The sequence below is a fragment of the Oncorhynchus nerka genome, linkage group LG24 (genome assembly GCF_034236695.1).
Source record: "Oncorhynchus nerka isolate Pitt River linkage group LG24, Oner_Uvic_2.0, whole genome shotgun sequence".
Lineage (NCBI taxonomy): Eukaryota > Metazoa > Chordata > Actinopteri > Salmoniformes > Salmonidae > Oncorhynchus > Oncorhynchus nerka.
Window position 1 is genome coordinate 47,484,141 of NC_088419.1, and position 121,896 is coordinate 47,606,036.

Sequence of the window (121,896 nt, forward strand, 5' to 3'; positions counted from 1 at the left end):
CAATACTGTCTCATGGCTCTATTTGTGTCGGCGCTCCTTGGACAATTCCTTCGACCTCATGGCTTGGTTTTTGTTCTGACATGCACTGTCAACTGTGGGACCTTATATAGATAGGAGTGTGCCTTTCCAAATCATGTCCAATCAATTTAATTTACCACAGGTGGACTCCAATCAAGTTGTAGAAACATCTCAAGGATGATCAATGGAAACTGGATGCACCTGAGCTCAATTTTGTGTCTCACAGCAAAGGTTCTGAATACTTATGTAAATAAGGTATTTCTGTTATTTTGTTGTTTGTTTTTAGCAAAAAATTCTAAATACCTGTTTTCACTTTGTTGTTATGGGGTATTGTGTGTATGTAGATTGAGGAAAATGTTTTATTTAAACCATTTAAAATAAGACCGTAACATAACAAAATGTCGAAAAAGTCGAGGGGTCTGAATACTTTCCGAATGCACTGTATATGTCTATTTTGGATATTGATAGACATTGATGCACTGAATTCATTATCACGCAGATGGCAGAAAACCCCCGGGGTTCTATATTTGGTTAAGTGAAAGAGTGTAGGCCTATTAATGAAATAATTCTGTCAATAAAAAAAACATTTAAAAAGTGGCAATGCACACAAATGACATGCGTGTTGTTCTTTTTTTAAACTTTTCCATTGATAATTTTATCTCTGGTACATGCAAAGTGAAAAACATAAGCAACTGTACACCTTCATTGTTGACACATGTATTTTATAAATGTTATTCACAATTACAGTATAAAGACCTTGAAATCCCCCAAAATGTCCAGTACAAAGGCAGAAGGCAGAGAAGTCTGTTGAATTTGCGTTCCAGAGCAGAGTGGTAGATGGTCTTCGACAAAGCTTTTGCCCTCTTCTCCAATGCAGCGTTGAGTATTCTCTTGGACTCCAAGCTGACAAGTAACCACCGCATTGTTTTTTTTCTCCATTGCTTCAATCTTTTTGTCGGGAGGCAAACAAAAATGCAATATATAGTAGAAAAAGTAACGTGGCATATTTTCAAAACCGTATTCAACACAATATGGCAAATGTAAAAAAACAAATGTAACAATTACTTTTCTTTACACCACTTTGGTTCCTCCTCCTGAAGTTTCAAGTTGTGTTCTAGAGGTAAAGAACAAAAAAAATTGCATAACCTTCTGCTATCTATGCCTGACCATACTGTGATACCCTGCCATTAGATTTGGTCCTGTAGCTCCTTATTACACCCACCACTGTTCACTCTGAGGAACTTAGTGTGCACTTTCTGACAGACGCCAAATAAACTGTCTCCACACTAATTTATGACACTTTCAATTGTAAAGCCCCAGTCTACCACTCTAAACTCCTCAAGTCAATAACAGGGACATGTGAAACAGGTTAGGGCGTGACAACTTAAGTCTTAAGAAACCATGTTCTTCTGTGGGAATTTCAGTACTTCAGCATAACATTTTTCACAGGTTTCGTCATGATTCTATATAAAGTCAAGTTCTCAAAATATTCAGAGAACATTAGAAACAACTGAAAAACAGCTTCTATCTCAAGACCCTCAGATTGTTGAATAGCCATCACTAGCCGGCTACCACCCAGTTACTCAACCCTGCACCTTAGTAGCAGCTGCCCTATATACATAGACATGGAATCACTGGTCACTTTAATCATGTTTACATACTTCTTTACTCATTTGATATGTATATACTGTTCTATTATACTGTATTTTTGTTAATGCCACTCCGACATTGCTTGTCCTAATGTTTACACTACCGTTCAAAAGTTTGGGGTCACTTAGAACTGTCCTTGTTTTTGAAAGAAAAGCACATTTTTTGTCCATTAAAATAACATCAAATTGATCAGAAATACAGGGTAGACATTGTTTATGTTGTAAATTACTATTCTAGCTGAAAATGGCAGATTTTAATGGAATATCTACATAGGCGTACAGAGGCCCATTATTGTGCAACCATCACTCCTGTGTTCCAATGGCATGTTGTAATAGCTAATCCAAGTTTATCATTTGAAAAGGCTAACTGATCATTAGAAAACCCTTTTGCAATTATGTTAGCACAGCTGAAAACTGTTGTTCTGACTAAAGAAGCAATAAAACTGGCCTTCTTTAGACTAGTTGGGTATCTGGAGCATCAGCATTTGTGGGTTCGATTACAGGCTCAAAATGGCCAGAAACAAAGACCTTTCTTCTAGAACTTGTCAGTCTATTCTTGTTCTGAGAAATTACGGCTATTCCATGTGAGAACTTGCCATGAAACTGAAGATCTCGTACAACGCTGTGTACTACTTCATTCACAGAACAGCTCAAACTGGCTCTAACCAGAATAGAAAGAGGAGTGGGAGGCCCCGGTGCACAAGTGAGCAAGAGGACAAGTACATTAGAGTGTCTAGTTTGAGAAACAGACGCCTTGCAAGTCCTCAACTGGCAGCTTCATGAAATAGTTCCCGCAAAACACCAGTCTCAACGTCCACAGTGAAGAAGCAACTCCGGGATACTGGCCTTCTATGCAGAGTTGCAAAGAAAAAGCCATATCTCAGACTGGCCAATAAAAATAAAAGATTAAGACGGGCAAAATAACACATACAGTGGACAGAGGAACTCTGCCTAGAAGGGGAACCAGAAGCTGTTCTCCGTTACTCAGTTGGTAGAGCATGACGCATTCAACGCCAGGATCATGGATTCGATTCCCACTGGGGCTACCCATACGGAAAATGCATGCAGAGATGCTTCAGATAAAAGCGTCAGCTAAATGGCATATATTACTTTATATATATTTGTGCTGTTCCGTCTCAAGTGTTTCAGGGTCAACAGACCCGGCCTGGTTACCATCTACACCACCAACTTTAGGCCTGTACTACATTACAGCGCCCTGGCATGAAACTCCTATCTCACCTCAACCAGTGAATACAGAAGAGAGCATGCTGGAATATCCTTGGACCATGACAAAGTAGCTACACATCAGCACACTCAACCTCTGCCCATCATCTCCTCCAGTCTGACAACAGGAACATCTTACCACAACCAATGATCACAACCTCTGGATGAAAAACAGACCTGTCAAAGCAAGAACTGAACGACCTCAAATATCATCTATCCCCTACATCAGGAAGAGGCAACCCTGTTCCTGGAGTGCCACAGGTATTGCAGAATTTGGTTTGAACCACGCACCACACCTGACCAACTCAGCCAATTGATCAGTTCAGTGATTGCCTAAATTCAACACACCTGGTGTTCGAGGTGAGTTAAATCAAAAACAGGACCAGGGTTGTCTACCCTTACCCTAGATGAACGCCAACTCCAAACAACATCCACAACAATAGTTCCCTAAATGTATTGTGATGGATATTTTATACTTGTGCTTTTCTATTTAACAATTTCTATGTTCTATGTTTGTGCTTTTCTATAAACCAATTTCCGTGTGCATGCAAGTGACTCACTGAACGAATCCACACTATCAGAAGCTACAATTTGGCAGTACACCCAGACCTTGTTTTGAGAACGAACGATATCTCAGTTTCAAGGTCTCAGCTAATAAAGAAGAAGCCTCATGAGGTATTGGTCTGTCACATGTTATGAACCAGTATTAGTCAGCCAAATGAATTAAACAAAATGGTAATGATGAATTAGTTATGTTAAATCATGTGAATATAAATTGTCTATGTATAGCCATATATAAGACAACTGCTGCCACTGCCCCAGCAGAGCTTCTGGCAGATGTTCACTATGGAGCATTAGGTTTGTTGTAACCTCTCCAGTTCGCTGACAATAAACAATGATTCATTTAAGATTGACTTTGAGTGTCCCTAGTGGTAATTTCCATGACAATTTGGCGTCACAAACTAATGACTGATTCTGCCTTTGGAGCATTCCAGTGGTGGTCTGCAAGGAAATCCGGTGGCGCATTTTATGAAGCATGAGGGGAGTTCCCATCTGACCGAAAGAAGACGAGACCCCCCCAGAACAGACCCTTACTGTGAGCTGCCCAGGAGGAGACATATCATCTGCAAACAATTGAGGGATGGTGTAACGTGTGCGCTGGGGAAGCAAGTTCAGGGAGCGAGTGTTTTAATAAATAAACTTAAAACTAGAAAACACGAACAACACACAGACAGGACACTAGAACAGAAACAATAATGCCTGGGGAAGGAACCAAAGGGAGTGACATATATCAGGAAGGTAATCAGGGAGGTGATGGAGTCCAGGTGAGTCTGAAGATGCGCAGGTACGCATAACGATGGTGACAAGTGTGCGCCATAAGGAGCAGTCTGGTGACCTAGAGGCCAAAGAGGGAGCACATGTGACAGACGGCAACTGAGTCAATTTAAATGAATCTGTAAAAAAAGGAAACTAATTGTTGCAACCCCTTTTACTAGCCTGTTCAACCTCTTTTGTGTTGTCTGAGATTCCCAAAGATTGGAAAGCTGCCGCAGTCATCCCCCTCTTCAAAGGGGGTAACACTCTAGACCCAAACTGCTACAGACCTATATCTATCCTACCCTGTCTTCCTAAGGTCTTCAAAAGCCAAGTTAACAAACAGATTACTGACCATTTCGAATCCCACCATACCTTCTCCGCTATGCAATCTGGTTTCAGAGATGGTCATGGGTGCACCTCAGCCACCTCAAGGTTCTAAACGACATCATAACCGCCATCGATAAGAGACATTACTGTGCAGCCACATTCATCGACCTGGCCAAGGCTTTCGACTCTGTCAATCATAACATTCTTATTGGCAGACTCGATAGCCTTGGTTTCTCAAATGACTGCCTCGCCTGGTTTACCAACTACTTCTCTGATAAAGTTCAGTGTGTCAAATCGGAGAGCCTGTTGTCCGGACCTCAGTCTCTATGGGTGTGCCACAGGGTTCAATTCTCGGGCAGACTCTCTTTTCTGTATACATCAATGATGTTGCTCTTGCTGCTGGTGATTCTCTGATCCACCTCCACACAGACAACACCATTCTGTATACTTCTGGCCCATCCTTGGACACTGTGTTAACTAACCTCCAGACGAGATTCAATGCCATACAACTCTCCTTCCGTGGCCTCCAACTGCTCTTAAACGCAAGTAAAACTAAATGCATGCTATTCAATCGATCACTGCCCGCACCTGCTCGCCCGTCCAGCATCACTACTCTGGACGGCTCTGACTTAGAATACGTGGACAACTACAAATACCTGGGTGTCTGGTTAGACTGTAAACTCTCCTTCCAGACTCACATTAAGCATCTCCAATCCAAAATTAAATCTAGAATCGGCTTCCTATATCGCAACAAAGCATCCTTCACTCATGCTGCCAAACATACCCTCGTAAAACTGACCTTCCTACCGATCCTCGACTTCGTTGATGTCATCTATAAAATAGCCTCCAACACTCTACTCAACAAACTGGATGCAGTCTATCACAGTGTCATCCGTTTTGTCACCAAAGCCCCATACATCACCCACCATTGCGACCTGCACGCTCTCGTTGGTTGGCCTAGGCTTCATACTCGTCGCCAAACCCACTGGCTACAGGTTATCTACAAGTCTCTGCTAAGTAAAGCCCCACCTTATCTCAGCTCACTGGTCACCATAGCAGCACCCACTCGTAGCACGCGCTCCAGCAGGTATATCTCACTGGTCACCCCCAAAGCCAATTCCTCCTTTGATCGTCTTTCCTTCCAGTTCTCTGCTGCCCATGACTGGAACGAATTGCAAATATCTCTGAAGCTGGAGACTCACATCTCCCTCACTAGCTTTAAGCACCAGCTGTCAGAGCAGCTTACAGATCACTGCACCTGTACATAGCCCATCTGTAAACAGCCCATCTATCTACCTACCTCATCCCCATACTGGTATTTATTTATTTATTTTGCTCCTTTGCACCCCAGTATCTCTACCTGCACATTCATCTTCTGCCAATCTACCATTCCTGTGTTTAATTGCTATATTGTAATTACTTCGCCACCATGGCCTATTTATTTCCTTAACGTACCTCATTTGCACTCACTGTGTAGACTTTTTGTTTTCTTTTGTTCTACTGTATTATTGACTGTATGTTTTGTTTATTCCACTTGTAACTCTGTGTTGTTGGCTTTCAGTCACCTGAGGGCTCTGTTTACCTCGACTCCCGTGCTGGCCCATCCGGATCCCTCTTTGGCGTTCATAGTGGAGGTCGACGCGTCCGAGGCTGGGATAGGAGCTGTGCTCTCGCAGCGCCTGGGTACGCCACCGAAGCTCCGCCCTTGTGCCTTCTTCTCGAAGAAGCTCAGCCCGGTGGAGGGAAACTATGACGTGGGGGACCGGGAGCTGTTGGCTGTCATCAAGGCCCTGAAGGCGTGGAGACATTGGCTTGAGGGGGCTAGACACCCTTTTCTCATCTGAACTGACCACCTCAATCTGGAGTAAATCCGGGTGGCGAGGAGACTGAACCCTCGCCAGGCAAGGTGGGCCATGTTTTGTAATTACCCTTTCTTACAGACCAGGTTCCCAGAACGTTAAGGCAGACGCATTGTCCCGGCTGTATGACACAGAGGAGCGGCCCATGGATCCTACTCCCATACTCCCCGCCTCTTGTTTAGTGGTGCCGGGAGTGTGGGAGCTGGACGCGGACATTGAGCTGGCGTCACGTGCAGAGCCCGCTCCCCCTCAGTGTCCAGCTGGGTGTATGTACGTTCCGTCTGCTGTCCGCAACCGGCTGATCTATTGGGCCCACACGTCACCCTCCTCTGGTCATCCTGGGATTGGTTGGACGGTGCACTGTCTTAGTGGGAAGTACTGGTGGCCCACTTAAGCTAATGACGTGAGGGTTTATGTTTCCTCCTGCTCGGTGCGCACCCAGTGCAAGGCTCCTAGACACCTGCCCAGAGGTAAGTTACAACCCTTACCCGTTCCATGACGGCCGTGGTTGCACCTGTCTGTGGATTTCCTAACCGATCTTCCACCTTCACAGGGTAACAGCACGATCCTAGTCGTTGTGGATCGTTTTTCAAAGTCCTGTCGTCTCCTCCCTTTGCCCGGTCTCCCTACGACCCTACAAACTGTGGAGGCCCTGTTTACACACGTCTTCCGGCACTACAGGGTGCCTGAGGATATAGTGTCTGATCGGGGTCCCCAGTTCACGTCAAGGGTCTGGAAAGCGTTCATGGAACATCTGGGGGTCTCGGTCAGCCTTACCTCAGGTTTTCGCCCCGAGAGTAATGGAGAGGTAGGTGGAGAGAGTTAACCAGGATGTGGGTAGGTTTCTGAAGTCTTATTGCCAGGACCGGCCGAGGGAGTGGGCGGCGTTCGTGCCCTGGGCATAGATGGCCCAGAACTCGCTCCGCCACTCCTCCACTAACCTTTCTCCCTTCCAGTGTGTATTGGGGTATCAGCCAGTTCTGGTTCCTTGGTATCAGAGTCCGACCGAGGCTCCTGCGGTGGACGACTGGTTCCGGCGCACAGATGAAACATGGGACGCCGCCCGTGTCCACCTTCAGCGCGCCGTGCTGCACCAGAAAGTTAGCGCAGACCGTCACCGCAGTGAGGCCCCGGTGTTTGCACTGGGGGACAGGGTCTACCTCTCGACCCAAAACCTGCCCCTCCGCCTGCCCTGTCGGAAGCTGGGTCCGCGGTTTGTGGGGCCATTTAAAGTCCTGAGGAGATTGAACGAGGTATATTACAGGTTACAGCTTCCCCCCGATTACTGCATTAACCCCTCGTTCCATATGTCTCTCCTCAGGCCGGTGGTGGCTGGCCCACTCCAGGAGTCTGAGGTGCGGGAGGTTCCTCCACCCCTCTGGACATTTGATCAACTTCCAAATATTGTTTTACAAAGTAAAACAAGTGAAATATTGGCTTTTCGCACTAAGGTGACTGGCATCACCAGCAATTGAGCTGCGCATCATTGGGTGAGTCAGTGAAACTGGAAAGCATTTTTAGGACTATAATTTCCTCCTCATATTGTAGCTTACAATATTTGCGTCTCCACCACAGGAGGTTGGTGGCACCTTAATTGGGGAGGAGGGTCTCATAGTAATGGCTGGAACGGTATAAATGAAATGGTTTAAACTCACCCATGTTTGATACCATTACATTTACTCCATTACAGCCATTATTATGAGCCATCCTCCCCTCAGCAGCCTCCTGTGGTCTCCACACACACCTAAGTCTTGACTATTTATGAATTCAAGACAAAGTCATTTTTATTGATCTCAGATTCTCAGTGTCAAAAGTAGCCTGTCATTTCAATAATTTGTGTGCTATAAATGTTCATGCATGCGACTGATTGAACGAATCCTCAAACCTGCAATTTGGCAGTACACCTAGACCTTTGTTTTGAGAACAAAGATATCTCACTTTCAAGGTCTCAGCTTAGAGAGAAGAAGCCTCTTGAGGTATTGGTCTGTCACAAGCATAAACCAGCATTGGTCGGTCACATGAATGAAGCAAATGTTAATAATTAATTAATTATGAATGATGAATAAGCTAAATCATGCAAATATAACTTGTCTGTAGTATATAAGAGAACTAACGGGACTACCCTGGAAGAGCTCCTGACAGACGTTCACTATGCTGCATCAAGTTTGTTGGAAACGCTCCAGTTAACTGCTAATAAACAATGATTCATTTAAGATTGACTTAAGATTGACGATTGTGCCATGGGCAGAATTTCCCAGACACGGTCTCCAGTCATGTAAATTGAATGAAATGTGTTTATAAAAAGGACACATTTTTTCCGGGATCCAAGGCTACTAGAAATGTTCCCCATGTGTGCAACTTCTGTAAGTGCCTCAACTCGTTTGCTCTATTCCACTACGCAAATGCGATGATATGCATGCTATGGATTATTATATAGGTGATTTTTTTTCTCATGCGTTCCTGTACCTCAGAGCTCCCCAGGTCTGCATCTGGGTCTTATCCTGAGTTGTGTTAGTCTGCATGCTGTCACGTTCTGACCAAAGTTCCTTTGTTTTTGTCTTTGTTTTAGTATGGTCAGGGCGTGAGTTGGGGTGGGCTGTCTATGTTTGTTTTTCTATGTTGGGTTTTGAGTTCGGCCTCGTATGGTTCTCATTCAGAGGCAGCTGTCAATTGTTGTCCCTGATTGAGAATCATACTTAGGTAGCCTGGATTTCACTTTTGGTTTGTGTGTGTTTGTTTCCGTGTGAGTGTTTGGGCCACACGGTACTGTTTCGGTTTTCGTTCGTTCACTTTATTGTTTTGTATTTCAGTGGTCAGTTTGTTTCATTAAATATTACATCATGAACACTTACCACGCTGCGCTTTGGTCCGATCCTTCTTCCACCTCTGAATGCCGTTACACATGCTGCTTTTGTTGTGATCTAACTCCCTCTTCATCTGAATTGAAACAACACCAAATACATTAATAAGAATTAACTAATGAAACACTCATGTAAATGTGCGAAAGCATATTCAGCCAAATTATACCAAAACAACACAGCCTATTTGCAGTGAAATCAAGAAGGGCATTTTTCTTGCCAACTTTTTCAGTCACCAGTACATCATTAAACAGGCAGGGAACAAAGTAGTTTGACAAAAAGTGTTCACAAATCAAATGTTATTGGTCATATACACATATTTAGCATTTATTGTGGGTGTAGCGAAATGCTTGTGTTCCTAGCTCCAACAGTGCAGTAATATCTAACAATTCACAACAATACACACAAATCTCAAAGTAAAAGAATGGAACTAAGAAATATATAAATATTAGGATGAGCAATGTCAGAGATGCATTAATACAGTAGAATACAATATGTACATACCATATGTAAACATGATTAAAGTGACCAGTCTATGTACAAAGGGCAGCAGCCTCCAAGGTGCAGGGTTGAGTAACCGGGTGGTAGCCGGCTAGTAACAATGACTAAGTTCAGGGGAGGTTACTGGTTGGAGGCTGGCTAGTGATGGCTATTTAACAGTCTGATGGCCTTGAGATAGAAGCTGTTTTTCTGTCTCCCGGACCCAGCTTCGATGCAACTTGCCTTCTGGATGATTGCAGGTTGAACACGACGTGGCTCAGGTGGTTGATGTCCTTGATGATCTTTTTGGCCTTCCTGTGACCTCGGTGCTGTAAGTGTCCTGGAGGGCAGGCAATGTGACCCCGGTGATGCGTTGGGCAGACTGCACTACCCTCTGGAGAGCTCTGCGTTTGCGGGCGGTGGAGTTGCTGTACGAGACGGTGGTACAGCCTGACAGAATGCTCTCAATGGTGCATCTGTAAAAGTTAAGGTTTTAGGGGCCAAGCCTCCTGAGGTTGAAGAGGCTTTGTTGCGCCTTATTCTGTGTGGGTGGACCATTTCAGATTATCAGTGATGTCGACGCCAAGGAACTTTTCACTTTTCCACTGTGGTCCCGTCAATGTGGATGGGGCTTGCTCCCACTGCGGTCTCCTGAAGTCCACGATCAGCTCCCTTGTTTTGTTGACGTTGATGGAGAGATTATTTTCCTGGCACCACTCCGCCAGGGCCCTCACCTCCTCCCTGTAGGCTGTTTTGTCATTGTTGGTAATCTGGCCTACTATTGTTCTGTCGTTTGCAAACTTGATGGACGCGTGCATGGCCATGCAGTCATTGGTGAACAAGGAGTACAGGAGGAGGTTGAGCAAGCACCCTTGTGGGGCGACTGGTCGGGAGGTCCAGGACACAGTTCTACAGGGCGGTGTTCAGACCAAGGGCCCAGAGCTTAATGATGAGCTTGGAGGGAACTATGGTGTTGAAGGCTGACCTGTAGTCAATGAACAGCATTCTTACATAGGTATTCCTCTTGTCCAGATGGGACAGGGCAGTGTGCAGTGCGATGGCTATTGCATTGTATGTGGATCTATTGTCTGTGGATCTATTGTGGCGGTATGCAAATTGAAGTGAGTCTAGGGTGTCAGGTAAGGTGGAGGTGATGCGATCCTTAACTAGCCCCTCAAAGCACTTCATGATGACAAAACTGAGTGCTATGGGGCGATAGTCATTTAGTTCAGTTATCTTTGTTTTATTGGGTACAGGAACAATGTTGGACATCTTGAAGCAAGTGGGGACAGAATACTGGGATAGGGAGAGATTGAATATGTCCATAAACAATCCAGCCAGCTGGTCTGCGCATGCTCTCAGGACACGGTTAGGGATGGCGTCTGGGCCGGCAGCCTTGCGAGGGTTAACACGCTTAAATGTCTTACTCAAATGTCTTACAAGAATGCACTGTACTCAGGAGCGGTCCACATCGGTAGTACTGTGTTATCCTCAAAGCGGCGAAGAAGATATTTAGCTTGTCCGGGAGCAAGATGTCGTGGCTGGTTTTCCCATTGTAATCCGTGATTACCTGGAGTCCCTGCCTCATACGTCTGTGTCTGAGCCGTTGAATTGCGACTCCACTTTGTCTCTGTACTGACGTTTTCCCTGTTTGATTGCCTTACAGAGGGCATAACTGCTCTGGTTGCATTCAAACATATTGTCAGTCACCTTGCTATGGTTAAATGTGGTGGTTTGTACAATCCGTTTTGCGCGACTGCTGCCATCTATCCATGGTTTTGGTTTGGGTATTTTAAAATAGTCACAATAGTCAGTATTATAGCTAGCCAATATATAGTTATTTCTAGAAACCTAGCTACAGTCAATTTAGCTAGCTAAGGTGGTGAAGTCAGACTGATGGTGGGAGTTATGTAACATTAGCTAACTTACCTCAAGCAGTTTCAATCTAGCAGGCTAATGGCATTTTTTATCAACCTTATTCATCAAATGAATAGCTCAGCAAATATAGCTATTTGTTTTCCCCTTGCATGAAAGCTGCTTGATACAGCTTGCCAGTTGCTAGTAAATTAGCAAGAATAAGTCAGAAGCCAGCTAGCAATGCCAAGTTTATGCCCTTTACCAACAAAAATCATGCACACGCATTAAAGAGACATTTACGTTCAAGAAGATCTATTATATTTTTATTCTAGGAATTCATGCCGAGGAGTAATAGCTACTTGTTTGTAGAACCACCGTCTTCCCCAGATGTTGTCCCCAGTCCGCTCCAGAGTCTTCACCTGAACGAATGTCACAGGCAAAATCACAGGCAAAATCATAGTGCAAGTTCTTCACAAATTGTTTGCTTTAGCAGTCCGTGGAAGGTAGAAAAACATACACTACCGTTTAAAGTTTGGGGTCACTTAGAAATGTCCTTGTTTTTGAAAGAAAAGCAAATGTTTTGTCCATTAAAATAACATCAAATTGATCTGAAATACAGGGTAGACATTGTTTATGTTGTAAATGACTATTCTAGCTGAAAATGGCAGCATTTTAATGGAATATCTACATAGGCGTACAGAGGCCCATTATTGTGCAACCATCACTCCTGTGTTCCAATGGCATGTTGTAATAGCTAATCCAAGTTTATCATTTGAAAAGGCTAATTGATCATTAGAAATGTCACGACTTCCGCCGAAGTTGGCTCCCCTGCCTGTTCGGGAGGTTCTCACCGTCCTACTAGCCGCTACCGATCCCTTTTTCGTTTGTCTGTTTGTTTTGTCTTATTAGTTTCACCTGTGTGTATTTTAATTTAATTAGCTTCCCTATATGTAGTAGGTTGTCCCACCCTTGTTTTGTGCGGGATTGTTTTTTGTTACTCTGTTGGATGTGGTTTTCATGTGTGTATTCTCCGGACTGTTTGGTTCTGTGTTTGGGCTGGTCTGTTCTATGCGCCCTGTATGTTGGCGTGACCGTTTTTTGGCCGGAGAATAAATCACAATATACTGAACCCTGCTCTCTGCGCCTGATTCCAACCCACCACTCCTAGTATCCTGTGACAGAATCCCGCACCAAACTAATACATGGAATCAGCAGGAGCAGCCGCATCTCCTCTCCCAACGATGGAGGAGAGGGTCCTCCATCATACCAGCGTTCTTCATAGGATTGGTTTCGGCCATGGACCAAATGATGGAGAGGATGGATCGATGGGAGAGGAGTGGCCTTCCCACCTCATCTCCAGCACCCCCTCCTTCAGCACCTCCTGTTCCTGCTACCACATCTGGCTCCGGGGCTCTTCGGCTGACGCTCCCACGGGAGTATGATGGAACGGCGGCTGGGTGCCAGGGTTTCCTTCTACAACTGGAACTGTACCTGGCTACAGTGCGTCCTGCTCCCTCCGGAGAGGAGAGCGTGAGCGCCCTCGTCTCCTGTTTGACTGGGCGAGCCCTCGAGTGGGCCAACGCAATGTGGAATGGTCCGGACTCGGCGAGGGATAATTACCCATATAATTACCCATACCTGATAGATCATTTCCAATGCAGTCTCAGGGAGGACGTCCGCAGGGAGCTAGCATGTCGGGACACCACCCTCACACTGGATGAACTCATTGACTTGGCTATCCGTCTCGACAACCTGCTGGCTGCCCGCGGGCGTTCGGATCAGGTCCTGTCGTTTCCACTTCCCAGCCCTCCTGCCCCTATCCCTATGGAGTTAAGAGGGGCGGCTTCGAGGGGGACCGGAGGAGGAGTGTCCTCCTGCACCAGTTGTGGTCGGCGAGGGCACATTGCCGACCGGTGCTGGAGGAACTCATCTGGGAGTCGGGAGGCCAGGCGGAGCACTACTCGATCACCCCAGGTGAGTAAGCACCAGACTCACCCAGAGCTTCCTGTCCATCATATGTATGTGTTAACTTCTTTCCCTGGGTTTTTTCCCTCTCTACAGCATAAGGCGCTAGTCGATTCAGGGGCAGCTGGGAATTTCATGGATCGTGGGCTCAGGTTAAGGCTAGGGATTCCCCTGGTGTTGTTATCATTCCCCGTGCACTCCTTAGATAGCCGACCATTAGGGTCAGGAGTAGTTAGGGAGGCTATGGTGCCGCTGGACATGGTAACGCAGGGGGATCATAAGGAGCAGATTAGTCTGTTCCTTATAGATTCACCTGCGTTTCCAGTGGTGTTGGGAATTCCCTGGCTAGCTCAACACAACCCAGTGATTTCCTGGCGACAGGGGGCTCTTAAGGGGTGGTCAGAGGAGGTTCAGGCAGGTGTATAGGAGTTGCCGTTGGTGCGACTACGGTGGGGAGTCCAGACCAGATTTTCACCGTGCGCATTCCCTCTGAATATGCCGATTTGGCTATCGCCTTCAGTAAAAAGAGGGCGACCCAATTACCACCCCATCGTCGAGAGGACTGCGCGATAAACCTTCTGGAGAACGCTGCACCTACTAGGAGTCACGTGTATCCATTGTCCCAGGAGGAGACAGTAGCGATGGAAACATATGTTGCTGAATCGCTGGGACAGGGGTATATTCGGCCCTCCGCATCACCCGTCTCCTCAAACTTCTTTTTTGTGAAGAAGAAGGATGGAGGTCTGCGTCCGTGCATTGATTATAGAGGTCTAAATTCCATCACAGTGGGGTTTAGTTACCCACTACCTCATCATTTCACGGGGCGCGCTTTTTCACGAAACAGGACCTGAGGAGTGCATATAATCTGGTATGTATCCGGGGAGGAGATGAGTGGAAAACCGCATTTAGTACTACATCTGGTCATTATGAGTACCGCGTCATGCCATATGGGTTGAAGAATGCTCCAGCCGTCTTCCAATCCTTCGTAGATGTGATTCTTCGAGACCTGCTCGGGCAGGGAGTGGTAGTGTACATCAATGACATCTTGATCTATTCTACCACAAGCGTGGCGCATGTGTCTCTGGTGCGTAAGGTACTTGGGCGACTGCTGGAGCATGACCTGTATTGCAAGGCGGAGAAATGTGAGTTTTTCAAACAGTCCGTTTCCTTCCTGGGTTATCGGATTTCCACCTCCGGTGTGGTGATGGAGGATGACCGCGTTACAGCCGTGCGTAATTGGCCGACTCCGACTACGGTGAAAGAAGTGCAGAGGTTTTTAGGGTTTGCCAATTACTACCGGAGGTTTATCCGGGGTTTTGGTCAGGTGGCTGCTCCCATCACCTCACTGCTGAAAGGAGGACCGGTGCATTTGCATTGGTCAGCAGAGGCGGGCAGAGCTTTCAGTCGTTTGAAGGAGCTGTTCACCAATGCGCCCGTGTTGGCGCATCCGGACCCCTCTTTAGCGTTCATAGTGGAGGTGGACGCCAGCGCTTGGGCGTGCCACCCAAGCTCCGCCCTTGTGCCTTCTTTTCGAGAAAGCTCGGTCCAGCGGAGCGAAACTATGACGTGGGGGACCGGGAGTTGTTAGCTGTAGTCAAGGCTCTGAAGGTGTGGAGACATTGGCTTGAGGGGGTGAAACACCCTTTTCTCATCTGGACTGACCATCGTAATCTCGAGTATATCCGGGCAGCGTGGAGACTAAATCCACGTCAGGCTAGATGGGCCATGTTTTTCACCAGGTTTCGGTTTACCATCTCATACCGGCCAGGCTCCCAGAACACCAAAGCCGACGCGCTGTCCCGCCTCTATGATACCGAGGAGCGGTCCGTTGAGCCAACTCCCATCATTCCACCTTCATGTCTTGTGGCACCGGTGGTATGGGAGGTAGACGCAGAGATAGAGAGGGCCTCACGGTTAGAGCCGGCCCCCCCTAACTGTCCAGCGGGGACTCAGTACGTGCCGAGGGGTGTCCGGGATAAGCTGATCCGATAGGCTCATACTCATCCTGGCATCGAGAGGACAGTGCGGAGTCTTAGAGGGAGATACTGTTGGCCCACGCTGGCTAAAGACGTGAGATTTTATGTCTCCTCCTGCTCAGTGTGCCTTCGGCACCTGCCTAGAGGGAAGTTACAACCCCTCCCCGTTCCACAACGGCAGTGGACACACTTATCGGTGGACTTTCTTACCGACCTTCCCCCGTCCCAGGGAAGTACTACGATCCTGGTCGTTGTGGATCGGTTTTCTAAGTCCTGTCGTCTCATCCCGTTGCCCGGTCTCCCTACGGCCCTGCAGACTGCGGAGGCCTTCATTACCCATGTCTTCCGGCACTTTGGGGTGCCTGAGGACATCGTTTCTGATCGGGGTCCCCAATTCACGTCCAGAGTGTGGAGGGCGTTTATGGAGAGACTGGGGGTCTCGGTCAGCTTAACCTCAGGTTTTCACCCCGAGAGTAATGGGCAGGTGGAGCGCGTAAACCAGGATGTGGGTAGGTTTCTGAGGTCCTATTGCCAGGACCGGCCGAGGGAGTGGGCGGCGTTCGTGCCCTGGGCATAGATGGCCCAGAACTCGCTCCGCCACTCCTCCACTAACCTTTCTCGCTCCTGCGGTTGAGGAATGGGTACAGCGCTCCAAGGGACACCTGGAAAGCCGTCCAGGACTCGCTAAGGTTAGCGGGAGAACGGCAGAAGAGGAGCGCTGACCAGCACCGCAGTGAGGCCCCTGTGTTTGCACCGGGGGACAGGGTCTGGCTCTCGACCCGAAACCTGCCCCTCCGCCTTCCCTGTCGGAAGCTGGGGCCGCAGTGTGTGGGGCCGTTCAAAGTCCTGAGGAGAATAAACGAGGTGTGTTACAGGTTACAACTTCCTAGGTATTAACGTATTAACCCCTCGTTTCATGTGTCTCTCCTCAGGCTGGTGGTGGCTGGTCCCCTGCAAGAAGGTGAGGTGCCTGAGGTCCCTTCGCCCCCTCTGGACATCGAGGGGTCCTACAGTACCTCGTGGACTGGGAGGGGTACGGTCCGGAGGAGAGATGCTGGGTTCCGGTGGGGGATATTTTGGACCCTTCTCTCCTGAGAGATTTCCACCGCCTCCACCCGGATCGCCCGGCGCCTCGTCCTCCGGGTCGTCCTCGAGGCCGGTGGCGGCGCGCTGCGGGAGCCGCGCGTCAGGACTTCCGCCGAAGTTGGCTCCCCTGCCTGTTCGGGCGGTGCTCGGCGGTCGTCGTCACCGTCCTACTAGCCGCTACCGATCCCTTTTTCGTTTGTCTGTTGGTTTTGCCTTATTAGTTTCACCTGTGTGTATTTTAGTTTAATTAGCTTCCCTATATGTAGTAGGTTGTCCCGCCCTTGTTTTGTGCGGGATTGTTTTTTGTTACTCTGTTGGATATGGTTTTCATGTGTGTATTCTCCAGACTGTTTGGTCCTGTGTTTGGGCTGGTCTGTTCTATGCGCCCTGTATGTTGGCGTGACCGTTTTTTGGCCGGAGAATAAATCACGATATACTGAACCCTGCTCTCTGCGCCTGATTCCAACCCACCACTCCTAGTATCCCGTGACAAGAAAACCCTTTTGCAATTATGTTAGCACAGCTGACAACTGTCGTTCTGACTAAAGAAGCAATAAAACTGGCCTTTAGACTAGTTGCGTATCTGGAGCATCAGCATTTGTGGGTTCGATTTCAGGCTCAAAATGGCCAGAAACAAAAACCTTTCTTCTGAAACTCGTCAGTCTATTCTTGTTCTGAGAAATTAAGGCTATTCAATGCTAGAAATTGCCATGAAACTGAAGATCTTGTACAACGCTGTGTACTACTCCCTTCACAGAACAGCTCAAACTCGCTCTAACCAGAAAAGAAAGAGGAGTGGGAGGCCCCAGTGCACAAGTGAGCAAGAGGACAAGTACATTAGAGTGTCTAGTTTTAGAGACAGACACCTCACAAGTCCTCAACTGGCAGCTTCATGAAATAGTACCCGCAAAACACCAGTCTCAACGTCAACAGTGAAGAGGCACCGAACAACAGACAGGGACATTGGACCATCGAACAGGAGCAAATATGATGAGAACTACATTGATTTGGGGTTCACTTATATTGGGAGTAGTGCCTTTCCTCAGCCACAGTGTGTTATATGTGCAAAAGTACTAGCTCACAATTCGATGAAACCTTCACTCTTGCCAGACATTTAGAAAAAAAATGTGCCAATTTGAAAAATTGTTTTTTTGAGCGAGAATTAAGACGACTTTCGATTAGTAAGACATGTATAAAAGCAACAGATACCATTAATAAGAATGGGCTAGAAGCGTCTTATATGGTGAGCTACCGAGTGGCTAGGACAGGCAAGCCCCATACTATTGTGGAGGACTTAATTCTTCCTGCTGACGGGGATATGGCTGTGACAATGCTGGGGGAAAAGGATAAAAAAACATACAGACAATACCTTCATCAAACAACACTGTTTCACAACGCATCAGTGACATGATAGGAGATGTTTTGAAACAATAACTGCTTCACATACAAGCCAGTGAATTCTAAGCGTTACAGCTGGATGAGTCAACAGATGTGGCGGGCCAGGCACAGCTCCTGGTATATGTCTGTTACGTTTATGGGGGATCAATTAAGGAAGACGTTCTCTTCTGCAAACCACTGGAAACCAGGACAACAGGAGAGGATATTTTTGAAGTACTGGACAGCTTTGTGACATCAAATGGACTTTGGTGGTCAAGATGTGTTGGTATCTGTACTGATGGTGTAAAAGCCATGACAGGGAGATATAGTGCAAGCAGTTGCTCCCGACATCACATGCGTACACTGCAGCATCCACCGTGAGGCTCTTGCTGCCAAAGGAATGTCTGACAGCTTGAAAGACATTTTGGACACTACAGTGAAAATGGTTCACTTTGTTAAAGCAAGGCCCCTGAACTATTTTCTGCACTATGCAATGATATGGGCAGCGACCATGTAACGCTTTTACTGTGTGTGCTGGTTATCAAGGGGCAAAGTATTGACACGTTTTTAAAAATTAATTAAAATGTTATTTTAATGACCACAATTTTCACTTGTCTGACCGCTTGCATGATGACGGGTTTCTCACACAACTAGCCTATCTGGGTGATGTTTTTTCTCTCCTGAATGATCTGAATCTAGGATTACAGGGACTCTGTGTAACTATATTCAATGTGCGGGACAAAATTGAGGATATGATTAAGAAGTTGGAGCTCTTCTCTGTCTGCATTAAGAAGGACACCACACAGGTCTTTCCATCAATGTATGATTTTTTTTGTGTGCAAATGAACTCAAGCTTACGGACAATGTCAAATGTGATATAGCGAAGCACCTGAGTGAGTTGGGTGCTCAATTACGCAGGTACTTTCCCGAAAGGGATGACACAAACAACTGGATTCATTATCCCTTGCATGCCCTGCCTCCAGTCCACTTACCGATATCTGAACAAGAGAGCCTTATCGAAATTGCAACAAGCGGTTCTGTGAAAATTGAATTGAATCAGAAGCCACTGACAGATTTCTGGATTGGGCTGCGCTCAGAGTATCCTGCCTTGGCAAATTGGGCTGTTAAGACACGGATGCCCTTTGCAACCACGTACCTATGTGAGAGTGGATTCTCGAACCTCATGAAAACTAAATACAGGCACAGACTGTGTGTGGAAAAAGACTGAGACTCTCTCCAATACAACCCAACATTCCAGAGTTATGTGCATCCTTTCAAGCACACTCTTCTCATTAACCTGTGGTGAGTTATACACAATTTTCGACAAACAAATAGTTTTATATGTAAGATGGCTAAATAAAGAGCAAATTTCTTGATTATTATTATATTATTAATTGTTCCCTGGTCCTATAAGAGCTCTTTGTCACTTCCCACAAGCCGGGTTGTGACAAAAACTTACACTCATTCTTATGCTTAATAAATGTAGCGTTTAGTGTATTGTATAACAACATTTGAGAGTGCGCTGACCGTGGTGCTAGAGGGGGTACGCAGATGGAGGTTGAATATTTGAAGGGGTACGGGACTAAAAAAGTTTGGGAACCACTGCTCTAGTCTATTCCCACACACCAGCCCCTATATTTGGTCCTGTCTTGGCAGTTGTTGGCAGAGAGGAGAGGTGTGGTGTCGTCAGGGTGGGTCCATCCATACGTGACAAAGCAGTGGATTGATGCTCACGGGGTGAACGAGCTACGGCCTGTCACCCCACTATCATCTGGAAGGTGGAGACCGTACAGGTCCATCAAAGCTGGCGCCGAGAGACTAGTCGGCTACCACCCCGGTACTCAACACTGCACCTTAGAGACTGCTGCCCTATGTACATAGTCATTGAACATCGGTCACTTTAATAATGTTTACATACTGTTTTACCCACTTCATATGTATACAGTCTCCTGTATTCTAGTCAAGACTCATCCTATATAACTACTGATGTACACACCTTTTCTACTCATATACTGTCCATAATGTCTATACACAACATCATATTTATACTGTATATATTTATATTCCAGACCACGACATTGCTCGTTTTAATATTTCTATAATTCTCAATTCCTTTCTTTTTATTTTTTGTATTTGTGTGTATTGTTTTGTATTGTTAGGTATTACTGCACTGTTGGAGCAAAGAACATAAACATTTTCTGCAAAACATGTGTACACAACCAAAAGCAGTACTATTGCTGAGTTGTTCCCTCTGGAAAAATAAAAATAAAAGTGGGTCAGCTTTCTGTCCATGACTCCTTGGCTGGCTAACTCACTCAGTTGGTTGGTCAAACTACCCCTACACAACAAGGGTGTCTTAGAAACCAACTACATGGGAAGGATATGGGTGTGGTCAGCTTTTTGTACAGTTCACCTTCTTTATGATTGGCTATTTGATAACAAATAGATAAGGTGAGGTGAAATTCCAGGTATTCTGGCCTACATAGAAAATATTGCTTCGTTGCTATTTGCCTCAGCACCTTTATGGAAAAACAAAGACTGTCACATAACTATGTTTCTTTCAATTGGGAGGTTAGAAGAGGAAGTTGTGTGTAATTATAGTTGGTGATATGAGGAATAGGCCTGAACATTATTACTTACAACCCTTGTATCAATCCGTGAAAAGTGAATGAACTCAGAAAACAAACCACACCTCTGAAGTAATAGTCCCAACACGGCAATATCATGCAAATTCTCAGGGTGCTTGGACTGGATGAATTCTACAAGGGGTCATGGGAAATCAATTTTGACATATTTTACCTTTGTTTAACTAGGCTAGTCAGTTAAGAACAAATTCTTATTTCCATTTAAGTTTTCAATGATGACCTGGGAACAGTGGGTTAACTTCCGTGCACAGGGGCAGAACAACATATTTTTTTACCTGTCAGCTTGAGGATTTGATCTTGCAACCTTTCAGTAACTAGTCCAACACTCTGACCACCTGACTACCTGCCGCCCCAATAACTCAGCCATTCTTACAGTGGGAATTATGTTTCAGTAAGCTACTACTGAGAGGCCAAGAGAGAGAGAGCGGGCCAAGGGATGAATGAATCCTCTCAGGTAAAATAGAGACAATAGTCACATTCTACCTCTCTGGGGCAATAAAAGGCCTACTCCCAAATGACATTTTTTTTGTGAGAGCAAATTGGAACATTTCTCTGACTCCTTCAGATGAGACTGCAGCTTTCTTGTCCAAATAAATAATCCTGGCCAGGCAAGTGCAATTGACCACTATCATCTTTCTATGTGGACCTCTGTGAATGACTAGTGCTTTACATGGATAAATCACACACAGAACCAGTGAATGATGAGAGCATGTGTAAAGAGGTTAGCCTGGTCCCAGATCTGTTTCTGCTACCATCAACTCCTTGTCATGACAACGAGTGACCAGCAGTTGACATGATAGCACAAACAGATCTGGGACAGGCCTAGAAAGAGGTTGCTCTGTTAATCACTTTCTCACAATATGATAGTTTTTTGTTATATGCTAAATACAGTTTATCTCGGAGAACTAGGCAGACAATCAAAAGTATCATGTTGTTCCACGCATATGGCCATTAACAAAATAAATAGATATCTACTCCTGCTACACCTTGAGTGAGTTAATAAGTAACCAAGATGTGTATTTATTCTGTATACTAAATTTCTTGTGATTAGGTCTCACACTGGCCTGGACTGCCACAAGAACTGGCTAGTTTAATCACATGCATTAAACATCAGATAATATGGCAACCTCTATTTTCTAATAATGTGCGGGGTACACGGGGAGGCTTATATGAAGAACCAACTAACCCGAAACTGACATTTTAAATTCAAAATTGTGCTAAATGGGCTAGATTTGTTTCTCTTAACTGTCATTAAGATCTTTGACTTGTTTGTTGTAAAACAAGTAACATTCTAAACTGAAGGAATATAATCTAACACAAAAATTAAATGTAACTCTCGCATGCTTTCAAGACATAGAGTTCTAACAAATTATCGCACTAGAATCTTCTGATGGTGAGCGATGATGATATCAACAACTTCCCAAGACTCATACTTTGTAACTTTGATTCATACCGGTAAAAGGGCATCGTGGCGGGAAAATAGGGACTACGTATGCACACGTCATATGTCCAATTAAGTCTACCATTAATTGATTCGGAAACATACTGCTTGCGCAAAATATCACAGAAGATATCAAACGATAGTAGTTAGCGGCATATTGACAAGTTAGTAAAATAGACACGGTCCAAATCATTCTTTGGATCTGTAACACCCATTTTATTCATCCGCGACAACCAACGATTTGCTATGAAGTTCAACCTAACTACGACTGCGCGGAGTGATTTATTTAAGGACTACACCCAGGCGCTACCGGAATGCAGTGGGTCCTCTTCGCTGCCCAAACCCAGAAGAAAGCGGGGTCGTGACGGAACTGGGGAATTGTCGGAGGTCCCAGAATCACCGAAAATATAGATTACAGAAACCTCAGTGTTGTGCGAGAGTACCCGTCAAATATATATTTTTACGATTTTTCCATATTTGAACTAATACGCAAGTATGTCCTGGCAAAGCTACGTGGATAACCTGATGGCCGATGGCAGCTGCCAGGACTCCGCCATTGTTGGGTACACGGACGCTAAGTATGTCTGGGCATCGTTTCCCGGTGGTACATTTGTTAACATAACGGTAAGGACATAGGTCTGTAATTATTTGATTATCTACAAACAAAGGGAAATGCCGCCATTTTATGCTGTCTGTTCATTTAATATGGGAAAAAGGCCTTGCTTAATGGGGAAGCCCTAGATGGAATGATAAGGTAATGTTAGGCTCGAGCCAGGCATTGAATGTTGGCTAAGCTAGCACACATGGTATCCGGTGTTTTCTTGTACAGAGACTGTTGCACGTTTTTATTTGAAATATAAGTGCTTAGGCTCAGAACCACAACTACATTCAAAATGTCATGGTGTTTTCAATATAGCTAAGGTCTAAAGCTTTCCTTTTGAGTTAAACATTGACTGTTCGACATGAAAGTGTAGGCGGCAATCCGCTAGCTAACATGTTTAGTTAGCCTGGCTAGTGTGTTAACTATGAACTAGAACCTGAAACACAACCGTGCTTTCAGCAATTTGATACCCCATATGGGATATGGGAAAGTTAAATGGAGACCGGTTTCCCGTCTTGTAGCGTTTACTGTTATGTCTAGCCGGCAATGCGGGCTTTGGGAGAAGGAGTGCCGGGAGCGAAAAATGTCATAAATCAGGCCTGCCACTCAGATTCGAAAGTTATTAAGCAAAATTGTTGGCTCATTACGCTGCATGCATATGTTACATGCACAATTTGCTTTGTACACTCAGCGGTATTCAGATGCATTTGTGAATCAGGCCCTCGCTCTCGCCCCTTTTGATTTCCCAAGATGGCGCCTCTACTCTGCATTTATTATTTTTTGCCTTCCTGTCTAGGCAATTTGATCGGATTGTAACCTAAATTGGATGCACCAGCTCGAGGCAAATTGGTTGTACAATAGTATACAATCCAATTGGCCTGCAGGTTTATTTTACATATTGCATCAGTCCGGTCATTTGTGGGCCCTCCATTTTGTTAGCTAGCAAGCATGCATGTAAAGCAACTATTTGAAGTTGCTTGTGTTGTCAAAAAGAGTTTAATATGTCAATTCACGCGCGTGCAGAACAATTATTCGATAGTTTGCTACATGTTAGCGGGTTAATAAACATGCACATTTTAACTAGCTATCTTTCTAGTGTGGAACTGCGACAGGATATTCCCCATAATCTAATGAAATTGCGATTCCTGTATCATAATTGCCTTGCGGATATTGGAGGGCATTTTTCAGTCCGATTCCTTTGGCTATGGTTAAACCATTAGATGTTTTGTACCCAAGTCTGGGCACATTCTCATAGCTGTGACATAAATAATTGAGCAGTTACTCTGCTAGTTTTATGTTCAAATGTTACAGGTTGTAGACAAGCTGTCAAATCAGTTGCCCTGCTGTGTTGCCTTGGTGAATTACTAGCCTCTCACGTTAGTGTTCTAGAGACTTTCACGAGGAGGCCAGCTTCTAGCTTTGCCAAGGCGTTATGGCATAGCTGGCTAGCTACTTTGCTTTCTAGATGGCCGCATTGAATACGCTGAATTCCCTTCATTTTTTTCTGAAAAGGAAGGGACTGTTGTATAATTGTGCAATTCTATGAGGGCGAAGCCTTTATGTGCTGTCATTTTTATTTGGAACCTGAGAATAAACCAGTCTGCTTTCATTGAATAATTGTATGGGCAAACCATACTAAATCTGACTAGCCAGGCATCAGTTGCTGACCATGACAGCCAAGCAATGCCTGATATGTATGGCAGAGAAATAAAACTAAACTGTATTGGATTGTTCACTGGACACATGACTTAAATGGTACATTCAATGGTCTAGAGTCAAATATGGACACTGGCATATGAGAGCTGAGATGGTTACAGTATTAATCTCTATCACACAGTACTCTAAACTATTTTTCAGCATGTTCCTTTCTGCCTGTTAGGACAAATGTGAACTCCAATACTTCTTAAATTGCCAAGTTCTCCCAACAGTGATTCCAAAAGTCACCTTTTTTCCTAAATTCTGCCTGCTTTTGACTGCCATTTTGTTGAAATTTTTTAATTTAACAAAATAATGCTCCCTCTGAAGCTTTGCTAATTTTCACCCAACTTTGATTCTTGCCGTTTTAGACATTGTAGAGTATTGGAGAGAATAAACAAGTTGTCACACATGCTCTTGTCTTATTGTAGTGTAAAGACAATGTTTTTATGCATATGAAATTGCATAACTTTCTAACTTTACATGGTTGACATTTGTCCATCAATGCTCATCCATAGGTTGACGAAATCGACGTCATAGTAGGAAAGGACCGAGAAGCTTTCTTCTGCGGCGGGCTGATCCTAGGCCAAAAGAAGTTCTCTGTCATCAGAGACAGCCTCCACTCTGATGGGGACTGGACAATGGACATCAGGACAAAGAGTCAAGGAGGAGAGCCCACATACAACGTTTCCATAGGCAAAGCCGGCAAAGGTAATGCCTGTCCCATTTCTTCACTCCTCAAACATTTAAGGCTCTATGTAGTTCATAGGTTTGGTTGTAATTATAGTTTGCTGTGCATGTACAATATTCTGGTATTCACCACCTCAATATATAATGTAGTTAAGGGATAGATGCAATTCAGTCTGTCACATAAAGTCAACAAATGCATTGCACTACCATGCTTTAGCTTACACTAAATTGTAGCATCAGGCCCTAGATGGGTTTTAAAATAGTAGAAAGGGATATAATACAATTGGAAAGTTTACTTGTAACCTAATTGATATGTTGTAGTTATGTTGTTTAAGGAAATTTACACTCAAACGCCTTTTGGTATTTGTTTCATTAGTCCACTGTTCATACGGTCCTGAATGTTTTGAATGTCAGCAATCAAGTATAAGATGGAGAACTTTGAAACTGCGTAATGATGCTTTCTGTATTTTAAACGTTTTGTAGCTTAAACTTGATTGTTGACATCTCAAACGGTGGACTAATGAAACATGAACCAGAATATGGTTTGAGTGGAATTTCCCTTTTAAGCACAGAGCTATTATGTATGGGAAAGGGGAGTTTATGCAGTATAATGGACTTAAGTTCAATTTCAGGTATTTTTCAGATAAAGAAAGCCAATCAAATACCATTTGATTTAAAGAATAGGTCAGTTTTGCATCAGATCTGATTCGGGGACAATATTTGATCAACTGCTAGCTAGTCAAATGAGCCACAAGTCTTGATGGGCCACCCAATTGAAGGGGAGATGCCCTGCCATTCGAAAAACAAGATGCCTGTGAGTTTTGCCAATGTTCATTTTGCCTTTATGCTCCCTATTCTATGTCCCTAGCAGCTTTAAGTCCATGACACTCCTAGTTGCAATACACAACCTCCCTTCTGTGTATGTTTCGGTCACAGGGCAAGCTGGGCAACCTTTTCTGGGTTCATTCTTCTGGTCTTCTTCCTGATGGAATCAACCTTAATTTGCATGCGTATTCCCTATCCCTCTGTAATTGATGCCCTTTTCCCCTCACATCAATGCTTAAGTGTCAAGTTCAGGTTACTCTCCATCACATGTTAACCCTAGTCCCTGTCAATTTAGGCATTTCCACTCTGATAGTGGCACTCAAGGATTTTGCTGCTGTTCATATGTATTGAGGAGAGGTACTACAAGCATGCTGACTGCATGTGTACTGTGTTGGTGGTAATGAGTAGAAGCATTCACTTTCCTATTCCTCCCTGCTGCTGGCATGCCATGCAGACTCATAGCTAAGTAGTGGATAAAGTAAAGGATAGGGTTAGGCCAGAGTTTTGTTTCTGATTTACAGAACTTGTCATTGCCACCTTTTACACAAGTTTAGAATGGAGCAATTTGTGCTGTTATTGTCATAGCTTCTGTCTGGGTAAAAAAAGCCATTTATGTACTTTGTTAACATAAGCGGATGATTCAGACATTCCTTAGTTCAGAAGAGTAGGCTAGATGTGTTTTATACTCTAGGCTAATGGGCTTGAATGGTCACCACTATTGCATAATTTTAGTGAGCGCTTTGCATGTTTTCTTCCAGTCCAAGGGCAGCAGCCATAATAAGAAAATGAATGCTTGTGTTTTGGCCATGGATGGGACCTCTGGTGAGCTTCCTATGTCTTCCTTCATACTAACCAGCCCTGTCCACCACCTTGTTTCGATTTGACAATTTCTTTAATATTAAATGATCTAACTTCACATTTTCTCAATTTCCCTTCTCTCTTTTCTTTCAGTCTTGGTTCTTGTATTGGGCAAAGAAGGGGTCCATGGAGGCGGATTGAATAAGAAGGCATACTCAATGGCAAAATACTTAAGGGATTCAGGGTTCTAGTTTTGTCTTGACTTAGCCCAAGTGTAGTAGTTGAGGAAGAGGAGAGAAGTAAAGAAAAAACACAAAATATAAATGTTAAAGCAAAGATTGCTGTTAACATTTTCCTTTCAAGCAGTCCTATTTAAAATGAGCCCTGGCAGTGTTAGTGGCAGTGCAGGGCCACATGTTTAAGACCCTGCAGTCAACAATGTAGCCCCACCTTTAGTGGGGATAAGTAGTTTCTTATCCCCCCACCATCATGTCTGTTCATTTCTGTTCTTTTTTTTTTCTTGTGTACTCCAGCATTGGTTTTAGTCATGGGAAAGGAAGGTGTCCATGGAGGGCAGCTCAACAAGAAAGCGTATACAATGGCTGACTACCTGAGGAAGTCTGGATACTAAAGCAGCCTCTGCCCAGCCTCCTAGCAGCTCACCCTTACCACCCTCTTGCGTTTCAGCACTTCCAGTTCTAGTTGGTAGTTGCTTATTTTTTTCTCTCCTCTGCCCCCTCCCATTTTTTTGCTCCCTTTTTTTTTTATTTATCCCCTTTTCTCTTGTCCTTTTCCAGTCATCTTTATGCATTCACACTGTGTACTCTATCCCATTCTAGAACTACTGTTGCACCATAGTTAAAGATGAGCATGTTGTTAACAGGACATTGTGACAAATCTGTACTTATAAAGACCTGCACCATTCTAGCCAATGCTCAGTGAAAACCCTAAAGTAAAGGAAACCTAAATTAAACTGAGATTTCATATGATGGTGCCCGGTAGGTCAGACCCTTGAGCAGCCGATGCCTTTGGAGCACTTGAGCAGTAATCAAGCTCATATTGTCTTCCTTTTCTAGAGCATGTCTGGAAGGGGAAACTGCATGCATATCTTTGAGCCTACTGAAATACTGTTCCGTCTGCCCCGCGTGCCCTGTAACTCCTGCCAAATGTCTGTTCATCCTTCCCTCCCTCTTTCCCATCCTGTTTGTTCATAGTAGGTGACACTCCATCAGTACTCAGGAGGCATATTCCTCCAACCACTACACCTTAAAGTCCTCTGTAGCCCCCTCTCCCATATGGGTTTTTAAGGGGGGGGGGGGGGCAATCCATTTTGGTATTGATTGAATCAAATGGCAAAACAGTGTTGACGCAGGTAGAATCTCCTCCCATGCCCTCTTCATGACCTTTCTGACTACATGAACCCCATGGACATTCCATCGTTGCAATGGCTCAGGCACTTAAAATATTGTTTGCCAGCTCCTGTAATATTTATTTTATTTTTAAGGCTGCCATTTTGGACAGTAGATATCCCAGCATAACGATCTGGAGTGTGTCCAGTTTGAATTTTTCATAGGACCAACTTTTGTTGCAGCTTGGGTATTTATACAGTTGCTCTAGCTCTATCATTGTGAAGGACGACTGCTAGCCTCTTTCTGCTGAAGGCAAAACAACACTAACATAAAACCACACTATCACATGACACCAGATAAAGCTGCGGGGAGGGGTAGTAATTTGGAGGAAATCTATTTCCTCATTTGTCAACCTTTTTGCTTTTTTTTTTTTTTTTTTTAAGAAATGAATTACTGCATTTGAAAACCCATGCTGTGTGAAGAAACAACTGTGGATTAAATTGCCTTGTTCTCTAGTCATCAACTAAGATGTGGTATCAAACTGTGAGGCTCGGTACTTAATGTAATCTCAAATTGAAAATAATTTACACTAGAAATGACACTCAATTTAATGGGAGATGGGATTGGTTGGAATAAGAACACTTTGGTTGTCTTGTGGAAACTTAAAGTACAAAACATGGGTCTCCTGTGCCATAATGTAGAGATCTGTTGCTATTGTGTGGTGGATTTTAACTGCTGCCCAGTAAGGGGTCATTTCATCGGCGCTTTTTAGGGGTGTTTTAGCATCTGCTCCAATGTTGAGGCCTTGTGGCATGTGTTACTAATTAAAATCTTATTTGCTGATTTTTTTTTTTTTTTTTTTTTTCATTTCTTCCCCCTACACCTTTCTTACACCTGGGATAGTCTAACACATTGGATTTCATATGCATAAACCAATAAATGCCATAAATTGATTTATCACCTTGTTTACAGACCGATCAAATAAATTTATTCCAACCAGATTGATTGTATGTACATTCTTGCTTCTCAAGTTTAAATGTTTTATCTTTTGGAGGAAAGTGTTTGAGCCAGAGCAGCAGTTACATTTTTTTCTTATTAAACTGGAATTGGTCTGGAGGTTCCTATTACCCTGGCCTGGAGATGAATAGTTAAACTGGGATGCTCTTGGTTAGTCTTTAAAGGTATGTAAGCAGGTAAACATGGAGATGTTCCTTTTGTAGAAAGGTATGTGGATGTTGGCCAAGTTAGTGTGGCAGAATTAGGCCTGGGAACCCCCACAGGGCCTGATGGTAAACATACCAAAATGTGCATTTCCTTGACAGTGGGTATTTATTGGCTAGATCAGTGTTTTTCAAACCTGTGGGACACCCAGATGTTTCAATGTTGCTGTAGCCTTTAACTAGCTCACCTGATGGCCTAATACAGGGCTTTGTAATTAGTTGAATACAGTGTGCTAGCTCTGAAATAGTTCAAAAACATGGTCTGAAACATTAGCTTAGGCCTGACCTTTCGTATGAAAATTGGGGAAGCAACAATTAAATTGGTTTGGATTCAATTGTCGACAACGCAGCTTCTGAAGGCAATTTCTGATAGCCAACAGGCAGCGTTGACCGCGAATGAGATTTCCGTGAAGTGGGAACATTTTCTTAAAGCCAAGTGATTTTTATTGGCTTCACAGCGTTCCATTAACACTTTACACTTTGGGGAATTGGCCTATATGCATAGGTTTAAATTTAAAATGTTTATTAGAGCCCGGCTGATTGAAAGCCCATATCAACTGGCTGACAATTCCACCCTGTATTTAGTAAATGGGATGGGGGGGTGGAAGGGAATCTCATGTTTATCTGAATGCTTGTTGACATTATCTTGTCACAATGTATGAAATCAACATTAAGCATGGTTTATTGGAAGATTTCTATTTTGGATGGCAATTTATGAGAATTCATTGCTGAAAACTATTTCCTGACTAAAACAGCATATTGGCAGCTATCATTTTTTTTTTTGGGGGGGGGGGGCAAAAATGTAATCTGACAGACCCATCTAGTTTTACAGAAATATGAAGAGCATATGCATAACCCTGGTAGCATGAGAAAGGAAACAGTTTGGAGATAAATTATTAGACCAAAGGTGAGCGTACACAATTCGCCTGACACGAGACTGAATCCAAACATTACTGTTGATTTGTTACATTACTGTTACGTTTACTATACTTTTCACCGCATTTGTATATAATATTAGAAAATACTATGGATACGTTCATTTTCCAGGAAGTCTTATGTAAATGTGGGGTAGGTGCAACAGATTAACAAAAGTACAAGGGTTTCAATGAAAACACTGACTGGTGTCTCCAAGTAGCCACAGGCCTCCCTAAGTGTGGACAGTTCCTACGCTATTTCAATGCACAGTTATGAAGTCTTAACTATAGCCATGTTTACATCCTATTGGTGACAGATTTTGTGAATATTCAAATCTATATAAAGAATTAATGCACATTTTCCCACCAGTAGAGTTAACCCCAAACTGACTAAAAATTAGTGTGATGTAGTGCAGACAATGTACTTTTTCGCATATGTTTTCATGTACCGAATAAAAATCTGAAGTTCAGTGTTTCCATCGCATTTTTAACTGCCATTAGTTTTGTCACAAACTGTTGGGTTGAATAGCAAATATGCGTACTCTGGTCTTGGCATGTACACTAGCCAACAGCTCACAAATACTGTGCGGGTGGGCTGGTCTACATGAGATTGGATAAACGAGAATATTTGTATTTGTCAAACGGCAGTCAAATCAGACCATCGATATTTATTGGAAAGGAGTGTTAAGATCATCGTGCACTTTCACCATCCTGTGATGTTCATAATTTATTTAATCTGTAGACTAATAAACTGCATGGTTTCCTGAGGCATAGTGGGAGTAGCACACACCATATAATCGTGTGACTCCCAAGTTTACTTCGATATGATGGTTTTTATATCAATATTTGCACATAGGTGTTTCCACTGCCATTTCTTGCATATTACGTTTTACAGATGCATAAAAATCCCATGTCGAACAAAGAAATGAAGGTATTTGTAATTGTCATTATTACAAATATATGTATATAAAAATCGTCCGATTTAATCGGTATCGGGTTTTTTTGGTCCTCCAATAATCGGTATCAGCGTTGAAAATTTAATTTCGGGTGGCCTTCCACAAGCTTCCCACAATAAGTTGGGTGAATTTTGGCCCATTTTACCTGATGTTCCTCCTGGCCCATTCCTCCGTCATTGAAAATAAGAATTTGTTCTTAACTGACTTGCCTAGTTAAATAAAGGTGAAGAAAAAAAGAGCTGGTGCAGGTCTCCTTGCCCGCACACGCTTTTTTTTTGCTCTGCCCACAAATGTTCTATAGGATTGAGGTCAGGGCTTTATGATGGCCACTCTAATACCTTGACTTTTTTGGCCTTAAGCCATTTTACCACTTTGGAAGTATGCTTGGGGTCATTGTCCATTTGGAAGACCATTTGCGACCAAGCTTTAACTTCCTGACTGATGTCTTGATGTTGCTTCAATATATCCACATAATTTTACTTCCTCATAATGCCATCTATTTTGTGAAGTGCACCAGTCCCTCCTGCAGCAAAGTAGCCCCACAACATGATGCTGCCACCCCTGTGCTTCACGGTTGGGATGGTGTTCTTTGGGCTTGCAAGCCCCCCCCTTTTTCCTCCAAACTTAACGATGGTCATTATGGCCAAACAGTTCTATTTTTGTTTCATCAGACCAGAGGACATTTCTCCAAAAAGTACGATCTTTGTGCCCATGTGCAGTTGCAAACCGTAGTCTGGCTTTTTTTAATGGAGGTTTTGGAGCAGTGGCTTCTTCCTTGCTGAGCAGCCTTTCAGGTTATGTTGATACAGGACTCGTTTTACTGTGGATATAGATACTTTTTTTTACCTGTTTCCTCCAGCATCTTCACAAGGTCCTTGGCTGTTGTTCTGGGATTGATTTGCACTTTTCTCCCCAAAGTACGTTCATCTCTAGGAGACAGAACACGCCTCCTTCCTGAGCTGTATGACGGCTGCGTGGTCCCATGGTGTTTATACTTGCGTACTATTGTTTGTACAGACGAACGTGGTACCTTCAGGTGTTTGGATATTGCACCCAAGGATGAACCGGACTTGTGGAGGTCTACCATTTTTTTCCCTGACGTCTTGGCTGATTTCTTTTAATTTTCCCATGATGTCAAGCAAAGAGGCACTGAGTTTGAAGGTAGGCCTTGAAATACTTCCACAGGTACACCTCCAATTGACTCAAATTATGTCAATTAGCCTATCAGAAGCTTCCAAAGCCATGACATCATTTTCTGGAATTTTCCAAGCTTTTTAAAGACACAGTCAACTTAGTGTATGTAAACTTCTGACCCACTGGAATTGTGATACAGTGAATTATAAGTGAAATAATCTGTCTGTAAACAATTGTTGGAAAAATTACTAAGTAGATGTCCTAACCTACTTGCCAAAACTGTAGTTTGTTAACAAGAAATTTGTGGAGTGGTTGAAAACCAAGTTTTAATGACTCCAACCTAAGTATGTAAACTTTCGACTTCAACTGTATATGCTTAATTTAATTTATGCAACTTAAATTGTAATATAAATGTTAGGCTATAAATTTAGATTTTTAATACATTCTAAGGCTGCATGATGTGCCTTGAATGACGATTTGAAAAAAGTCTCATGATAGGCATGAGCTCAGCTCTATTTCTTGCCAAGTCTGCACACACTTCCATCAGTCTCTTATTCACAATTTGACAAGCACTTGATAATATTCTCACCTATTAGACTATTCTTAATTTAATTTGTTATGTTACATATAGCCTACTAATATGTGTGGAACTATTTTCGAATAGCCCACAAACAAAAACCTGTAATCCGGAGCCTGCACTTGAATAGCAAATGGATGTTATGTGGGGCTATGTTTTTAATATGTAAGCATAGGTGGTGCGTCCATAAATCTAGGGGAAGCTAAACTTTCCCTAAAATCAATTTGAATTATACTGAGCAGAAATATGAACGCAACATGTGAAGTGTTGGTCCCATGTTTAATGCGCTGAAATAGAAGATCCAAGAAATGTTCCTTATGCACAAAAAACATATTTTTCTCAAATTGTTGGTACAAGTTTGTTTACATCCCTTTTAATGAGCATTTTTCCATTGCCAAGATAATCCAGCCACCTGACAGGTGTGGCATATCAAGAAACTGATTAAAAAGCATGATCATTACCAGTGGCTTAACTTTGGTTTTTAGAAGTGGGGTGTCAACTGGCGACTGGTCTGGTGGTTCTCCCTCAGAAGTTTTTGGAGCATCTTAAGTTCATTTCCTGCATTTCTACTTGAGCTGACCCTGACAAAAAATGATCTTGGTCGACCAAGAGCAGTCTTCTTTTGACCAACCAAATTTTAAAACTTGTATTTATCCATATATAGAAACACCCTATGTGTTTTAATAAAATCAACTAGGCTATAAAGTGCATTCGGAAAGTATTCAGACTCGACTTTTCCCACATTTTGTTACGTTACAGCCTTATTCTAAAATTGATCCATCTGATCCATCATAAAACTTCTTGACGATGAAGAACACACTTCATTAAATCACTGTAGCTTTGTGCCTTGATCACAAACCTCTTGAAATGGATGGAAGGCCTCAGCATTCTGTTGACAAACAGTGTCTTTATTGAAGTGGAATTAAATTGAATACAGGCATGTGTGAGCATAAGATGTTTACAAGACATCAAATAAAAAGGCAACAGGACTCAACATAGAACAGTTCAAGTCATATTTAAAAAACTATTTTTACTTGTAGAACGTCCTACGTACAATATGACGTGAAACCAAATACATGTTGCAAGACCTATCCACCAATGGCATCATGCATTTCAAAGAAGTGGTATGTGATGGCTCTAGATTAGCCAAATGAAGTATACAGCAGGCTGCTTGTAGCAGTGTAGATGCGGGTACTACCTGAACAAAACTGTTTCTCCCCACCCCCTCTGCTTGTATTACACGACTGCTGAGAGGTTACCCATAACATTGGGCAAACACACAGCAAACATCTTCCTTTGGCTGAATGCATAACCGGTTTGGCTTAATTTTGTCTGTGCAGGTCAACGTAACATATCAGTCGCATCAAAATCATACTCTGAGATGAGCGACTGGCTCCCGGATCTCAGGGTAGAGACCGATTGTCAAAACCCAGTTCCCATGGCCAATCGTTTTTATATATTCACATGGAAAAGGTCAGTTCAATCGATTTTATAAAAGGCTGCTGTATAGTACTTTGATTTAGATATTTCTATACAGCAGAAATATATACAATATAACATATTTTTTTGCTTCCCCAGACTACAGATATACAGGCTACAAAATAATCAATGTTTTAAGATGTTAATTATGGTGATCTATACATTATTTATATACTCAATGCATTCCTTCACAGTTGGTGTCAGGCATGCTCGTGCACACGAGAGCATCGAGCCCTTTCTCACAGTGAATAGAGTATAACCCTGCAGAAAACCACCCCATACTGACAAACCAGAGTAAAATACAGTCTATTGTACGGCAACATTCCTGTGAAATCGACGCCGTTTAGCCCAAAACACATGACGACACCATCTGCACATTGTCCCACCCTTCAGTAATCAGGTTAAAAATACAACAAATGGAGAATTAAGGTGATTTGCATTCTAAACTTGGAGGGAGACAACAGAGATGTAAAAATGAAACAAATCCTCTTGACCACGCCACCAGCGTGAGTCTCTGCAACCCCATAGGGTGAGTGGGAGAGAGGGGCGGGGGACCGGCCAGCTGTCTGTCAACTCAGGCCAACCAATCAGGCGCGGACCGGGTCGTGGTCGTCAGGACGAGGCTCCTGCAGCTGCACCACTGTCTCCACGGTGACCTCGCTGTCGTCGCTGGTGTCCAGGTGGTCGTCTTCATACTCAGAGGACTCCTGATCGGGCTCGGAACGTGAGGTGCCCGACATGGTGCCAAAAGAGTGGCCGCTGGTAGAGGCCAGGGAGCGCAGCAGCGGGGTGCTCTCTGACACCTCGTTCTCATCGGGCCCGCTGTCGCCCTCCTCCGAATCGGAGTCTGAGTCGCCTGCAGAGGGGACCACCTTCTGCTTGCACACAGGACACGTCTTCCTGGTCTTGGTCAGCCAGGGGTCCACACACTTGTTGTGGTAAGCTGGAGGGAGGGAGAGGACAGGGAAAAAGGTCATGACACTCACAATCATAGGCAGCATGTAGGTTTTTTCTAGGGTTGTAAATCAAAGGTACAATACACAAGGTAATCCTAAGGGTGTGCTTGTTATCTACTGACTATATAAGGGTGGACAATTTTGATTAGGTTTGGCTACAACACCTGGACAGGGTAATGGGGAATTTCAAAGGCAAACCTAGCTTAATGTATTAGAATACTAGGATTTAAGCGTAATAGGTTTACAAATAGGGGATTGTGGACATTTCAGGAAATAATGCTTTAAAACATTTTCAACAAGAAAATGGCATTTACATTTACATTTAAGTCATTTAGCAGACGCTCTTATCCAGAGCGACTTACAAATTGGTGCTTTCACCTTATGACATCCAGTGGAACAGCCACTTTACAAATTTAGTCTATTTAACTTCTACATTACCAGTACTGTATACAGTATTAGTATAGCTTGACAGTGTCCAGAAGCTACGGCGGTCAGGCCAGCTGCATATTAGATGCAGCAAAGTGAGCTGGTGCCAAATAGATGATTTTCTGGGATGATACAGACAGGCATGGTTCAAGGAACAGCACAGGGTGCAGTAGAGCCCTTCAGGCTGTCTCCCACTGAGACATTTTATACTACATTGCCAAAAGTATGTGGACACCTGCTCATTCCAAAATCATGGGCATTAATATGGAGTTAGTCCCCCCTTTGCTGCCTCCACTATTTCCACTAGATGTTGGAAAACATTGCTGTGGGGACTTGCTTCCATTTAGCCATGCACATTAGTGAGGTTGGGCACTGATGTTGGGCGATTATGCCTGGCTCGAAGTCGGCGTTCCAATTAATCCCAAAGGTGTACGATGGGGTAGAGGTCAGAGCTCTGTGCAGGCCAGTCAAGTTCTTCCACAACAATATCGACAAAACATTTCTGTATGGACCTTGCTTTGTGCACATGGGGATTGTCATGCTGAAACAGGATAGGGCCTTACCCAAACTGTTGCTACCAAGTAGTAAGCACAGTATGCTGTAGCGTTAAGATTTCTCTTCACTGGAACTAATGGGCCTAGCCCAAACCATGAAAAACAGGCCAAGACCATTATTCCTCCTCCACAAAACTTTATAGTTGGCACTATGCATTAGGGCAGGTAGCGTTCTCCTGGCAGCCGCCAAACCCAGATTCGTCTGTTGGACTGCCAGATGGTGAAGCATGATTCCTCACTCCAGAAAACACTGCTCCTCACTCTAGAGAACGCGTTTCCACAGCTCCAGAGTCCAATTGCGGTGAACTTTACACCACTCCAGCCGAAGCTTGGCATTGCGCATGGTGATCTTAGGCTTGTGTGTGGCTGCTCGGCCATGGAAACCCATTTAATGAAGCTCCCGATGAACAGTTCTTGTGTAGACGTTGCTTCTAGAGGCAGTTTGGAACTTGGTAGTGAGTGTTGCAACTTTAGGACAGACAAATTTTATGCGCTTCAGCACTCGGCGGTCCTGTTCTGTGAGCTTGTGTGGCCTACCATTTGCGGCTGAGCCGTTGTTGCTCCTAGAGACATTTCCACTTCACAATAACAGCACTTACAGTTGACCGGGGCAGCTCTAGCAAGGCAGAAATTTGAAGAACATACTTGTTAGAAAGGTGGCATTCTATGACGATGCCACATTGAAAGTCACTGAGCTCTTCAGTAAGGCCATTTTACTGCCAATGTTTGTCTATGGAGATTGCATGGCTGTGTGCTTGATTTTATACACCTGTCAGCAATGGGTGTGGATGAAATAGCTGAATCCACTCATTTGAATGGGTGTTCACATACTTTTGTGTATCTAGAGCAGTGTTTCCCAACTCTAGTCTTCCAACAGCACACATTTTTTTTTGTAGCCCTGGACAAAAACACCCGATTCAACTCATTGAGGACTTAGTGATTAGTTGACTCATTTAAATTAGGTGTGCTTGTCTGGGGCTACAACAAAAATGTGTACTTTTGGGGGTACTTGAGGACTAGAGTTGGAAAACACTGATCTAGAGGACTGCAGTAGAGGAGCACAGGTGGCAAGTCGATGGGTTTAGGGTAGTAGGTTGTTGTGTGTGTGTCAGGAGGGGGTAGAGGGCATGGCAGGCCAAGCCTCACCGTGAGAGCAGGGCAGGACCCGGAGCTTGTCTCCCTCCTCGTACTCATCCAGGCATATGGCACACACATCGTAGGCGTCCCCTAGGTACAAAAGAAACACGGTTCAATGGTAGAACAAAATACAGAAAAGTCCTCTTAATAAAGACATTTTAATTTACTCAATTGTGTAGCCCGTATTTATTTAAATGACGAGCTGAGTCAAACTACTGTCAGTATTCACCCCCTTGGCATTTTTCATATTTTGTTGCATTACAACCTGTAATTTAAATTTCATTTCATGTAATGGACATACACAAAATAGTCCAAATTGGTGAAACAAATTAAAAGTGGTGTATGTATATGTATTCACCCCTTTTGCTATGAAGCCCCTAAATAAGATCTGGTGCAACCAATTACCTTCACAACTCACATAATTATTTAAATAATGTCCACCTGTGTGCAATCTAAGTGTCACATGAAAGGCCCCAGAATCTGCAACACCATTAAGCGAGGGGCACCAACAAGCAAGTGGCACCATGAAGACCAAGGAGCTCTCTAAACAGGTCAGGGACAAAGTTGTTGTGGAGAAGTACAGATCAGGGTTGGGTTATAAAAAAAATATCAGAACTTTGAACATCCCACGGAGCACCAATAAATCGATCCTATTAAAAAATGGAAAGAATATGGCACCACAACAAACCTGCCAAGAGAGGGCCACCCTTAAAAAATAAAAGAGAGTCGCACACTCTAGGAGCTCAGATGCAAAAATATTTATGTCCAATGTTTCGACAGACAAGCTGTCTTCATCAGGGTATAATGATAAACACTGTGGGATGACTCATTTATATAGTGTCAAAAGACACACACAGGTGTCTGTAATCATGGCTGGGTGTGGCCTGATATCATTGGTTAATTCTCATACAAAAAACATAAATGGATAGCGTATGATCATAGATCAAATTTGGCTACATAAGCCTACAAACATTTACAATAGCAAAATCACAAGAATGGCTTCAGATCAAAGTCTACGTTGAGACCGAAGGGAGCAAGGGTCCTTAAATTAAAGATCCAGGCAGCCTCTCGTTTTAACAATCAATTGTCGAGGTCACCCCCTCTCTAAGGGAGGCATGACATGTTCGATGCCAATATAACGTAGAGACGAAATCGAGTGGTTTTTCTTCCAAAAAGTGGGCCGCAACTGGGTAAGTCGAGTTTTTGCACCTAATGGTGTTACGATGCTCCGAGATACGTACTTTTAATTCGCTCTTTGTTTTACCCACATCATTTTTACCAGAAGGTCAAGTTATAAGATAAATAACTGCCTTAGTGGAGCACGTGATAACACCTTTGATTGGGGTCTGTTTCCCTGTTTGGGGGTGTTTGAAGGATCTACATTTATAAGTGCCATTGCATTGACCACAGCCATTACATTTGTAGTTTCCATCCAGTAGGGGTGCAAATAGATGTTGTGCAGCGATATCTTGGGGTGGTAAATCAGAGTTTACCAATTGATCACTGAGGTTTCTGCCCCGCGAGAATACGACCAAGGGAAGGTCCGAAAACACATTACCGATACTATCATCGGATCTTAGAATGTGCCAATGTTTGTGAACGATTCCCTTAATTTGTTCCGAGCACTTTGAATAGTGGGTAGTTAGAATGCAAGAATGCTTATTTTTGCGAGACTGACCTTGAAAAAGGTTATGTTTTGTTTTGAATTTTCTCAATGCCAGTATTAATCTGACCATTTTTATACCCCCTCTCCTTGAATTTTCTTTGCATCTCAGCCATATTTCTTTCGAAATCTGATTGTTTTTTTACAAATTCTTTTGATTCGATAGAATTGGCTGTAGGGCAAACTTTTTTTCAAGGGAAGTGGATGACCACTATCAGCCCTCAACTAAATGTTACGATTAGTAGGTTTCCTGTAAAGATCAGTTTATAGAACATTATCTTCACACAAGATCAAAAGATCAAGAAAACTGATTTGACGTGTATCAGATTGAGAGAGGGCAACCCACCAAAACTCATAGACCAGGCAAGGAGGGCATTAATCAGATAGGCAACAAAGAGACCAAAGATAACCCTGAAGGAGCTGCAAAGCTCCACAGCGGAGATTGGAGTATCTGTCGATAGGACCACTTTAAGCCGTACACTCCACAGAGCTGGGCTTTAAAGAAGAGTGGCCAGAAAAACATATGGAAGGAGGTAATCTGGTTAGATGAGACTAAAATGTAGCTTTTTGGCAATCAAGGAAAACGCTATGTCTGGCGTAAACCCAACACCTCTCATCACTCCGAGAACACCATCCCCACAGTGAAGAGTGGTGGTGGCAGCATCATGCTGTGGGGATGTTTTTCATCAGCAGGGACTGGGAAACTGGTCAGAATTTAAGGAATGATGAATGCCGCTAAATACAGGGAAATTCTTGAGGGAAACCTGTTTCAGTCTTCAAGAGATTTGAGACTGGGACGGAGGTTCACCTTCCAGCAGGACAATGACCCTAAGCATACTGCTAAAGCAACACTTGAGTGGTTGAAGGGGAAACATTTAAATGTCTTGGAATGGCCTAGTCAAAGCCCAGACCTCAATCCAATTGAGAATCTGTGGTATGACTTAAAGATTGCTGTACACCAGCGGAACCCATCCAACTTGAAGGAGCTGGAGCAGTTTTGCCTCGAAGAATGGGCAAAAATCAGTGGCTAGATGTGCCAAGCTTATAGAGACTTGCAGCTGTAATTGCTGCAAAAGGTGGGTGAATAGTTATGCACGCTCAAGTTCTGTTTTTTTGTCTTGTTTGTTTCACAATAAAAAACATTTAGCATCTTCAAAGTGGTAGGCATGTTATGTAAATCAAATGATACAACCCCCCCAAAAATCAAATTTAATTCCAGGTTGTCAGGCAACAAAATAGGAAAAGTGCCAAGGGGGTGAATACTTTTGTAAGCCACTGTACATCCGCTTTCAAGTCATTTCCCTACATTTGTTTCGGACTAAGTTCTCACTCTTTCTAAAATTCCACTCCAAGCACATTCCCGCCATGTATGTGGCTACCAAACTGGGCCAAACCTTAACTGACTTGCCTAGTTAAATAAAGGTAAAAAAACAAACAAATGCACTCCCTTTCAAATTCCACAGCATTCTTTTTTGCCCCTTCCCTTGTGGGGAGGACGAGGTGCTGTGCTGTGGAGGGTGCCGGATATGTGGGCCAGTGTTTATTTAAGCTTTAAATGAGCATGTTTTGCTGCTCCTCAGTACCCGTGCCAGGATTGCATGTAACCGTATAAGGATGGGGAGTCATGTCCACCCCCCCATCACTAAAGTCACAGACTCAATCTCTCCCTGTTTTTTACTTTTCTCTGCCCCTCTCTCTTTCCTCTGTCCCGTGCTCTCTTTTTCTCAGACTGTCTTTGTTGCCTGTCTCCAACTTTCTTTTTTCTCTCTGTCTGTCATTGTCACTTCTTGTCTTTATCCATTTCTCCCTCTCTCTCCTCCTCTCTCTGTCCGAACTTGAACCCAGTGCTGGACAGGGGGAGCATTTATAAAGGCATGGCTCCAGCACAAACTCAGAAAATGCTGAACTGTGGCACTGGGCTGTTCTCAGTGAAGTTGAGCACTAAGCAGAAAAATACTTTGACACCACAAACTCAAAGGGTGTGTACACTGCTAAGTAAGACATACGGAATAGCACAAAGGCACATTCACTAACAGTGACATCTAAGACCTGTTCCTCACTTGTCCTGAGAAGTTCTCCAGTATAACTCAATTTAACAACCTGATATAGCCAAGTAAGCAAAAACACAAGTACCATACACTACATGACCAAAGGTATGTGGACACCTGCTCGTCGAACATCTCATTCCAAAATCATGGCATTAATATGGAGTTGGTCCATCCTTTGCTGCTATAACAGCCTCCACTCTTCTGGGAACGCTTTTCACTAGATGTTGGAAACATTGCTGCAGGGGACTTGCTTCCATTCAGCCACAAGAGCATTAGTGAGGTCGGACACTGATTTTGAGCGATTAAGCCTGGCTCGCAGTCGGCTTTCCAATTCATCCCAAAGGTGTTTGATGGAGTTGAGGTCATGACTCTGCGCAGGCCAGTCAAGTTCTTCTACAGCAATCTTGACAAACCATTTCTGTATGGAGCTCGCTTTGTGCACTGGGGCATTGTCATTCTGAAACAGGGAAGGGCCTTCCCCAAACTGTTGCCACAAAGTTGGAAGACCAGAATTGTCTAGAATGTCATTGTATGTTGTCGCATTAAGATCATGAAAAATAGCCCCAGACCATTATTCCTTCTCCACCAAACTGTACAGTTGGCACTATGCATTGGGGCAGGTATCTGATTTGTCGTTTCCACTGCTCCAGAGTCCAATGGCGGCAAGCTTTACACCACTCCAGCCGACGCTTGGCATCACGCATGGTGATCTTAGGCTTGTGTGCGGCTGCTCGGCCATGGAAACCCAGTTCTTGTGCTGATGTTGCTTCCAGAGGCAGTTTGAAACTCGGTAGTGTGTGCTGCAACCGAGGACAGACGATTTTTATGTTCTACGTGCTTCAGCACTCGGGGGTCCCGCTGTGAGCTTGTACCACATCGCAGCTGAACCGTTGTTGCTCCTAGATGTTTCCACTTCACAATAACAGCACTTACAGTTGTCCAGGGCAGCACTAGTAGAGCAGAAATTTTACAGACTGACTTATTGGAAAAGTGTCATCCTATGACGGTGCCATTTTGAAAGTCACTGAGCACTTGTTTGTCTATGGAGATTGCATGGCGGAGTGCTCAATTTTATACACCTGTCAGTAACGAGTGTGGCTGAAATAGCAGAATCCACTAATTTGAAGGGGGTGTCCACATGCATATATCATTTTTTAAACTTGTGTTCTTTACTATTCCATTGAGATTATTAATGAACCTTTTCCGTTCTTAATTTTCTGATTTCTAAATTACATTACTACGAGAGCCTTATTAGATTTTGTAATCTTTCAGTCAAATGCCCATATCAAGCAGTTCAAGTTTTTTTGTGTTTGTTGGTCAGAGAGAAGCACGGCAGCAGAATTCTCTGGTTGAGCAGAATTCACGGTCTGGTCATCTCTTTTCATGAAAGCATGGAATTAAACTACTCAGGCTGATCAAAGGAGCTGGTGTGGGCACATTAATCACTAACTCCATTTCCTGGAACTTTCTACTGGGCAAAGTTAGTAATGACATTACTAATTACCTCACATACATCACGTCAACAAATGTCGGAACACACCATGCATGACCATGTCATCCGAGAATGAAAAAACTGTTCTTACACAGCAGCATAAAACTAATTATTGAAGAATTTTCATCCAACCTTCAACCATGTTTGTAAGATTCTATCTTTAGACAATAATGTTAATCAAACTCTATACGGTTTGATTGGCTGGTTATTATCCCATTATCGCTGATTGCGAGAGACTCTTTTCAACACTACCCTTATCTGACATCGTTGTTGAAGTGGCCCCTAAGGGCCTTTGGGGACCAGTAGTTTAAAAAGAGCCAGAATGTCAATGAATTGCTACAGTCAGCCAGCCAGCATTCCTGGATCTCAGGAGGAATCACGCTCCCTTACTAAACTAATCAGAGCGAGGAGACAAGAGTGTGTGTGATGCGCACAGATCTGCACAGCTACCTACAGCTAGAGCCAACATGGCTGTGGTAAGGCTACTTGCTGTGATCTGTGACGAGAAGGGACTGTATCACAATACTCCTGCCTCACTGTTCACACAGTGTCAGAGCCTCCGCAGCTGCTTTCACTCTGTGTGAGTGTGTGTGTACTCAGCCCAGGGCTGGAACAGAGCAGAGGGAGGAGCACACACAGTGACTCATCAGTCGGAGAGCCCTGGGGAGAGACGGGAGGGCAGGGGTCAGAGGGAGAGCCCGGTCCATCTCATAAACGGGGCGATGGGGTACCATCTTAGGTTCAGTGGTTTTAGAGGGTGAACTGGAGCAAGGGAAAATTAATCTCCCTGGCTTCCTCTGTTTCTCTCTTTCTCTGGAACTGCTGGTTTTGAGGTTTCTGTGTCTGCTCTCCGTCTGGTGGCGAAACCACACACACAGCTGGGCCCCTCAGTCTTAACCAGAGCCAGAAAGCCAGACAAAAAGCGCACAGCCACATGGTAAGCTTACAGTTCATTCGGGAAGTATTCAGACCCCTTCCACTTTTCCACTTTTTGTTACGTTACAGCCGTATTCTAAAATGGATTCAATCGTTTTTCTTCCCTCATCAATCTACATACAATACCCCATATTGACTAAGCAAAAATAGTAACAAAATGTGGAAAAGGTCAAGGTGTCTGAATACTTTCCGAATGCACTGTATATGAGGCTAACTTCATATGGATTATGCAAGGGCTAGCAACAAGGCTGCAACAAAGTCAAAAACATAATTCCACTTTGACATTATGGGCTATTGTTTGTAACACAACAAAATGTGGAAAAAGTCAAAGGTTGTGAATACTTTCTGAAGGCACGGTAATACTCCTCAGACTGGTATTGTGTGCTAATTACGCTGCTATTGTACATTGCATTGAGATAGGTACTCTAAGCCTATTCAGACCCCCCCCCCCCTTCCTGCCAAATTCCTCATTAGCGCTGCAGGCTAGAAGCACCACACCTCAACACACAGACAATACGGTAGGCCGGCTAATCAGCTAGCATCTCCCCCATGTCATCCCCCTGCCCAGAGAAGCCTGCATCGCTCAATTAAGGGAATGAATACACGCTTTATTCACACCACCAGAGATATAATTGCATCAGCACACACTGCACTCCTCTGGGATTAGCCTAGAGTTGTGACGAGTCCATAAAACCAAGCCTAGAATGACAGGGAAAACAACTAAAAGGCCTAGTGCGCTAACACTACAATGTGATACCATTAGATTAGCATTAGCATCGCTAACACTGCTGATAATAACACAACTAACCTACAGCCAGAGGACATAGAGGCCAGTGTAGAGAGAAGTTGCTTCTAATTGTCTGTGACTTGTAGGCACTTCTGGGAGATGATGCGATTAAACCATTGTGGCGCATGGTTCCCATCTTCGTGTAACATTTTTCAGTGGGCACAGACTGGTTCCAATCCAAAGCCCTTAGTGACAGGCCTTCTCTTTCAATTGTCCACGCACATATGTAGACAAGCACACACAGTGCCAGTGAAGACCAGGCATCCACTTACTGTAGGTTCAGTTAAAAACCAGACTCAGCATCAGGTTTAGCTGAGGATGGTGACTAAGGGCACCATTCCTTACACACATACACTGACCCCTGGTTACGGGCACCCTGCCCAAACACAGCCCGCCGGGAGAATAGACAAGTGGAAGAGAGTGAGGTCATGGAGAAAGGGAAGCAGCAGACAGAAGCACTCAGCTTTGCCTTGCTGCGGTCACACAGTGGTGTTAGAGACAGCTAAAAATACCCTGGGCTGGAGAACGTGAGCTCTGAGTTCTGCATAAAAGGTATAAAAAGAGGTCCGTTCGTGTTGGCACACTGTAAACAATTAGCGCAGAACGAGTCCAACGAGTGATCTAAAAGGTGGCTCCGTGATTCACGCTTGTCATCGCCCACCCCATGTAGAGAGATGTATGGGACGGCTGCAAGACTCGGCCTCGGACGAGTGTGTATCTGGGATGCCATTCCATCCCGGAACACAGCACTGTCAGCCTAGCTATCCAGCTACCTCACCTTCCATGTTGAAATGGCGCCAAGCCATATTAGGATCAACTAACAAGGTTTGGTATACTCCCCCTCAGGCCTAACAGGCCAATCAAAAAGCAAGGAAACACTCAGATCATTGCTTTAAATGATAAATTGTCCAATCTCGGTCATTGACTACACTTCCTCCCCTTACCTACCAGTACTTATTCACTCTCCATAAGACGGCGAGGTACAGGCCTTCCGGACTCCCCACAGGCCTATTCCACGCAATGCAAGCAGAGATCCGGTGTGCAGGGCTTAAAGGGTGATTAGGTAGAGCTTTGGTGTCCCGCTTGGTATCGCCAAACAGTCTGACAGAGCCATCATCCTGACCAACCTGCCCTCTAAATACACCTCTGCTGTCTTCAACCAGGATCTCAGCAATCACTGCCTCATTGCCTTGGGTCCGCTGTCAAACGACCACCCCTCATCACTGTCAAACGCTCCCTAAAACACGTCAGCGAGCAGGCCTTTCTAATCGACCTGGCCCGGGTATCCTGGATAGCTGATGTTCTGAAAGAGCTGCAAAATCTGGACCCCGACAAATCAGCTGGGCTAAACAATCTGGACCCTTTCTTTCTAAAAAATTATCCGCCATAATTGTTGCAACCCCTATTACTAGCCTGTTCAACCTCCCTTTCGTATCATCTGAGATACCTAAAGATTGGAAAGCTGCCGCGGTCATCCCCCTCTTCAAAGGGGGAGACACTCTAGACCTATATCTATCCTACCCTTGCCTTTCTAAAACCTTCGAAAGCCAAGTTAAGAAACAGATCACTGACCATTTCGAATCCCACCGTACCTTCTCCGATATGCAATCTGGTTTCAGAGCTGGTCATGGGTGCACCTCAGCCACGCTCAAGGTCCTAAATGATATCATAACCACCATCGATAAAATACAACACTGTGCAGCTGTCTTCATCAACCTGGCCAAGGCTTTTGACTCTGTTAATCACCGCATTCTTATTGGCAGACTCAACAGCCTTGGTTTCTCAAATGACTGCCTCGCCTGGTTCACCAACTACTTCTCAGATAGAGTTCCGCGTGTAAAATCGGAGGGCCTGTTGTCCGGACCTCTGGCAGTCTCTATGGGGGTGCCACAGGGTTCAATTCTCGGGCCGACTCTTTTCTCTGTATCCATCAATGATGTCTCTCTTGCTACTGGTGATTCTCTGATCCACCATTCTGTATACTTCTGGCCCCAGACGAGCTTCAATGCCATACAATACTACTTCCGTGGCCTCCAACTGTTCTTAAAAGCAAGTAAAACTAAATGCATGCTCTTCAACCGATCGCTGCCCGCACACGCCCGTCTAGCATCACTACTCTGGACGGTTCTGACTTAGAATATGTGGACAACTACAAACACCTAGGTGTCTGGTTAGACTGTAAACTCTCCTTCCAGACTCACATTAAGCATCTCCAATCCAAAATTAAATCTAAAATCGGCTCCCTATTTCACCACAAAGCGTCCTTCACCCATGCTGCCAAACATATCCTCGTAAAGCTGACTATCTTACCGATCCTTAACTTCGGCGATGTCATTTACAAAATAGCCTCCAACACTCTACTCAGCAAATTGGATGTAGTCTATCACAGTGCCATCCGCTTTGTCACCAAAGCCCCATATACTACCCACCACTGCGACCTGTATGCTCGTTGGCTGGTCTTCGCTTCATATTCATCGCCAAACCCACTGGCTCCAGGTCATCTATAAGTCTTTGCTTAGTAAAGCGCTGCCTTATCTACATTTACATTTACATTTAAGTCATTTAGCAGACGCTCTTATCCAGAGCGACTTACAAATTGGTGCGTTCACCTTAAGACATCCAGTGGAACAGCCACTTTACAATAGTGCATCTAAATCTTTTAAGGGGGGGGGGGGTGAGAAGGATTACTTTATCCTATCCTAGGTATTCCTGAAAGAGGTGGGGTTTCAGGTGTCTCCGGAAGGTGGTGATTGACTCCGCTGTCCTGGCGTCGTGAGGGAGTTTGTTCCACCATTGGGGGGCCAGAGCAGCGAACAGTTTTGACTGGGCTGCGCGGGAACTGTACTTCCTCAGTGGTAGGGAGGCGAGCAGGCCAGAGGTGGATGAACGCAGTGCCCTTGTTTGGGTGTAGGGCCTGATCAGAGCCTGGAGGTACTGAGGTGCCGTTCCCCTCACAGCTCCGTAGGCAAGCACCATGGTCTTGTAGCGGATGCGAGCTTCAACTGGAAGCCAGTGGAATCTCAGTTATCTCAGCTCACTGGTCACCATAGCATGTCAGTGCCCTCCGCAAGGATCACAAAATCATTTTAGACCCAAGCCACCCCCTGTACCCGGACTTTGAACTACTCCCCCCTGGACGCAGGTATAAGGCACCCCTCAGCAGGAAAAACAGAACTAGACAATAATTTGTGCCAGGTGTGATATCCCTTCTAAATAGCTCGGGCTCATGTTCCTATCGACTCAGTAAGGCCAGCAGGCTAGTCTTTAAAAAAATATATATATATTGGTATGTAACTGTTATGAAAGTTGTAGTGTCAATTTTGTTTTGTATTTAAACGGCACTTTAAACGTGTACATGACACTGCAACAACATTTCCCCATGGGGACAATAAAGTAAGTAAGTAAGTAAGTTGCATTGCTCTTAAACGCGAGTAAAACCAAATGCATGCTTTTCAACCGATCGCTGCCTGCACCCGCATGCCCGACTAGCATCACCACCCTGGATGGTTCCGACCTTGAATATGTGGACATCTATAAGTACCTAGGTGTCTGGCTAGACTGCAAACTCTCCTTCCAGACTCACATCAAACATCTCCAATCGAAAATCAAATCAAGAGTCGGCTTTCTATTCCGCAACAAAGCCTCCTTCACTCACGCCGCCAAGCTTACCCTAGTAAAACTGACTATCCTACCGATCCTCGATTTCGGCGATGTCATCTACAAAATGGCTTCCAACACTCTACTCAGCAAACTGGATGCAGTCTATCACAGTGCCATCCGTTTTGTCACCAAAGCACCTTATACCACCCACCACTGCGACTTGTATGCTCTAGTCGGCTGGCCCTCGCTACATATTCGTCGCCAGACCCACTGGCTCCAGGTCATCTACAAGTCCATGCTAGGTAAAGCTCCGCCTTATCTCAGTTCACTGGTCACGATGGCAACACCCATCCGTAGCACACGCTCCAGCAGGTGTATCTCACTGATCATCCCTAAAGCCAACACCTCATTTGGCCGCCTTTCGTTCCAGTACTCTGCTGCCTGTGACTGGAACGAACTGCAAAAATCGCTGAAGTTGGAGACTTTTATCTCCCTCACCAACTTCAAACATCAGCTATCCGAGCAGCTAACCGATCGCTGCAGCTGTACATAGTCTATTGGTAAATAGCCCACCCATTTTCACCTACCTCATCCCCATACTGTTTTTATACTGTTTTTTTTATTTATTTATTTACTTTTCTGCTCTTTTGCACACCAATATCTCTACCTGTACATGACCATCTGATCATTTATCACCCCAGTGTTAATCTGCAAAATTGTATTATTCGCCTACCTCCTCATGCCTTTTGCACACATTGTATATAGACTGCCCATTTTTTTTCTACTGTGTTATTGACTTGTTAATTGCTTACTCCATGTGTAACTCTGTGTTGTCTGTTCACACTGCTATGCTTTATCTTGGCCAGGTCGCAGTTGCAAATGAGAACTTGTTCTCAACTAGCCTACCTGGTTAAATAAAGGTGAAATAAATAAAAAATAAAAAAAGTAAGTAAGTAAGTAAGTAAGTAAGTAAGTATCTCCTCATTGGCCGCCTTTCCTTCCAGTTATCTGCTGCCAATGACTGGAACGAATTGCCAAAAAAATCACTGAAGCTGGAGTCTTAGATCTCCCTCACTAACTTCAAGCATCAGCTGTCAGAGCAGCTTACTGATCATTGCATCTGTAAATAGCCCACCCAACTACCTTATCCCCATATTGTTATTTATTTTTATGCTCCTTTGCTTCCCAGTATCTCTACTTGCACATTCATCTTCTGCACATCTATCCCTCCAGTGTTTAATTGCTAAATTGTAATTATTTTGCCAATATGGCCTATTTATTGCCTTACCTCCTTAATCTTACGACATCTGCACACACTGTATGTAGATTTTTCTATTGTGTTATTGGCTGTACGTTTGTTTATCCCATGTGTAACTCTGTGCTGGTTAAATAAAGGTGAAATAAAAATAAATAAAAAGAGCAAGCAGGAACACAGAGGGATGGAGTTACGTTGCAGCCGTATTCTACAATGGATTAAATATTTTTTCCCCTCAATCTACACACAATCCCCTTTACTGACAAAGCAAAAACAGGTTTATAAAATTTCTATGCAAATTTATAACAAATAAAAAACTGAAATATCACATTTACATAAGTATTCAGACCCTTTACTCAGTACTTTGTTTAAGCACTGTTGGCAGCGATTACAGCCTTGAGTCTTCTTGGGTATGACGCTACAAGCTTGGCACACCTGTAGTTGGTGAGTTTCTCCCATTCTTCTCTGGAGATCCTCTCAAGCTCTGTCAGGTTGAATGGGAAGCGTCGCTGCACAGCAATTTTCAGGTCTCTCCAGAGATGTTCATTCGGGTTCAAGTCCGGGCTCTGGCTGGGCCACTCAAGGACATTCAGAGACTTGTCCTGAAGCCACTCGTGCATTGTCTTGGCTGTGTGCTTAGAGTTGTTGTCCTGATGGAAGGTAAAACATTCGCCCCAGTCTGAGGTCCTGAGCGCTCTGGTAAGGGGTTTTATCAAGGATCTCTCTGTACTTTGCTACGTTCATCTTTCCCTCGATCCTGACTAGTCTCGCAGTCCCTGCCGCTGAAAAACATCTCCACAGCATGATGCTGCCACCACCATGCTTAGCCGTAGGGATGGTGCCAGGTTTCCTCCAGATGTGACGCTTGGCATTCGGGCCAAAGAGTTGAGTCTTGGTTTCATCAGACCAGAGAATCTTGTTTCTCATGATCTGAGAGTCCTTTAGGTGCATTTTTGGCAAACTCCAAGCGGGCTGTTATGTGCCTTTTACTGAGGAGTGGCTTCTGTCTGGCCACTCTACCATAAAGGCCTGATTGGTGGAGTGCTACAGAGATGGTTGTCCTTCTGGAAGGTTCTTCCATCTCCACAGAGGAACTCCGGAGCTCTGTCAGTGTGACCATCTGGTTCTTGGTTACCTCCCTGACCACGGCTGTCCAGTTTGGCCGGACAGCCAGCTCTAGGAAGAGTCTTGGAGGTTCCAAATGAATTCTATTTAAGAATGATGGAGGTCACTATGTTCTTTGGGATCTTCAATGCGGCAGACATTTTTTGGTACCCTTCCCTAGATCTGTGCCTCGACATAATCCTGTCTCGGAGCACTACGTACAATTCCTTCGACCTCATGGCTTGGTTTTTGCTCTGACATGCACTGTCAACTGTGAGACCTTATATAGACAGGTGTGTGCCTTTCCAAATCATGTCCAGTCACTTAAATTTACCACAGCTGGACTCCAATCAAGTTGTAGAAACATCTCAAGGATGATCAATGGAAACAGGATGCACTTGAGCTCAATTTCGAGTCTAATAGCAAAGGGTCTGAATACTTATGTAAATAAGGTATCTGTTTTAAAAATTGTCTAAAACCCAGTTTTCACTTTGTCATTATGGGGTATTGTGTGTAGATTGATGAGGGAAGAAAATGATGTAAAGAATTTTAGAATAAGGCTGTGGCAAAAGGGAAGGGGTCTGAATTCTTTCCGAATGCACTGTATATCAAACATTTTTCAAAAGTACTTAAAGATCCATTATTAGCATGTTTTAACCACTCCTATAAAATGGTACTATCAGTATCTCAGCAAGAAGGTCTGATTTCACTATTACTGAAACAGGACCCATGTGCTAAGTATGAAGATCCAGTCCAACTAAAAAACTGGAGGCCCCTTTACACTTCAGTGTTGTGATGCAAAATCCTAGCAAAATGCATAGCACATAGAATTAAAAAGGTGTTGTTGGAGATAATTCATCCTGATCAGACATGTTTTTTACATGGATGATACATTGGAGATAATATAAGACAAATACTGGAAACAATAGAACACCATGAAAAATTGAGAAACCAGAGCTGTGTTTTCGAATACCCATACTGACATTTCAGACCGTTTCGCTCTCGGAGAGCACACTGGACGCTCGAGCCGAGGAGTATGGTTGATTTACAGTAGGGCTGCCTTACAACGGCAGTCAAGCACCGAAGCTAATGTTGGCTAGCATGCTAGCTACTTCCAGACACAAATGAGACCACTCTGACCATTTTACTCGCCCTAGCAGAGCTGGTTAGGCAGTTTTCATGTTATCCAGAGCGTTGGTGACTGTAACTGTGCTGCTGAATTGTGGGTTTTTTCTAACGTTTACTGGCACCAGCCATATTCAACAGGTTAAATTAAATGAATTATTCTGCGCTCTGGTACACTCAGAGAGAGTGCTTTGAAATCGGAGTATATAGCCAGAGCGAATTTACAAAAGCACCAGCATGTACATTGAGAACGCACAACGACTATACAATTTAGCTAAGCTCGGAATGACGGGAATAATCAAGTCAATAAACATTTGGTAGTTAGTTAGCCTATAGTTAATATACTGGCAAATTGGATGTATAAGTAGCCAACTAACGTTAGGGAGCTAGCTAACATACCGGTACATACTGTTGTAATGATATGCTATGTGGTTCATAAGGACAGTGTAGCTAACAAATTGTCAGCCAACATAACATGTAAGGTAACTTATTTGAAAAGTCATTACTTTATTACACTGCTCAACATTTTCTAAACATTTGTCATAATTAGTTAAAGCAATGAAATTCTATCCGATCTTGTTGGACTTCGGCTGCATATTTTCCGCCATTTTCTTCAAATCTGAAAAAGATGAAGCCATGCCCATTTCCTGAAGAATTGCATTATGGGCCCTATGTACGGAAAGAGTGTCCTCTGTGTGTATACTTCATATTTTGTTAAATTTAGTACGACATCTGGAACTTTTGGCATACTAACTATATCATACTATGACCAAAAAGCATGCTATATACTCAATTTACGCCACAAATAGTACGGTTAGTATGAGGATTCGAACACAGCTCAGGTCTGGTATTCATAGTAGATTTTGAAAAGGCAAGAATTGATATATTCAGGGATGCAAACTAGTCACCTTTCGGCGAAATTCATCGTTTTGAATCCAAAATAGGTGACCTACGTGATTCGTGTAGATCCGACGAGAAAAGTTTGGGCGGGGAGACTACTGGCTGTATGCGAACTAGTGATGTGCATTTGGAGCAATACTGGCTGTATCCAAGGCTCAGCCAAATCGTTCACATAACAGAATGCAGCATGAGACTGAAGAGAGAAGAGAATGGCTAGTTACAGCATCAGCGTGTGCTCTGGAAAGACAGCGGGAGAGTTGAAAGGCAGTTTACCAGTTAACTTACAGCAGCGCGTCCCCTGAACGATATCGAAGAGTTAGGTGATAAGCCTGACCACGGAAACTGGGGTGAGCTAGCTAACGTTACAACATCAGATGAGCTAACGTTAGTAACCTAACCAATTCGTTATAATATTAACTGGTAACGTTATACGACTCCTTGCCATTCCTCAAGTTTTCACTTTACAGTGTGTGGTTAACTTTCAGAATGAGAGAATTAGGTGAAAATGAGACGTTGCTTTTAACAAGTGTAGCTGGAGCAGGTCCTGGCTTAAGCTGGGTGCCACTAGGTGAAAGGAGCACCACACACTTTCCCTCTTTCTCACTTTTTCAATACAGTGGATACAAAAGGGTTACGTTAGGTGTACTCGCTGCCTGAAAGAGCAATTATGCCAACAAAGGGTATCATGCTCTGCTGGCACATTGTAGAACAGATGTCCACAGGCAGAAAGTGTACAATGCAGTGTAGCCCAAAGATATTGCTTTTGTTGTGTTGAACTTGACAGTAACAAGTGTGTGAGTGAGAGGGGATTATTACATTTTTTACTCAATAAAACGTTATTTTTTTGCACACATGTAGCCTTGTACACTTGATCAATGTCTACTATAGTGGCCACTATAATGATTATATTTCTACTTAAGATATTTTCTTCCCAAGTGCAATATTTAGATGTGTGTGGTAAAAAGTGTTCTATTATAAAGGCTGTCACATGGCTAACTGCAATATTAGTGAATAGTTTTTTTCTCTAGGCTTGAGTGTCATTTAGTAAAGCCTAGGCAACAAATAACATTGGAATGCTTTCTTTACATTTGTTTAGCTGTGAGTTAGGTTCATATTAACCACTTTTTATTTACAGACAGAGACTGATCATTTATATCAAATTCTTTGTTTAATTAGTTAAAACCTGCTTTTCCCCTTGGAGGGATTTTTATTTTTACATGTTTCAGTGCAAAAAAAATATGCCACCTTTTTTGGCCCTCACCAGTTTTCACCCCTGTATATAAATGTCTGGAATCTCTTATACAATGGCTTAAAGTTATGTATAGTAACCCCAGGTGTAAAATAATAAATAATGTCTACTTCTCAGAAAGTAATAAACTGTCGAGGAGTAAAACAAGGTTGTCCACTGTCGGCATATCTATTTATTATGGCCATCGGAATGTTAGCTATTAAAATCAGATCCAACAATATAGAGGGGCTAGAAATCCAGGGCTTAAAAACCAAGGTGTCATAGTACGCTGATGACTGAAGTTTCCTCTTAAATCTGCAATATTGTTCCGTGATCAGCCTTATAGATGATCTAGATCATTTTTCTTACCTCGGCCAAATAGATTTCAACTCAGTTTTTCACAATTCCTGACATTTAATCCTAGTAAAAATTCCCTGTCTTAGGTCAGTTAGGATCACCACTTTATTTTAAGAATGTGAAATGTCAGAATAATAGTAGAGAGAATTATTTATTTCAGCTTTTATTTCTTTCATCACATTCCCAGAAGTTTACATACACTCAATTAGCATTTGGTAGCATTGCCTTTAAATTGTTTAACTTGGGTCAAATGTTTTGGGTAGCCTTCCACAAGCTTCCCACAATAAGTTGGGTGAATTTTGGCCCATTCCTCCTGACAGAGCTGGTGTAACTGCGTCAGGCTAGTAGGCCTCCTTGCTCGCACACGCTTTTTCAGTTCTGCCCACAAATGTTCTATACGGGGGGGGGGGGGGGGATAGAATAAACAAAAACACTCAAAGATATTGGTTATGCTACGTATTCCAAACTGTGTCAGACATGCGTGTGTCCTGTTCTGTACTATTCAGCAAGAGTGTGGGGTGCCATTAGGTGTCTTAAAAATGAACATGTCCATAGCAGAGCAGTACGTTACTTTTCAGGTGTACACAAGTTTGCACCTGTTCTTGCAATAACTGGGGACATGGGCTGGGAACCCTGTGAGGTGAGATGGAAGGCATGTATGGTGAGACTTTGGAATAGACTGTGGGATATGACAACTACCAGAATAGCTAGTAAAGTTTTTCAATGGGATCTATCCATAGCCTGGGCAACTGAAATGTCTGACCTTTTTCAACAGTCTAACTGTGAACATCTGTACGAAAAACCAAATTAAGGGAGACATAGATATGATTAAAAAACAACTGTTGATGCAATATGACAAAAAATGAGTGGAGGAGATTAATCATAAATCCAAATTGAGAACCTTTTGTTTGATTAAGGGTGACTTTTTGTGTGAGATATATTATGTATTACCTATCTAAAAACCATAGATTGCTATGTGCACAGGTAAGATCAGGGATATTGCCTCTGCGTATTGAAACAGGGCGGTACTGTGGTGAAGTAGAATTATGTAATTATTGTGACCTCGAAGAAATAGAGAATGAAACTCATTTTATCCTCTATTGCCCTTTCTATCATGATATCCGCTTGCTCTTGTTCCAGAAAGCCCACCAGATATACCCTGGCATTATGTGGCTGAGTGATGAGGAGAAATTGAAATGTTTTTTTTTGTCCATTATGTATTTCTGTTCGCAGAATATTTAGATAAAGCCTGGAATAAAGGAAAAGGGGCTACCTATAATTAAATTGTAAAAATATTTAGCGTCGATGTGTATATTTAGCGACTGTCTGTACAGTGAGGCAAAAAAGTATTTAGTCAGCCACCAATTGTGCAAGTTCTCCCACTTTAAAAAGATGAGAGGCCTGTAATTCTTGGTGGAAAATAAGTATTTGGTCAATAACAAAAGTTTATGTCAATACTTTGTTATATACCCTTTGTTGGCAATGACAGAGGTCAAACGTTTTCTGAAAGTCTTCACAAGGTTTTACACACACTGTTGCTGGTATTTTGGCCCATTCCTCCATGCAGATCTCCTCTAGAGCAGTGATGTTTTGGGGCTGTTGCTGGGCAACATGGACTTTCAACTCCCTCCAAAGATTTTCTATGGGGTTGAGATCTGGAGACTGGCTAGGCCACTCCAGGACCTTGAAATGCTTCTTACGAAGCCACTCCTTCGTTGCCCGGGCGGTGTGTTTGGGATCATTGTCATGCTGAAAGACCCAGCCACGTTTCATCTTCAATGCCCTTGCTGATGGAAGGAGGTTTTCACTCAAAATCTCAGGATACATGGCCCCATTCATTCTTTCCTTTACACAGATCAGTCGTCCTGGTCCCTTTGCAGAAAAACAGCCCCAAAGCATGATGTTTCCACCCCCATGCTTCACAGTAGGTATGGTGTTCTTTGGATGCAACTCAGCATTCTTTGTCCTCCAAACACAACGAGTTTAGTTTTTACCAAAAAGTTATATTTTGGTTTCATCTGACCATATGACATTCTCCCAATCTTCTTCTGGATTATCCAAATGCTCTCTAGCAAACTTCAGACGGGCCTGGACATGTACTGGCTTAAGCAGGGGGACACGTCTGGCACTGCAGGATTTGAGTCCCTGGCGGCGTAGTGTGTTACTGATGGTAGGCTTTGTTACTTTGGTCCCAGCGCTCTGCAGGTCATTCACTAGGTCCCCCCGTGTGGTTCTGGGATTTTTGCTCACCGTTCTTGTGATCATTTTGACCCCACGGGGTGAGATCTTGCGTGGAGCCCCAGATCGAGGGAGATTATCAGTGGTCTTGTATGTCTTCCATTTCCTAATAATTGCTCCCACAGTTGATTTCTTCAAACCAAGCTGCTTACCTATTGCAGATTCAGTCTTCCCAGCCTGGTGCAGGTCTACAATTTTGTTTCTGGTGTCCTTTGACAGCTCTTTGGTCTTGGCCATAGTGGAGTTTGGAGTGTGACTGTTTGAGGTTGTGGACAGGTGTCTTTTATACTGATAACAAGTTCAAACAGGTGCCATTAATACAGGTAACGTGTGGAGGACAGAGGAGCCTCTTAAAGAAGAAGTTACAGGTCTGTGAGAGCCAGAAATCTTGCTTGTTTGTAGGTGACCAAATACTTATTTTCCACCATAATTTGCAAATAAATTAATTAAAAAGCCTACAATGTGATTTTCTGGATTTTTTTTCTCATTTTGTCTGTCAAAGTTGAAATGTACCCATGATGAAAATTACAGGCCTCTCATCTTTTTAAGTGGGAGAACTTGCACAATTGGTGGCTGACTAAATACTTTTTTGCCCCACTGTATGTATGTATACTATTTTACTGCTCTAGGAATGTAATTATTGTTTGGATAACCTTATTTACTATTATGTATAGATTTATTTTTTCACTCTTTATGTGATGCGCAATGCAGAGAACACCGGAAGAAGAATGATCATTTAATTACCATTGTAAATTATTGTAATGTTTGTTTATGTGTTAATTAATCCCATAAGGGATGGGTTGCCAATTGGCGATTTGACACAAAAATAAAATGTCATGAAATTCATTCATTAAACAGGTGTGCCTTGTTCATTTGTGGAATTTCTTTCCTTCTTAATGCGTTTGAGCCAATCAGGTGTGTTGTGACAAGGTAGGGACCAAGTCCATATTGTGGCAAGAACAGCTCAAATAAGCAAAGAGAAACAGTAGTCCATCATTACTTGAAGACATGAAGGTCAGTTAATCGGGAAAATTTCAAGAACTTTGAAAGTTTATTCAAGTGCAGTCGCAAAAACCGCACTGGGATGACACACAGAGTTCAAGTAACAGACACATCTCAACATCAACTGTTCAGAGGAGACTGCGTGAATCAGGCCTTCATGGTTGAATTGCTGCAAAGAAATCCCTACTAAAGGACACCAATAAGAAAAAGAGACTTGCTTGGGTAAAGAAACACGGTGGACATCTGTCCTTTAGTCTGATGAGTCCAAATTTGAGATATTTGGTTCCAACCGCTGTGTCTTTGTGAGACACAGAGTAGGTGAACGGATGATATCCGCATGTGTGGTTCCCACCGTGAAGCATGGAGGAGGATATGTGATGGTGTGTGTTGGTGTTTGCTGGTGACACTGTCTGTGATTTATTTTCAATTCAAGGCACACCTAACCAGCATAGCTACCACAGCATTCTGCAGTAATATGCCATCCCATCTGGTTTGCGCTTAGTGGGGCTATCATTTGTTTTTCAACAGGACAATGACCCAACACACCTCCAGGCTGTGTAAGGGCTATTTGACCAAGAAGGAGAGTGATGGAGTGCTGCATCAGATGACCTGGCCTCCACAATCACCCGACCTCAAACAAATTGAGATGGTTTGGGATGAATTGGACCGCAGAGTGAAGTAAAAGCAGCCAACAAGTGCTCAGTATATGTGGGAAATCCTTCAAGACTGTTGGAAAAGCATTCCAGGTGAAGCTGGTTGAGAGAATTCCAAGAGAGTGCAAAGCTGTCATAAAGGCAAAGGGTGGCTTTGAAGAATCTATTTAGATTATTTTAAAAAACACTTTTTGGGTTACTACATGATTCTGTATATGTTATGTCATAGTTTTGATGTCTTCACAATTATTCTTCAATGTAGAAAATAGTAAAAATAAAGAAAAACCCTTGAATAAGTAGGTGTGTCCAAACTTTTGACTGTAACAGTATGTGTTTGGATGTCAAGTAACTATACTCATGCCATGTAACTACTGTGAAGAAAAGTGAGAAGTGCCATGTATGTAAAAATGTGTGTAACGTGTGTAACAAAAAAAGAAAAAGCTGTAAAAACAACATATATTTTTGTCCTCAGAAGAGGAGGCTGTAGTGGTTTGGCCAATAATAATACAAAATATTTTAACTGCAGCTGATGGAACCATTCCCTGAATTTATGAACTCCCTCTAATGCCTGTGGAAACTGTCAGTCAGACAAGGGTTGTCGCACAGCCACTCACACACACCGTCTCACACAACCACATAGGGAGCTACTTAATATGCATCACCTAGATTCTGTCAAGATCTCCTCAGTGTCCCCTGCACAGCCGATTTTTGAACAAGGGGCTTCCTACCCCAAACCAAGCCTCTAAACTCCTTCCAAGTGTGAATACAGCCAACATTCTACTCAGGACTGACATGTGACCAGGTGCAGATGTCAGAAAAACAGTATTTGCAATGCAAAAGCAGGGCTATAAAACCTCCTGAGCTGACCGAGGGGAGAAACACAAAATGGAGAAACCCTCTTCAAGTCCATGACTTCCAATTAAGGAGTTTCAAATCGACCTCCCTCGAGGTAAACAGAATATGTATTTATATAGAGCCTTCTCATATCTGAGATAACGGCATTCTTAATCTGGGGAGCAGGCTCTGTGGAAAATCAAGCTGTATTCATCTCATTAGCTCATGGCACGAAGCGCTGGAGCAGATTGAGGTGTCATAACTCGTTCAAAATGTCACCCGCATTGTGGCCCAGTCGTATGACAAGGCATAGCGTGGCTAGACCCGGTGGAGATATACGGTCAGTTTGGACTTCTCATCTATGTCGAGGGTTAACAGTGAGCGTTTAGGGTCAACTGTTCATTGAGGACAAAGGTCGATAGATCTGTGAGTGAGTCATAATACCATTCTAAATGATCTCATACAAGGGTAAGTGTGCCTTCCGATCATAAAGCCAGGTTTCAATCTTTGTGTTGTTGACACATAGTCGGGCAAACAAACTGACACAAAACAATTTTTAGACTCTTTGTTCTCCAATGACAAATTCCAATTTACACAGATACTCCCTCAACTTGAACCCGTGTTGAAGCAACCAGCTTTGACAGTAATCCATACATTCACACTAAGTGAGGAAAACATACGGGGATACCTTACATCCCCGAACGACATTACTACAACAATACACCGATCTAAAAAAGATCAGTGTTGTCAATGCTTACGAACCAAACACAAAACTATTGGCCCATCTCACTTCTCAATGCTGATGTCAAGATAGCTTTTGTTGATAGCTATATCCCTCCCTACCTTTATTGTACTTGTGAATGGGAAGTTTCTTCAGCTGGTCCTTGCGCAGACGGCTTCTCCGAGCCCTGTGTCTGCCCTGGACAAACTTGGTGATCTGAGCGAGAAGGGAAAAGTCAAGTAAGTTGGGGAGTTGTGAGTCACTTAACCTTACCCGAAAATCCTGATGAATACCCAAACAGTTTTTTTTAACCTGGCAACGCTCTTGTACTTCAACCATGCACCCTCTTTCCAAAAGTCTGACGTCACCATTTCAATGATAGTTATTTCCGAAATAAGTATTCTCTGCAGTTAAAAAATACCTCAACCAGTACTCAAAATAATTGTATGGGCATTTAAATTAATTACATTTATCACGTTCTTGTGTCAATTCTTTGGGAAGTGGGATGATTTGGGTAACTGAGACTGCTTTTTAACTAATCAGACAAATCTAATGAGCAAGTTCTCTGTTATTTGTTGCCTAGTTAAATAAAAAATAAAATGTTTTGTTGTTGTAGCAGGCTTGATGATATCATCTTCATACACACGGGAAAATGTTGAGCGTGAAAAACACAGCAGCGTTGCAGTTCTTGACACAAACAAGTGCACCTGGCACCTACTACCATACCCCGTTCAAAGGCATATACAGTGCATTCGGAAAGTATTCAGACCCCTTGACTTTTTACGATACAACCTTATTCTAAAGTTGATTAAATAAAACATTTTCCTCATCAATCTACACACAATACCCCATAATGACAAAGCAAAAACAGGTTTTTAGACATTTTTGCAAATGTATTAAAAATAAATAACGGAAATATCACATTTACATAAGTATTCAGACCCTTTACTCAGTACTTTGTTGAAGCACCTTTGGCAGCGATTACAGCCTCAAGTCTTCTTGGGTATGATGCTGCAAAGCTTGGCACACCTGTATTTGGGGAGTTTCTCCAATTCTCTGCAGATACTCTCAAGCTCTGTCAGGTTAGATGGGGAGTGTCTCTCCAGAGATGTTCAATCAGGTTCAAGTTCAGGCTCTGGTTGGGCCACTCAAGGATATTCAGAGACTTGTCCCAAAGCCACTCCTGCTTTGGGGCTCCTGAGTGGTGCAGCAGTCTAAGGCACTGCATCTCAGTGCTAGAGGCGTAATTACAGACCCTGGTTCGATTCCAGGCTGTATCACAGCCAGCCGTGATTGGGAGTCCCATAGAGTAGCGCACAATTGGCCCTGTGTCGTCCGGGTTAGGATTTGGCCGGGGTTGTAAATAAGAATTTGTTCTTAACTGATTTGCCTAGTTAAATAAAGGTAGAATAAAATAAAAAACTGTCTTGACTGTGTGCTTAGGGTCGTTGTCCTGTTTGAACCGTCGCCCCAGTCTGAGTCCCTGAGGTTTTCATCAAGGATCTCTCTGTACTTTGCTCCGTTTATCCTTCCCTCGATCCTGACTAGTCTCCCAGTCCCTGCCGCTGAAAAACATCCCCACAGTATGATGCTGCCAGCACCATGCTTCACCGTAAGGATGGTGCCATGTTTACTCCAGACGTGACGCTTGGCATTCAGGCCAAAGAGTTCAATCTTGGTTTCATCAGACCAGAGAATCTTGTTTCTCATGGTCTGAGAGTCCTTTAGGTGCATTTTGGCAAAGTCCAAGCGGGCTGTCATTTGCCTTTTACTGAGGAGTGGCTTCCGTCTGGCCACTCTACCATCAAGGCCTGATTGGTGGAATGCTGCAGAGATGGTTACTCAGTTTGGCCGGATGGCCAGCTCTCGGAAGAGTCTTGGTGGCTCCAAACTTCTTCCATTTAAGAATGATGGAGTCCACTGTGTTCTTGGAGACCTTCAATGCTGCAAAAAAAATTTGGTACCCTTCCCCAGATCTGTACTTTGACACAATCCTGTCTTGGAGCGCTACGGACAATTCCTTCGACCTCATGGCTTGGTTTTTGCTCTGACATGCACTGTGAACTGCAGGACCTTATGTAGACAGGTGTGTGCCTTTCCAAATCATGTCCAATCAATTGAATTTACCACAGGTGGACTCCAATCAAGTTATAGAAACATCTCAAGGATGATCAATGGAAATAGGATGCACCTAAGATCCATGTCGAGTGTCATAGCAAGGGTTGAATACTTCTGTAAATAAGGTATGTCTGTTTTTTTTTTTTTTTTTTAAACTGTTTTTCACTTTGTCATTATGGGGTATTGATGAGATTTGTTTTTGTAGAATACGGCTGTAACGTAACAAAATGTGGAAAAAGTCAAGGGGTCCGAATACTTTCCGAATGCATTGTAAATCTTTTGTCTTGACCATTCATCCTCTGAATGGCACTCATGCACAATTCATGTCTCCATTGTCTCAGGGCTTGAAAATCATTCTTTAGTCTGTCTGTCTCCCCTTTATCTACACTGGTTGAAGTGGACTTAACAAGGGACAATAATAAGGGATCATAGCTTTCACATTGATTTACGTGGTCAGTCTATTTCATGGAAAGAGCCGATGGTCTTAATGTTTTGTATTCTCAGTGTACATGAATGAATGAATAAACTTTATTGACATGTTGAGAAGATAGTGCATTTGTCTACCATGAAAACGACGATGAGGATGAGGCAGATTCCCACGATGATGAGGAAGGGGATCAGGTAGTATTCCAGAGGCAGGCTGAAGTCCGGCATGAGGACCACATGACCCCTGAAAAACAACAACAACGCCATTATGGAGATTTAATTCAGTGTTTATGACTGACAATTAGATACACTCCAATAGTGACCTACAAGGAGTCCTTACGATTGGAGCGTGTCGACATGGCCCATCATCTATAGCATGTCACATGAGGCGACTTGTTTTCATTTTACACCTCATGACGTCCTGTCACAGAAGCGCCCTCCCATCTGACTAATGTAATTTCACACAGTGAAATAATGGATAAGACGTTTCTATAATAACATTTTGTGAAGAACATTGCAATATTTCCAGGCAATTGACTGGAAATGTACTATTTTGGTATGTCTGCATGCCAGGACAAAAAGAGGTACTAACCCGAATAATGTATGATTGATATCAGAGCAAAGAAAGAGGTCTGAGCATGGTGGGAAGAAAAAACAGTAATTCCCTGATTATCCACTGTTCTCTGCATATCTCTGGGAATGTGATGACAGCATGAGGCAGATCTGCTTTACGATGCCAGCACGTCAATTGAGGCCATTATGACAGAGTAATGTAGCACAATGAGAAAAATATAATTTTACGTCGTCTTTCCACTGCATTCATAGAATAAATAAACTTTTTTTTTTTTTTTAAATAACGCTGACAGATTTATAGGATTCTTAGACAGTATGGATAGAGCACGCCAGTTTGGATGTCTCCGGCTTGAATTAGCCTTGATGTTGATAGACATGGAAATTAGATCTTGGTCCGCGACTCACCCCTTGTCATATGCGTAGTCCTTTTTCAGGGAGTCGGCAGTCTCTTCGCTCACAAACACTGATGGAATGTCAATCTGCTTCAAAATATCCACTAAAAGGGAAAAGAGAAGGAAAATATATTTATACATGAGGTGGCCACATATTGATGCCCATCATAAAATCAAATCTAAACCATCATGAAATAACAACACTTTCGAAGGAAGAAATTAAGATTCGATTCACTTATCGGTGAAAGATACAAAAATAGAAAGAACGGTATGTTTGTCGAGGCACTACAGTAAAACATCTGGCATTTCTGAAATCCTTTATTTAGACAGACCATAACTATGGCGAACCACAGATCTTTAAAGCTGTTAGATTATCATCATTTTTGGGGGCAGAATTACCATTTTGGCTAATGGGCTGCTGTTACTATTCAGACACCAGCCCAAAGTAGTTTAGTAGAACGGACAATTTGCCCCTGGTGCGCTGATTTATGATTCCAATCTGCCCCTGCGTTGAGGCTGATGCCTACTTGTGCCACCATCTTATATATGATTCTGCTCATGCACGACCGTGGGCATATTGTGGGTATATTACTAGTTGGTAGGGCCCACAGAACCCCGGTGACATAAATCTCTTGGATGGCTGATAAATTAACAAATGGCTCGCTGACCAACGTTTGTAAAGAACCCATCCAAATGGATGATCCGTCCTAGGCAATTACCAGCATGAGGTGCTGTCTTGATTATTCATGACACATAGTCATACACCCTAGAGCAAGAGGCGGGAGACAAGCGACAAACTATGTGAAGAGTAACCTGTTGAGAAAAGAGAAACTGCACAGATATCCCTCCTCCCCCAAAAATTAATTTGATGGTAAATAGGGCACTGTGAATTTCCAGGCCGATCGAGCCGTTTGGACAGGGTTGAACTGTTTGGCGACGTATTGAAAACCAGAGCACCAAATTCCTCCACAACGACATTAAGAGTCGGAATTGGCGCTATGGCTGCAGTATCTCTAAGTCTCAGCGAGTCCGAAAGGTCCTCTAGGCTCAGGTTTTGGGAATCAAAGCTGTATTGACCTCGAATGAGGAGACACATGAACAGACAACTGTGTGCAGTGCTGCTGCACGTTTGTGTTTGTGTGTGCAGTGCAGTGCAGAAGAGAAGGATTGGAAGAGGGGGGGAAACTTACGATCATTGGATCCCATGCTGATTAAGTCATCAGAGTCCACGTTGTGAACAATCGCCGCCTTGTACCCGGCCTTCTGGGCGTTAAGGACCTGCGGGAGACAAAACCTTTGTGTTCATTGTGTGTGTGTGTGTGTGGTTCCTATGGATCAGTGTGTGTTCAGCCAGCCCATCCCACCCAAATATCTAAGTATCTTTATACTGTATCCATTCTGTGACAGCTATTTCCGTAACTATTTTGTAACTGACATCACTTCAGGACAGGGAGTGTGTGGTTCAGTTGAATATTTGTCAATGTCCATACATTTGTATACTATGTGTGTATAATGATAATGACATGCTACATGGACACACCACCAAGGCAAGAATTTGCATAGAAAGAAATCAATGGCTAAAATAACTTATTTGACATAGTAGCTTGTATGTAACCAGTGGTGACCCATCATTCAGGGCAGGTGGGGCAGAGCATAGGCCAACCTGTTTAGTTAAATTATAAAATGTTATTCTTGCATTAATTCGTGTCAAATATCAGTTCAGCATACAATGTAAAAAAAAAAAATCCTTGAGTTAATAAAGCAGCATACAAACTTGGTCTATTTCTTGAGTAAGGCAGCTCCAAAATGCATTGATTTCAGCCTAGCTCAGTGCTTTCTGCAAAAGCACAGAGCATAGGCGTTGTTAATCTTATCTGGTTGTGCCGTGATTGGCTCAGGGTTCTGTCACTGATGGGGACACTACGTCACCACAGAATTTACTGGAGAGATAGGCAGTTCAACCCCGCTTGTGTGCTGCCATGGATTTACAGTAAAAGTGCCCTTCCAAGAAGGCTTAAGGTCATTGGCCACATATAAAATTACATCAAATCACATTAGATCTCCCGTAGCTGTGATTGGACTGATCATGTCAACATCATACTTTCAAAATCTTAGCTAGCAAATTAGCTAGCTAGATAAGCAGTCATCATCATGAATCACTTGATGATCTACTGTCTTGACGATCTACAATCTTTGTCATATGACGAGAAATTAGAGATAAAATGTCTCTGTGCCATTGGACATAAACGTCACACAACAAGTCGGAAATCGCAAATTCAACAATGAGAGGTTTGGAAGGAAGCAGTGGCTGACTGTGAGTGTTGCTTCCCCTGCCTGCTTTTCGGTGGAGAGGGTGTGTGGTCCAAGTCTGGGTTTAAGGATTTAAAACATCTGAAAGTCTCTCAAAACATGAGAATTGTGCATCACATGTAGACAATGCTGTTAACCTGGGATTACTGGGAAAATCAAACATTGTGGCTCAGCTAGACATATAGATGTCCTTCACAACCAACAATCGGAGGAGAATAGGTACGTGCTTGCCAGAATTATAGCATGCATTCAATTGTGTGGTAATTGTGAGTCAGCACAAGGGCATTTTCAGGTGTATTTTTAAGAGCATGCGTGAAGGAGATTACTGGCTACAAAGCCATTATGACAACCAACCCCTTCTTAAGGGTACATTAAGCACGATCCAAAACAAACCTTTGGATTGTATGTATGAAGTCTACAGAGAAGCTATAGAGACTCCTTTTGCATCTGTACAATACAAAGTGTTATGTTTTGGGAAAATCCAATACAACACATTACTGAGTACCACACTCCATATTTTCAGTCATAGTAGTGGCTGCATCATGTTATGGGTATGCTTTTAATAGTTAAGGACGAGACCACTGCTGTCTCCTGTAAATCACATATGGTAATAGTGCTGCGCTACATGTTATCAGACCACAGTGTGTGTGTGAGCTTTTTGGAGTTTGTAGAGGTGAAGGACAAAGAAAACTGGTGTTTGCCTCTCCAACACCATCAAACAAGTCCTAGCGCCACTGAACATGAAGGAGAAGCTGGTTGCACAAACTTACGATGGGGCAGCGGTGATGAGTGGTAATGCACGTGGTGTCCAAACGCTACTTAAGAAGACTTACCCAAATGCGCAGTTTGTGCACTGTTGCGCACACCAACCGAATCTAACACTTCACCAACTCTGTGCAGGGCGAGTAAGTGTACTTACAAAGTGTTTTTTTTGCAGACCTATCCTACTTTTTCACCTTTTTCTCGCTCTCACCTAAAAGACTCTCCACTCTCGCGGAGTCAGCGAACAGACAGGTCCCCAGGCCACCGGATACACAATGGAACTTCAAAAGCAGAACCGTCAATGTTGTGTGGGAGGACCGTGAGGCAAATTATTTTCTTTGGTCATGTCAGAGGTGGATGTTTTAGTACAACTCAAACGAACCATTGATGCAGCAGGAAATGCCGGAGCAATCGACAACTTCAAGGTGAACATTAAAAAAATTGGCGAGCAAATTGATGCACTGGCCAAGAGGACATGTTGATGCCACTGAACCAGGGCAGAGAAACCTTAACACTGCACCTGGGATGGAGGCATGCGACACAATTGCTGCTCATGTGCAAGAAAGGTTTTCTGAAAGTGACCACTTAATTGTGACAAAGTTGGTAGACAACTAGCTTTTACCCCAATATGAACATTCCTTTCCGACCGCAGAGCTCCAGTGTTCTACCAAGCTATGACCCGTGGGAAACGGAGCTCTCTACCGGCATGAAAACGGTGCTGTCCATCCCTACCAGAATCCTGAGTTGCACACTAGAAAGATGTCACTTTCTTTATTGAAATCACTCCAAGAGAACAACCTGCAAAAGGCTTTATCTGAGACGGTCTCTTTTCACAAAATCATTATCACCACTAATCCGATGACAACCGCTGAGTCGGAGAGAAACTTTTACACCCTTAAAATGTTTATTTTTTACTTCACACGCAACACCATGGGCCAGAAAAAGTTGAATGTAATTGGCCATGCTGTCAATCCAGCATGACTTCATCCAGAGAATACCAGACTTTGATGACAAAGTCATTGAGAAGATTGCCCAAAACCAGAACCGCCGGGCCACCTTCCTGTTCATGTGAGCACGACACAACAACAATGAGTCCAAACATATGTCATGTATGTTGCTGCATAAGTAATATGCCAGGGAGATATGTATACTAAGAAATGAACACTAAGTGTATGTTGTTTAGTAAGCTGTTAGTAGCATCTCTCTCTCTCTCTCTCTCCCCCTCTCTCGCCAATCCTAATCTTGACATTCAATCAAGACCAAATCAAATATTTAATTTACAATTAGACTAAGTGAGGGATATTAGTGTAGTGTAAAGTGAAAGGATGTTACACTTAGATGTTATAATCATATGCCTGAATCCAACTTCACGTAAAATCCTTTTAGGAAGTTCCCTCATAAATAATTTGGGTAAAGGCGTGTTATTCTTGGAGTAAAGTTACACCCCGCCGTGGCGGTGAAAGTGAGACGATGATGCAGAAAGAAGAGGGAAGAGCATACCATGTAAAGAATAGGGGTGAGGAATCAGTTTGCCTCTCTGACTCGCTATGAGCCCAGAGTGTCCCCATCCATTGACTGCACCACAGTGGACTTGCATTAGCCTAGTGCTCGTTAACCTAAGGCTATAGATTAGGCTAGACTAAGCTAGGGCTACACTCTATTCTGGTATCATTTTCTGTAGCTATGCTAGCAGACATTAGCACAGGGCTGCCTTTTTGTTTGTCACTGGAATTTTCTGCACTCTGTGTGTGTGAGTGTACACTCTGTGTATGTTTGTGTTGAGTGCAAAGCTGTATAAGACCAAGTATTTGCCTGTGAGGGTGTATTGTGTGTGTGTGTGTGCATCAATGACTACAATGTGTCTGCAACCGCGAGTGTCAACGCAGGAATAAATCATTTTTGGGTGTTCTGAGAGCTACCGCAGGCCACAGTGTGTACACGTCTGTGTGTGAGTTTGTGTGTGAACGTCTGTGCGCCGCATCTGTGTGTGTTTGCTTCTTGGTTTGTGTCTCCATATGTATGAGGCCGTCTTTGAGAAGAGACAGAGAACTAGCGAGCCAGCAGATGACTCCTGTCGCAGTCTCTCCCCCATCCCCTTCATTCCCACAGCATTAAAGTCTCCTATGAGAGAGAAAGTCATCCCCCACAGAGGAGACAAATCCAAACCATTGAGGCCCTGCTAAGAAACTGGAATCTACATATTCCTATCTTTACTGTGACAACAGGAGATTCGTCACAAACATAAAAACTGAGAAAACAGATGACTTGTGTACTCAAAATTGTGACTGTAGGCGGTTAGTTACAAAAACGCTGTTTTGGTATGATATCTTGAGCTAAGAATGCTGCTAGTGTTTTGACAACTCTATGGTGGCGGAAGTAAGGAGCTTGACTTTGGCGTTGTTTTTTGTATTCTTATACGTGTTTATTAAGGGTTTTAAGTGTCCTTGTTTTTCAGTGTAATCGTGAGAAGCCCCTCAGGCTGCTTCACCTCTGAAGCCAGCATGTGGTCTGCCTGCAAGTGGTCTGCCTGCAATATGAGAGGAATTCAACCTCTACTGGCTCACAGAATGTTTGCATGGGCAGAGATAAGGACATTCAGTGCATTCCTCTCAGACTGCAGGACGAGAGAGAGGGAGGGAAAGAAAGAAAGAAAGAAAGAAAGAAAGAAAGAAAGAAAGAAAGAAAGAAAGAAAGAAAGAAAGAGAAAGAAAGAAAGAAGATGAAAAGAGAGGGGATGCAAATCAGAGCCTACCAAGACACAAACCTTCACATTGAGAAATCGATAGCATGCATACGCACGCATCTTGGATGGAAACCACAACCACACACAGCAAATTGCTATTTTCTTGATCCCAGACTGAAGGCACGGCATGTCTGCAAACTAACGACGGCGCAACAACAACATCCTCGATCACAATTTAACAGCACTTGTTGTGCTTGATAATTACTGTAATCCCCGGAAGAAAAATCATATCAAATAAAAAATATATTTTTGTCACATGCTACGAATATAAGGGGTATAGACTTTACCGTAAAATGCTTGCTTATGATCCCTTCCCAACGATGCAGAGTTTTAAAAAAAGATTTGAAATATGTAAATAGTAACACAATCAAAAGCACACCCCATTAATGATGCACTTCCATTGCAGTTAGCTTGACAGTGTCTTTATTGAAGTCTATACCTCTCAACCGAGGTCCATAGGCAGAAACAAAATCTTTGAGTCTAAAGGATAACTGCAATACTAAATGGACATAGTGTCTTTGTGAAGGGTTAATAAGCTGTGTATGATGCAATATAGTCTGGACCATCTGTGTAGCAGATATAGACTCTAGCGTCCTGATGTGGTGGTGACACAGTGGGGTGCAATGTGAGCTTTCAGGCAAGAATCTGCACATGCTTCCGTTAAGTATCAGCATGTGTGTTTGTGAATGGATGTGTGAATTTATAAATCACAAGTAACTGGGTCAACCAAGGAATATTTATTGGTGGTCACTGGTTAGTCACCAAAGAAATTTGTTAGCCATCTCCCATGCACAAACATTTAAGTGCACTGAGGACTGTTGACGATAAATGACAAATTCACAAAATTATTATTATTTTCTTCTCTGCTTTTTATCCCATTTCCAGGTTGACTTTCAGTGCAGTGAAGTCAGCTAAAACTTTTGAATTTAGCAAACATACTAATTTAAATAAGTTTTTTAAGCTCCCATGCAGTCTTTTTAATTACATTTTTAAATCATCACTGTATGACTAATAAACAACTGTGAGTGTTTATTTCATGAAAAATAATTTAACGACTCCGACACAAAGAATATACTGCTTTCTAAGGGAACAGGCCCAAATCCCTGTCATTTGCGTGAGGAAAAGATGAAGAAAAAGGGGGCAGAGTGAGTAAACCCCCACTGCCATCCGTTCTATTGGCCAAGGTGCAATCATTGGAAAATAAAATCGATAACCTACGATCAAGATTATCCTACAAACGGGACATTAAAAACTGTAATATCTTATGTTTCACTGAGTCGTGGCTGAATGACGACACGGATAATACAGAGCTGGCGGGATTTTTCATGCACCGGCAGGACAGAAAAGCTATGTCTGGTAAGACTAGGGGTGGGGGTGTGTGTTTATTTGTCAATAACAGCTGGTGGCGATGTCTAATATTAAAGAAGTATTGAGGTATTGCTCGCCTGAGGTAGAGTACCTTAAGATAACCTGTAGACCACACCATCTACCAAGAGAGTTCACATCTATATTATTCGTAGCCGTCTATTTACCTTCACAAACCGATGCTGTCACTAAGACCACACTCAATGAGCTGTATACGGTCATAAGCAAACAAGAAAATGCTCATCGCTAACACAGACTAGAATATGTTCTGAGATTCATCATATGACATTGAGGAGTATACCACCTCAGTCATCGGCTTCATCAATAAGTGCATCGACGACGTCGTCCCCACAGTGACCGTACGTACATATCCCAACCAGAAGCCATGGATTACAGGCAACATCCGCATCGAGCTAAAGGCTAGAACTGCCGCTTTCAAGGAGCGGGACACTAATCCGGACGCTTGTAAGAAATCCCGCTATGCCCTCAGACGAACCATCAAACAAGCAAAACGTCAACACAGGATTAAGATTAAATCCTACTAGTCCGGCTCTGATGCTCGTCGGATGTGGCAGGGCTTGCAAACTATTATAGACTACAAAGGGAAACCCAGACGCGAGCTGCCCAGTGACGCGAGCCTACCAGATGAGCTAAATGCCTTTTATGCTCGCTTTGAGGCAAGCAACACTGAAGCATGCATGAGAGCACCAGCTGTTCTGGACGACTGTGTGATAACGCTCTCGTTAGCTGATATAAATCCTTTAAACAGAGCAACATTCAGGGAGCATCCTGACCAGCTGCACCATCGAGAGCATGGTTGCATCACCGACTGGTATGGCAACTGCTCGGCATCTGACCGTATGGCGCTACAGAGGGTAGTGCGTACGGCCCAGTACATCACTGGGGCCAAGCTTCCTGCCATCCAGGACCTATATACTAGGCGGTGTCAGAGGAAAGATAAAAAATTGTCAAAGACTCCAGTCACCCAAGTCAGACTGTTTTCTCTGCTACCAGAGAAAACAGCGGTACCGGAGCGCCAAGTAAAGGACCAAAAGGCTCCTTAACAGCTTCTACCCCCAAGCCATAAGACTGCTGAACAATTAATCAAATGGCCACCTGACTATTTACATTGAGACTAACCTGTACCCCCACACATTGACTTGGGACCGGTACCCCCTGTATATAGCCTCGTTATTGTTAATTTATTGTGTTACTTTTTAGATTTTTTTTACTTTAGATGATTTGGTAATAATTTTCTGAACTCTTTCTTGAACTGCACTGTTGGTTAAGGGCTTGTAAGTAAGCATTTCACAGTAAGATCTACACTGCATTTGGCGCATTTGATGAATAAAGTTTGACTCGATTTTTTGATTTGATTAAATATCATTGTTTTAATAATATATTTCTCTGAATCTCAATTTTTCCATTAAAATGCTAATTCGAATCGTGTGGGCAGATAGGATCATCTAGACTAGTCTACAGCCTAACCCGCTTACCCTGTCAAAGTGGGAGGATACATATGCAAATAAAAATATGAATGGTCATTGGTCAGAATAATGAGATCGCAGGTTTTTTTATGGATCAAACACTTAACTGGTGGGCATGGAAATGGGTACAGGATTTTAGAGTACATTTTAGAGGCCCCATCTTGGTGGGTTAGACATTTTCTTCACATTTTGCCAGGGAGCTGAAAGAAAATGTTACCGTTTTAAAGCTAATTTCCTGCAATTCTATGCATTTTGCCATGGCTAATGCTTTGTTCTTTTGTTCAACATAAAATCAATACGGTTAAATTCATTGTTTTGGGAATTTTCAAAAAATATATAGGTCCATTATCTTCTCTACATATTTAAAATCTTGTTTTAGTCAGTTAAGTTTACACTGAAAGCATCTTTCCAGCCCGCCCAAGGATTTCAATTGCAGAAAAATCCCTGGATCAGATTGTGATATTATGTCAAAACTCTATCCCACCTGAACAAGCTGAAATTCCAGGCAAAAAAAACTCATAGTGTGGAAATATATATATATTTTTAAACAACAAAATCATGTTTTTGACTGCACTGCCCCTTTAAGTATTTTGTATGTGTATTGGATAGAGGGAGAGAGAGAAAGTTCAAATGTAGGAGAGAGAGAGAGTGCTGAAAGAGCAATGGACCGGATTCGAACCCATGCTGACAGTGATACATCGTACATGTGCACCCTTTTAACCTTCAATGCCAATTTGATCAAGATGTAGTTTACTAGATAGCCTAATTAACAGAACTTTGCAATTAACACTAATTTCATTAATTGTGCCTGGCTTTTTCTGCCTCAGTGCTCCCTCATATGAGAAAACATATGAGGGAGAAATTAGAGCACTGAGCAGAAAAAGCAAGGCAATGGTATGGAATGGTATATTTAAAAAGGTAACACTAGTAAATCATTTCCCAAATGTAGTAATTTACTGACACATATTACTTAATTACCATGTGGCTACAAAAAAGTATCCTAGGTATTTATCTGGTTATGTTATAGTCCAAAAACACTAACCAGAAAGTGTAACAAATGTAATGTTAAAGTTGAACTTAGGGGAGGGAAAACTGATTTCGTATCAGTTTTGAAGGGCGGAGGTAACTGGAGCATTTGCAGTGGTGGTTTTGTTTTGTGTGTGTGTGTGTGTGTGTGTGTGTGTGTGTGTATATTCATGAGAGTCTACAACATGTTGTAGTTTTCCAGTGCCGGAGCAGCTAGGTAGGGCGTGAGGAGTTAAGAGGAAGCTTATCAGACATCTCTCTCATTGGTCATGGATTGATGGAGCTGTATAAACTGTGCCACCTGGAGATTCATGACTCACTAGTGCAGTACAGTTAACCCTTGGAGTGCCACAGTGTATGGGTAGGGCAGAGCGTGCAGAAAGTTGTATAATAAAATCAAAGACTACTGCAGAAACTATGAGAATATAAAGGTTCAGAACTTTTGTGAAACATCACATTTGTGAAAAATATATGGCAAATGGTAATCAAACCTGGATGGTGTTCAGAGATCGATGAGAGGGTTTGACTGGAGCTGAAGGGAGGGACTAAACATTTCCGTAAAATATATATAGGTTCAGAACATTTGTGAAACAGCACAGTTGAAAAATAAACTAAGCAAAAAAAGAAACGTCCCTTTTTCAGGACCCTGTCTTTCAAAGATAATTTGTAAAAATCCAAGTAACTTCACAGATCTTCATTGTAAAGAGTTTAAACACTGTTTCCCATGCTTGTTCAATGAACCATAAACAATTAATGAACATGCACCTGTGGAATGGTCGTTAAGACACTAACAGCTTACAGACGATAGGCAATTAAGGTCACAGTTATGAAAACTTAGGACACTAAAGGGGCCTTTCTACTGACTCTGACAAACACCAAAAGAAAGATGCCCAGGGTCCTTGCTCATCTGCATGAACATTAGGCATGTTGCAAGGAGGCATGCGGACTGCAGATGTGGCCAGGGCAATAAATTGCAATGTCCGTACTGTGGGACGCCTAAGACAGCACTACAGGGAGACAGGACGGACAGCTGATCGTCCTCGCAGTGGCAGAACACATGTACAACACCTGCACAGGATCGGTACATCTGAACATTACACCTGCGGGACAGGTACAGGATGGCAACAACAACTACCTGACTTACACCAGGAATGCACAATCCCTCCATAAGTGCTCAGACTGTCCGCAATAGGCTGAGTGAGGCGGGACTGAGGGAATGTAGGCCTGTTGTAAGGCAGGTCCTCACCAGACATCACCAGCAACAACGTCGCCTATGGGCACAAACCCACTGTTGCTGGACCAGACAGGACCAGACACCAGACGGGCAAAAAGTGCTCTTCACTGCCGAGTCGCAGTTTTGCCTCACCAGGGGCGATGGTTGGATTCGCGTTTATCGTCAAAGGAATGAGCGTTACACCGAGGCCTGTACTCTGGGTCGGGATCAATTTGGAGGTGGAGGGTCCGTCATGGTCTGGGACGGTGTGTCACAGCATCATCGGACTAAGCTTGTTTTCATTGTAGGCAATTTCAATGCTGTGCGCGTTGAAAGGAAGACATCCTCCTCCCCCTTCCTGCAGGCTCATCCTGCATGACCCTCCAGCATGACAATGCCACCAGCCATACTGCTCATTCTTTGAGTGATTTCCTGCAAGACAGGAATGTCAGTGTTCTGTCATGGCCAGCGAAGATCCCGGATCTCAATCCCATTGAGCACGTCTGGGACCTGTTGTATCGGAGGGTGAGGGCTAGGGCCCCCCAGAAATGTCCAGGAACTTGCAGGTGCCTTGGTGGAAGAGTGGGGTAACATCTCACAGCAAGAAATGGCAAATCTGGTGCAGTCCATGAGGAGGAGATGCACTGCAGTACTTAATGCAGCTGGTGGCCACACCAGATACTGACTGTTACTATTGATTTTGACCCACCTTTGTTCAGGGACACATTATTCAATTTCTGTTAGTCACATGTCTGTGGAACTTGTTCAGTTTATGTCTCAGTTGTTGAATCTTAATATGTTCATACAAATATTTACACATGTTAAGTTTTCTGAAAATAAACGCAGCTGACAGTTTCTTTTTTTGCTGAGTTTATATTGCAAATAGAAATCAAAACTAGATGGTCTTCAGAGACCGATGGGAGGGGTTTAGGGTAGCTGATGTTTGGGACTAAAAACAAACGACAACTAATGTAAAATATACTCTGTCAGTAAAATGTATATAGTATGTATAAGCTGGAAGTAGAATCTTAAGTGTTGTTATCCATTAGTTTACTCCAATTGGGGGAGGTGTGGCAGGGTTAGGGGAAAATAAAACAAAATATTTTAATATAGATTTTATACACAAACAGTCAATGGTTCGGACACACCTACTCATTCAAAGGTTATTCTTTATTTGTACTATTTTCTACATTGTAGAATAACAGTGAAGACATAAACTATGAAATAGCACATATGGAATCATGTAGTAACCAAAAAAGTGTTTTTTAAAAATCTAAATATATTTTAGATTCTTCAAAGTAGCCACCCCTTGCCTTGACAGCTGTACACACTCTTGGCATTCTCTCAACCAGCTTCATGAGTTAGTCACCTGGAATACATTTCAATTAACAGGTGTGCCTTGTTAAAAGTTATTTTGTTTAATTTCTTTCCATCTTAATGCGTTTGAGCCAATCAAAGTTGTGTTGTGACAAGGTAGGGATGGTGTACAGAACATAGCCCAATTTTGTAAAAGACCAAGTCCATATTAATGGCAAGAACAGCTCAAATAAGCAAAGGGAAATGACAGTCCATCATTAATTTAAGATATGAAGATCAGTCAATCCGGACATTGCCAAGAACTTTGAAAGTTTATTCAAGTGCAGTCGCAAAAACCATCAAGCGCTATGATGAAACTGGCTCTCATGAGGACCGCCACAGGAAAGGAAGACCCAGAGTTACCTCTGCTAACAGAGGATAAGTTCATTAGAGTTAACCAGCCTCAGATTGCAGCCCAAATAAATTCTTCAGAGTTCAAGTAACAGACACATCTCAACATCAAATGTTCAGAGGAGACTGTGTGAATCAGGCCTTCATGGTCGAATTGCTGCAAAGAAACCCCTACTAATGGACACCAATAATAAGAAGAGACTTGCTTGGGTCAAGAAACACGAGCAATGGACATTAGACCGGTAGAAATCGTTCCTTTGGTCTGATGAGTCCAAATTTGAGATTTTTGGCTCCAACCACTGTGTCTTTGTGAGATGCAGAGTAGGTGAACGGATGATCTCAACATGTGTAGTTCCCCCCGTGAAGCATGGGAGAGGTGGTGTGAAGGAGTATAGGTGCTTTGCTGGTGACACTGTCAGTGATTTATTTAGAATTCAAGGCACACTTAACCAATATGGCTACCTGTAACGGTTTTCTTCTGTGGACGAAGGATCGGACCAAAGCACAGCGTGGTTAGAGTTCAACATGTTTAATAAAGACCATAAACGTGAACACTACAAAATACCAAAACAACAAATGTGAAAAACCAAAACAGTTCTATCTGGTGCATAGACACAAAGACAGAAGACAACCACCCACAAAACCCAACACAAAACAGGCTACCTAAATATGGTTCCCAATCAGAGACAATGACAAACACCTGCCTCTGATTGAGAACCATATCAGGCCAAACAACAAACCCAACATAGAAACACAAAACATAGAATGCCCACTCAGCTCACGTCCTGACCAACACTAAAACAAAGAAAACACATAAGAACTATGGTCAGAACGTGACACTACCACAGCATTCTGCAGCGATACGCCATCCCATCTGGTTTGCGCTTAGTGGGACTATCATTGGTTTTCAACAGGAAAATGACCCAAAACACATCTCCAGGCTATGTAAGGGCTATTTGACCAAGAAGGAGAGTGATGGAGTGCTGCATCAGATGACCTGGCCTCCACAATCACCCGACCTCAACCCAATGGAGATGGTTTGGGATGAGTTAAGACCGCAGAGTGAAGGAAAAGCAGCCAACAAGTGCTCCGCATATCTGGGAACTCCTTCAAGACGGTTGGAAAAACATTCCTCATGAAGCTGGTTGAGAGAATGCCAAGAGAGTGCAAAGCTGTCATCAAGACAAAAGGTGGCTACTTTGAAGAATCTAAAATATATTTTGTATGTAGTTACTTTTTTGGTTACTACATGATTCCATATGTGTTATTTCATAGTTGTGAAGCCTTCACTATTATTCTACAATGTAGAAAATAGTAAAATAAAGAACAACTCTAGGATGAGTAGGTATGTCCAAACCTTTGACTGGTACTGTATATATATTTTTTTAAATAAAAAAATGTTTATGGGGGATTGGAAATGATGCAGACAATTACACACTTTATCTGCAATATTAAAGCTGATCTACCCCTAAAAAAACATTATATATATATATATATATATATTATATATATTTTTTTTTAAAGAGTACTCTCAGTAAGGTAAATGAAGAATATGGAATGTTTAAGTACTGCTCTAATGAGTCAAACACACACCCACACGACCTTACGCGAGACAGTGGACACAACAGTGGGATCCATAGCCTTGGTGGTGAGACAGAGACAGCCGATAGCATCAGTAATTACTGCCGCATCAGTGTGTGTGTGTGTTACTGTGTGTTGCTGCGTTGTAAGCCAGCACTGCTGAATCATAGCTCCTCAAACGGTGGTGCAGGCAACAACCAAGTTGTCAGCCTCTCCTCTCCTGGCCAACTGAGGCTTTCTCCGTCCCCATCACCCTCCCCCTACTGTTTATACAGCAGCTACACATCAGTTCCTCTCTTCACTAGGCTGGATTCACACTCCTTGATCTCTCTCGCACTCTCTTTCTTGCTCAGTCTGCCATCTCTCACTTTTTCTCTCTCTCTCTCCTTCTTTAGTTCTCCCCCCCTTTCCCTGCATCAACGTCTTGTCCTCCATGCCAATTCCTCTACTTTTATCCACCCCTCCCTCTCTCTCTGTTCTCGCTCTCTGAGAGAGAGGGATTAACCCCTTTTGCCTTCCCTGCCAATTCCTCTCTAGACTTTTCTTCATCTCTCTCTCGCCCTCTCGCTCTCTTTCTCATTTGCTTTTAGGAAGATTCTGGTACAAAGTGGAGCTTGGTTTCAAGGTTCAGACGTCTGACTAGATAAGAGCTATTCAAACTGCAAGTAGTGGCTTTGCAACTGATAATACTACAGCACCGTGCAAGTGTGTGTGTGTGTCCGCCACTCCGTGGAGATGACATCACAAGGCCACATGTCATTAAGGTCAGGGGAGCAGAGCAGCAACGCAGACTGTGTTGATACCAAACAGCACGGATACATAACAACAGGGACACAACAGGAGATAAGCCACATCCTGGCTCGCGCTCCCCTGATCCAGACTAGTCATACACATAGGCTATGTGTACTTTTATATGTTAATGGGAAACTGTCCCAAACTGTCATAAAACACAATAGATGTCAGGCTAGTAGAGTAGGCTAAAGGGGAATCCCGAGGTCATTCTCTCTATAGGTTTAATGAAATGAGAGAGGGAGACAAAGGGACAACAGGGCTACTCTGCCATTGTGGATTAGGCAAACACGTGTGTGTGTGTGTGTGTGTGTGTGTGTGTGTGTGTGTGTGTGTGTGTCACGGTAACCAGAGAGAGCGTGCGAGAGCACGTAATTATATAACACAACCATTGTGTGCCAGCGTGAATGTATATTGAGTGTATGAGTGTGTAATGTGTTGTGTGTGTCAAGAGAGTGGCAGGAAAAGGGTTGGTTCGCCGGCTGGAGGGAGGATGGAGGGACTCTTTTGACACAGGCGGACAGGGGTGAGGGGGGTCGGAGAAAGGGGGCGGTGTGTGTGTGTGTGTGTGGTGGGGGTGTAGTGTCAGGTTTCCTTCCCAGTCTCCTTCCCCCACAGCTGGGGTCAGATGGGTCACCAGCGAGCCCCCCCCTCCCTCTCCTATTTCAGAGGCGCAGCAAGCAGGAAGTGTTAACCTTACCCCCTCCTCCTCCTCCTCTCGCTTCTTCCCCACTTCCCCTTTAGCTGCGAGCCCTCTCCCTCGGGAGGCTGGAGTTCTAAAAAGAGCAGCAGTGCTGGAATCCCTTTCGCCTCCCACACGCACACACACATACAGTGCATTCATCAAATATTCAGACCCCTTGACATTTTCCACACTTTGTTAAGTTACAGCCTTATTCTAAAATTGATTACATAGATTTTTCCCTCATCAATCTACACACAATACCCCATAATGACAAAGCAAAAACAGGTTATTGGAAATGTTTGCGAATGTATAAAAAATGAAATATGACATTTACATAAGTATTCAAACCCTTTACTAAGTACTTTCTGAAAGCACCTTCGGCAGCGACTACAGCCTCGAGTCTCCTTGTGTACGACGCTACAAGCTTGGCACCCTATATTTGGGGAGTTTCTCCCATTCTTCTCAGGAGATCCTCTCAGGCTCTGTCAGGTTGGATTGGGAGCGTTGCTGCACACCTATTTTCAGGTCTCTCCAGAGATGTTCGATCAGGTTCAAGTCCGGGCTCTGGCTGAGCCACTCAAGGACATTGATAAACTTGTCCCAAAGCCACTCCTGCGTTGTCTTGGCTGTGTGCTTAGTGTTGTTGTTGTTGTTGTCGTGGTGGAAGGTGAACCTTAGCCAGGTCTGAGGTCCTGAGCGCTCCGGAGCAGGTTTTCATCAATGATCTCTCTATACTTTTCTCCATTCATCTTTGCCTTGATCCTGACTAGTCTCCCAATCCATGCCTCTGAAAAACATCCCCACAGCATGATACTTCCACCACCATGCTTCACCGTAGGGATGGTTCCAGGTTTCCTCCAGACGTGACACTTGGGCATTCAGACCAGATAATCTTTTTTATCATGGTAAGTCCTTTAGGTGCCATGCTGTTATGTGCCTTTTACTGAGCAGTGTCTTCCGTCTGGCCACTACCATAAAGGCTGATTGGTGGAATGCTGCAGAGATGGTTGTCCTCCTGGAAGGTTGTCCCATCCCCACAGAGGAACTCTAGAGCTCTGTTAAGAGTGACCATCGAGTTTTTGGTCACCTCCCTGATCAACGCCCTTCTCCCCTGATTGCTCAGTTTGGCCGGGCTGCCAGCTCTAGAAAGAGTTTTGGTGGTTACACATTTATTCAATTTAAGAATGATGGAGTCCACTGTGTTCTTGGTGAACTTCAATGCAGGCTTGTAGGCCTCCTTGCTCGCACACGCTTTTTCAGTTCTAACAACAAAATTTCTATAGGATTGAGGTCTGTGTGATGGCCACTCCAATACCTTGACTTTGTTGTCTTAAGCCATTTTTGCCACAACTTTGGAAGTATGCTTAGGGTCATTGTCCATTTGGAAGACCAATTTGCGACCAAGCTTAAACTTGCTGACTGATGTCTTGAGATGTTGCTTCAATATATCCACATAATTTTACCTTCTCATGATGCCATCTATTTTGTGATGTGCACCAGTCCCTCCTACAGCAAAGCACCCCCACAACATGATGCTGCCACCCCCGTGCTTCACGGTTGGGATGGTGTTCTTCAGCTTGCAAGCTCCCCCCTTCTTCCTCCAAACATAACGATGGTCATTATGGCCAAACAGTTCTATTTTTGTTTCATCAAACCAGAGGACATTCTGTGTCCCCATGTGCAGTTGCAAACCGTAGTCTGGCTTTTTTAGTCTGGCTTTTTTATGGCAGTTTTGGAGCAGTGGCTTCTTCCTTGCTGAGCGGCCTTTCAGGTTATGTCGATATAGGACTCGTTTTACTGTGGATATAGATACTTTTGTATCTGTTTCCTCCAGCATCTTCACAAGATTCTTTGCTGTTGTTCTGGGATTGATTTGCACTTTTCGCACCAAAGTACGTTCATCTCTAGGAGACAGAACGCATCTCCTTCCTGAGTAGTATGACGGCTTCGTGGTCACATGGTGTTTATACTTGCGTATTATTGTTTGTACTGATGAACGTGGTACCTTCAGGCGTTTGGAAATTGCTCCCAAGGATGAACCAGACTTGTGGAGGTCCACAATTGTTTTCCTGAGGTCTTGGCTGATTTCTTTTGATTTTCCCATGATGTCAACCAAAGAGGCACTAAATTTGAAGGTAGGCGTTGAAATACATTCACATGTGCACTTCCAATTGACTCAAATTATGTCAATTATCCTATCAGAAGCTTCTAAAGCCATGACATAATTTTCTGGAATTTTCCAAGCTGTTTAAAAGGCACAGTCAACACAGTATGTATTGACCCACTGGAATTGTGATACAGTGAAATAATCTGTTTGTAAACAATTGTTGAAAAAATTACTTGTGTCATGCACAAAATAATGTCCTAACCGACTTGACAAAACTATAGTTTGTTAACCAGAAATTTGTGGCGTGGTTGAAAAACAAGTTTTAATGACTCCAACCTAAGTGTATGTAAACTTCTGACTTCAACTGTACAGTGGGGCAAAAAAGTATTTAGTCAGCCACCAATTGTGCAAGTTCTCCCACTTAAAAAGATGAGAGAGGCCTGTAATTTTCATCACAGGTACACTTCAACTATGACGGACAAAATCCAGAAAATCACATTGTAGGATTTTTAATGAATTTATTTGCAAATTATGGTGGAAAATAAGTATTTGGTCAAAAACAAAAGTTTATCTCAATACTTTGTTATATACCCTTTGTTGGCAATGACAGAGGTCAAACGTTTTCTGTAAGTCTTCACAAGGTTTTCACACACTGTTGCTGGTATTTTGGCCCATTCCTCCATGCAGATCTCCTCCAGAGCAGTGATGTTTTGGGGCTGTTGCTGGGCAACACGGACTTTCAACTCCCGCCAAAGATTTTCTATGGCATTGAGATCTGGAGACTGGCTAGGCCACTATAGGACCTTGAAATGCTTCTTATGAAGCCAATCCTTCGTTGCCCGGGCGGTGTGTTTGGGATCATTGTCATGCTGAAAGACCTAGCCACGTTTCATCTTCAATGCCCTTGCTGATGGAAGGAGGTATTCACTCAAAATCTCACGATACATGGCCATTCATTCTTTCCTTTACACGGATCAGTCGTCCTGGTCCCTTTGCAGAAAACAGCCCCAAAGCATGATGTTTCCACCCCCATGCTTCACAGTAGGTATGGTGTTCTTTGGATGCAACTCAGCATTTTTTGTCCTCCAAACACAACGAGTTCAGTTTTTACCAAAAAGTTATATTTTAGTTTCATCTGACCATATGATATTCTCCCAATCTTCTTCTGGATCATCCAAATGCTCTCTTGCAAACTTCAGACGGGCCTGGACATGTACTGGCTTAAGCAGGGGGACACGTCTGTCACTGCAGGATTTGAGTCCCTGGCGGCATAGTGTGTTACTGATGGTAGGCTTTGTTACTTTGGTCCCAGCTCTCTGCAGGCATTCACTAGGTCCCCCCGTGTGGTTCTGGGATTTTTGCTCACCGTTCTTGTGATCATTTTGACCCCACGGGGTGAGATCTTGCGTGGAGCCCCAGATCGAGGGAGATTATCAGTGGTTTTGTATGTCTTCCCTTTCCTAATAATTGCTCCCACAGTTGATTTCTTCAAACCAAGCTGCTTGCCTATTGCAGATTCAGTCTTCCCAGCCTGGTGCAGGTCTACAATTTTGTTTCTGGTGTCCTTTGACAGCTCTTTGGTCTTGGCTATAGTGGAGTTTGGAGTGTGACTGTTTGAGGTTGTGGACATGTGTCTTTTATTCTGATAACAAGTTCAAACAGATGCCATTAATACAGGTAACACGTGGAGGACAGAGGAGCCTCTTACAGGTCTGTGAGAGCCAGAAATCTTGCTTGTTTGTAGGTGACCAAATACTTATTTTCCACCATAATTTGCAAATAAATTCATTAAAAATCCTACAATGTGATTTTCTGGATTTTTTTCTTCTCATTTTGTCTGTCATAGTTGAAGTGTACCTATGATGAAAATTACAGGCCTCTCATCTTTTTAAGTGGGAGAACTTGCACAATTGGTGGCTGACTAAATACCTTTTTGCCCCACTGTATGTAAATAAGGTACGTGTTGAAAAAATGTTATACATTTGCTACCATTTTTAAAAACCTGTTTTCGCTTAGTCATTATGGGGTATTGTGTGTAGATTGATGAGTTACAATAAGGCTGTAAGGTAACAGCATTTGGATAAAGGGATGGGGACTGAATACTTTCCAAATGCACTGTACACTCTCCAGTTCACCCATTAACGCTAGAAGTCCCCTCACTTGATCACCTGCTCTCTTGCTCCCCATCCCACACCACCATACACTCCCACAGAGTGGCATGTCTTCCCCGGCACATCAAACCCAACACTCACAAGCTCTCAGACTGCCCCGGACACTCAACAGAGCGTGCATTACTGTATCTCCCATTATGTCTGATGGTACAATCCATTTTCATTCACTTGATCACACAGTACTGTTTAGCGCAATGCTAAAAAAAAACACATTTGCTGCTAAACATTACCAGCCATTTTATTTTACCTCCCTCTGCTCCCCTATTTTGAGCCAAAATCGATTCCTGGATTCCTCCTTTTTTTCTCTGACATTTGAGCTTCTGTTAAAAGTCTGGGAGCTGTACAGCTTTGGGGGTGGACGGGGGTTGTATTTAATGATCTCCTTTTTCTGTACCCTCCCACCTGCTTGATTGGAGATTTATTAATGGTCAATCAAAAGCCTGGAGGCCAATGTAAGACATTAACCCATTCTCTCTCTCTCTCTCTCTCTCTCTGCTCTCTCTCTCTCTCTCTCTCTCTCTCTCTCTCTCTCTCTCTCTCTCTCTCTCTCTCACACACACACACACCCCTCCTCAAACCTAAGGTCCGTACCCTACATTATATCCCTGCCCTTTCCTGAACACAATCTCTTGCGCATGCCAGTTCCTCCCCAGCTCTTAGGTAACTCAACTGCTGTAGAGAACACATCTGTCTGGCTGATCCTGAGTCAGGATGGCTCTGTGCTGTTTGACTATAGGTAGAAGTTGAAATTCAAGGACTGATTCTACATCAGATCTTAGAGCCAGACTCTCTGCTAATGCTTTGTAAACCTTTGACATCTGCTGTTCTGTGGTCCAGAGGAAGAGTGGGATAGTAACTCACTTTGATTTGGGACTGAACTGTCCCTTTAAGTGATCCAATGTCTGGCCGAGTGTGGTATCGGCTGTTCTTAGATCAGTTTGTCTGAAATGCTGACTGATAAGGGGTTCAGTTTGTATCATGGAACAGGCTGATCTGAGGTCAGGCCTAGTGTGTGTGCTAGCGTGTTTGTCTCTGGCTGACGCACAGCGAGCTGGAGAGGGCAGGGGGGCATCCGGTTTCAGTCCTGCCTCGGGAACACCTCGCTGTGTGGTGTGTGTGTGATGCAGAAAGGCCTTATAAGGCATGGAGCGGGAGAGTGACAAGGGAGAGAAAGCCCCACACACTACAGCCATACTACCTGTTCTAGAGATCAAATCAATTAATCTCCCTCTAGCTTTCATTCTCTCCCACTCTCTCTTCCATCTCTCTTGACATCTATCATAGAATCCATTACTCCTACATCTCATACCCCCTCCCCCACTTCCACCTCTTCCCTCCATCAATCCATATATACTTCTATCATTAGCCTAGACTCTTCACTCATTTACAGTGCATTCGGAAAGTATTCATACCCCTTGACTTTTTCCACACATCTATTCCACAAGGCACACATCTGTCTATATAAAGGTCCCACAGTTGACAGTGCATGTCCGAGCAAAAACCAAGCCATGAGGTCAAAGGAATTGTCCGTAGAGCTCCGAGACAGGATTGTGTCGAGGCACAGATCTGGGGAAGGGTACCAAAAAATGTCTGCAGCATTGAAGGTCCCCAAAAACACAGTGGCCTCCATCATTCTTAAATTGAAGAAGTTTAGAACCACCAAGACTCTTCCTGGGCAATCAGGGGAGAAGGGCCTTGGTCAGGGAGGTGACCAAGAACTCGATGGTCACTCTGACAGAGCTCCAGAGTTCCTCTGTGGAGATGGGAGAACCTTCCAGAAGGACAACTATCTCTGCAGCACTCCACCAATCAGGCCTTTATAGTGGACCAGACAGAAGACACTCCTCAGTAAAAAGGCACCACAGCCCACTTGGAGTTTGCCAAAAGGCAATCTAAAGGACTCCCAGACCATGAGAAACAAGACTCTCTGGTCTGATGAAACCAAGACTGAACTCTTTGGCTTGAATGCCAAGCATCATGTCTGGAGGAAACCTGGCACCATCCCTATGGTGAAGCACGGTGGTGTCAGCATCATGCTATGGGGATGGGATACTGAGTGCTAAGGACCTCAGACTAGGGCAAAGGTTCAGCTTCCAACAGGACAACGACCCTAAGCACACATCCAAGACAAGGCAGGAGTGATTTCGGGGCAAGTCTCAATGTCCTTGAGTGGCCCAACCAGAGCCCAGACTTGAACCCGATCTAACATCTCTGGAGAGACCTGAAAATAGCTGTGAAGTGACGCTCCCCATTCAACCTGACAGAGCTTGAGAGGATCTCCAGTGAAAAATAGGAGAAACTCCTCAAATACAGGTGTGCCAAGCTTGTAGCATCCTACCTAAGAAGACTTGAGTCTGTAATCGCTGCAAAGGTGCTTCAACAAAGTACTGAATAAAGGGTCTGAATACTTAAAATACTACATTTGAAAAAAATCTAAAAAACTGTTTTTGCTTTGTCATTATGGGCAGGTTTGGGTCAGTTACTTTCTAAATGTAATCTGTTAGTGACATGTCCAAAATTGTAATCGACCATGTAACTTTGGGATTACCCAAATTTAGTAACGTAATCTAATTACATTCTGTTACTTTTAGATTACTCTCCCCTTAAGAGGCATTAGTAGAAGACAAAAATGTATGTTACCAACTGAACGACATCTATTGCAGGATAAATCAATGTTAAAGTTTACATAGCTGGCCATATATGGATGTTAAATTTTACTTTATGGGTTAGATATGTAGGCTTCTTCTAACGCATCGCTTTCTACTACATATAATAATACGATTAAATGATATCTTTACATTAAAAATCCAAAGCCTATCAGAATTCCAGTCATTCCAATAAATGTTATACCCCACTTGGAAATATGGAAGTATAGATTAGCCAAATTGTTTTACCCGAGCATGACCCCAAAGCTAAGGACTTTATTATCCAGCCCTACTCTGTTGTTTATGATTTTGTTTATAATTTTGTTGTCATGGAGGACTGATTGGACTCATTGATTGGAGTTGAAAAATAAATTATGAGCTCAAGGAATGGCATTCTTTGAGCACTACTGAAAAGTGTGATTTACGTGTAAAAAATGAATGCCATATGCTGCATTTGCTAAAGGCCTATTGTTGACCTTTTTGTTGGTGACACTTTGATGTCTTGATAATATGCAGCTGTTTAAAGGGTAAATCCACAGATGAAACAATAACAAAATGGTCGCCCTGCCTCTGTTTTGGTAAAAAGCTGAGGGATGGGCCTGGAGAAATGTAACCACTCTCAGATAAATAGACAGAGCTATGGATGCAAGGACAGACCATCCATTATATAAAAATAATTGTTTGTTATTACTGTAAAACAAGCTTATATTTTGGGTTCTCATGGAGTGTGACAGTTAAACTAAGCTCATGTTGGATTTATAAATTATTAATTAATTCTTCAAGAATCAATGGGCTAACCCTAAGTGTATATAAATCCCAAAATTGATGTAGCAACTACAGATTGCCCCTTCATGTCTATCAAAAGTATACAAGTTTAAGCATGTGTCCATTAAACCTATGGATTATTTATTTTTATCATAATGAATTAGATTGAGCAATAAAAGCCCCCCTTTAATTCCATAGGCTTGGATTAAAAGTAATCCTCGAAGTAATCATCTAGTTTTTCAAAAGTATCTGTAATCTGTTTACAATATTTTTGCTGGTAAGGTAACGGATTACAGTTACCGTTTTTTTGTAATCCCTTACATGTAATCCGTTACTCCCCAACTCTGATTATGGGGTATTGTGTGTAGATTGATGAGGGGAAAAAAAATAATTTAATCCATTTTAGAAAAAGGCTGTAACATAACAAAATGTGGAAAAGTCCAGGGGTCTGAATACTTTCCGAATGCACTGTCCCTCTCCTTGTATCCTTCCACTTCCCCCTCTTGCTCCATTCCAAACTTCCTCGCTCTCTACGCCTCGCTCTACTCCTGTTCGCTGCACACGGCCTCACTTCAAGGTTGGATGGATCGAGTGGTGCTCTCCACAGCTCCTGGGATTTATTAGGAAAACAACTCTTCCTCTCGACTTTGAGCACGCCACATCGTAAAAACGAAATGGCTCCTTTGTTGCTGAGAAGAAGAAAATAGGCCTAATATCCCGCTACACTCAAGTCTTCGTGGATTTGCCATGCATAAAATGTTGTAACTTGGTAATAACAAATTATGCTTTCCCCCTTCTTAATAAAGGGAAAGAACCATGCCCTCCTCTCTCTTTGGTTGTGATGTTGGCGCAAGTTAAAGGTGTCTTTTCCATACCATGTTAAAACGACAACAATGCTTTTGCATTTCTGCAGCGAGCTGCTGAGGGCACCCAGTTAATGCACCACATCAGTAGACGAACCAGAGAAGCCGGGGATGAGCGGAGGGAGGGAAGGGGGGATTGGAAAGAGGGAGATATGGTTCAGTGCCAGCACAGGAAGTGCTGGGCAACAGCTATTCTGACTGGGCAACAGCTATTTCCTGTGTACTGGTGCTGCATGTAAGAAGGGCTCGAGGTAGAAGTTGTGCCTAAGTATAGATCTAGGATCAGCTTTCCCAATCCCATCCCTAACCATTTCCATCAGGAGGTAAAAAAGGAAACTGCCTTTGGATCAGTACTCAGGGCTCCCGAGTGGCGCAGCGGTCTAAAGCACTGCATCTCAGTGCAAGAGAGTCCCTGGTTCGATTCCAGGATGCATCACATCCAGCTGTGATAGGGAGTCCCATAGGGCAGCGCACAATTGGCCCAGCGTCGTCCTGGTTTGGCCGGGGTAGGCCATCATTGTAAATAAGAATTTGTCCTTAACTTACTTTCTTAGTTAAATAAAGGTTCAATAAAATATATATATATTTTAAATTACAGGCAACTTCATTATAGACCATAAGGGAGCCTTTAGGTAGGAACTACCTTTAACCACAGATCTAGGATCAGATTACCCTAACCATTAGACGGATGCCAAAATGTCTAATCTTGTGTACGTAGTTAGCAACTTCGGGGCAACAAATTATATACCACATGGGGAGGTTTGTGTGATTGCGATGCACCCTACCTTGATGTCAAAGTTGCAGTCGAAGCGCTTGATGAGCACGATGAAGGCACCAGTGAGGTTGTCCCGAATAGGGGGCGGGTCAATGGGTTCGCAGGCATTTTGGGGCCGTGCACCAATCAGAAAGCCCTGTGGATGTGACATCACAGCACAGTTAGAGCATCAGTTATGTGACTATCACTCAATTGAACAACACCCACAAAACAGGTCAAGTTTAGAATCATCACCACAAACAGAGGAAATGTGGTGGTGTGCATATTCATAGCAGAAACTGGAACCTAAATAAAAATCCACTGGAAGGTCAAACATCTAAAAATTAAATCCATTGGAATGGATTTGGAATGGAATCTAGAGAGAAATGGTGAATCTGCAGGCTAGTGAGACACTGAACAAAGAGCACAGAAATAAGAATTTAGAAATTGGCTAAACAATTCAAAATGGCTACAACTACAGTGATAACAGTACGGAGACAGAATTATGTTTAAATTAAGAAACATAATGCTTTATTCAAACCCTCCCTTGCCACGAGAGTAGTAAGGTAATGTTCCAAATGGCACCCAATTCCTTATTTAGTGCATTATTTTTGACCAGGGCCCACAGGTTCAAAAGTAGTGCACGAGATATCTAAGTCCCAAATGGTTCCCTAAAACTGATCAAATACACGGTAAAATCCACAGATGAAACAAACCCAAACAAGAGATCATATCTTGGCATTGAATTCTTCTGGTTGCCTAAAATGTCCTGTGCTGCAGGACGGGAGAGACAGAGAAGAGAGAGAGCGAGAGAAAGCAAAAGGGTAAGACAGAGAGTGTAGGATCAGCCCAAAAGCCAGAGACCGCTCAGAGTTTGGCTGGTACTGTTTTAGATAGCTAACCATATTGGCACCTGAAGTACTTGTGTCAGAATGCTATTTTCAACAGAATAACGGTGCCAACATGGACTGTGGAGTCAACACAGAGCACTGCATCAATGAAACCTAGCAGGTCCTACAGCTCTGGGAGTCTGGGACCCGCCTCGGGCATGACTCGGCCTGTCAGAACACAGCCAAAGGGGCAGGCCCAAGGCCGAAGCCAATCACCCGCAGGCCAGCTGAGAATGACAGAGATACTGTCCAATCACAAGCATACTTCCTGAATTTGAGGGCCTGCTGCTGTCCAATGACTGAGGTTCTGTTCAAGTGTTTCCATGTAGGGAGAGGTGTCCCGAGTGAGTGAAACGTTCATACCATTGCAGACATAAATGTAATAAATAGAGCTGATATAATTCATTAGCTCCAGATTAAACGATAACCGTGTTATGTGGGGATATGTTGATTTTATCATATTTGTCCCGTTTCCTTGTACTATTAAATCCAGTGTAATGCGTCTTCATATCCTATCAAGTGCAGATGGTAGTCAGATTGTAGTCAGGGGTGGTAGGCTAGTCAGAGATAAAGATGAGGCCTATGTCCCAAATGGCACCATATTCCCTTTATAGTTCACAACTATTTTTTTTTAGCCCTATGGGGCCTGGTCAAAAGTAGTGCACTATGTAGGCAATTGGGTGCCATTCAGGACACAAACAAGGTGTAAATTGCTGCGGGATTTGGTGGGGGTGGGCCCATGACTCGGCAGCTACAGTCAGCTGTGAAAGTGATGAGGTCATTTTAGTGGAGGAGCTAGAGTTCGCTCTCTGAAGCAGTGCCAGTACAGAGCGCTTCAAAAAGGACCCAGCCTTTCCGGATCGTCAGCCCTTTTCATTTTTGTGTGAACACAGTGCACGTTGACACGCACACAATGCTGAGACTGGTAAGTGTCCCTCAAGAGGAGGAACATTAGAAAGACCTGTGTGTGTGTGTATGTGTGTGTGTGTGTGTGTACGTCTAAATGGTACCTACACACCTATTGCAAGCTGCCATTCTCTCCAAATGACAGGAATGGAAAATGAAACAGTAAAATGTATAAAACATACCATCACTTTTCAATAGGATGGATAGAAACTCCAAAAGCTTTTGTTGTTACATTCTTGATTTCATACAAAGAGATGGTGAAGAACTGGCACTGGAAGCTGTTATCTACTTTATCTGGACTCCTGTTTTCAAAAGGAAAACAGGCAAGAAATCTCCCTGGATACCTTCCGCAAAGCCTTTGTCATTGCGACAATGCCACTGTCTCACATTTTCACATGGTTCAAAACAAGCTACAATAGCTCCCCCTGTTGGCAATGGACCCACAAAGAAACCCAGAGGGAAATCCCTAACCACAACCGTACAGAGCATTGTATAATTGAGGAGGAATTCAATAAAACACCAAGTTCAACAACCAACTGTTAGTTCCAGATTTTGAATCCGGGGCCAATGTTGGTGAATCATTCCCTAAACATATTCAATTCCGGAGGTGGGTTTTCGCTTTAGCATAGTGATTCAGTGTTCAGTGACTTTCCACTCTAGAGGAGTGCATGACTAGATCATGCCACCGATTAAGCCTTTACCCCTCTCCTAAACCACCACCAACACCTCCTCCAGGGGTGCTGTAGTATGGCTGCCCTCTGCTACTGTACACCCTCATCAAACTGTGTGTTTTTCGAAGGGTTTGGGATACAGCAAAATACTAATATCTCTTGGCCATTCATGAACATTGGACAATAAAGTAATCTTCCTCCTGCACTGTGGCATTGCACGGTGGCCGTGATACCTAATCAGACTTCGGTTCAAATACTATTTGAAATCTTTCAAATACTTTTGAGTGTTTGCTCTAGCCTACCTGGAATGCAAGATTGGGACTATTCTATTGTTCTATTAAACCAGGCAAGTTTAATCGAGCACAGGGCCTCCCGGGTGGCGCAGTGGTTAAGGGCGCTGTACTGCAGCGCCAGCTGTGTCATCAGAGGCTCTGTCGTAACCGGCCGCGACCGGGAGGTCCATGGGGCGACGCACAATTGACGCAGCGTCGTCCGGGTTAGGGAGGGCTTGGTCGGTAGGGATGTCCTTGTCTCGTCGCGCACCAGCGACTCCTGTGGCGGGCCGGGTGCAGTGCGCGCTAACCAAGGTTGCCAGGTGCATGGTGTTTCCTCCGACACATTGGTGCGGCTGGCTTCCGGGTTGGATGCGCGCTGTATTAAGAAGCAGTGCGGCTAGGTTGGGTTGTGTATCGGAGGACACATGCCTTTCAACCTTCGTCTCTCCCGAGCCCATACGGGAGTTGTAGCGATGAGACAAGATAGTAGCTACTACAACAATTGGACACCACGAAATTGGGGAGAAAAAGGGGTAAAAAGTCAACAAAAAAAACAAACAAAAAGTTTAATCGAGCACAGATTAAGATTTCAAATGATTTCAAATATCCTTCTTTCTTCACATATCTCTACCTAATCCAAGTGGGAAATGTCACAAATGCAGAGCATAACACAGATTGTCCCTGGTATCGACAGAAGAAAACACAGGAATAATTCATTTGCCTCCAGCTTGTGCTGTGTTAAGATTAAAACAAATGAATTGAGAGTCAGAGTAATAGAGTAGGTTTCATAGACACACTGCACACAAAGGTGTAGCAGCTACACTGTTTCAACGGTACTGGACAATGTCTAGGCCCCTTCAATCCCATGATGTCATATGTTACAATGAAACTATCAAGAACATAACAACTAAGCATGACACGCAACAATAATCTCACAAGTAAGGTTCATTTTAGACAGCACAAAAAAATGGTATCTAGGCTAGTAGAGCCAAACATATCTCATCTAGGAAATCAAGTAGTCTTGGCACCCAGAACCAAATCAGATTGCATACATTGAAACTAGTTCAGTGGAGTTTGCTCTCTCCCTCCCTGCAGAAGGGAGAAAGCTGGAAAAAAACAGCTCATGTGACTTCTGATGTACACTACATGACCAAAAGTATGTGGACACCGGCTCGTTGAACATCTCATTCCAAAATCATAGGCATTCATTTGGAGTTTGTGCCCCCTTTGCTGCTATAACAGCCTCTTCTCTTCTGGGTAGGCTTTCCACTAAATGTTTAAACATTGCTTCCTTTCAGCCACAAGAGCATTAGTGAGGTCGGACACTGGTGTTGGGAGATTAGGTCTGGCTCGCAGTCGGCGTTCCAATTCATCCCAAAGGTGTTCGATGGGGTTGAGGGCAGGGCTCTGTGTAGGCCAGTCAAGTTCTTCCACACCGATCTCGACAAACCATTTCTGTATGGACCTCACCTTGTGTTGTACCATTAATATATCCCTTCAACGGAACTAAGGGGCCTAGCCCAAAATGTGAAAAACAGCCCCAGACCATTATTCCTCCTCCACCAAACTTTACAGTTGGCACTATGCATTGGGGTATAGTTCTCCTGTTATCCACCAAACCCAGATTCGTCCGTCGGACTGCCAGATGGTGAAGAGTGATTCATCACTCCAGAGAACGCATTTCCACTGCTCCAGAGTAGAGGTCGACCGATTATGATTTTTCAACGCCGAAACCGATTATTGGAGGTCCAAAAAAAGCCGATGCCAATTTGTATTTATTTATTTGTAATAATGACAATTACAACAATACTGAATGAAAACTTATTTTAACTTAATATAATACATCAATAAAAATCTATTTAGTTCAATTTGGTTTAAATAATGCAAAAACAAAGTGTTGGAGAAGTAAAAGTGCAATATGTGCCATGTAAAAAAGCTAATGTTTGAGTTCCTTGCTCAGAACATGAGAACATATGAAAGTTGATGGTTCTTTTTAACATGAGACAATATATTCAATATTTCAAGTAAGAGGTTTTAGGTTGTAGTTAACATAGTATTTATAGGACTATTTCTCGCTATACCATATGTATTTCATATACCTTTGACTATTGGATGTTCTTATAGGCACTATAGTATTGCCAGTGTAACAGTATAGCTTCCTTCCCTCTCCTCGCCCCTACCTGGGCTCGAACCAGGAACACATCGACAACAGCCACACTCGAAACAGCGTTACCCATCGCTCCACAAAAGCCGCAGCCCTTGCAGAGCAAGGGAAATAACTACTTCAAGTCTCAGAGCAAGTGCCGTTTGAAACGCTATTAGCGCGCACCCCGCTAACTAGCTAGCCATTTCACATCGGTTACACCAGCCATTAGGCTGATAGGCTTGAAGTCATAAACAGCGCTGTGCTTGTGAAGAGCTGCTGGCAAAACGCACAAAAGTGCTGTTTGAATGAATGCTTACAAGCCTGCTGCTGCCTACCATTGCTCAGTCAGACTGCTCTATCAAATCATAGACTTAATTATAACATAACACACAGAAATACGCGCCTTTGGTCATTAATATGGTCGAATCCGGAAACTATCATTTCGAAAACAAAAAGTTTATTATTTCAGTGAAATATGGAACCGTTCGGTATTTTATCTAAGGGGTGGCATCCCTAAGTCTAAATATTCTTGTTACATTGCACAACCTTCTATATTATGTCATAATTACGTCAAATTCGGTCAAATTAGTTCGCAATGAGCCAGGCTGCCCAAACTGTTGCATATACCCTGACGCGAGAGAAGTGACACAATTTCTCCTGGTTAATATTGCCTGCTAACCTGAATTTCTTTTAGCTAAATATGCAGGTTTAAAAATATATACTTCTGTGTATTGATTTTAAATAAAGGTGAAATAAAATAAAAATAAAATACAAAAATTACTAGTTTATCTAGCGTGTCCTGCGTTGCATATAATCGATGCAACGCTGGGGGATGATTTAACAAAAGCGCATTTGTGAAAAAAGCACAATCGTTTGACGACTGTACCTAACCATAAACACCAATGCCTTTATAGCATGCACCTCCCAAAACACCTGAACGACACCTAAACAAAATATTTAACCAGGTAGGCAAGTTGAGAACAAGTTCTCATTTACAATTGCGACCTGGCCAAGATAAAGCAAAGCAGTTCGACACATACAACACCACAGAGTTACACATGGAGTAAAACAAACATACAGCCAATAATAATAGTAATATCATCAACCATGTGTAGTTATAACTAGTGATTATGATTGACTGATTGTTTTTTACAAGATAAGTTTACTGCTAGCTAGCAACTTACCTTGGCTTCTACTGCATTCACGTAACAGGCAGGCTCCTCGTGGCGTGCAATGAGAGGCAGGTGGTTAGAGCGTTGGACTAGTTAACTGTAAGATTGCAAGATTGAATCTCCCGAGCTGACAAGGTGAAGATTTGTCGTTCTGCCCCTGAACAAGGCAGTTAACCCACCGTTCCTAGGCCATTGAAAATAAGAATGTGTTCTTAACTGACTTGCCTAGTTAAATAAAAGGTATAAAAAAATTAAAATCTGAAAAATCGGTGCCCAAAAATACAGATTTCCGATTGTTATGAAAACTTGAATTCGGCCCTAATTAATCGGCCATTCCGATTAATCGGTCAACCTCTACTCCAGAGTCAAATGGCGGCAAGCTTTACACCACTCCAGCCGACGCTTGGCATTGAGCATGGTGATCTTTGGCTTGCTCTGGCCATGAAGCTCCCGACGAACAGTTCTTGTGCTGACGTTGCTTCCAGAGGTAGTTTGGAACACGGAAGTAAGTGTTGCAACCGGGGACAGATGATTTTACGCGCTACGCGCTTCAGCGGTCCCATTCTGTGAGCTTGTGTGGCATTTCACTTTGCGGCTGAGCTGAGTTGTTGCTCCTAGACGTTTCCACTTCACAATAACAGCACTTACAGTTGACCCGTGCAGCTCTAGCAGGGCAGAAATTTGATGAAGTAGCTTGTTAATAATAATGGGGCAGGAGGGGATGCCTACTGTGATATTTTCTTAGTTTTTTAAAACATTTTTGTAACTTTTTATTTTATACATAAAGTTGCTGCTACTGGCTCTTATGACCGAAAAGAGCTTCTGGACATCATAACAGCGATTACTCACCTTGAACTGAACAAAATGTTTACTTTAACGAGTCTGACACGAAGGATGTACTGCTTTCCGGAGAACAGGCCCACTCCCTGTCATTACCGTGAAGAAAAGGTAGAGATACCAAAGGAGTAGGTCGGGGTGCCTTGTTAGGATTCGTAAGCGAGTAAGTAAATCGCCTTTACTATGGGTTCTATTGGCCAAAGTGCAATCACTGGAAAACAAACTCGATGATCTATGGTCGAGACTATCCTAAGTCGTGGCTGAACGACGACATGGATAATATACAGTTGGCTGGGTTTTCTGTGAATCGACAGGACAGAACAGCTATGTCTGGTAAGATGAGGGGAGCTGCTGTCTTGTCTATTTGTCAATAACAGCTGGTGTGTGATGTCTAATATTAAGGAGGTCTCGAGGTATTGCTCGCCTGAGGTAGGGTACATCATGATAAGCTGTATACCACACTATTTACCAAGAGAGTTCTAAACGATATTATTCGTTGCTGTCTATTTACCACCACAAACCGATGCTGGCACTAAGACCGCATAAAACAAGCTATAAAGTCATAAGCAATCAAGAAAATTGTTACGGATACAGTTATCCTGTGTGTGTGTGTGTGTGTATCCTGTGTGTGTTTCTTTTCTCTCCTTCTCCCCTCACAGGTGAAAACCATCACTCCCCAATCAGTCAACAATCAATCATCAATCAGAAGACACACCTCCTCCTATTTCCTACCCTATCACAGTTCCTTCCCCATGGTTTAAAAACCCCATCATTTGTTTGCTCTGGAGCAATCTCTAGCTCAATCTCTAGCTCAATCGCTAGCTCAATCGCTCTGTAAATGCCATGTCTGTAGGTCTCTGTGTTTCACTCTCGCTTTGTGTCTTCCCCTCTCTTTTGTTTAAGCACCTCATAGCACTTTGTCATCACCTGTGAGTATTATTTTTGGTTATGGTGTTTGTTTGTTGCTGGTGGGAAAAGGGGAAACCAAGACAAGTCGCCCATGGGCATACACTACCCGTAGGTGAACTTTGTTAAATACACTAGTTAGAACTGGGCGGACCACCCACTGTATTTTTGGTTAGTTAGTTAGCTGTTGTTAAAGTAGGCTAGTCTAGCTTAGGGGTGTTTTTGAATACTTATTGTTTCTTTCCTTGGGTCCAGCTCAGCCCCTTTTCCTGCTCCCCCCATTACCGTGTGTTTATAAATAAACCTGGAGTTTGACGGTATATTTCTGTTGTCGTGGTTATTTCGTTCACACTTTTACTTTGTCACAATAATCATTTGCATGAGTTATGTTACGGGTCTCATTACCATCCCCCCTAGACTGTCGGGCCAAAAGGGATTCGTAACAAAAATGCTCATCCAGAAGCGGCGCTCCTAGTGGCCAGAGACTTTAATGCAGGTAAACTTAAATCAGTTTTACCTAATTTCCATCAGCATGTCACATGTGCAACCAGAGGGGAAATAAAACCTAGACCACCTTTAATCCACACACAGAGACGCATACAAAGCTCTCCCTCGCCCTCCATTTGGCAAATCTGACTATAATTATATCCTCTTGATTCCTGCTTACAAGCAAAAACTAAAGCAGCAAGCACCAGCGACTCGCTCAAGACGGAAGTGGTCAGTTGATGCGGATGCTACGCTACAGGACTGATTTGCTAGCACCTACTGGAATATGTTCCGTGATTCATCCAATGGCATTGAGGAGTATACCACCTCAGTCACCAGGTTCATCAACACGTGCATTGACGACGTCGTCCCCACAGTGACATATCCCAACCAGAAGCCATGGATTACAAGCAACATCTGCACCGCGCTAAAGGTTAGAGCTGCCGTTTTCAAGGAGCGGGACACTAATCTGGACGCTTATAAGAAATCCTGCTATGCCCTCAAACAAACCATAAAAACAGGCAAAGCGTCAATACAGGACTAAGATTGAATCCTACTACACCGGCTCTGATGCTCTTTGGATGCGGCAGGGCTTGAAAACTATTACAGACTACATTGCACGCAGAGTCAGGGTATATGCAACAGTTTGGGCCGCCTAATTTGCCACAATTTTACGTAATTATGACATAACATTGAAGGTTGTGCAATGTAACAGGAATATTTAGACTTATGGATGCCACCCGTTAGATACATAAAATACGGAACGGTTCCGTATTGCACGAAATAATAAACGTCTTGTTTTCGAAATGATAGTTTCCATATTTGACCATATTAATGACCTAAGGCTCGCATTTTTGTGTGTTACTATATTATAATTAAGTCTATGATTTGATAGAGCAGTCTGACTGAGCGAAGGTAGGCACCAGCAGGCTCGTAAGCATTCATTCAAACAGCACTTTCGTGCGTTTTGCCAGCAGCTCTTCGTTGTGCTTCAAGCATTGCGCTGGTTATGACTTGAAGCCTATCAACTCCCGAGATTAGGCTGGTGTAACCGATGTGAAATGGCTAGCTAGTTAGTGGGATGCACGCTAATAGCGTTTCAAACGTCACTCGCTCTGAGACTTGGAGTAGTTATTCCCCTTGCTCTGCATGGGTAACGATGCTTCGAGGATGGCTGTTGTCGATGTGTTCCTGGTTCGAGCCCAGGTAGGGGCGAGGAGAGGGATGGAAGCTATACTGTTACACTGGCAATACTAAAGTGCCTATAAGAACATCCAATAGTCAAAGGTATATGAAATACAAATGGTATAGAGAGAAATAGTCCTATAATTCCTATAATAACTACAACCTAAAACTTCTTACCTGGGAATATTGAAGACTCATGTTAAAAGGAACCATGTTCTGAGCAAGGAACTTTCTTACATGGCACATATTGCACTTTTACTTTCTTCTCCAACACTTTGTTTTTGCATTATTTATTTGAGGCTAAATTTATTTTATTGATGTATTATATACTGATGTATACTTAATATACTAAGTTAAAATTAGTGTTCATTCAATGTTGTTGTAATTGTCATTATTACAAATAAATAAAACATTTAGAAAATCGTCCGATTAATCGGTATCGGCTTTTTTTGGTCCTCCAATAATCGGTATCGCCGTTGAAAAATCATAATCGGTCGACCTCTAGTCCAAACACACCAAGACAGTTGTGAAGAGGGCACGATAACACCTTTGTCCCCCAAGGAGACTGAAAAGATTTGGCATGGATCCCCAGATCCTGCACCATTGCATCACCGCCTGGTATGGCAACTGCTCGGCATCCGACCGTAATGTGCTGCAGAAGGTAGTGCGTACGGCCCAATACATCACTGGGGCCAAGGTTCCTGCCATCCAGGACCTATATACTAGGCGGTGTCAGAGGAAGGCCCCAAAAAATTGTAAAAGACTCCAGTCACACAAGTCATAGAGAGAACAGTCTGCGACCGCACGGCAAGCGGTACTGGAGCGCCAAGTCTAGGTCCAAAAGGCTCCTTAACAGCTTCTACCCCCAAACTATAAGAACAATTAATCAAATGGCCACCCGGACTGTTAACATTGAACACCCCCCACCTTTGTTTTTACAATGCTGCCACTCGCTGTTTATTATCTATGCATAGTCACTTTACCCCTACCTACATCTACAAATTACCTCTACTAACCTGTACGCCTGCACATTGACTCGGTACCGGCACCCCCCTGAATATAGTGTCACGCCCTGACCTTAGTCATCTTTATTTTCTTTATTATTTTGGTTAGGTCAGGGTGTGACATGGGGTGGTTTGTTGTGTTTTTGTTCTGTCTAGGGTTTTTGTATGTTTATGGGGTTGTTTACTAGTCTAGGTGTTTTGTATGTCTATGGTTGCCTGGATTGGTTCTCAATTAGAGGCAGCTGTTTATGGTTGTCTCTGATTGGGAACCATATTTAGGCAGCCATATTCCTTGGGTAATTCGTGGGTGATTGTCTATGTATTAGTTGCCTGTGTCTGCACTTATTCTATATAGCTGTCACGTTTGTTTTGTTGTTTTGTAAATTTGTTGAAGAGTTCTTCGTTTCATTAAAATAGAAGATGTATGGTCTCATCCCTTGGTCTCATCCATACAACGAACGTGACATATAGCCTCATTATTGTTATGTAACTTTTTATTATATTTTTTACTTTAGTTTATTTAGTAAATATTTTCTTAACTCTATTTCTTGAACTGCATTGTTGGTTAGGGGCTTGTAAGTAAGCATTTCACGGTAAGGGCTACTACACCTGTTGTATTTGGCGCATGTTACAAATACAATTTGATTTGATGGAAAGGTGGCATCCTATGACGGTGCAATGTTGAAAGTCACTGAGCTCTTCAGTAAGGCCATTCTACTGCCAATCTTTGTCCATGAAATTGCATAGCTGTGTGCTCCATTTTAGACAACTGTCAGGAACGGGTGTGGCAGAAATGGCCAAATCCTCTAATTTGAAGGTGTGTCCATATACTTCTGGATATATAGTGTATCTGGATTCAGGCCTCGCTCTGCTCTGCTGTGAGGAAATGGCTCTTTCTCCTATGTAGTGCACTACTTTAGACCAGAGCCTTATGGGCACTGGTCAAAAGTAGTGCACTATATAGGGAATAGGGTGTCATTTGGGACGTATCCTGGGATTGCCAGCACCAATGCTCTAACACAGTGGCATAGATAGCAGCTACTGGGCTGTGCTGAAATGTAAGTAATGATCCAGGCTAGAATATGAGTGCATGGGGTTCAGTCTCTAAGTAGGCTACCAAAAAATGTCCTTTTGTAAATGCAAGCACTGGCTCAGACAAAAACAACAAGGGATGAAAATACCCACACACTGACTTAAGCACAGGTAATGTTACAGGAATGTGTAACTTTTCACCATGGATTGGTTGTATAGATTTTGGCAGTAGATCTGTGGACAGGAAATCGGTCAGCATGATCTTGCTCAAACCAGCACAGAATTATTCAAAACGACTTTGTTTATAAGTTATTTGACGAGTTTTCAGAAAAGCAGAGACCACCTAAAATAGTCAGGAGCAATGGGCATTAGTTCACCATTAAAGAGATCTGTCATTATGTACTGGATGACTATGAGAACACAGAGATAGTCAGTCAGTCCGTTTAGGTCCAGCTTAGCTCCCAGTCTTTATCGAGACCTCACCCTCAGCTCCCTCCATGTTTCGCACAGGAAAGACGTGTACATAGCCACAGCCCCACTCCAAAGACGCAGGCTGAATCCAGCTACCACCCTCCACTTTCCCAGGCCACTCCCCTTCCTGCATCCAGAGCATGGACTAGTCACAGATCTGACATGACTGGATAGGAGAAATCAGGGGTTCCAACGCATCACCTACAGCAATCTATTATTTTAGATCAGTGATTAGGCTACCCCAAAGTAAACAGGGCCTAGTCTAACACCAGTTTTGCTTCCTCAATTTGGCTTGGTTTTGGTTGGCTTGACCAGTTTTGCTTGGTTTGTATGGGCATGTGTCGCATCATAAACTTTCCACAGGAAACGCTGGTTTCGATGTTCAGTCTATATTTAAGAAGAGTGGAAGTCAGAGGATGCCACTCGATTAGAATGAGGAACATAACATGAAAAACATACGGTTGCCATTCTGTTTACTCAAAAAATATAATGGGGTGTTTAACACTTGTTTGGTTACTACATGATTCCATGTGTGTTATTTCATAGTTTGATGTCTTCACTATTATTCTACAATGTAGAAAATAGTAAAATAAAGAAAAACCCTTGAATGAGTAGGTGTGTCCAAACTTTTGACTGGTACTGTATATTAGTCGACTGGTCGATTGTTTGGTCGTTAAGCAGTTGGTCGACCGAAATTGTTTTATATATATATTTATTTGTTATTGCTCTACTAAAACATATATTTTGTTATTGTTCGACTAAAACAATCTCAGTCGACCAACAGCCTAATGACCAAACAATCGACCAGTCGACTAATTGAGGTCAGCCCTAAACTCAATATTAAGAAGGCGTTCCTAATGTTTTGTACACTCAGTGTATATGCATTAGTGATCATTTTTGATAATCAATTCACTCTGTTACACATTTTTTTGTTTTACATTAGAATGCCCATCTCAGAAAAACTATCTCAAGAAAAAATGCCCCCGAAAATTGGATTCCATGCTTATCGTTCATATTCTGATGATGGTTATACTTTAACTTGTGTCAATGGCAGTGAAATGACTGGGTATGTAAACAGTCAACATATAGACCATTGTTGTACCCACCTTGAGTCCATCGCTGGGCAACCGGTACCCAAACCGTGCAGGCAGGTCATCAAAGTTTCCCGTTTTGTTGTCAAATGTATACTGAAAGAGAAATAAGAATACAAATCGTATCATGAACTACTTGGTGGTGTTAATAACTAGAAGCTCCAAGCACAGAGACAAAATATGTTTTCTGTAAACCAGTGAGTCAGTCAGTCAGTCTGTCCATGTCTGTAGACCACGTCTGTCTGTTTGTGTATCTGTCCGTCTATCTGCCTTCCTGCATGCATGCCTGCCTGCCCACCCACGCGCCCGTCCGTCTCTCAGTCTGCGGGACTCACGGCAGAGATGTCGGCCTCGACGGGCAGCAGGTTGAGGAAGGCAAAGAGCTGCACGGTAAAGATGGTGTAGATCTGTGTGGCGGACAGCATCAGCATCCCCAGGGAGAACAGCATCTTGCATTCCGAGCTGTGCCAGTCGACTGACACACACCTGCACAGACTGACACACAGATGGACTGTCCCAGTGCTGGCGGCTCTCACACCTGCAGAGTGTACACACACGCAGAAACACAGGTTTGTCACTGTCTGTAGGCCTACATCTGCTATCCCAGCCTCCCACAGAACAGAAAACAAGCACACCACACCTGGGTTCAAATACCTAGGTCATTTCTGGCAATCTATGTTAACTTTGGTAATTTATACTTTAATAACCTTTTTTTCAGATATATAGTATTCATTTTTATATCTGTGTCCATATTGTCTATTAGTTTCTAGTGGATACACCATGTGATTTAAGAAAAAAAATTGCCTAATTAATGATTTGTTTTTTCTAATAAACAATGGAATAATTTCCATGAACTCCAACTATTTACTTTCAACTTTCCAACTATTTACTTTTTTCACAACTAACACCAGTTTGGCGCCAAAACATTTACAAAAAAGACAAATTTACATAAATAAAAGTGTGTAAAAAAAAAAAGGATATCTCATGTTGAAACCCTCATATAAAACACCAATGGTATTCACCTAGTTGATAGTTTATATTTAGGATGTTTTAAAGCTCTGGAATGCCATATTTTAAAAAAAATCTTATTTGAACATTTTACACACTAAGGGCCAGGGATAATTAGACACCTGTGATAATCTTAAATCAAAAGGCCAATAGATAGATACATTCCCCCCATAACTTGAAAGAAACCAAAAATCTGGTAGTTTACTGGCAAACTTTGAACGTTTTCAGTAATATACCTTCCCTTAACAACCCTCCGCATGGGCGAAGAAGCACAGTGCAGTAATCTTTCTAAATAATTTAACTTAATATGATTAGGCTATACTTTAGGCCTACTACATTTTCTGGAAATAAATATTGATAACCCATTTATTGTCTCTGCCTGCAAATTGTCCCACTCCTAAAAGGTAGGCAAAATGTAACTGAAGAGAAAGTGCAAGTATCCGCTCTCTCATCATTCTTGCTGCTTCAGATTCAGTATCCTATAGACTACCTCTCCTCTCCTAGGTTTTGTCTACACTTGGCACTTACATTCATTATTAAACATGCAATGAACTACACGGAGGGAAAAGTACACTGTGCATTCAGCACCACGGACAGAACTCTTGTTAACGGGTATGCACAAAAACACAAGAAAGAGAGCTCAACATTACATTTAAACTACTCAATCAGTGTGAGGAGTGAAGTCTCTGATGGGCATTGACTAGAGCAGTGAAGTCCGGTATAGTTTCTGATGTCGCTATGCGCAGGATTGCTGAGAGGTAAGTAAGAGATGATCTGTGCCTTGACTTGTTATATTTCATCACTGAAAATGTCTGTTCACATACATAGGTTGACCCAAACAGTACAAACATCTTCTGGGCATTACTCCTAATCTTTGGAAATGCATAGAACCTCGTCAGTGACATTGTTTTGAATAGTTCTCCAATCGCTGCATCAGACTGAAGATCGATAAGCTCAAGTTGCAGGTCAGTGGGAGCGTTATCCATATTGAAGGTGAAAGGAGAGGAAACCAACAGCATGTCATTTTCCAACACTTTGAAATCCTAAAAACGATGAGAAAACTCACCATTCAAAGCACGTATCAGCGATGTATACTTCTCCCATTGGTCATCTGATAGGGAACAGACTAGTAGTGTCAGAAGGTGGGTGCGTTCATTGGCCCCTCCTTGGCGGGTCAGGAGGAGCAATTTTCCCTTGAAGGCTTTGACAAGGCTGTACATCGAATGTGCAAAAAGGCCCTTCCCTTGTAGTTGGGAATTCAGTTCATTCATGGGGGCCATGATGTCCACAGTGAAGGCAAAAATCAGCCAACCATTCTTTATCTTGCAGTTGAGGGAAGTCCACATATTTTCCTTTCATTTGCAATAACCCAGCAATCTCCGACTTCAGGTCCCACACCCTTTTATGCACCTTCCTCAAACTCAGCCATCTCACCTTTGTGTGGTAGGGGAGATCTGCATGACCCGACTGTCTCTTCCAACAGCAAGACAAACTGCCTGCGGTTTAAAGATTTTGCTCTTATGAAGTTTACCACTTTAGTGACTGTATCTACAACATGGCTCATTTTCAGAACACATTTACCGAGCATCTCCTGATGAATAATGCAATGCAGGAAAATTATTTTCTGATCTGGGATCAGCTCAGCTACTTGATCTTGTATCCTTTTCAAAAGGCCACATTTTTTCCTGTCAAGTTTGGACACCCATCAGTGGTAACACTGGATACGTTTTCAAAACTCAGTCCCAGCTTTGCCACACACTTATTAACCTCCCCCAATAAATGTTTCCCTGCGGTTGTGCTCTTCATTGACTGCACTGAAGCAAGCTCCTCTGTCATTTCAAAGTTTGGGGTTATGCCTCGTAAGAATATCAACAACTGCGTCTTGTCACCTGCTCTCATCCAGGGCCAAGGAGAAATATGTGAAATCCTTTACCCTGTCTTTCAACTGTTGTTCCATGTTCTCTAAGATGTCCTCAACAAACCGTGTCACTGTTCGTCTTGACAGGGAAACATTTTCAAACAGATCTTTCTTGTCGGAGCAAAGTCTTGCTGCAGAGTCAATTAAACATTATTTAATCAATTCGCCCTCAGCGAATGGCTTGCTATGTTTAGCAATTTTGTGGGACAGTACATAGCTAGCTATTGCAATTCCGTTGTTTGCTGAATGCAGTTTTGTGCAAAGTCATTGATTATTTTGCAACTGAGAAAGCAACTCTTTGGATGCACTTGCCCTCTGCTCAGAAGACATATTCCTATATTTTTCTGCATGCTTCGTCTGGAAGTGTCAGGACAAGTTGTAGTCTTTCAAGACAGCGATGCTCTCTTTGCACATTAAGCACACAGCTTTCCCTGATACCTCAATAAATATCAATAATAAAATGTCCACTCTTAATGGAACATCCTATATTCATTGTCTACTTTCCTTTGAAATTTCTGAAAAACTCACTTTTGCGCAATTTCTAGCTAGCTACTAACTGTGACGTGTGTGTCAGCCTGTCAGTCACTGTCTGTCCTTGTGCAGTTGTTATTTATACGTGCATTCAAAATAAATGTCCCACAAGCGGTGGGAGTTAAATCATTACACAAAGGAGAGTATTCATTGGGCTTTTAATTTGATTAACAAATACGTTTTCAAAACTTTACTATCGCAAATTCTTTATGTGATCTGAGCATGATTCTACGGGCCGCATATGGCCCCCGGGCTGGCCATTTCCCAGGCCTGGTCTAGATGCACAAAAGTCGCTTTGTGGTCTGATTGTGTTCAGATCTGGCTGACCACTTCAGGAGTTGGTCAGGGATGCATTGTGTGCGGATTTCTCCTCAGTCTGGACACAATCAGGTTACCGAAAGCGCATACAGTGGGCGATGTCATCAGCACTCCACTCACAAGTCTCCAGAGAACATGTTTTGGGACAGAGGGGAGCCTTTTCATTATAACGTTGGAGGAAATACGTTTGTAGCGTGGAACAGTTCTATTTTTGTTTCATTAGACCAGAGGACATTTCTCCAAAAAGTACAATCTTTGTCCCCATGTGCAGTTGCAAACCGTAGTCTAGCTTTTTTTATGGCGGTTTTGGAGCAGTGGCATCTTCCTTGCTGAGCGGCCTTTCAGGTTATGTCAATATAGGACTCGTTTTACTGTGGATATACAGTGCAGTGAAAAAGTATTTGCCCTCTTCTTGATTTCTTATATTTTTTGCACATTTGTCACACTTAAATGTTTCAGATCATCAAACAAATTTAAATATTACACAAAGTTAACCCAAGTAAACACAAAATGCAGTTAAGTGATAATTTTATTTATTAAGGGAAAAAAGCTATCCGAACCTTCATGGCCCTATGTGAAAAAGTAATTGCCTCCCCTTGTTAAATCATGAATTTACTGTAGTTAATTACATTTTTTGGAAAGCTGAGTTCAATTTCACTAGTCACACCCAGGCGTGATTACTGCCAGACCTGTTGAATCAAGAAATCACTTAAATAGAACCTGTCTGACAAAGTGAAGTAGGCCAAAAGATCTCAAAAAGCAAGACATCATGCCGTGATCCAAAGAAATTCAGGAACAGATGAGAAACAAAGTAATTGACATCTATCAGTCTGGAAAGGGTTACAAAGCCATTTCTAAAGCTTTGGGACTCCAGCGAACCATGGTGAGAGCCATTATCCCCAAATGGAGAAAATTTGGAACAGTGGTGAACCTTCCCAGGAGTGGCCGGCCTACCAAAATTACCCTACAACATCTAAAGAACTGCAGGCCTCACTTGCCTCAGTTAAGGTCAGTGTTCATGAGTCAACCATAAGAAAGACTGTGCAAAAATCCATGGCAGAGTTCCAAGGCGAAAACCACTGCTGACCAAAAATAACAAAGGCTCATCTCACTTTTGGCAAAAAAAAACATCTTGATGATCCCCAAGACTTTTGGGAAAATATTCTGTGGACTGACAAGACAAAAGTTTAACTTTTTGGAAGGTGTGCGTCCCGTTACATCTGGCGTAAAAGTAACACAGCATTTCAGAAAAAGAACATCCTACCAACAGTCAAATATGGTAGTGGTAGTGTGATGGTCTGGGGCTGCTTTGCTGCTTCGGGACCTGGACGACTTGCTGTGATTGATGGAACCATGAATTCTGCTCTCTACCAAAAAATCCTGAAGGAGAATGTCCGGCCATCAGTTCGTGACCTCAAGCTGAAGCGCACTTGGGTTCTGGCAGCAGGACATTGATGCAAAACACACCAGCAAGTCCACCTCTGAATGGCTTAAAAAAACAAAATTAAGGTTTTGGAGTGGCCTAGTCAAAGTCCGGACTTGAATCCAATTGAGATGCTGTGGCGTGACCTTAAAAAGGCGGTTCATGCTCGAAAACCCTCCAATGTGGCTGGATTAAAACAATTCTGCAAAGAAAAGTGGGCCAAAATTCCTCCACAGCGATGTGAAAGACTCATTGCCAGTTATCGCAAACGCTTGATTGCAGTTGTTGCTGCTGAGTGTGGCACAACCGGTTATTAGGTCTAGGGGTCAATTACTTTTTCACATAGGGCCATGAAGGTTCGGATAGCTTTTTTCCCTTAATCAAATAATCACTTAACTGCATTTGTGTTTACTTGGGTTATCTTTGTGTAATATTAAAATTTGTTTGATGATCTGAAACATTTAAGTAAGAAATCAGGAAGGGGGCAAATACTTTTTCACAGCACTAGGAGACAGAACGTGTCTTCTTCCTGAGCGGTATGACGGCTGCATGGTCCCATGGTGTTTATACTTGCGTACTATTGTTTGTGCAGATGAACATGGTACCTTCAGGCATTTGGAAATTGCTCCCAAGGATGAACCAGACTTGTGGAGGTCTACAATTTGTTTTCTGAGGTCTTGGCTGATTTCTTTAGATTTTCCCATGATGTCAAGCAAAGAGGCACTGAGTTTGAAGGTAGGCCTTGAAATACACCCACAGGTACATCTCAAATTGACTCAAATGATGTCAATTAGCCTATCAGAAGCTTCTAAAGCCATGACATAATTTTCTGGAATTTCCCAAGCTGTTTAAAGGCACAGCCAACTTAGTGTATGTAAACTTCTGACCCACTGGAATTGTGATACAGTGAATTATAAGTGAAATAATCTGTCTGTAAACAATTATTGGAAAAATTACTTGTGTCATGCACAAAGTAGATGTCCTAACCGACTTGCCAAAAATATAGTTTGTAACAAGAAATTTGTGGAGTGGTTGAAAAACGAGTTAATGACTCCAACCTAAGTGTATGTAAACTTCCGACTTCAACTGTACAATTTTTTTGGCATATTAGCATTGACATCAAATTTGGCTTTGGCGGTATACCGTATACCAAGGTATTTGGAAATAGCCACTGGATGATTTTTCAATACCATTGAAACTATTAAGTTTTTCCCCATACATTTTAATAAGTAAATATGTATTTAAGTAAATACATGCAATCAACTTGTGCAATACAGGAGATAAAGCAGATTGCATTCTTAATTTCACCAGTCACATAATTTTACATTATGAAGCTTATCGTAGTTCCCCAGACCAGTTGAGTCAGTCACCTGTTTGTTTCTAAATAGCACAACCGGAGCACACTCCAAGACTGCTTCCATCACGTGGACTGGGATATGTTTCGTATTGCGTCAGACAACAACATTGACGAATACGCTGATTCGGTGTGCGTGAAACTGAAAGCGCGAACCACTGCTCTTAATCAGGGCAAGGTGACCGGTAACATGACCGAATACAAACAGTGTAGCTATTCCCTCCGCAAGGCAATCAAACAAGCTAAGCGTCAGTATAGAGACAAAGTAGAATCTCAATTCAACGGCTCAGACACAAGAGGTATGTGGCAGGGTCTACAGTCAATCACGGATTACAAAAAGAAAACCAGCTCCGTCACGGACCAGGATGTCTTGCTCCCAGGCAGACTAAATAACTTTTTTGCCCGCTTTGAGGACAATACAGTGCCACTGACACGGCCTGCAACCAAAACATGCGGCCTCTCCTTCACTGCAGCCGAGGTGAGTAAAACATTTAAACGTGTTAAACCTCGCAAGGCTGCAGGCCCAGACGGCATCCCCAGCCGCGCCCTCAGAGCATGCGCAGACCAGCTGGCTGTTGTGTTTACGGACATATTCAATCAATCCCTATCCCAGTCTGCTGTTCCCACATGCTTCAAGAGGGCCACCATTGTTCCTGTTCCCAAGAAAGCTAAGGTAACTGAGCTAAACGACTACCGCCCCGTAGCACTCACTTCCGTCATCATGAAGTGCTCTGAGAGACTAGTCAAGGACCATATCACCTCCACCCTACCTGACACCCTAGACCCACTCCAATTTGCTTACCGCCCAAATAGGTCCACAGACGATGCAATCTCAACCACACACTGCCCTAACCCATCTGGACAAGAGGAATACCTATGTGAGAATGCTGTTCATCGACTACAGCTCGGCATTTAACACCATAGTACCCTCCAAGCTCGTCATCAAGCTCGAGACCCTGGGTCTCGACCCCGCCCTGTGCAACTGGGTACTGGACTTCCTGACGGGTCGCCCCCAGGTGGTGAGGGTAGGCAACAACATCTCCACCCCACTGATCCTCAACACTGGGGCCCCACAAGGGTGCGTTCTGAGCCCTCTCCTGTACTCCCTGTTCACCCATGACTGCGTGGCCACGCACGCCTCCAACTCAATCATCAAGTTTGCGGACGACACAACAGTGGTAGGCTTGATTACCAACAACGACGAGACGGCCTACAGGGAGGAGGTGAGGGCCCTCGGAGTGTGGTGTCAGGAAAATAACCTCACACTCAACGTCAACAAAACTAAGGAGATGATTGTGGACTTCAGGAAACAGCAGAGGGAACACCCCCCTATCCACATCGATGGAACAGTAATGGAGAGGGTAGCAAGTTTTAACCTCAGGAGGCTGAAGAAATTTGGCTTGTCACCAAAAGCACTCACAAACTTCTACAGATGCACAATCGAGAGCATCCTGGCAGGCTGTATCACCGCCTGGTACGGCAACTGCTCCGCCCACAACCGTAAGGCTCTCCAGAGGGTAGTGAGGTCTGCACAACGCATCACCGGGGGCAAACTACCTGCCCTCATTTAACATTACATTTAAGTCATTTAGCAGACGCTCTTATCCAGAGCGACTTACAAATGGGTGCTTTCACCTTATGACATCCAGTGGAACAGCCACTTTACAATAGTGCATCTAAATCTTTTAAGGGGGGTGAGAAGGATTACTTTATCCTATCCTAGGTATTCCTTAAAGAGGTGGGGTTTCAGGTGTCTCCGGAAGGTGGTGATTGACTCCGCTGTCCTGGCGTCGTGAGGGAGTTTGTTCCACCATTGGGGGGCCAGAGCAGCGAACAGTTTTGACTGGGCTGAGCGGGAACTGTACTTCCTCAGTGGTAGGGAGGCGAGCAGGCCAGAGGTGGATGAACGCAGTGCCCTTGTTTGGGTGTAGGGCCTGATCAGAGCCTGGAGGTACTGAGGTGCCGTTCCCCTCACAGCTCCGTAGGCAAGCACCATGGTCTTGTAGCGGATGCGAGCTTCAACTGGAAGCCAGTGGAGAGAGCGGAGGAGCGGGGTGACGTGAGAGAACTTGGGAAGGTTGAACACCAGACGGGCTGCGGCGTTCTGGATGAGTTGTAGGGGTTTGCCCTCCAGGACACCTACACCACCCGATGTTACAGGAAGGCCATAAAGATCATCAAGGACAACAACCACCCGAGCCACTGCCTGTTCACCCTGCTATCATCCAGAAGGCGAGGTCAGTACAGGTGCATCAAAGCTGGGACCGAGAGACTGAAAAACAGCTTCTATCTCAAGGTCATCAGACTAAGTGGCTGCTGCCAACACACTGACTCAACTCCAGCCACTTTAATAATGGGAATTGATGGGAAATGATGTAAAATATATCACTAGCCACTTTAAACAATGCTACCTAATATAATGTTTACATACCCTACATTATTCATCTCATATGTATACGTATATACTGTACTCTATATCATCTACTGCATCTTTATGTAATACATGTATCACTAGCCACTTTAACTATGCCACTTTGTTTACATACTCATCTCATATGTATATACTGTACTCGATACCATCTACTGTATCTTGCCTATGCCGCTCTGTACCATCACTCATTCATATATCTTTATGTACATATTCTTTATCCCCTTACACTTGTGTGTATAAGACAGTAGTTTTGGAATTGTTAGTTAGATTACTTGTTGGTTATTACTGCATTGTCGGAACTAGAAGCACAAGCATTTCGCTACACTCGCATTAACATCTGCTAACCATGTGTATGTGACAAATAAAATTTGATTTGACTTGTCTAAATTAATGGGTAATGTGAAAAAAATTCTATAACCCCCAGCCACATCTTGCTAAGTGGATGAGTCTCTACAGAAGGGGTAAATGCTACAGCCAAATGCTTACTTGCATAGTAGCAATATCAGAAAGTGTCAATATAAAGAAAATAATATACAGTATGTACAAGAACAATATCAGTGATAGATGAGGTAGTTATAAGCATACAATCAGGGGTAAAGTCCCTGAGCAGCAGGATAAAAATATATATAATAGTAGCAGCAATGTGTGTTAGGAGAATCATCTCGTGGAAATTCAGTATTGAGAGAGACAGTCATTTCTTGAAAAACAATTATTTTTTTATTTAATATCAATTAATTATTGCAATAATGAAACCGTCGACCCCACACGCGTTGCCGAGTGCTTAACTGATAATGAAAAAAACTGATGTTATATAGGACCTAAAAATGCTTAGTCAGGCTGGTTCCAACTCCCATAAGCCACCTTGTTCATCACCTGGTTATCTACAAAGGATATTGTTATTCTTCCAACCCGGCTTAGTTTCCCAGATGCCAGGATGATCAGACAATGAGGCATTGTTCTAAACTCTTCCAGGCTATCTCGGGTCACACACATACCACATCTTGTCTATAGAATGCCAACTTTAGGTAATTATCACCAAGTCATTGTCAGCCCAAGCTATCTCTAGCAAAACGCATTTACTTGACCATACGCCCAGACTAACTGCAGGAAACCATCTCTTTACAGAAACACAGAATTAAACAGAACAGAAATGTCCTACCATTTGTTAAGTATTAATTGCTAACTATTAACATCAAACAAATCTAATGTTATTTGTCACATGTGCTGAATACAACAGATAGAACTTAGTGAAAAGCTTACTTAAAAGGTCTAACCAACAATGTAGTTTAAAAAAACTAATAAATAAAAAAACACCAAAGTAAAAATAATAAATAAAATTAACAACTAAAGGAGCAGCAGTAAAATAACAATAATGAGGCTATATTAAGGGGGTCAATGTGCCGGTTAGTTGCGGTAATATGTACATGTAGGTAGAGTTAAAGTAACTATGCATAAATTAAACAGAGAGTAGCAGCAGCGTAAAAGAGGAGTCTGGGTAGCCCTTTGATTAGCTGTTCAGGAGTCTTATGGCTTGGGGGTAGAAGCTGTTCAGAAGCTTTTTGGACCTCGACTTGGCGCTCCGGTAGCAGAGAGAACATTCTATGACTAGGGTGGCTGGAGTCTGACAATTTTTAGGGCCTTCCTCTGACACTGCCTGGTATAGAGGTCCTGGGCTGTACACACTACTCTCTGTAGTGCCTTGCGGTCGGAGGCCGAGCAGTTGCCAAACCAGCCAGTGATGCAACCAATGCAATGCTCTTGATGGTGCAGCTATAGAACCTTTTGAGAATCTGAGGAACCATGCCAAATCTTTTCAGTATCCTGAGGGGGAATAGGTTTTGTCGTGCCCTCTTCATGACTGTCTAGGTGTGCTTGGACCATGTTAGTTTGTTGGTGATGTGGACACCAAGGAACTTGAAGCTTTTGACCTGCTCCACTACAGCCCCATCGATGCCAAATGGGGCGTGCTCGGTCCTCCTTTTCCTGTAGTCCACAATCATCTCCTTTTTCTTCATCACGTTGAGGGAGAGGTTGTTGTCTGGCACCACACGGCCAGGTCCCTGACCTCCGCCTATAGGCCGGGAGGTCATTGGCAAACTTAATGATGGTGCTTGAGTCGTCCCTGGCCGTGCAGTCATGAGTGAACAGGGAGTAAAGGAGGGGACAAAGCACACACCCGAGGGGCCCACGTGTTGAGGATCAGCGTGGCAGATATGTTGTTACTAACCCTTACCACCTGGGGTGGCCCGTCAGGAAGTCCAGTTGCAGAGGGAGGTGTTAAGTCTCAGGTGTAGTAGTCAATGAATAGCATTCCCACATAGGTGTTCCTTATGTCAGGTGGGAAAGGGCCATGTGGAGTGCAAGAGATCGCATCATCTGTGGACCTGTTAGGGTGGTATGCAAATTGGAGAGGGTCTAGGGTTTCTGGGATAATAGTGTGCACTTCATGGCTACAGACGTGAGTGCTACGGGTTGGTAGTCATTTAGGCAGGTTACCTTAGTGTTCATGGGCACAGGGACTATGGTGGTCTGCTTGAAACATGTTGGTATTACAGACTTAGACAGGGAGAGGTTGAAAATGTCAGTGAAGACACTTGCCAGTTGGTCTGCGCATGCTCGGAGTACACGTCCTGGTAATCCGTCTGGCCATGCGGCCTTGTGAATGTTGACCTGTTCTTACTCACATCAGCTGCGAAGAGCGTGATCACACATGCTCTCATGCATGTTTCAGCGTTACTTGCCTACGAATTCTCAGAAGGCAGCCCGACCTCCGCCCCCTTTTTCTTCTTCTCTTCATGCAAATGACGGGGATTTGGGCCCGTTCCCGGGAAAGAAGTATTTCATTCTCGTCGGACTCATTAAAGGATAAAGCTTCTACCAGTTGGTGGTGAGTAATCGCTGTTTTGATGTCCAGAAGTTATTTTCGGTCATAAGAAATGGTAGCAGAAACATTATGTACAAAATAAGTTTAAAAAATAAGTTACAAACAATGCAAAAAGACGAATAAAATAACACAGTTGGTTAGGAGCACGTAAAACATCAACCATCCTCTCCGGCACCATTCTTCTTATCACAGTCATTTGAATAGAGGCACTGCAGATAGTGCTGATGACTGGGAATCCGTCCGAACCACGCATGAACAAGGGAATCTATATTCGGAGAGCCCGATTCTGTCCTGCCCTTGACTTTGGTGCAGGGCGTGTGATGTCAATAGCCTCTTAGTCACAAAACTCCCTGATCTTCTCAAAAAGATAAGTTTGTCTAGCTGTGTCCAGTCCAGGTGGTGCTTGTACAGGCAGACCATCTATGGGAGGAGGGATGTCAGCGTTGTGGAGCAGCTGAAACATGTTCCCGACGGAGTACGAACGCTCCTTGGTGACAACACCAGGCTCCAGAGCACCGAAGCTGTAAAACAGGAAATAACAAAAAAAAATATGTGAGATCAATAAAAGTAGTGCCAATCATGTTGGAGATAAATTAAATAATCAAAACGTGTTGTTTATGCTTTACATACCAAGTGTTGCCATCGATACGCCACGTCACTGCTTTTGTCACATGGGATGGGATGTCAGCAGCTTTCCACCGTTTGCGTCCTGGGTGGCATCCTGGTAATACTATTGCATTGTCCTCTGTGTAGTTGTTGATGAAGTTCACAACTTGCTGCAAGTCCTCATGCTTCAGCTGTAACCTGTGCTTGCTTGGACCAGCTCTCTTTTTGATGGGAGGCATTAGACCATTCTCTACTGATGCTGAAAGACAAATTCCAGATACAAATATTTTGGCATTATTATACAATAGATAGCCTTAATCACCGTCAGTCACACCTGGCTAACTTGATGGGTCATGTAATCATCTGGCGAAGTGGAGTCTTTTGCTTAGACATGCAAGCTAAACAATTAACCATAATCCTAATCCATAGAGTACTAGCAATACAAACCGATTGTCATAGCTAGCTAAAGGTTAACCAAATAGGTTCAATGTTAGCTAGTTAGGCTATAACTAGTAATGTGAAATGGCATTCTGAGATAACATTACTACACACAGATCATAAACGGAATGTTAGCTTGCGAGCCAGCCATCTATAACGTCAGCTAGCTAGCTAACAGTAAGCTTTAACTTGCAATGAAAACAACTTTGACAAAATTAGAAACGTATAATATCTGAAACTGTAGCTAGACTCTTACCTGTATACATGGATGAACACTTCACGGCAGACTGCAACCCCTTTCGTTAAATAAGACGTCCTGTGTTGTTTCCGTTTTGTTGGTACAGCTTGCTTGGCTGGCCCGTTGTTGTGTCAAGTCACTCTGGTTCACACTGACCGTGTGCAATGCCATGAGAATCATCTTAAGCTTTAGCCCCCACCCAAACTCTGACCATTTTACTCACCCTAGCAGAGCTGGTTAGGCTGTTTTTATGTTATACAGAGTGTTGGTGACTAACTGTGCTACTGGCAACAATTTAATTATGCTTTTTTGCCGACGTTTACTGACACCAGCCGTATTCAACGGGTGTTGAGCATTGGTAAATCAGGTATTCTGCGCTCTGTCCCACTCAGACAAGAGTGCTCTGAAACCGTTTTTGCAGTGACATTCTATTGAAATGGACACTTACATAGAAGTCTTTTGTTAAGTTTTACTACACAATAAAAAAAAAACATTTTAAAGTCGCATTAGACAGGATTACCTACACATACTGACCAGCTCAAATAGACAGAAGCGTGCTATATGGCAGACAAATCCAAACTCATCTCTTGGCATGTCCATCCCACTCATTATCTCAGCCAATCATGGCTAGTGGGAAGGTTGCTCCCTTTTTCTGTGGCTAAACTAACTAGGCTCATAATTTAACAATTTTATTTGTATTTACAGAAGGCATTTCTGCCCAAAAAACAATTTTGATAAATAAAAATAAGTTTACGTTCAAATGGCTCTCCTGTGAAGTAGTGACCCGTAACATACACCTAGTTTCCTGAAAAGGGTCAAAGTTGTGTCCGTTGACAAAACAGACCTGGGATGCCTTTTCATACAGATTTATTTTACAAAGATCCACAGTGGGTCTGTCTGTGTATGTAGCGTTATACTGGAGACAGGTTTATAATTGCAGTGAATGTCATCTATTCATTTACTGTTAGGCTATAGCATTTCTGAGTAGCAGCCATACTGTAGGTAGCAGTCAGGGAAACAACAACTTGTTCTCTCGAGGATAAAGCATTGATATTTTTCTGCACGACTCAGGCACTCTTTCAATTGCCTTGTCAACCGAGCAACACTACTTATTTTGCTCAACTAAAGCGCTAAATAAATTGTGTTTATATTAAAAGATTGGCCTGGCTGACATGAAAATTACATTAAGGGGAAAGGATCCACAGAAAGAGGTTGATTATCGTTCTACGAATGTCTTTATTTGCAATGCTGGCTGCCATGGTTAACACAAACGCAGGACATTGAATGCTACCTGAACTGAGTAACATAAGTGCAGTATCACAGCTATGTTAAATATGTGTGTGTGTTAGCCAGATTATCCAGTGTCCACAGCAACACTATTTATTATTCCCATTATTCCCAACTTCAATTCCATTACTTACCATGCCGCCTTTAGGAAAAGACATCTGACCATAGGGTCTTGAAGTGTTCATACTTTCTATAGTCATTATGGATATTGTCTGAGCTTACTGGTCATTAATACTGCACACTGCCAGAGTATGTCTCAGATTAATGTAGTTGGTTTTAGCTTTTCTATCAATTAATGACTATTTGAATAAACATTCTTTATTCTGTTGGTGTGTGTACTTTTATGCGTTTGTGTGATGGAGCAAATCATTTAACGACACCTTTCTTAATTCAGCCTATTGGATCGTTATATTCTGCAGATTCTGAACAGTCATGTAACAATTGGAAGGATTAGACATTTCTAACATATACTGCCCTATTTTTATAGGAAAAGTGAAGCTAAAATGGAAAATGTATCTCTCATGTGAAGTTGTACGACTTTACTTTTTGTAACTGACAATTAACCTGTCAGTCTATGTTGTTGTTTTTTGTTTGAATTGTTTACGTGTTCACTATGCGGGGGGAATGGTAAGACAAGCGGAACTACATGGCTAAGAACTGTTGTAACGGGGATTATTATCGTAGCAACACACTTTTGGAATGACGGCAATCCCACACAGCTAGGTTTTTTGTGTCTTCGAGTGTAGTTCGTAAAGGTTGAAGCGTGTATGTTAGGATGGTAACATTATAATAATTAAGGATGAAGCGTGAATTCATGCCAGGAATAAGAAGTGTGTTGTTTTTGATTTCCTCCCTTCTGTAATAAGCAGCCAATGAGGTATTTTCTTTATTCATGCGTTTAATCTGATACTGTTATACCTCTGGCTAAACTGTTTTTATGTATGTAAGCACTTCAGAGTTACATCAAGCTAATAAGTTACTCATAAGACAAGAAAGTTGTAAGAGTGTGCTTAACTGTATTGTCATTTACTTTATAGTTCTCACGGAAGGTGACATTTCTGACTAAAACTACAGAATAAAACTGCCAGTTAAAATCATGGAACAGTTGTGCTTGTGGTTACTGGAGGGAGCTACACTTTTTATTATAAAATATTTGAAAAGTCTGGATTGGATTTAATGGGTACCGAATGTAAAATAAATAGGCCATAGTGGCGAAATAATTACAATATAGCAATTAAACACTGGAGTGATAGATGTGCAGAAGATGAGTGTGCAAGTAGAGATACTGGGGTGCAAAGGAAAATAAATCAAATAAATAATAGTATGGGGAATGAGGTAGTTGGATCAGCTATTTACAGATGGGCTATGTACAGGTGCAGTAATCTGTGAGCTGCTCTGGCAGCTGGTGCTTAAATTTAGTGAGGGAGATATGAGTCTCCAGCTTCAGTGATTTTTGCAGTTCGTTCCAGTCATTGGCAACAGAGAACTGGAAGGAAAGCCGGCCAAAGGAGGAATTGGCTTTGGGGGCGATTAGTGAGACATACCTGCTGGAGCTCGTGCAACGGGTGGGTGCTGCTATGGTGACCAGTGAGCTGAGATAAGGCGGGGCTTTACCAAGCAAAGATTTATAGATGACCTGGAGCCAGTGGGTTTGGCGATGAATATGAAGCGAGGGCCAGCCAACGAGAGCATACAGGTCGCAGTGGTGGGTAGTATATGGGGCTTTGGTTACAAAACAGATGGCACTGTGATAGACTACATCCAATTTGCTGAGTAGAGTGTTGGAGGCAATTTTGTAAATGACATCGCCGAAGTCAAGGATCGGTAGGATAGTCAGATTTACGTGGGTATGTTTGGCAGCATGAGTGACTCCTAAAATTATGTTCTCAAAGGATCAGGAATTGGCAGCCAAGTGAAACAAAAAAGATTGTACTGTCCAGATGCAAGCTAGCTAGCCAAGCCTAAGTGTTAACCTGTCAGTTAAAATACATGGCTCAAAAACGCCAGCTAAATGCAATAAAACCTCAATGTTATCAAAAACAAAATAGCTGATTAAAAAACAATTAAAAACACTTAAAATATCTACACATTTACAGGAGCTCTGTGCTTAGGCTGCAACTAGGGCGCCATGGCAACTATATAACTATTATAGTCGTAGCCTTGTATAACCACCATCGAGCTGTAGGCTTAATAGAACAGACTCTCTAGTACACTTATAATTTATTTAGTGTTGTTTGCACTGTTCCAAATGGTCCCCCCTCCCCAAAAAATTTGTTCGGCACACAATAATCATGCAGCACTTGCTCCTATACCCTCCTTTTTCTTGATCCCCAGTAGTTTCCATAACAACATCAAATGTCTTCCACACATCTGACTTCCCCTTTCCCTCCTGAGTAACTGGTATCATCTTATTAACCATTTATTTAGCCAATCATCAGTCATCTGAGTCAGTGCAATACAAGTTGAGAGCCCTTCCTTATATGCATGATGAAAGTCAGCAGTTAACTTCTTTGAAAAATAGCACTGCATTTTTTTTTAACACAACTTCCCTATCAATTTAATAAGAACAGGCAGAAAACTGGTTGGTTGGCTGTTAGAGACAGAAAAGGATGCTTTACTATTTTTAGATTGTGAAATTATTTCAGCTTCCTTCCACGCCTGTGAACACCCGTTCTCCTTTAGATGTTAGTTAAATGCATGGAAAATAGGGGTGGCAATAGCCTGCTACCATTCTCAATAGTTTCCCATCTAGGTTGTCTATACCTGGTAGCTTACTGTATATTACTGATGGATAACAATAGTTTTTCCACCTGTTCCACACAAACTTGGACAAATTCATCACAATCCCTCTCTTTCATTATTAGATCTTCAATACGCAAATATGATGGTTCACAGTTCAATGTCATTTCACTTCTCAGTTTGTCTACTTTACCTGTGAAATAATCATTGAGATTTTAGCTATATCAAAAGGTTTTGTTATAAATGACCCATTAACTTTAATGAACGATGGAGATTAATTGGGTTTTCTGCCCATAATATCATTTAAGATGCTCCAAAGTCTTTTCACAACATTTCTCAATTGGCAGTATTTCAACCAATCAGCTGAGCAGCCTGACTTGTTTGCCTGATTTTTAGCATAATTTCTTTGAACCATACAATTTTTCAATTCATCATCGATCCAGGGGGCTCTCTAACAGTTCTCAAAGTTATGCACCTGTTAAGAGACTGTTTGTCAACAATTGGCAAGAATAATTTTACAAATACTCCATGCATCTGGATTCTGCTCCTTATACACATCAGACCAAGATACATGTTTAAAATCTTCATCAAAAGAGTATTGAGAAAAGACTTAGTATGAAGTCTTATAAATAACTTCAGGCCCTGCCTTTCGTACTTTGTCTTTCCTTTTATCCCATGGGTGTTACAAATAAGCCGACCTCTTAAATAATCTATTTCAATTCATTTCCAAAATGTTAAAATTAATAAACTGTAATTTCTTATGTAAAATTAGATTTATATTAATCTCCCCTAAAGTTATTTTAAAAAACTGATAATTGCTATTCATCAGATTTATTTTTTTGGCTAGATGCATAATATAACTGTAGTTCTTGTGTTTTAAATCAACTTAAATCTGAACAAAAAAACAAACATATTTACGCTCAGGTTCATTGAATATTAGAGATATCAACACACTATCCCCATGTGTTTCAATGCAAACCAGGCTTAATAGGTGCATACTGGGCTTAATTAGAACAACAGTGATTTATGGTGGGAAAAAGTCAGAATAACAAAGTCTACTCATAAAATATTTGGAAACCAATGGTTTGAGGTTTAAATACACACTATAGACTAAAATATAATGCAAAGTTAGTATTGATCCTATTGAACAATGCTTCTATTGACATTTACATTCTGTATAGAGGTAGTGTTTTTGGTGCTACTGTACCCTTTAAGCCCACCTGAGATAAATGTCAAATTTACAAAATTGGCATCTATGTATAACAATGACAGGATACTTTAACAGTAAAATAAGGCAAACTGCAGAAGAAAATTTACGCTCTGAATGCCTGAAATCTATTGTCTTGTTGTAGTTTATCAAATGATGTTGCTACTGTACTGTGTGACTGTGACATGCACGACTGCTAGCATGAAAATAGCAGTCGTGTAATAAATAGTAATTAATGCCCATGAAATATGCTATCATGTGCACTCAAAAAGCGTTATATATTTAAGCAATAAGGCCCGAGGGAGGGCCAATTTACCACGGCTAAGGGCTGTTCTTATGAACGATGCAACGAGGAGTGTCTGGACACAGCCATGAGCTGTGGTATATTGGCAATATATCACAAAACCCCCGAGGTGCCTTATTGCTATTATCAACTGGTTACCAATGTAAACAGAACAGTAAAAATAAATGATTTGTCATACCTGTGGTATACGGTCTGATATACCACAGCTGTCAGTCAATCAGCATTCTGTCCTCAAACCACCCAGTTTATAATACCTTTACATATTACTCCCTGGGAGTAAAACAATGTCAAAATTATGTAGGCCTATACACCAGCACAAGTAGCTTAAATTAACATGGATAAGGGCAGCATTTCCCTTACTACATACCCAGTTACAAGCTTGTTCAGCTCTCCAAGGGTTACAGCCTGTCCTACTGAAAGATTAAAATCAAGCCTTAACTGTTTGGATGAGGTAGGCCTACAATCATCTTCAGCAACAGTGGTCAGGTCTCAGGGGTCTTTCGCTATAAATTATGTGTTGGCGTGTTGCCTTTACAGGTGCTTCAAGAGATTGGAAATTGTGTTTCAAGTAGTTTCTCACCTGGGCACAGTTTACAGTAATATTCTTGTCACTTTGTCCTACCAAATCGAAGTAATGGGAGTACTTCCATGCTGATAAAGTCAATGTTTTCGATGCTTCTGCCATTTTTCATCTCCCTCACTAGTAGTGCGTGCCTGCGTAATCAGGAACTTGGTGAGGACGAAAACAATTAGAATCTGGGGCAAGGGGATTTTTAAATATTGCTCCAACAGAGAGGGAATATTAATCACAAATATCACAATAACTGTAATAGGAAGGGAATGATAAGAGTAGCATTTATTTATCAGTGTTATTACTCAAACTGGAACAATAACTAAGTTATATTATTACTGTAACGCTTTAACCCCAACACTGCACATGGCCTTCTTGGATGACAACCTATTTAGTTAGCCAAACTATAATTTGCCTTTGGTGATCTTCATTTGGCAAGTGTTTACGAGCTAATGTTATGCTAGTCACAAATCCTCTATCTTGCTAACATAAACACAGTGGCAAAGTGGAAAATCTGGTCCAAACCTGTTTCGCAAACTATTGCAAAGCCTTCTAAACATACCCAATGAAGCAAACTCCCATTATTAGCACGCTAAAATACAATTAGGCAACTGTTACATTTGAAGCCAGAATATATTTTGACTCTACACTTGCTTAAAATTGCACTGGGTTTGGACATACTTCCTTAGTTTAAAACACTGCAGAGATGGCGTGAGATGTGGCTCACAAAACGTACCTCAATCCAGGGATGAGAAATCGCGTTGTACACAGAATTGTCACACTATCCCAACTGCAAATTGTAATCCAGGGATGAGAAGGCTATTTCTCAAATTACGTTTTCCGAGTCATATCTCGCGCCGACTCCGTGGTGTCTTAATCTAAACAGGAAATCTACCCGACCCCAATGCAGCTATAAACAAGCGTACGGGTCGGAATCTTTACTGGTTAACGTTACATTATGACATGCCTCGAGTCTAGCTACAAGCATAGTTTGCGTTGCTAACGTTAGCTAGCAATCAACGCTAGCTACACATGCTATAACAGTTAGCTAGATCGTGGATCCTTACCTTTAAATCAGACCGAAGTTTCATCTGTTTAAAAAAAAAAGATGCTACTAATATGGATATTAGAATTATTTACTACCTATCAATAGAATCGCAATCATTTCCAATAATTTAATTCCGTTAGTTAGACATGAAAGTACGACAGAATGTCAACAATAATCCCTAGCTAGCTTCCTCTTCTTGTTCTTCTTCTATGATATAATGGTGGTCCGCAAACAAAAGTTAAAGGTGCATATCGTCACCAACTGTGCGGGAGTGTGTGGTAAATCACAGTTTAACTTTGCTGCAGGAGGGACTGGTGCACTTCACGAAATAGATGGCATCATGAGACAGTAAAATGATGTTCAAGCTTGGTCGCAAATGGACAATGACCCCAAGCATACTTCCAAAGTTGTGGCAAAATGGTTTAAGGACAACAAAGTCAAGGTATTGGAGTGACCATCACAAAGCCCTGACCTCAATCCTATAGAACATTTGTGGGCAGAACTGAAAAAGCGTGTGCAAGCAAGGAGGCCTACCAACCTGACTCAGTTACACCAGCTCTGTCAGGAGGAACAGGCCAAAATTCACCCAATTTATTGTGGGAAGCTTGTGGAAGGCTACCTGAAACGTTTGACCCAAGTTAAACAATTTAAGGGCAATGCTACCAAATACTAATTGAGTGTTTGTAAACTTCTGACCCACTGTA

At 42.9% G+C, this 121,896-nt stretch overlaps 2 protein-coding genes across 4 annotated transcripts; one reads left to right on the forward strand and one right to left on the reverse strand.

Moving 5' to 3' along the window:
* Positions 1-22,379: 22,379 nt before the first annotated feature.
* On the forward strand, positions 22,380-29,038 carry LOC115108054 (profilin-2-like). 2 transcript variants are annotated; one of them, XM_029631971.2, is made up of 3 exons: positions 22,380-22,703; positions 24,894-25,086; positions 26,842-27,215. In XM_029631971.2, exons 1-3 carry the CDS (start codon positions 22,575-22,577, stop codon positions 26,937-26,939), a joined length of 420 nt encoding a protein of 139 aa, XP_029487831.1. In that variant the 5' UTR covers positions 22,380-22,574; the 3' UTR covers positions 26,940-27,215. The 2 variants fall into 2 exon arrangements, with proteins under 2 accessions (XP_029487831.1, XP_029487830.1); XM_029631970.2 differs by lacking the exon at positions 26,842-27,215 and adding an exon at positions 27,222-29,038 and having other exon boundaries at positions 22,384-22,703.
* A 5,771-nt stretch (positions 29,039-34,809) lies between these two features.
* LOC115108055 (E3 ubiquitin-protein ligase RNF13) lies at positions 34,810-121,361 on the reverse strand. Of its 2 annotated transcripts, none has more exons than XM_029631973.2 (10): positions 121,212-121,361; positions 101,223-101,425; positions 100,903-100,983; positions 87,847-87,972; positions 64,033-64,120; positions 62,856-62,946; positions 62,016-62,121; positions 59,456-59,549; positions 37,400-37,480; positions 34,810-35,260 (listed from the first exon to the last, which is right to left on the reverse strand). In XM_029631973.2, exons 2-10 carry the CDS (start codon positions 101,334-101,336, stop codon positions 34,905-34,907), a joined length of 1,137 nt encoding a protein of 378 aa, XP_029487833.1. In that variant the 5' UTR covers positions 101,337-101,425; positions 121,212-121,361; the 3' UTR covers positions 34,810-34,904. The 2 variants fall into 2 exon arrangements, with proteins under 2 accessions (XP_029487833.1, XP_029487832.1); XM_029631972.2 differs by lacking the exon at positions 121,212-121,361 and adding an exon at positions 120,881-120,968.
* Positions 121,362-121,896: the final 535 nt, after the last annotated feature.

Excerpts from the sequence above, each read along its gene's own strand:
- LOC115108054 (XM_029631971.2), top strand. The coding sequence starts at position 22,575 with ATGTCCTGGCAAAGCTACGTGGATAACCTGATGGCCGATGGCAGCTGC. Across the intron at positions 22,704-24,893 it reads GTACATTTGTTAACATAACG|GTTGACGAAATCGACGTCAT; the intron begins GTAAGGACATAG and ends GCTCATCCATAG. Across the intron at positions 25,087-26,841 it reads CATAGGCAAAGCCGGCAAAG|TCTTGGTTCTTGTATTGGGC; the intron begins GTAATGCCTGTC and ends CTTTTCTTTCAG.
- LOC115108055 (XM_029631973.2), bottom strand. The coding sequence starts at position 101,336 with ATGCTGTTCTCCCTGGGGATGCTGATGCTGTCCGCCACACAGATCTAC. Across the intron at positions 62,122-62,855 it reads GACTACGCATATGACAAGGG|GGGTCATGTGGTCCTCATGC; the intron begins GTGAGTCGCGGA and ends GTTGTTTTTCAG. Across the intron at positions 37,481-59,455 it reads CATTCACAAGTACAATAAAG|GGGACGCCTACGATGTGTGT; the intron begins GTAGGGAGGGAT and ends TTTTGTACCTAG.